This window comes from Notolabrus celidotus, chromosome 8 (genome assembly GCF_009762535.1).
Source record: "Notolabrus celidotus isolate fNotCel1 chromosome 8, fNotCel1.pri, whole genome shotgun sequence".
Taxonomy (NCBI): domain Eukaryota; kingdom Metazoa; phylum Chordata; class Actinopteri; order Labriformes; family Labridae; genus Notolabrus; species Notolabrus celidotus.
The window spans coordinates 10,021,447-10,165,625 of record NC_048279.1 but is presented as its reverse complement, the minus strand read 5'-3'; the positions used below and the strand labels follow the sequence as shown (position 1 = coordinate 10,165,625).

The 144,179-nt window shown below is 41.3% G+C and overlaps 8 protein-coding genes and 1 long non-coding RNA gene across 13 annotated transcripts in view; 5 read left to right on the top strand and 4 right to left on the bottom strand.

Annotated features, from left to right (window-relative positions):
• LOC117816891 (serine/threonine-protein phosphatase 2B catalytic subunit alpha isoform-like) overlaps positions 1 to 23,283 on the bottom strand; it is a 38,702-nt gene extending 15,419 nt beyond the window's left edge. Inside the window, 5 exon segments of the mRNA XM_034689273.1 lie at positions 4,590 to 4,701; positions 5,631 to 5,639; positions 6,067 to 6,182; positions 10,255 to 10,455; positions 22,972 to 23,283. Coding sequence (XP_034545164.1) covers positions 4,590 to 4,701; positions 5,631 to 5,639; positions 6,067 to 6,182; positions 10,255 to 10,455; positions 22,972 to 23,014 — 481 coding nt within the window. The 5' untranslated portion in view covers positions 23,015 to 23,283.
• A 3,313-nt stretch (positions 23,284 to 26,596) lies between these two features.
• On the bottom strand, positions 26,597 to 30,671 carry LOC117817691. Its single transcript, XR_004632178.1, has 3 exons — positions 30,369 to 30,671; positions 27,142 to 27,241; positions 26,597 to 26,786 (listed from the first exon to the last, which is right to left on the bottom strand). It is a non-coding gene; the product is annotated as an uncharacterized LOC117817691 (long non-coding RNA).
• A 2,309-nt stretch (positions 30,672 to 32,980) lies between these two features.
• Positions 32,981 to 47,340, top strand: ube2d2 (ubiquitin-conjugating enzyme E2D 2 (UBC4/5 homolog, yeast)). The gene is made up of 7 exons (XM_034690157.1): positions 32,981 to 33,261; positions 36,286 to 36,349; positions 42,687 to 42,718; positions 42,845 to 42,922; positions 43,130 to 43,235; positions 43,621 to 43,714; positions 45,974 to 47,340. The coding sequence occupies exons 1-7, from the start codon at positions 33,238 to 33,240 to the stop codon at positions 46,017 to 46,019; spliced, it is 444 nt and encodes a 147-aa protein (XP_034546048.1). The 5' UTR covers positions 32,981 to 33,237; the 3' UTR covers positions 46,020 to 47,340.
• A 1,735-nt stretch (positions 47,341 to 49,075) lies between these two features.
• zgc:110843 (uncharacterized protein LOC541492 homolog) lies at positions 49,076 to 53,285 on the top strand. The gene is made up of 3 exons (XM_034689399.1): positions 49,076 to 49,269; positions 50,714 to 50,916; positions 51,452 to 53,285. The coding sequence occupies exons 1-3, from the start codon at positions 49,197 to 49,199 to the stop codon at positions 51,539 to 51,541; spliced, it is 366 nt and encodes a 121-aa protein (XP_034545290.1). The 5' UTR covers positions 49,076 to 49,196; the 3' UTR covers positions 51,542 to 53,285.
• A 401-nt stretch (positions 53,286 to 53,686) lies between these two features.
• cxxc5b (CXXC finger protein 5b) lies at positions 53,687 to 57,366 on the top strand. 3 transcript variants are annotated; one of them, XM_034689396.1, is made up of 3 exons: positions 53,687 to 53,844; positions 54,743 to 54,923; positions 55,770 to 57,366. In XM_034689396.1, the coding sequence occupies exon 3, from the start codon at positions 55,964 to 55,966 to the stop codon at positions 56,855 to 56,857; it is 894 nt and encodes a 297-aa protein (XP_034545287.1). In that variant the 5' UTR covers positions 53,687 to 53,844; positions 54,743 to 54,923; positions 55,770 to 55,963; the 3' UTR covers positions 56,858 to 57,366. The 3 variants fall into 3 exon arrangements, with proteins under 3 accessions (XP_034545287.1, XP_034545289.1, XP_034545288.1); XM_034689398.1 differs by lacking the exon at positions 54,743 to 54,923; XM_034689397.1 differs by lacking the exons at positions 53,687 to 53,844; positions 54,743 to 54,923 and adding an exon at positions 54,968 to 55,067.
• A 7,850-nt stretch (positions 57,367 to 65,216) lies between these two features.
• Positions 65,217 to 74,411, bottom strand: zgc:92242 (uncharacterized protein LOC436899 homolog). Of its 3 annotated transcripts, none has more exons than XM_034690245.1 (6): positions 74,165 to 74,411; positions 71,772 to 72,238; positions 68,839 to 68,956; positions 68,131 to 68,236; positions 67,821 to 68,037; positions 65,217 to 65,941 (listed from the first exon to the last, which is right to left on the bottom strand). In XM_034690245.1, exons 2-6 carry the CDS (start codon positions 71,950 to 71,952, stop codon positions 65,775 to 65,777), a joined length of 789 nt encoding a protein of 262 aa, XP_034546136.1. In that variant the 5' UTR covers positions 71,953 to 72,238; positions 74,165 to 74,411; the 3' UTR covers positions 65,217 to 65,774. The 3 variants fall into 3 exon arrangements, with proteins under 3 accessions (XP_034546136.1, XP_034546134.1, XP_034546135.1); XM_034690243.1 differs by having other exon boundaries at positions 68,125 to 68,236; positions 74,165 to 74,408; XM_034690244.1 differs by having other exon boundaries at positions 68,125 to 68,236; positions 71,772 to 72,178; positions 74,165 to 74,408.
• Positions 74,412 to 87,408: 12,997 nt separating this feature from the next.
• Positions 87,409 to 124,733, top strand: psd2 (pleckstrin and Sec7 domain containing 2). Its single transcript, XM_034690907.1, has 15 exons — positions 87,409 to 87,639; positions 97,283 to 97,822; positions 98,896 to 99,651; positions 113,708 to 113,905; positions 114,249 to 114,329; positions 115,453 to 115,601; positions 117,360 to 117,418; positions 118,724 to 118,813; positions 118,967 to 119,010; positions 119,093 to 119,283; positions 119,423 to 119,493; positions 120,003 to 120,160; positions 120,735 to 120,879; positions 121,232 to 121,375; positions 121,862 to 124,733. Exons 2-15 carry the CDS (start codon positions 97,335 to 97,337, stop codon positions 122,081 to 122,083), a joined length of 2,796 nt encoding a protein of 931 aa, XP_034546798.1. The 5' UTR covers positions 87,409 to 87,639; positions 97,283 to 97,334; the 3' UTR covers positions 122,084 to 124,733.
• Positions 124,734 to 128,083: 3,350 nt separating this feature from the next.
• On the bottom strand, positions 128,084 to 134,675 carry purab (purine-rich element binding protein Ab). Its single transcript, XM_034690940.1, has one exon. It carries the CDS (start codon positions 134,582 to 134,584, stop codon positions 133,739 to 133,741), a length of 846 nt encoding a protein of 281 aa, XP_034546831.1. The 5' UTR covers positions 134,585 to 134,675; the 3' UTR covers positions 128,084 to 133,738.
• A 4,606-nt stretch (positions 134,676 to 139,281) lies between these two features.
• nrg2b (neuregulin 2b) overlaps positions 139,282 to 144,179 on the top strand; it is a 52,052-nt gene continuing 47,154 nt past the window's right edge. The window contains exon 1 of the mRNA XM_034690300.1: positions 139,282 to 140,166. Coding sequence (XP_034546191.1) covers positions 139,755 to 140,166 — 412 coding nt within the window. The 5' untranslated portion in view covers positions 139,282 to 139,754. The remainder of the gene's footprint in view (positions 140,167 to 144,179) is intronic.

Genomic DNA, 144,179 nt, shown 5'->3' with positions numbered 1-144,179 from the left:
GAAGAAGAAGAGAGACTGATGGCAGGAGACAGGACAAGGAGGTGAGGTTAAGAGCTGTAAGAGGAAAAAGGGGGATAGAGGGAAAAGGCAGAGTGTGGAGACGTCAGACACTTATCAAAGCCAGTACTGTAGACTACCAGCGTACAGTAGCCAGAATTTCTGTGTGTGTGTGTGTGTGTGTGTGTGTGTGTGTGTGTGTGTGTGTGTGTGCGCGTGTGTGTGTGTGCGCGTGTGTGACAGCTAAAAAAGTGTGTGTTTGTCAGCCTCTCCATCTGCCTCGTGTAGAGCAAGAGCTCATTATTGCTAGTCCACCAGTTTTCAGCTCCTTCCACACACAGACACTTAAACATTTATGAAGACAGTCTTGCACACACATGCACCCATAGTACATGCACTTGAACACACTTGTGGTACACACACACACACACACACACACACACACACACACACACATACACCCTCACACACATACACCCTCACACACACAGCAGATGGTAATTGAGGGCGACCACTATTCGCCACGAGCACCGAGGGAAATTAGCTTTCTTGTCCCTTGGCCAATCAGACACAGAGGAGTAAGTCCCTGAGCCAATCATTAAAGGCCAAATTAATTTGCTGCTAATCACCCACTCTCGGACAGGACACGAGGAGAGTCAGAGAGGCAGAAACTGGGGGAGGGAGAAAAAGATGGAGGACAGATGAAGAGGAGGAGGGAGAGAAAAAGAATGTATGGAGAATATGGAGGGAACCAGTAGAGGACAAGAGGGTGAGGAGGGAGGATACAACATGGAAGAAGAAATGTCAAATCCTTCCATGGGCTAACTTTAACATCACATGAGCTCAAGAAACACTACCAATCTCTTTATCTCTGCCCTGACACAGTGATAAGTACGTATTGGTGTCATATTTTCCTGATATTGGGTTTGAACTGGTTACGCTCACATATTCATTATGTAACCAGCTACAGTCTTAGCAGAAGTCTCACAGCAGCTGTGCAGCTGCTTACAACCAGAGTCGTATCTGAGCTGAGTACAGACGGCCACACTTCTTGAGTGCCAAGTGGGTTTGTCGGTTTTAAGTTCTGTCCAAGCTGCTGATCATCTATTTCCAGCAGCAGGTGTTTTGGGTTGGCTGAGAGAGGTTGGCTACATGAAAATATAGTGCTTCTTGGCACACATGCTAACAGCTAACCTACAATCCTGTGACCAGTTGAAATTAATGATTGTCAGATGACGGGGCTCCCTCTTCAGTCTCAAACTCAGTCATTTTTTTACTTAAAAAACAGTCTATCCTTATCTTTATTATTTTTGATACTTGTTTAACCAAACATGCATTTAAGACAAGATCAGTTCTGTTTCTTATTTATTTTTCTGCATGGCTTATCATCTCTTGGTGAGGATGCTAACTTGTTGCAAGAGGCCTATAGCCAACCATCAGACTCAAGTCTCTTGGGGTCATATTATAATATATGTATAGAAACCCGTTCTTGTTGGGAAACATAAACATCTCCCACAACTTTAGAATTTTCAGTACATCCTGTATAATAATGGGCATCGTCTGCAAAACGTTACTCTTCGGTTGGTCTAAAGCTTGACACAACATTTTGGCCATTGACATGTTAGTTGACTGGAACTGGAAATGACCACACTTGGAAAAGATGGCGGAACAATAGTGAGGGGTTGGAACACACCAACAAATTAAAACCATGCCATCAGTTTTTGTAAGGCATTTTAGCTTTTAGCCATTGTTTGCCCACAGGACAAGACTCTATAAAGTGGTGGTGGCAGCTGACTTAAGTTCCATATATATTTGACTGGATTTCCTTAGTGTGCCAGGGGCAGACTCGCTATATCAATACAGCCCACCATCTTCTTTACTCTTTTCTGACGTATGCTGAGTACAGATGAATCTGAACAAATTAGTGACATTAAAAATAATGCAGCTCTTTATTTTCATCCAAAAAGCTTGTCATAAAATGTAATCTCAAATTGCCATACATCTTAATACACATACACATACTTTAAGTGTTAAACACTACTAACAGGTTTTAGAAACACGTCTTTGCACCATGCTATAACCATGTTTACCTGTGCAGGGAAATGAATTCACCTCACTTACAGCGCAGCTATTGTTTCTACATTATCATCAGGATAGAGGCTCAAATACTCTCATAACGTTGGACTGTTGTGTTCAAGGTTTGAAAGCCTTAGAAAAGGAGAAAAATATGTTATTTTCTTGAGGGAAAATGAACCACAGTTACGGTGAAACATCATATCACCCTTCAGCTACTGCTAGACAATTGTCAAAGACTATTTTTAGCATTAAGAATACAATAGGAAAGGTGAGAATTCATAGCTTAAGGAAATGTTAACTAAAAAACCTTTTGCTTATTTGTTGCTCATTTTGATTTTGTGAGACAAAATGGAGACACACAATTGTATTGCTCTCAGGGACCCTTAGGAGACTTCTATAGGACAATCAAGATTGAACTGAAAAAAGACTTTAAGTGATCGTTTAGAGCTCCTCTGTTTGTCTTGTTTATGTCTCACTTTCAGTCTCTACTGGAGATCCTCTAATTGTTTACGCTCATTTCTGTATTTGATGTTTCTTTTGTTGCTGTTTGACTTGTTGTGCAAACTGGGATTTGAACCTATGGGCTTCAGTTTCAGGGCAGCAGTGCTAACTGGTACACTTCAGGGTCCAGATCGGATTTTTAATCAAAATATTGGAATTCGTAACAGAGTGATACTGTTAAAATTTTAAAGGTACTCTACACTCTTTCTTAGGCAGGGCCAAAGATGAGATGATCCACTGAACTTACTGTCAAAAACACAGAAATACTTAAAATCCTCACCAACTATGAGCCAGATCCATCATTTTGTTGGCCTTCCTGCTTATGGAGTAATCAAACAATAATTAAATTATGTACTTTATAGTTTGAACTACTATAATCTCTGTCTTATCTTGGAAGGAACATGTGTCAGACATTTGAAGCTCAGGCTATGAGACTGAACCTCAGAATCAGACAAATATGAGCGCTCGCTCTCGTCTCATTTTTCTCAGAGCTGAGATTTATGAATGAGCATCTGTAAGACAATTTCAAGAATTACGACTGAGACTCACTTTTCATATCGTGAAAATCTGAGAGCTCAAAACAGTCTCATTCTTCAGAATGAGATGACTGTAAGGAGTATTAGAGGATTCAGACAGAGCTCACATGTGGTCCACTCTGAGACTGAAACGTGTTTTTTTCTCAGAAGTCACAAATAAGACAAGTGAGAAAATGGACCCAATCTCCCTTTGGTATGTACAAGAGTTCATTTTTGTCTAAGAGACATAGATGGGACACAAGATATCTTCTTAAATTTGACTCTGCTTTGGGTTGTACACTCATCTGGACAGCTAAATGAAAACAGCTAGAATTAGCACTCCACTTGCTCCTAGCTAACATTACTTTTCAAAGATGACAGGAAAGCAAAAATGAATAGCTCATAGAAATTTAGGTAATTAACAATAATGGTTACTATCAGAGGGGCATATTTGTATATTAACTTGGACTGCTAAACCAAAACATCCGACATTAGCACTAATTCCTACCTAGCTAAAATCACAGTCTGAAAATGACACACAATCCCATAGGAAAGGTGAAACTTCTGATTTATAATGTTATTCACTAAACAGCAATGTTAGCTACAAATTGTTTGAATACTTATGTAGCAAACTTAGCTGTTTTGATTTAACTGTCTATATTTATTGTTAATATACTTTAACAGTTTAAGCCAAAACAGGCAGTGTTAGCATTTCACCAGTTCCTAGCAAACATTTCCCTCAGCAAGGATCATTGGCAAGACTTTTACACCTTTCCTATCATTCAGCAACACCACCATAGAGGAATAATGGCTAGGAATGGTTGGGCTATAACATGTTTGGTTTTCAATATGTTTGAATTGGACATTAAATGTCTTTGGGGTTGCTGACCCCATTCCTTCCTGAATTGACTTTGACTTGACTTTACAAACCTGAAACACTGCAATAACACGAAGACAGTTTGGGCTTCCCATCCTGAGAATGATGTCAGAGATGTCATGTTAATGTGCTTTATTTGGGGCCTAGTGGGAATTGACTATACCATGAGTGGCCTCCTGACACTTTGTGGTTGCACTTTGGTTTTTAGCCAACTCAAGCTACCCAACATGGAGTCTATAGAGCTAACATGAGGTATGTGTTATTTTCTTGTGAGTTTAAATGGTTGCCTCTTCGAGCAGATCAATTGAAACAAAATATTATATTAAGTTTAATATTAACTTGAGTTGTTCTTGTTCTCGTATGTACGTCGCTTTGGATAAAAGCGTCTGCTAAATGACATTGTAACATTGTAACATTGTAACATTGTAACATTGTAACATTGTAACATTGTAACATTGTAACTTAACCCATTCCAAATGACAGACGGAGCTGTTACAGAAGATTAGGATGGGATACAGTCATAGAGGGAAAAACAGTAGAAGTATGAAGAATAAGAGGTAGCAACACAGAGGCAGAGAAAAAGAAGGAACATTTTATATTTGGATGAAACACAAGTTACTTACATTCTTGTTTGAAGGTGAAATATTCTGTCAGATGTCTACATTCATGGTTTCCCCGTAGAAGAAAGAGCGTCTTTGGGTAGAGGATTTTTAGTGACCACAGGTACAACACACACTTGAGGTTCAACAAGGGAAGAAAAGAAGAAGACTTGTTAGAGATGAACAGCTCCATATCAACATCATAAACCTGAAGAAAAAATGGTTTAGGAATTACAGGTATGTTGTGGTTGTCTTAGCAATAGTTTCTGATAACATACGTTCACTTTGGAGATAAACTATTGTTTCAGAAGATGTGTGCTTTTCTTTTAATGCATGGTAATTCTAAAATATAAACAGTAAAGTCTATTCAACACAAGCCCTGTAGAAGGATTTAATTTATTTGGATGTAACAGGCTGGCTCTTCTCACTTGCTTCTTACCAAAACTTTCAGTTTGACGATTTTCATTTTTGTATTTATTAAAACTTGACAAAATCATGTGTGTATTTATAGGTTTCTATGCTGACTACTTTTTAATGCTTGGATCCGCTAGGCTTGCTGTTCCCTCCAGTATTCATTATTAACTAAACTATCTCCTGGCTCCAGTTCGAAATTAACCAAGCAAACATGGAAGAGTGAGAGAATCACAAGGAAGCTGTTACTCGTGATTCCTATTTTGAATGAGCCATCCACAGCCCAGATAAAATGAAAATGAATGGTCATTCCCTAAGTCTTAAGATAGACACAAACAGGATTGTGACAAGATTCATCCCAGATAAGAGTCTGCTGATTGAGTGAACAACAACAAAAAGGATCCAGAGCAGCAGGGACAGTGCCCTACATCTTTTAGCATCTAAAATCATTCAGCATGCTTTCACTCTCATCACTTTGTTACTTCGACTTGCTCAGAGTGTGTTCCCTCACCTCTACAGAGTTTAAACTCTACATGAAGAACACTTTCAGTGTGCCCTTGATTTGTACCAGGAAGGTGGCCTAAATAATGCTCTCTACCCTCCAAACTCACTCCATGTCAATGTTACACTCATTGTGCTCATGTTCGGTAACACCTCTATCTGCTAGTTCATGCCACCACAAATAACTGCTGCAATCACATGTAGCACTGACATCTAATCGAAAGTATTAAATATCCAAACAACCCTCTGGTCTCTATTTAGTTTCTGTACAAATCTGACCCTTTTATTCTTTACTGACCCTGAATAATCCATTCACTTATAACTTCATTTTGTGTGTGTACTTTTCGGATGGAGATTGTGGTATTTAAATGGTGACATATTGAATAACTGCATATCTCAGTCGTAAAATAAACCTTGTGCCTGGAAAGTGTGTGACAGACTCATATCACTATAAACTATAACTGACATAGATTTTGTTGTAGGCTAATTGTATGAAAAGCATTTACACACCAGTTAAATGGAAACATGATGAGATAAATGTGAAAGCAGAGTTTATGTCCAGATAAAGTGTTCATCCTCACCTCAATACTAAGTAGCCCCTGTCCACATAGTCCCCTAGGAAGAGGTAGCGTGTATTGGCAGGAGAACCTCCCACTTCAAACAATTTCATCAGGTCAAAGAACTGGCCATGAATATCTCCACACACTGTGAAAAAAAAATCAATGTTAGGATCTCAAAGAACTCTGTTTTCACAAGTTACGTAGGTGTCTACACTTTGGTCAAAACATCTGCACTTAGAAGGCTCTACATAGTCTGATTTACACCTGCAAAGATGTATTGGTCCTCTTTGCTTAAAGGCCTGTTGCTCTTCCTCGCGACAAAAAAAATATATAAGCAATTAAATCAACCATACCATCAATTTCAAATCTCTATTTAAACATTTCCCCTCAGTAAAGGAATGCATCTGGGATCTTCAACAAGGCCTCTAACACGTTTTCTTCATTAGTCCTTTGGGTCTTCATAGCCTGGCATCCCCAGATCATAGACTGTATAAAATATGGACGTAGGATTTGTGACGTCACCCATCTGTTTCTGAAGCACTGTTTTGAGGCCAATCGGTGGCGGCAGCCATATAGCTACTGTCGAGCAAGTGTGACGTAAACAGGCAGAGTTTTAGCCTCCTAGCCAACAGTTACAGTGTTCCCGCCTGTCAATCAAGTCAGCTGTGCCTCTCATTGGAAGACTTGTGATCTCATTATCTTTGAAAGTACCACGTTAGAAAAACAATCACCCCCCTCAGTGTGTGCCGATCGAGAAATGAGCTATCCAGACTACACTCGTCTTTTGTACCAGGCTGTAAACATGTTTATTTCTGCTGTTAACATCATCTTTTTCCCATTCATGTGTACGTGACTTCAGGTACTTCCGGAGCCAGCCTTAATCGGATCCTCGATGAACTGCAGTTTTTAGCACTTCTGCATTGGACTTACATTTTTAGACTGAAGGTTGCTGTTGGCCCCAGACCCATCAGCCAGATCCCATTCACTTTTGTTGGCTGGTGGATTTAGAATTGTTGTCATTCTAAACGATTTCCCACCATAGACTGTGTACGTTTCCCACTAATCTCAGATATACCCGACCAATCGGAGTCCTTTATTTAGAAATAAGGCGGGTTCTGGAAAGCCACCTCAGCCAATTTGTAAACAACCAAGATGGCAGCTTCCGCTGCAGGTAGGTCCGTTGAATTGTGGCAGTTTTAAATGAACTGAATGGTGTTCTGTCATGAAAACAAGAGCAAACAACTGTAATCACAATGTTTACTCGTAAGAAGGATACGTTTTCTGTACTGCTGGCAGAATTTGGTAAAAGTTCATTTTACGGCCTAGCTCTGCTGTCTTGCCGCTCTGCACTGCGTCACATGCTGCGTTGTTCTGATTGATTAGAGGTCTGTCCAATCGGTTACTGAAGCACTTCCACATTCGCCTGTTGCAGAGTTACTATGCCCCATGGAAAATGGAACTGAATTGAACGGATCCAGATCCGGACCCATTCACAAAGGTGAAATTACCTACCCTGGCATCTGTTAGACTCTGCAGACAAGAGGGTAGGGTCTTGTCATGCAAAAAGATAAAATATCTTTAATTAGTTGCTTTCCTAATATATTTCGACCATATCTTCTGATTTTAGACTATTAGGGTAAACAAACAAGCTAACGATTATTGCCTAATACGTCGCCCACAATTGAATGGCAAATCAATCAACAAGAAAGTAACCTTTGGCTGTTAAATTCATAGTAAAGTTACCAATTGTCATTTCAGTGCTGTGCTGTAAATTAATACAGACCTTTATAAAATTACAGAAGCCTTCACTGCACCAATTTTGTTATTTAAAATATGATAAATATTTATTTGCATCTAAAGCAATCCGACTTTCTCTTTCAGAGCCTTATGTAGTCAAACTTTGCTTTCTTTAATTCGTTGGCTGCGTTTCAGACAGTTTTCTGCAGATTTGATCCAAGTCATATTGATGGTTATGGCAATCTAACTTATCATAGACATCACATGCTGAACATTTCATATTTGCGAGACATCAGGACTGTCTATATAGTCTGCCAGCATACATCTTCCCATCCGCCTCCCTATCCATCTGTCTGGCCTCTCTTTTCACTTGTATTTAGAGTCAAAGTTCCCTCCTGCAGCCGTTTTACTGTGGCCATTTACATCTACCTGGTTATCTCTTCATCTGCCTGTCATGGTAATGTGTGATTTTGTGTCCTTTACTCCCAAGCAATTGCTTTGATTTAGACTGGGAATTGGGGATGTAAAATGGCATGAGTGACACTGAGCTGTACCCGTCTGCCTCCTCAGACCTGCCTCAGTATTTTCCCAATAGCCTTCATGTGACATCCTAAAAGCCTGTCAGTTCAACTTTCAGCTATCCACCTGCCTGCCTGTCCTCTTGTCTTTATCAGACTGTTTCCAGAGAGAGTTCATCAAAGTGCTTAACTGTTCAAAATACCTCCTCAACATTAGATGTGCATTAAGCCCTCAATACAAGATACTGCACAGTTTCTCTTTAGTTTCATCTTCCAAATGTGTTGGCTATTTACAATCATAGGCAATTCGCAGGTGGGTGCTTCTGGGTCAGAATCTGTAAAAGCGAAGAAAGTTTGAAACAGAGATCAATATGTTGCTCATTGGGAATGAGCAGTTCTGAAAACCTCTGCACTAAGCTGCTTATGATCGACTGCCTCTCCATCTGCCTGTCTATCTGTCCTTGTCCCCGGGGAACTGTACCTGTGAAAGTCGAGCGGTGTACCCACACTGCGTGGGCACAACAACCCACATGGAATTATCTCACTGCTCACATTTGCATTAATGTGTACACACACAAACACACACACACACACACACACACACACACACACACACACACACACACACACACACACACAGCTACGTTAACCAAGCAGTGTCACAAGGTTGAGAGTGCCTGAGTCTGCCTGCCTGTTTGTCTCTCTTCTGTGCGACTGTCTCAAAAACTTGTTTTCCATTTTGTTCATCATCGATCTCAACTCCCCCTCCTCCTCCTTCCGACATTCTCCTCGGCTCATATAATTCCTCTGGCAAGGGAATACATGCAGATATTACCAAAACTATAGTGAGTTGTGAGTTGCATAAGTGCCAGTTGGTTCTCACAGTGAAGTGGGACTGAACAACAGTCCGTATTAAAGGGGTGGCAGATACATGTGGCTGATTAAAGAATCAATGAATGTAGCATGATTACTACATAATAACCGTTCTTTTTGCCTTTTGATGCTTGGCTTCACTCCTCTGTCTCTATTTCTGTTTGACTGTCGACATCTGTGCCCACTGCCCACTGCGCTTCACCCTAGCATGCTCAGAAACACAGTTGAAGTATTTTGTGGTTCGCTTTGCCAACAATTTTTAAAGGAATAGTCACATGCTTGATAAAAAACCCTGATTCACTCTTCTTTTGAGAGATAGACAACAAGATGGATAACACAAATCTAACTTTGCTCGATATAAAGACTGGAAACAGGAAGCAGCTAGTCCTAGTTTGTCGAACTGACTTTCAGATACAATGCATCCAGTTTTATACTCTCAACTTTAACAGTAACAACTGAATTCACCTTTACCCGGGTCATGTACCACACTGTTTTTGGCTTAGAACAGTTAAAAGACACCTGGTTGAGACTCATGCAAGCTGACCTACTGGCCTATGATTACTCAGATCCAACTTAAAAGATATTACATGTCAAACACTGAACTAGCTCTTTATTTCCAGTCTTTATACTTAACTAGCCTAACTGAACTGCTTTTAAAGTGTATCATATGTTGTTGTTTGTCTTTTTGCCTCTCCCTCTTTCCAGTCTCTACACAGTCAAGGCAGACGGCTGTCTCACATGAGTCTGGTTCTGCTCAAGGTTTCTGCCTGCTAAAGGAAGTTTGTCCTTGCCGCTGTAACTTGCTAAATGCTGTTAAGTGCTCTGCTGATGATGAGATCAGACTGAGTCCTGTCTGCAAGATGGGATTGCATCTTATCCTGTCTTGATGGTGGGTCTTCCTTAAATATAACATAATGTATGATCTCAACCTACTCTGCAAAGCGTCTTGCGATAACATTTGTTGTGAGTTTGCGCTGTATAAATAAAGATTGATTGATTGATGATTGGTTGATATGTATTTGCCCAACAGACATGAGACTGTTGATGCAAATTAGCATTTTGCATTTGCTTTTCATCGCTAGGCCATACCTGTGACTGGCGCCTCAATATCCAACATAGTGCGCTCCTGACGTAGGATGGCGGCGCCCTCATCAATAATGCGTAGAGCCACGGCTTCCTCAAGACGGCCCTCCTTCGTGAGGTGAGCTTTGAGCAAGTCCACCCGCGGCCGGCCATCTGTGTCAAAGACCTCTTTCATGGTAAGCCTGTGGGCCAGGGGGAAGGGGACCGCTGCAGAGGGAAGTTGGAAAGGACAAAGAAGAGATGAAAGTTAAAATAGGGAACAGAGTGAAGGATATCTATCACAGATACTATCTGAGATTGATTGAAGGAGAGTGAGCATTTGAATGTGTGTATGGATGCAGAATAAAGGGAAAGAGAGTTCCTTCTGATTCTGATTCTGATTCTGATTCTTATAACTTAGGATATAATTTATTAGGGCCTGAGGACCCTATCAAAATGCGGAGAATTATCGTTCTGTCTTTCTAGTCCACTATGAATTGCATATATGACAGCTTTAACATGCCCACACCTCGCCTAACTTTACACACCCATCAGAAGTGGTAGAAAAGTTTATACATTATACGTCTCATGAATATCTTTGGCAAAATAGCTTCACAGCACCCTTTTGAAATGTTCAAAAATAGGTTTCCATAGAGGTTACTCTCTCCTACATACATGACATATGGTATACCTATTACCCATCCTTGTCAACACATAAAAAAATCCTTCTGCACTCATACTGGAAACCCAACAAGAAGTCAGCCATCTTGTTTGATTTTCAAAATAACGCCTACTTTAGTGATTTACAGCATTCACATTTGAAAGACCTCATCCTAGGGGCTTCTTTTGATCCTACACAAATTTGGTCAATGTGTAAAAGATGCACTGAAGATTATATGTTGTCATAATGCATAATGAGTCTTTTCTAAAGGCTGTGGCTATGGCTGGGGGAAGCCACATGTGAGTATTTGCCTTTAGCGACTGATTATTGGACAATGACATGTTTTTCACTGTGGTGTACTGCTCTTGCTCTGGTGACATAACCTTTCTAAATGTGGTCATGAAAGCTTTAAGACCTTGGAGATCCATTAATGTAAAGACTCATTGAAGGGTGAGTCCCTGGCAGTGCAGTAAACTTTGGTGTCCTTCCATGAAACAGGAACTTGTTCTTACTCCTTTCCGCAAGGTTCAGTATGCTACAAATTTGACACGTGTAATCAAGGTCCACCTCTGAACACATGCCAATTTTCTTCTACAGTTATAGAGCCACCATGTGTAAAGAGGAAGTACTAACTCTTGAGTACAATGTTCAATCTGCTCTTGATTTCACAAGTTTTAATAACAGCCCTAGTCCACATTTACATTTTTGTTTTTTGTCATAGCACCATCTGTTGGAAATATATAATGTTACCCCTCATACACAGTGTTCAATTAGCTCCAGGTTGAACAGGTTTGCCTGCCGAATGAGCTGTCAGAAACAGCTTTACGGAGAATGCCTTGGTTTTTTTTATAACACCACCTCCTTTTAGACTATGCTGTCTTGACTTTAACAGATCAACATAGTCATTAGAGCTGCACTGATAGCACCACTTGTGCAGTTGCAGCTGCTGCACACCCCGACATGCACAAATGTGTGAGGGTCCATTCATCAATTCATCACTACTAACAGTTTTGATGTTATTTGTTGTATTCTTTAACAACTGGACTACACACATTCAAACCTTTAATTCTCACCATTTCCGTTATCACACTGCTTCAGGCTTTGGCTGTAAGCGTGTGTGTGTGTGTGTGTGTGTGTGTGTGTGTGTGTGTGTGTGTGTGTGTGTGTGTGTGTGTGTGTGTTATTGAGGCCTAGGTAGGTTGTATTGAAGCAGGGGCTGCCAGTTATCAGAGCTGCCTGCCCCTGTTCTGCAGTAATGTCTCTCTGCCTCTGTTCTGCAGTAATGTCTTTCTTACATAATGAAGGCCCCCAGGGCGCCGCTGGAGAGGGGGGTTGACTGACGACGAGGGTGATACAGCAAGAGTGCACAGCTGCACGTGAGGAGTCTCATACACAAATATGAAGAAGACACACTCAACAAAACACACGCGCGCACACACACACACACACACACACACACACACACACACACACACACACACACACACGTACACACAGCTAAGTGGTCCTAACAAACAGGCACAAACCCAGTGACAATAAACAAAAGGCAGAGGTGCAGGGGCGCATGCGTACATCATGTCTGGCACAATGCTGTTAACATGCATGATTGCATATGTGTGTGCATGAGCTTACAGTAATATGCACACACATACAAGTTCATAAAGGGTATTGTTATGCGGGATCCACAGAGCCTGTTGGAGCCCCACCAGTGCTAACACAGATAATGGCCTAGATCACAAACTAAAAACTAGGCCTGGCTCTCTCGCGCTCTCTCTCTCTCGTACACACACCCACACTTTCACTTTGTCTCTGTTTTACACTCTCTCCACTTGCCTCTTCTCTGTGTTTTTATTTTCCCCTCCTCTTTCTCTCTTGTTGCGATCCTTGCTTTTTGTCTCTTTAGCAGGCCACGGTGAGCCTTCAGTGAGCTTTCACACTGAGTTTCATCATTAGATTTTAATATCATGCTCACATATTTTCTACTGTAAAAATAGCTCAACAACTACATGAAACCACACAGCATGGTTTTATGTAATCACCACTAAAACATCAGCACATTTCAGCCAGTGCTGCTAAGTGAGCTATCAGGGCAAATGTTCAATCAACTTCATCATGCTGTCATGCCTACTAATGGGGAGTGGGGGGGGGGGGGGGGAATGACAGCTAATGGAAATGGTTTCTTATCAACTATGAAGTTGAGGTTACTAGTTCAGATTTTGAGCTCTTTTCTAGATTTAAGGACCATTTAGCCAGTTTGATTCATTTTGGAAACAAAGATACGAATTCATTCACACATGCAGTGCACTCTGAAAATTTCCACTCAGGTGGGCTTCATGTTTGAAAGTCTGGATTTTTATACTATGACTTTAAGAAGAGTGTCTCCTGGCGGTCCTTAATGTCTCTTACATGATGGCTGAGTAGGCAGGTGGTATGGTGGCAGGTATTAACTTTCACCACAAGCAAAATGACGTGTTGATGACATTGTTCTTGTTGAGTTTTTCTCCATTATACTTTTTACTGCTTGCCTCAGTTGTCTGTATTAAGTTCCCCACTCTTGTGTTTGTGTTGTAGGTATGTTACCCTCCTCACTAAAACTGAATAGACTATTTCTGGCACTAGGAAAGTGTTTGACACACACAACCTGCCACTGTGTAGTACATGTGTGGAAGAGGGTTCAGTGAAACTGAGGAAATGCCAATCCTATGTGATATATTACGGCGATATCATTACACTGATATTCAGTATTAGTGTTTATAATCTGTTTCAAAAAATGATGGAAGCCGATACAAGAGCAATACTTTCCACTTACATTTTAAGACGTTACATGTGAAATAGAACTTATTCTAATTTATTCAAGTTTCCTGACTCACTCTGTATTGAGTGATCTCAGCTAAACTTGAGTGCAAAAGAAAGACTGAGGCATTCTTTGACCAAGGTGAGACCCACATAGCGAGTGGGCGAACGTGCCCAGAACTAACCCACCAGCAATAGCACAGTGAGGAGATGTAAATTGTGATTCTATGAAGAGAGCCAGATCTAACGTCTCTGTCGCTTTCCAAAAGTCATAATTCAATTTTCTTCTCTTTCATTTTGATGAAAAGTTATTGAATCTGTATGCAAGCTATTCACTGGGATAATGATGCAGAAAGATTTGGATTAGACTTATACATATTGCAACTTAAAGCAGGCAGTAAAATGTATGTAAAAGAAAGGTAGGCTCAGTCCCCTTGGATCATGACAAAGTATGGAATCATTCTGTGCCTGTTCTCATTTATGGTGTATGAAGTCCTTTTTGTTTTGAGAGAGCGACTGATTGGTCCACTGACCAACTGGAACTTCAGCTCTTGTATAATCAGTGACATTGGTCTAAATGGCTTGCCCCCAGCTTTGCAGCAATACAACCAAAAGGGGAGAATAGTATCAACCTGTTTATTCATGAGGGCCTTTAAGCCATGCTGACATCCCAGCACATCCCTTTATCAAATGTATGTCAGGGAATCCAAGGTCCTCTGGGACATGAAGAGATACACCCGGATGCATATCTCGACACCTTGGGGCTCCACAGGTTTTCTCTTGCCATACCCCATACCACGGGGTATGGCATTACATTGTGGCTCTATAACACCACAATGTAGCAGCTAATGATTCAATACATCACAATAACAACACCCTGACACATACAGGATAGTGAAAGCTGCCCAGCTCCAGGGTTTTCTGTCCACTTAAAAAAAGCAGATCTGCTGGTTAATATCAGTTTTGCATCCTGACAAAGACTGATTCATCATTTAAACAGATTTACATGCGGTAAAGCTGATATTAATAAAAGCCAAAATAATGACTCTGCATGTTGGTATTCCACTGACTTAACTTATTTATCAAATAAAGCAGTGAGATGGGGTTGGGCTGCATGAACTCAATGTATAAATATATATTTATGGGTGGGGATCAATCTGAGGCCTCTGATCTGTGTTGTTTCTGTGTGAAAGAGAGGGAGAGAGAAAGAGCAAGCGAAGCAAGAGGGAAGGAGTGTGAAACTCGTAAATTGTGTGAGCAGTGTGAAAGTAGGGCAGGTATGAGAGAGTAGAGAGCAGCAGAGACACCAAGCTTGGGGAACGAACTATACTTAGGGAAAACTATACTTGGCAAGAGAGGTTCAGTACCGACACATATGAACTATGAAGGTGTTATTAACCTCATGACCGACCATTTCATCAACATAAATATAAAGTGGAAATCACTGTTTCAGACAAACTTGGCGGTTCAAGCACACGTGGAAAGGTTCAGGACTGAGAGCTGAAAGCATATCTGAATTTAATCCGGCAAGTCTGATCAAATTCATAAAAGATGTTGGTAAAGTCTTTTCTATAGTTATATAGAATAATATATTTCTGTAATGCTTTGGAAGAAATCTCAATAAAACATTATAGAAAGATGAAAAATGGATGAAGCAACAAAAGTTACTTAAAAGCAACATGAAGAGCTGAAGAGTACAGCTGACAGGGTTAGAGTTTGATTTGCAAGTTTTTCAATATGAACCAAATTATTGGCCAAATTTTAACATGTTTGGGGGGCTAACCAAAGCGAAAGGGTGCCATCCTCCCATCATCTACCATAAATTATAAGGCATTACATCCATATGGTTTAAATATCTTAGTCTTTTCATATAATATCTTATCTTTTAAACATCTTACTCAGGACAAAGTGGATCTGCCAAGGGAATGATGTTACAGAAGCACAAACATGCTCCAGTTCTCCTTCTGAAATAGGTTGTTATTTGTAAGTTGTATTGATTTTATTGTCAGATTAGGTCAGCATGAAAAAGTGAGAGAGGAAAATTTGACATTTCCAGGTAATTAAAGTTTGAGTGGCTGAAAGTGGAAAGGCTCAAACTGTTTCCAACACTTATTTTCACTGAACAAATTTCAATCACAAACATGTTTTGGTCTTGAGCTTGTGCAGGGGAAATTGCACCCACTTCAATGTGATATGGCTTGAACTGGTCCGGTGCAACCAGCCACTTACAGTGTTTGACTGAGACCAGATCAGATCTTTCTCCAGTCTGCTATGTGGAGCTTTAACTCAGCTGTGTCTTTACTGCAAAGGAGTTTGAACAATACTTTGCCTTACAAACAGGGTAATACTTAATAATGTGTCCTCCTCAAGATATCTGTCACATAGAGTCAAAACTAACTGGCTGCTTGCTAGACCTTTAATTTGAAATACCAAGTTAAATATAATCCGGTTTCACAAACTTGAGCTTACAAAGTTATTTCATCATACAAGTCTTTGTATACTGATGACATCCTAAAGGCAACCTTTAAGCCTGATTTATACTTCTGCATTGAATCTACAGCGTAGCCTACACCACAGGTCTGCGTAGCTCCCTTACCTACGCAGAGGCCAACGCACGAAGCCGATGCACACCTCTTCCAGAATGTAACTATGCGTCGAATCAACGCGGCAGCATTGTATTTTCCGCATTTACAGCACTTCCGGGATCCCCGGAAATCGGCCAAATATTTAATGTCCTCTGACGTCTCCTCTCTGTTCTTTCTGTATGATAAACAGCAACATGTATCAGCCGTAAATTAACATTATATGTTCTGAATCGCTGTAAAAAAAAATGTAGCGGGCCAGAAACAGGCGACCCAACTATCAGAGGGACCACACTGCCCTCAAACATTTCGGGGAAGTATTGCTGCGTCGCACAGACACATTGAACCAACCACTGCTGCGTAGGGTTGATTTAGCCTCTGATGCAACATTCAAAATAATAATCTAAATTAGATCCTTACAAATAAGACAGAAGTGTTACACATGCTGAATTAATCAGTGACTGACCCACCTGTCAGGGTAACCAGAGGGCATACGTCATGATAGCTGTGCTAGCTTTGAGCACTTTAGTAACTCAGCTCGTGTTAAAGTTATTTGTATTCAGCAAAGAGCTCAGTCTACATTTAAAACTGAGCATACATGGTGTGAAGTTACACAAAGGTCACAGTATTCTGTTTCTTATTATTGATATGTACCCTACACAGGGGAATAGTGCTATCAGTAACACCATTTTTTTAAAAGTACAATAGTAACCACCTTGAATGGTACACACAGCTAACATAGATTTTGTACTGGGAAGTAAATACAAAGGCTGAGCATTAAAAGGCCCTGCTAGCAAAGGCTGGCTACATATGGTTAAAACTATTCACTGCAGTATAGAAACCACATGGTTAAGCATCTGTAATTATTTCCTAATGATTGCAGTTACTATCCAGCTGGCTGACACATTCAGAGGAGTGTTAAGTGATGTGCATTTTCTCCATAGATATAAAACATGACATTGACAAAATAACAGGCTGAATAGAAAGGGTTAAAATGATGTCAGAGTGACTTTCACATCATATATCAAACACACACTGACATCAACAGTGTGAGTACAGCAAGCTCAAACCACTAATTCTACTTCTCTGATGTATTTCAACACTTTTTGACACTGACCAGTGTTTGATCTAAATAAAAAACTTTCTGACATTACAGCCAGCTGACCCTTGGCAGATGACACACACATGCATGGTGAGAGTGTGTGAGTGGAGCTGAACTGAGGGGTGTGAGAAGAGTTAGGTGAAAGCATTTGTAGCTCCTTCCTCTCTCCCTTTGTACTGGTTTTGTCTTCCAGCCCCCTCTCGTAGCTCAACTCCCTGGTGTGGAATTTATTAAGCACAAAAATTGCCAGCTCAGCCAAAAATCTCCACTTCACAGTGCAGCGAGGGGGAGCCTGTGAGAAAATGTATGACACAGCTTTCAACCAAATCTCCTAAATTTGTTTGGGCTGGCCTAATAGCCTAACGGAGCAGAATCTGATCAGAATCATCTTGTTATTGTGTGCATCCTCTCTAATGGCTAAAGTTAATTATGGGGATATTTCATCAGGTTTAATAACACAAGGCCACCGTTCACAATGACAGAGTCTGGTGAAGGATAGAGGAAGTGACAGCAAATGAGAACAGACAGATTGTAGAAATGACTGTAGATGTCACCAATGATCCATCTGCTCTTATTTTGTCTGTCCTCTGAATGTTGTAAAATATGACTAAATGGGAACAAAGCAACACAGACTTTTTCCTGAAATCAACCGGCGATCAGATCATTAAAGGAGAGGGAAGTTCCCTTTGATGCTTTGTAGTAACAGAAGTATTAGATAGAAATAATGTGCAAAAGGTTACAGAAAATCTCCTTTCAAGAGCACATGCAGCTTAAAGCCCAGTATGTGCAACATGCAACACTTTCAGTACAACCTGTGCCTGCTCAGACAGCTTCTGTCCAGTGTTCATCCACTGACGTTAACTACTACTAATGACATGTCTGTATTTATGTGAGCTAATGTGTTGGATTTGCCCTCTCCAGGACCAAATTTTAAGTGATGTCTCACACACACACACACACACACACACACACACACACACACACACACACACACACACACACACACACACACACACACACACACACACAAACACACCTCTGGAGATTAGTTCATCCCGCTGCCTGTTTTTACATGACTTAGTGAAAGAAAGGAAAAGTGAGGGATACAAAATTGATAGCGGTGATTGGGAGGTGAGAAAGGAAGAGCAAAAAGTTGGAGTGCATGTGAGAGAAGAAATGCGATGGTTCACATGTATTTTGTGTGTGTGTGTGTGTGTGTGTGTGTGTGGGGGGGGGGGGGGGGTCCTGTTTATCTAGCATCTTTGACCCAAATCAGCTAACACAGATCCCTTGGTCTTTGAAGGTGGTGGGGGGACGACTTAAGATTTGTTTGAAGTTGTTCAATTAATGCACACTACACACATGAAGGACCATCTGTATATACACACGCACTCTCTCTATCTCTCTCTCTCTCTCACACACACACACACACACACACACACACACACACACACACACACACACACACACACAAACAGAAACAACGGCCCATCCCCTAACAGTCTGTCCTCATTAGACAATCCCCCCCCCCCCCCTCTCCCTCTCTCTCTCTCTCTCTCTCTCTCTCTGGAGTACCTTCTCTATAAATAGCCCTTGCACTGCCACCCTCCCCAAAGGGCACACAGACCTGTCAAGGTGGGACCCCTGGCTCACAAGGATAAAACAAAAGTCCAGCACACATTGAAACACATGCTTACACACTCACAGCTAACACAGTTCACACATGGCTCTGAGGGAACCATGAGGGAATGGGACAGCATGTTACACTAAAAGGAAATATGCCCAGTGTGCCCCAAGCCTAGCCAGAGGTGATGTGTTGGTGTGCGTGTGTGTGTGTGTGTGTGTGAGAGAGAGAGAGAGTGTTAGTGAGGGTGGGTGCATGCATGAATGCATTATGTGCATGTGTGAATATTGGATATGACTGCACTCAGCCTTAGTGAATGCTCTTCACATATTCATTGATATGTTTAAAAGGTCAGAACTCTCAAATGATAAATATTGCCTCTCCTCCCTGAGCCGTAATTTCTTAATGGGGACTAGTTTTTCTATTTGAGGCGAGGTAGGAAGACCTTGGCTTCAGAGGGAATTCAAAATACACTGTCTATTAGCCAACTAGCTGTACTGCATAACGCTAACATGCACAGAATGCTAACTTATAACATGACAAGTGATATCCCAAAGTGACAAGTGCCGCTGCCACTGTTCAACCTCCTATGAATTGTTCTGGGATAAAGAGAAAAGCTGTAACAGAAGTCCACTTATGTGACAAACAGCTGACTCAATGTTCACCAAACTAAACCAACTCAGGATTCCTGACATATCTGTGTTCATATTTGATACAAATACAGAGGATCTGGTGAGGACTCGAGTGAAATACAGCCAATATAAGTTGAATTCACAGTTTTATTAGGCACACCTGTAAATTATATTCAATCAGTTTCTTTCTCTATGAGGATCGTTTTTATAGCTAGGTGGGAAAAGGGGAATTATATAACTTTCTTGTCTTTTCTGGATTGTATGCAGTAGTATATACAATAAAAGTCAAAGCATGAGAAGTACAGGTGTAAATTATAAAACTGAGGATATACTTATTCTATAGAGCCAGTCCCCCATGTACCAGCATGCACCTTAACAGGTATGTTTTAGAAACCTTGCACCTACATAAACCTAAATAGGAACCTCACCGTGGAAAACTGTCACTGTTACCTGTAATGTTAAAGATTATCTCAGAAGTCCATCATGACACAGAACCCATTATAGGTATTATAATACAATGTAAAAATGCTCAGCTGTCTAAAGTATTACAATGACAAGACAAGCCAGTCCTTGCATGTGTGAAGCTTAAATGCCTGATGTTTTTATGTGTAAATGTTTGTTACTGCTTCTATCTGTTGTACCATTTCAGGATAACAACGCCAATAGATCTTTTTAACAACAGAGAAAGCTCCAAGCTCTGAGAGTGTCCCAGTAACCCATGACAGCATGCACGTTTCATGGCCTTGTCACATCCTCTCCTCGCTCCCTCACCTCGCCCCCACACTCTCTGCCTCTCTGTCCATTCCTCTTGGTTTGCTTTGTCCTTTCACTCTATCTCTGTCTGCTCCTCTCTCACTAAAATCTATAATGTGGGGGCACCGGTTTTGGCTTAGTGGTTCAGTCGTGCCCCCCATGTGCAGAGGCAATAGTCCTCAAACAGGTGGGTTCCATTCAAACCTGTGACCCCATATCTGTCACTCTCTCTCTCTCTCTCTCTCTCTCTCTCTCTCTCTCTCTCTCTCTCTCTCTCTCTCTCTCTCTCTCTCTCTTTCCCCTGGTTTCTTGCTGTGGACACTTCCCTGTGCTCTCAGAATAAAAGCACAAGGCCTGAACACATAAATTACAAAAAAATCTATAACGTGGGGAACTATACCTGGAACAGTCCATCTGCCACAAGTGGCATCTCTGACTGATGCCCCCTTCCCTCTTCAGCACACTAAATCATTCTCACCTGACTGATGAATTGCTGTCCTGTTTTACTGCCAAGTTTATCTGAGATTGTGTGTGCGTGCATGTGTGTATGTATGTGTATGTGTGTGTATACATGATGGATGATGCAAGAGGATACAGGCCGCTAGTTTGTTCCAGTGTTAAGGCAGCTGAGGTCCAGTGGCCCAGCTACATTACTACACACATGTAAACAGGAATAGATATGTAACACTGCACACAGAGGGGAGCTGCCAGTTGTGGGGTTAAGACAGATAACTACTGGATGGATGTGGGGTCAGGAATAATCAGGTGCGATTTTCCTTTTTTTTTAGGATCCAGATTTTTAAGCACCGCCCCTGCACAATTGCATCCAAGTAGTTACACACGTACAAGCACAGCCATACTGTAGGCGCATGCAGTCTTGAAGTCCTACGTGCAAAAACTGCAAGAACCCCCACGCCCCCAGCCCACCCCATCCCTTTCCAAGCACGACGCACGCACGCACGCACGCACGGAATACCGGGGCATGCCCGTGCAACGCATCCAACTGTCAGCTCCGTTTCTTCCGGCAGAGAAACCTTGAGAGTTTATTATGGGAAGCCAGTTGGAGGGACAGCAACCCAAGCTTTGTTGCATGTGACAGGCTGCGTGTTTGGAAGCGTTGCTGCCATGCCAGCCTTGTTGTGACCCAATAAGCACGACAATCTGTGCAAGCTCCGAGGATCATAACCCGAGCAGTGCCCCTCCTCGCCTCCCCTATAGCCGCCCACGCGTAAAGGAGGAACAGACACTCTCATAAACACATTAAATATTCCATAATCCAGTGATGCAATTATACCATTAGGGCGGTATGCATAATCATTGTCGTACAACGGTTTCTGATACACAGCGCCCCATCCAGAAACAAATTTGTATCTTTAATTTATCACTTGGAGAAACAAGAGGGGGAAGCCAGGGAGACCTTTACAGAGACGTAAAAAAAAAAGATACGCACGGGAAACGCACAATTTGCTCCTGACATTCGGGCCTTCCTGAAAACGTCGACTCAAAACGGTCCGTAAATCCATCATTCTCATGGTTTTTAGGCGTCACGGCAGCTAATATCGGGATTTAATTTTTCTGGCCCTAACCATTAAAACCAATCTCTCAGGTTTGAAGGTGCGCACTCGGCCTGGCAAAGTTGTCCGCCTGTCAGCCATTTAGACCATTCAACTGCCTGACTTAACCACAGATTCAGTGAAAAAATAAACTAGATCGAGAATGTAGGCCACCCTGAAGAGTTAGCGGCAGCACATCCAGCACCGGGGCACCACTGAGACGTGCAGCTACAGGCTATAGTACATGAACACTACCAGGCAGTACTCAAAAATCCAAAGGTCCCCCATCAAGAAGTCCCCTATAGCACCTTGCCCTCCCTCTTCCCCCTCACCCCTAACATCGATGCTTGCATGCAATATCATCCTCGCGACACCGTCCATATCTACAGTAGAATCACAACACCAAATATGGCAGGTTATGCGTAACATTTATTTACCTTTATGTCTGCCTTTCGCTGTCATCGTCACAGTGCTAGATGTTTCATTGGAACAAGATGCTCATCTTCCTCTCTCCCTCCCCGATTTTCCCTCTCTCTATCACTCTCCCGGTTGTGTCTCTGTAGAGTATTATTCAGTAACACGAAACCACCGCTAGGAGTGGAGCGCGTAAATGGAGATCATGCAGCACAGGGTGTCGCACAATAGCATTTGCAATACATAGAGGAAGAGACATCCCCCCTTTAGAAAATGGGGTAATGCCTCTGTGAGGGGGTGAATTCCAATAGATTTATGAGGGAAGACCCATATTGTGGCGTATAGTTCTGGCTACCCCCTCCTCCATCCCACTCTCCCCTTTCCCTCCATCACCACCTCCCTCCACTAAATGTTCAGAGACACATGCATGACTCGCCAGTCAGATAGGCTTGTTTTATTATGGGGTGGTAGAATGATGAGAAGGATTGAACTCTATCAAAAAAGCAAAGAAACGTGCGTAGAAGAGACACTGGTGCATGACAAGAATGCAAGCATAAAACAGAAGAGTTAGAGAAGAATTACTGGCACAGAGATAGCTCTCACTGGCCGTGCAGGAATTGGCATGCCTACATTTGACCGTCCGGTCGGCGGGACTTGCGTTGCTGTCGGACATCCTGGAGTCAGGACGGGAACGGAGCCGAGGGGGTGGGGAGGGGGCTCTCTCTTCTGTCAAGGGCCGAGACTGTGGTGTCGGGTCCTCCGGCAGGCGTCGAGAGTGTGCGCGGTAGCTGGGTGTTTTTCTTGCTGCAGCAGTGGCATCACTCGGTGGAGTCTCCGTGCTCTCTTGGACGGGGGAAGCCTGCTGCTGCGCCTGCGGTGACTTTGGGGGAGGATAGGCGGATATCTAGCTGCTGTTGTGGCATGCTTAGATCCCAAATGTGTTCTTTGATGGGGGGGGGGGGGGGGGGGGGGGGGGGGGGTGCTGGTATAGCCAAGGATGGTGTTGGTGAAGGAGGGGGGGTGGGGGTGGGATGGTAAGACTCTGGAGGTTAGAGGGCGAAGAGACGCCTTGGAGAAAGAAGAGATGCGCAGGCTCTACCTCTCCAGGACGCCTCTGCAAACGGTGCTGTGCAGCTGGCAACACCCCGGAATGGCGAAAGAAGGAACTCCCACGCAGATTCAGATTCACGCACACGCAGGACCTCGCGCGTGCGCGCAAAGACGCATCGACATATAGGCACGCACACACTCACACACACAGACACACAGGCTATATGTACACACACAACGCACTGTCAGACTCATACTGCCATCCTGTGGAAACATTGATTGCAGGGCTTCCCCTCTTAAGTACGACTATATGGGTTGTATGTGCGTGGGTGCGTGCACACCTGTAGTTGTACAGTGGGCTATTTGACATGAGGCCTCTAGTATGGGATAGTCTTTATTTTTCTTGTATGGTATGGTGTAGAAAAGACCAGAAGCTGATGACTATGTAGCTGTCCACCAAATGTGTATCACACAAGATCTTTGTGACTGAATATGCACAAAACAAGTTATAAAGATGGACATAGAATAATGGTAACTCCAGTTTATGATTATGATTATTATTAATGGTAGTGGTAGTAGTAGTAGTAATAGTAGTAGTGGTTTCTAAGTAGACAGACTGATATTTGTTTATCAGTCAGTCTCAGGGGAATCCACAGAAGAAGAAGTTTGGGGGCAGCAGTAGCTCAGTCCATGGAGACTTGGCTTAGGAATAGGAGGCTCACCGTCCTAAGTCCTGGCATGGACTAAAGTATGAAAATTGAAGCTGGTTACTGGAGAGGTGCCAGTTTACTTCCTGGGCACTGCAGTAGAGCACTTGGGCAAGGCACCAACCCCTCAATTGCTCAGGATCTTTGTTTCTTCGCACCCCCCTCATGTATTTATCTCCCCATTAGTGGGCTCATATTTGAGCGTGTGGGTTTTTCTGGCCCATGTCTGTTTAAAATGTGTATTACAATAGTTAAAAGAAATGTAATTTCTCAGGGACTAATAAGAAAGTATGTCTTCTTCTTTTTCTTCTTGTTGTTCCTCTTCTTCTTCTTCTTCTTCTTCTTCTTCTTCTTCTTCTTCTTCGTCGTCTTCTTCTTCTTCTGCTTCTTCTTCGTCTTCTTCTTGCCAGTCACAAAAAAATAATTTTGGCCAGAAGGGGGCCCCAAAGGAGTGGCCCTAAGTTTCAGTACAGAGTCAAGTTAATACATCTCAAAATATAGCCTCTATATCAGGGGCGTCAAACTCATTTCAGTTCAGGGGCCATATAAAGCCCAAGTTGATCTGAAGTGGGCCCGACCAGTAAAATCTTAACATAATAACCTATTAATAATGAAAACTCCAATTGTTTCCCTTTGTTTTAGAGCAAAAAAATACAAGAACATTCTGAAAATGTTCACATTTAATGAACTATCTTTCTACAAAGTCAGCTGTTGTATTTTTTGCCATGATGAGTCTCATAGTGGGGCAGAATATTTTACTCTTTAAGCCCTGAAGCCTGCTGCGAACACACCAAACACACAGGTTACCCATTCACCTGACACAGAGTGTAATGTTTACTGCAAAAGAACAGATAGATCATAATAATGAAGAAGGTAAAGTTGATTATTTTGGACAGTTTGCTTGCTGGACAGTGTTATGTGCAGGGGTGTAGTGCTAGTGTTAGTAGTTAGTGGATCATTTTATAGTGCTCTAAAAAGTCTTTATGAATCTCAACTGGATTATGCAAACACCAAGTAATCTATTTTCTCACTTTGAGAAAAAAAGTCTAGAAAAAAAAAAGTTCCTTTCAGGTGCGTTCAGTCAGCACTATGATTTTATGTGACCCCCAGAGGACAAATTTAAAATAGTAGTTATTTCATTGAAAATTTGCATTTAATGTCTTCTCTGTATTTTTTTCACTCTACAAAGTCGTTCCGCGGGCTGGATTGAAACCTCTGGCGGGCCGGTTTTGGCCTGCCGGCCACATGTTTGACACCCCTGCTCTATATTTACATAGATATGTGTATTGGCACAAGTTTTACCTGGGCTGAGCTACATCGTTTAGCCCTTTATGTAGGATTTTGAGACTTTTCCAAATACTGGGAGTATTAAGAAAGAAGCCAGAGGAGCCGCCCAGCCTGCTTCACACATCTATATTTTGAATTGTTTACAAAATTTGGTTGATAGCTTTATTTAGGTATTTTGTCATCAATGTTAGACAATAATCTGACCTCAAATTTGCAAAAGTCAAGGTGATCTAATGTTGCAAAAACTTGATATAATTGATCTAAAGTGAACAAGACACTGATATATATTTAGCAGGAGAAATACTGACAGAAAATTCTGCTAGTCCTTTTTTGTGAGTAAAGTATCTTTCATTATCTCAACAGAAATGTGTTTTGTCAAATTATTTTTTTTTTATCATAAATTAAACAATTGAACAACAGCCACATCTACCATTAGTACAGTCGATACCAGATGTTGACAGGACAAAGTGAAAGACGTGTTCACTGGCATTAAGGCTACAATTCATTTCAGAGTCCATGCAATGTGCATCTTGGATAACAAATTAAAAAGTCCAGTAACATCAAGGAGACAAAGGTTGTGTTATTAAAGACCAGAATTAGACTCTGTACTTATGAGTTGTTTTAGTTCATAAAAAAATTACAAACAGACAACATTAAGTATCAAAAGTACAATGTTGGGTCCATATCATGGCAAAAACTTAAATGTCTCAAACTATTCAAAATTTTAGTCACGGCACCATTTTTAATTCAGTCTACGATCAAATAAGTGTGTCTGGATTAGAATAATATTGGTGGATGGCATAGGACTGGATAAGTAGCTGACTTAAAGAGAAAAATTTAGAGAGGAAATGTGGACATGCTCCTTCTTCTGTAGTGTTTGCATAACTTTTTAAAGAACAATCATCAACCTTTTTAAAATAATTTGGATTCTTTCAAAAAATACAATAAGGAAGAAAATCGTGAAGGGAGTTTTTTCATAATAATAATGCTGTTTATGAAAAGGGAATGTGTGGAACCATTTACATCACAATTATCTGAAAATCAAGGCCCCAAATTCAATGACATTTCCCTTGTTGCTGACCTCGAGTGCTTGAATTGGTTCATGCATGTGTGTTAGTGTGTGTGTGTGTGTGTGTGTGTGTGTGTGTGTGTGTAAATGCCCTATTGTTACCAATATGTTGAAATAAATTCTAAACTGGGAGTACCAGAGGTTTGAAAAGAGAAGTCAATTTTATTTTTTTTCACTCATGCCTCCCACACAGCAAAATATCAACAGCTACTGAAAGACAAAACATACATTTAAAACATACATTCACAGCGTTTATTGACTTTTCATGTTGCATACTTCAGGGGGGTTCAGCTTCAGCTTCTCTTGATTGAAGTCCAGCTCCAGTCCTGATCCTGCAATGAGAAGAAAAACAAGCAAGTTTTAATATTAAATTTGCCGCTCTCTGTATTCCGATCCTCTCGACTTTATTATGCCATTACACCATTTTAAAACTGGAACTATGACTTCAATCATGAACCTGTGCAACCTAAAACAGATTGTATGCAAAGAAATGGTGTAATAGATGGAAAGTCAACAGACCACAACTATTTAAACAGTGATAACTTATGTGTGAACCAATCACATAATTTCTTTCAAATGTCATCTGCCAAAGTAAGCAAAATGTATCAGTAGTAAGTTTACATGTAGTGCATGCTTTTACTGAAGGGGTCTGTTTGAATGCATGCCAGTAGTCCCTCATAACTGTACCATGGCACTCTGCTCCATCTCCTGGGTGGCGTTACGCAGCAGAGAAGTCAGTCGACTCAGATAGTGTTGATTCTCATCCAGTAACTGATGGACAGTTTCACTGGAACAAGACAGAAAACTTTGAATTCACTGCATGAATGTTTGAAATATGACTTTGAATTATACATACCATACAGTGATACATAATCTTTCAGAGCTTTATATTTTTGTTCAACAGTTTGTAAGGAAATTATGATTTCTGGTTCTGCAACCTCCTCCATTTTGAGGTGCATGGGGCACCCTCCTGTGGAAAGTTTGTGATTTGCAGCAGCTTGATTTTAGGAGCCCATGTATTAAGGAGCTATGGAAGCATATATGTAACAAAATTAAAATGAAAAGGCAAATTTGAAAATTAAATTGCAGTAACAGAAATGCTTTTTAATTTTCTAAATATGTGCACATTATTTGACTCAACTAAAATTAATATTCAATAATCCTATTTACATTTTAATTTTTATCCTCAACAATGCTAATCATGTTACACAAAACGAAAAAGAAAATGACATTTGCTTTTTCATTTTCAAAAAATGCCCCTCTAAATTAGTATCAAAATTCAAATTAAAAAGAAAATTCGAAAATTAAAATGTATTCACAGAGATGCTTTTTCAGAATGAATACGCATTTTTTACTCAAAAATAAAATGAAAAAGCAATCCTTCCTTTTTCATTTTAACTTTCATGTTCAAGCATGCACATTATGTAACACTATTGAAATGAAAATGGAAAGGCTTTTTCATTTTCAAATCTGTCCGCTAAATCTGTCACAATATTCAAACCGACTCGAAAATGAAATTGCAATGTGCAGGGCGCAGGAAAGTGACGTCAGACTTCACCTCGCAGACCGTTTCTACCTATGCGTGCGCATCCAGTACAGGAAGCTGGAGCTGTGCTCTTTAACGCTGGTGGTGCGACAACGAGGTCCACAGAAGAGGAGTCTGTTTGGCGCTCTGCATGGTCCTTTCCTCAGCTCACTGAACCTTCAGCGAGCATGGCGTTCTTTGGCAGGGAGCCACAGTCAGTCTCCAGTCTCACCTGGTTTACCAGTTGGAGCAGAGAAATGTTTCTGAGTTAGGCTCCGTGACCAAGTCAAGCGCATCATGGAGACTCTGGACGAATATTCAGCTGTCACGTACACAGATGTTAACGGCTGGTCGTCCCCTGACTGATAACAGGAATGAAAAAGCAATGTCCTTTCCTTTTTCATTTCAATTGTGTTACAAAATGTGCAAGTTTGAAAATGAAAGTTAAAATGAAAAAGGAGGGATTACTTTAATTTTTAAATTTGCTTTTTCATTTTAATTTTGTTACATATATGCTTCCATAAGGAATCAGCTGGTGTATCAACAGGAAGGCTAGGCTATACTCTACTGTACATGAGGCCATTTGAAGCGAATGAGCTAACTCACCTGTTATATTGATTAAATTATCGTTATGCAGGGGTGAGAAGTAAATTACATTAGTACAATATCGAACCGTCCTCCCTGATGTTCTTATCATTCAAAGTCCCATCCCCCTCACCCTCCTCCAGGTTTCACTCCTGCTTTTACTAGTTACATATGGTGCATTCAGGCGCAGTCGGAAATATAAGCTGTTATAAGTGAATTTACAAGCATGTTCAGTAAAAAATAATTTTGAAAAATCTCTCTCTCTCTCTCTCTCTCTCTCTCTCTCTCTCTCTCTCTCTCTCTCTCTCTCTCTCTCTCTCTCGATTGGGAGCGTTTAAGCCGTGAAAGGAAGGCAGGGGCCAGTGATCATTGATAGTTATCAGTGATACTTAATATTATAGTATATATTATGATACATTAAGATCCTATATTTCCATGTTGGTGTACCTCAAGCCATCAAAAATGGCTGAAATAATATTTTGGATTAGACCAGGTCCACATGTCAGTCTGACTGCACTCTCTATTTCGCTTATCAAGTAATAATAATAAAAAAACGTTTATTGATATTGCACAAACAGACATTACAATGTGCTTCACATCATTTGAATCTGCTTAAAGAAGATGAACTTTAATGATATCGGGGGGTAAAAGGTACAAGGGAAGTCCAAAGGGTTTCTCCTCCTCTGTCTCAGACAGAACGTGGAGCTGACGGGCGACTTCTTGAAGTCTATCTAAAACTTAAATGCCAACTTCAATATCCATGCAAGCGTTTATCTGGAGTAAGTCCTCCATTAGTCTATCCAAACAAAACTGTAGGTAGTCATTTGATGAGTTATTCTCAACCTCGTTCGCTAAAAACCGTAACTCACCAGCAACTGTTTGCACAAAACCCTCCATTTGAAACTCAGCTGGCTAAGTAGTTACCCGCTGAACCGCTGCGAAACATGGCGGTAACGGTCAAGTCAAGGCAGTAGGAGTAGATCCGATCCCATTGATGTAACCAATTGATGTGCATTCAATTATTCATTTGTTCATTTATGTATTTATTTCTAAATGTATTTATTTATTCAAGTATTTATTTATTAATTTATACATTTATTTATTAATTCTTTTATTTATTTACTTCTAATTATGTCAATTTATGTCCCCATATGACTGTGCATATAGCATGACTGCCTCTGTAGATGCGTATGGTCGGCTGGGTAATTTTATTTTTCAAACCGTCAAAACATTTGACCCGGATAGAGCTCCATAAAAAACTGGTCAGGACATTGTTTATGGACGATGTGACCTCCCGCAGACTAATCTTCCCTATCCCGCATCAAGTCTTATTGTTTTAGGTTTATTTTTTATTTCTTTTGGTAGGTCCATGTCCATGTCCCGACCAAAATAACCAGTGACGTATCCACTATATACACCAACTCCTGCAGCTACTCATTTCTATTGCAGTGTTGAATTTTTTAATTTTTAAATTGTATTTATGTTATGGTTTCATTACACTAATTATGATTTATCCACAAACATAAAGTACGAGATACATCAAAGAAATTAGTCGCATGAACACCTGATGCTAATATTTCCCATGATGCTTAGCGGCCAAAATGTAAATGAGCCATGTTGGGTTAACCCTAACCTTAAAAACGCCAGCAGAACATAGATGGGAAAAATGTAACATTACAAAGTATGGAAGAAGTTATCTACTTCAACATAGACATATATAAAACATATATATATATATATATATATATATATATATATATATATATTACTTTAACTTACCTTGGACAAAGTGGTCACTACGTACCTTCGTAAACAAAGTTGCCGATCCACTGTTTCCGTTGTTTAAAGGAGAGTTTTTTGCATTTCCCCCCCTTGTGAACCACTACCTTTGAGACACGATAAAAACCTGTCGACTTCTCTCTGTTTGATCAGTTAGCGCAACAGTAAACAACGCGTAGCTTGGGCATGTTTCTGCGCTGACTGCTGCTAATCACTTCCTGACCCCCACTTGCATTTCGCACTACTGCTACGCAACGGAAGTGACGTCATATGCAAACAAGCTATTGAAGTAAGTTCAAGAAAAAGGAATGATGCTGGTGGCCTAGCGGCCCGCATACAGAGGCCCCAGTCCTCGTCGCAGAGGTCGCCGTTTCGACTCCTGACCACGACCATTTCCTGCATGACTTCCCCCGCTCTCCCCACATCTCCTGTCTCTCTTCAGCTGTTCTGTCATAAAGGCAAAAAGCCCAAAAATATAATAAAAATTATTTACAAAAAAAAAGTTCAAGAAAAAAGACAAAAAGTTAAAGAGGATGTTGGATAAAAGAAAAAAAACAACGTAAAAAGCAACAGACAACTTGTGTGTGTGTGTGTGTGTGTCTGTGTCTGTGTTGTGTAGTAATAGCATCACTGCGCTGAGCATACCTTAGTTTTTCTGTATTAAATTGTGGCTTTGAATATTTTGTTTTATGGTAAATGCAGCCAAACAATTGAAAAACTTGCCCCCATTCTGTTTTGACTGGATTTAAAAATCTGAATAACAGTGTCATTGCCACGCTAGAAGCAATCCATTTTAACACCCCATCCCGGGAGTTTAACTCGCGCTAAATACGTGCTGGGTAGACATTTTGGCTCTTTCCGAACCCACCGAACACGGGCTCCCCGTCGCCTGCTTTGAGCCATAGTGATGCCAGTTTCAACATACGTGCACCGAGTCCTTTACGTGCGCATGTCGGCGAAGGGCTTTCTGGCCGGATCGCACTAAGGCATGCGTTTCAACAATAAGACTTCCTATTTCGGAGGCTAACCTTCAAAATAATAGAATGACAGATGCTGATGGGTTTTCATGTGGTAAGTTATTTTTTAATTATCTATTTATTGCAGTGAAACACTAAAATGCACATGATTTATACTTTCAGAATAAATATACAACATTTCAAGATCTATTAGAGGGATCCAGTTTGCAAAAAAATCTGATAATTCTAAACAAATAATTTAAATCCAGAACCCTTAACCAAATTAGAATCATACGGTTAATAATTGCAAACTAATACACATTTTGGTTTGTACTTCTGGTCAATTTGCATTAAATATCTACCACTCTCTTGCTCATTGATGTCTGTGATTGATCAGGAAACTGTATAAACAATACTGATAATGCCGGAATGGATGGATGTTTTAAAAACACGAATCTACATGTATTATGATATAAACAGTTATGTGTAAATATATCTGCGGTGTCCTTGAGTGCCGAGAAAGGCGCCTTTAAATAAAATGTATTATTATTATTATTATTATTATTAGTTATTATCAGTTTGATATATGAATTAAAAACAATAGTGGTTACAAATGATAATTGGGTAATCATTTGTCAAGATGTATTTGTCTTTTAATAATTCTTATCCTTCTTGTACAGATTTCTATTTAGAATTCTAGATTTAGATTTATGTTTCTATATTTATGGCCCTTACTGTATAGTCATTGTTGTGTATTGGTGTTCCAATCACCACGTCAAATTCCTTGTGTGTGTAAGCTCACTTGAAAATAAAGCTTTCTTTAAGCTTTAAGCTTGAATCTTGAGATTTTACATTATAATGAAATAATCATTTGATAGTTGATTTATGAAGTATGAACAGGTGTCGCCGATCGTTAGAGAGATTTGATTCTGAGGGCGGCATACATTGTTTTTGTATACTTGTAGATAGATTATTTTGTAATTTATTGTCAGTGGTGGACAGTAACAAAGTAAATTTACTAGAGTGCTATATTTAAGTACATTTTTTGAGTATCTGTACTTAACTTGAGTATTATTGTTTGATGAAACGTATTACTTTTACTCCACTACATTCAGAAGACAATTATTGTTCTCCCCCTGAGCACTCATGTCCATATCTTCAGCCCGTGTTTGAGGTTTTTGAAAAGAAGAATGATACGTACCGTTTGAAATGTTCTCCCTGTTTCCCACTCTGCCCAAACATACAACATTTCACTGTCCAACCTGAGAAAGCGTGTTGAGCTACGTAACGTTTGTTTCATTCCAGATAAACATTTCAAACTAAGTTGTCTGGGCTTGGGCTTGGTATAGTATTTAGAGATTTCAAGTAATGGTTTCCAAATAAACATGTTTTAACTGAATGTACTTCTATGTAGTCTTGACTGCACTTATGTATTTTGAGAATACAACGTTTTGAGATTTTTTAAGAGGTACTTTGAATACTTCAGCATTTTTAAAAGCAAATACTTCAGTACTTTAACTCTAATATTTGACAGAGGATCTATACTATGACTCAAGTAATGAAGCTGTGTACTTTGTCCACCCCTGGTTATTGTTTGAAATCTGTATGAAATCTATGGGGCAGCTGTCAAGATTAAAACCAACCATGCTTTTATTGTGAAGAGTTGAGCCCGGAAGTCTCTTCGTTGTTGCTGCTGGCAGAGCGCAGGCCGCAGTGATTTGGTAGCCGCTGCAGTAGGAGGAAGGACCGCGGTTCTACCCCTTCTATCTTTCAGTTTCACCTCGAAATATTATTGGTAGTTCTTTTCGGTAGCGATCAGTAACTCGAGTGTACAGTAACGGTGTTCTATGATAGCAGAGTAGTTGTATTACCAAACGGAGAGTGACATCAATCGCCATTTTAATTGCACGTTTCCCTGACAGAACCGCTAGCACAACAATGGCTCTGAAGAGAATTCACAAGGTAAGAAAGTCAGCGACGAGGCCCCAGGGTTCGCAGGGTCGGTAGAGAGCTGGTTCTAATGTTGACCGTGTGTGGTTGGGTGTTTTAGTTCATTAAAAGGACATTGATTTAAAAGTAGTGACTGAAATAAGTCAGAGTTGGTTTGTAGTGGCAGCTAACGGGACCTGAATAGCGGGTGACGACAGTGAGAGCAGCAATGCGCCGCCTGAGTGTTCACCGGAGCTGCTACAAACAGGCCAGCTCCACCGCTCAGCTCACAATTACACCCTGAATGTGTCCCATCCATGTTACCTTAACTCATTCTTTACATGTAAACGACACATGCTTACACGTTTAACCACTTTATGCAGGTGAACAAAGCCAGTGTATTATATTAGAGGCTGTTTCTAGTGATCCGCTGGTTGGCTAAGCTAAAGGGTCTCCACATCAAGCTAATACGCTGTACCTCTATGTTAAACAATAGGCCGATTTCTTACTGAAAGGGTACCAAATATTCATATTATAGCAGCCATGAATGTATCTCAACCATCTCAACACATTTATCTCACTTGTTGTTATTTAAGCTAGCTATCCTTGATGTGACAGATAAGCTATCGAGCTAGCGGCTAGCGTTAACCCCGTTGTTAAACACTGTAAAGCTTATTATGTCACCATGTCTGATTTTTACTTCACGTTACATGTAGTTGATTTCTTTGTGTTTTTAATCAACATTCACTCAAATGAACCCATTAACTACCTGTAAATACTGGCGGATGACACGTTAGCTCATGCTAGCTGTTACAGTGCGTTTTCTTCGTGATGCTAAATCGACCAAAATAATCAAAAACCTTGTTGCGTTGTTGTTTTATGTTATTGATAGTAGTCTAAACATGTACATGTAAATAATGAAGGAAAGGTGTGTAGTAATCTTAGCTGTAACGTTGTGTCGTTCTGTAAAATAAAAAAACTAGGCCCACGCGTTGTTCGCCTGTTCACCATGTTGGTGACAGCAGGCTGCAGATCTTCATTTATCTGATTTATTCCTTCACTTGATGAAGTCAGGTGAATGTTTATGTCTGTCTTTTTACGCGTAATTCATCCCAAAGAGTTAGCATGTGTCATCATGTGGCTGAGCACAGTGTTTGGTTCATTTGACAGCCTGTGCTGATGTCTACCTCAGCAGCACCTAGCAGCATTTTCTCTGTGCCATCGTTCGCACCGTGTCGTCTCACCGGGCTACACACAGCCAGCTCTCTGAAATGACCACACTGTGGATGTAGTCATATCTTTACTGACATATCGCCTTGATCTCAGTCGGCCTGTCACATTTACAACACCTGCTCTACCTGGAGGAATAACATTACGTAATGGCGGTCACTGTAGTAATCAAAGTTTATTGTGCTACTGTCCTGTCGTTGTGTTATTACCATGTGATTTTTAAATTGATGTGAAACTCATTAGCAGTCGTAGAGGCATCTAAAGTTATATTTTTGTTTACAGGGAATCAGCTACACAAAATGCTGTTACTAGGGATGCACGATATTGTATTTTTTTTTGCCGATATCTCGATATTTTACAACTCATTCAGCCGATTACTGATACAGATAGTTTTTTCCCACACACCTAATTGCAGAGACCATCAATTCTCTTCTGTATTGGAATTAGCGTACAGTGTTATGGTGATACTCTTATCACATTTGTTGTGTAATATTCATTTCTTGTGCAAAATAAGAAACATACTTAATACTTAAAACAGCATATTTATTTATGACAATTGCTTTTAAAAAAACTCATACAAAAGATACTTAAAACTTGGATGATGCTCTCCCTGAGACAATCATAACAAAACCCACAACCAGAGCAAATTTGGCCAATTTCACATTTGACCTAGTAAGTAAACCTAACCTCTGTTCACAGGGAGCATGTGAAAAGTGCAACTGTACAGCAATTAAACCCAAATTAAATCAAATGGTTTACTCTTTGACAGTAAATGTGCCTAAATTAGTCAGCTACATTTACCTTACAGACTGCTGCTTAAATTCAAGTTTAACTTAAAACATGAGCCCAACATGTGTGCAGCAGCCCATTATTTTATCGGTTAATTATATTGGCGGATATCAGCGTGTTGGCCAATATCAGATAGTTCATTTTAAAGCCAATATCGTCCGATACCGATAGTGGGCCGATAATATTGTGCACCCCTAGCTGTTACTTGGCCTGTTAACCCTCCTGTTATCCTTGGGGTCAATTGGACCCCATTTAATGTTTAACGTCTCTAACTGACTGACATCATTTTATTGGCTTCATATTTCATGACTTTTCCTAATTTAATGGGAAGACATAAAAATAAAATGTTGAAATTGACTATTTCCTGAAAAAAGAATCGACATATTGGTGTTTTAGATGTATGTAACCTAAGAAATATCAACATTTTACACACATTTGTTTTGGTTGTTATAGATAATATAGAGGTCACTACGACCAAGGACACTTCCCCATGTGAGTGCAGGAGCTAGGATTAAACTGCCAACCTTTAGATTGAGATATAAAATTTCCAGCCACCATGTCTCTAAGGACATTCAATGATGTGTCCTCCTGTGTCATACGTTTTGATAACATAGAAATAAGGCAGAGTCGACGAGAGCATGACAAACTCGCAGCAGTTTGATGTTCTGTTTTACAAATGAAGTCCTTCTAAATGCTTTAATTTGTGTTTATGCTTGAAAACAAAGAAACATTAAGTATTTGACACATAAACCACCTGGGTAACAATCAGTTTCTGGAGGTTTAAATTGCTGGGGTCAAATTGACCCCAAGGATAAAAGATGTTAGTACATTTGAGGGTAACAGGATGGTTAAGTGATATTCAACGCAAAAAAATTCTTAGTATATATTGATAAAAGGTGATCAATAGTATTGTTATTGTTGCCCCATTCATTATTAACACATTCTTCAGTTTTACATTTTATCTTATTGATTGTTTTAGAAATGTTTCAAATACAGCCGATTGATCTGATCATCTCACCTGTCTTTTGTTTGTCTCAGGAGCTGAACGACTTGGCACGGGACCCACCAGCCCAGTGTTCTGCAGGACCAGTAGGAGATGACAGTGAGTTCATCATCAGCACAAATACTATCGAAAACAAAAAGACAGGTTTACATCTCTGTCTTTTTGACAAGACAACACAAACCTATAAGAATAAACAAAAGACACACACACACACACAAACACACGCACACGCACACGCACACGCACACGCACACGCAGGGGTGTATCAGAAAAAAATCCAATTAGGTACGGTTCTTGAATTTGAAGTCTCTGGTCAGTAGATTTTAATACGGTATGGGAAAAAAACCAATTCATTGAATAAAGTTTTCTTCATCACACATTATCTAAAATGAATCTTCAACATTTTAGGATTGTAGGCCTGATTAAATTATTTTTTTATAAATCTCATACTAGACATACAAAAATATATATATGAAAGAATTGTAAAATAGGATTTAAAAGTGGATTAATATAAGGGTTGAAAATTACCAAGCGCCAAATGGGAGCTGATTCAGATAAGTTTGTAAATTTCAGAAGTCTATTCCCAACATAACTGAATGATATTTGTACCAAAGTAGTCGTGTAATGAATAAAAACTCTGATGAGATTTTAGCGTGTTCTGGTGTAGCTGCAGCTTCTCTCTCTCTCCTGTTCTTTTGTTGTCTGCATGTCAGAGCTTTGCGGCGACAAGCTGACACACACAAACATGCACACACAGGAACGCCCACGCCCCCATTAATTCCCCTGGACACCACCTACCTCTGCTGTAACCAGGTTTTCACAATCAAGACGTCATGACAGCAGCCCATCTTCGTTTTGTTTTCCTTGGTCCTGCAAGAAGCTTGAAATGTATTTGTTCCTGAGAGACGCGGCCTGGAGAGTGACATCAATCACTGTTTTAATTGCACGTTTCCCCGACAGAACTGCTAACGCAACAATGGCCCTGAGAAGGATTCACAAGGTACCCTGTTGGGATTCTGTTTCGCATAACTACCTGCCAACCATACACAACCCTTACTAAGTAACTGTAGTCAAGGGGTTTTGACCTATCAGAGTCCAGTATTTAATGCAGCCTTAGGGATTCGTAAGAAAGCAAGGAAATACGTATATTTTGATATTTCTCACTTCACATTGAGGTGCATGAAATGTTGACAAAATCACTGTTATTGGTATTGTGTTAATAACTTGTACACATCAGAACACTCTTCAGTAACAGGTGGAAAGGCAAAAGAAGAAAGGAGATGGCATTTTTATTTCTTTTTTCTTTTTTGGCCTTTGTGACGTTATTTTATAGGACAGCTGAAGAGAGACCGGAAATGTGGGGAGTAGAGAGTTGGGGAAGAAATACAGGAAATGGTTGACTGGCTGGGAATCAAACTGGCGACCCCTGCGACCAGGACTGTAGCCTCTGTACTTGGGGCACTTAGATTGCTAGGCCACTAGCGCCCTTGATCTTAATTCTTTATTGAAGGTACAAAAAACACATTTGTAATCCATATGTAGGTAATTAAAGTTGTTAATCTATAGACAAGTACGCCTTTTCAAAGAAATGACCCAACAATTGAAATAACCATGCAGATGCAAAATGAAAAAACGATTGTTTAAGATTGAAGCCTGATGTAAATCTTTAGGTCACAGCTCTCGGGTACATCACTGAAGTCAATGAACAGACCCTCTGTTAACAGAGTGACAGCTGTCTTACATGAATGATCCTCTGCATGTTGAAGGAGCATCGATTGATCCTTGTTTATTATTTTATTAAGAGGAGAGGAACACCACGGCTCAACTGTGTCTAAATCAGTAAATAGCGAAGCTGTCTGTTAAATCACTTTAGTATGCTAGCCAATGAATATCAGGACCGTACACTGCCAGACATAAAGAGGAAAATAATTATGATGATAACTTCTCATTTCTTTACCTGGACAGATGTGATGGAATATAAAAGTAGGTTTAATTCATTTACTTTTGCACATTAAATAAGCCCATAACTGTCTACGTGGAGAATCGTTAAACTCATAAATTCTTACTGTGCAGACGTTACGTTGCTGCAAACAATTCTCTGGTGTTCTCTGGTACAGCTGGTAATAAAGATCCCTCACCTCTCTGCAGTAAAAAAGAAACTTTACTTGTATTAAATTATTTTATTAATATTAAACTCGGTAGTCTCCTCTCAGCTGATCGTCCTCCAAACTCTCATGGGCGGGGCTGTCGCACAGACGCACACATCTCTCACGCTCATATTAATGAAGCTGAGATCAGAGCATTTTAAATGTACAAAGTAAAGCAAGTTACAACTTAACAATTATTTAATTAAAATCAGTAATAGAAACATGTAGTCAGCTGTTATTAAGTGATGAGTGTGCTGACAGGCTGACAGCCTGCGCCTATGGACAGCCCTGCATTAAGGCAGCATGTTGACGTAAAATACAGATAAGAGCACCGTTTTTCACAAGCTTAACGCTACTTTCAGTAATGAGTAATCACGTACTAGTACCAAAGAATGCTGGTTCTGGATACTAAGGATGGGAATTTACTGTAATCCTTGTACTCGATTGCTCGAATTTCCTAATGAACGATTACTTGAGTACTCGCAATTATTTTTTATTTTTAACCATAAACAAAAATAAATAAATAAAAGTCCGTCGGACACGGGCCTACCAGACCAGAGTTGTAGTAAGTTCTGCTGCCTTTCCTTCATACATCTTTTCCACTCTCTTAGTTGTTGTTCTCTGTGATGGTAGCTTGTACTCCGGCTCGACTTACGCGATCAGCTCTTTGAAGCCTTCTCCTTCCACAAAACTTAATGGGAGCATATCTCCAGTTACCATTTTGGTTATTATCAGGCTAATCTTCTCTCCTCTGGTTTCATCACAACGACGTGTGCTAACAGGGCGAGCAGAAGACTTGATGCGAGACTGCCTGTTATCTGTCTCTGCTTTTTTTTCCTTGTGCTTTAAGCGTATGTGGTTAAGCATCAAACTAGTGTTTCTATGATCTGTAAGTTTAACGCCAAATATCTTGCACTGCTCATTAACTTCATCGTTTTTTCGAAGTACTTCCAGACGTTACTTTTTTTAACTGACATGCCGCAGGTGTCGCAGACAGTTCTGTGTTTGTTGTGCTTTTGCTTTGGGTTGAATAACGTGTTCCTAGAGAGTTGCCGTAGCTGCCGTAAAACAGTTGTTTTTGCTGAAATCTGGCTCGGTGTGTTCTAAAGCTGAAACCATGGCCGGAGAATTCATACGTTTATATCCCGTTAATTATTTTCCTGCCTAGTATATTCAGTTAGGCGAAAACAAAAAGCACATGGTCACACATATAATGCTGTATGAGTTCAAGTTATCTTGCCAGGTGCGCGAGTAACAAAATGCTATTCGAATAATGGGGTCAACGGCGAGTACTCGAGTACTCGACTAATTGTACCCATCCCATCCCTGGATACCTGTCCCTATCTAAACCTCTTTGTGCCCGCTTGTGTTCAACAACAATCAACCCTCCTAAACTGATAATTGGCTCAAATACACAAATGCATCTCCACTCCGCACTTAGCAATGCTAGAGAGAATCTTTCTGAACCTATTCAAATGTAACAATCTGTGTTTGGATTTCTTTAAAGCCCTCACAAAGTATTGTAACGTCCTTCCCGGACGCTGTAGAAAATCACGAGCTGATTCCTAGTAACTCCTTTTAATCATTGGTCACTGTCGGCCATGACCACGCCAGTTACAACAAGCAACAAAAAACAACCAACTCTTAATCCATGAAAAAACTCTTAACTCCTTTCTCCCGCTTGCACACTCACTCAACCAACTCTGCCCCCTCCTGATGCCTTCACTAACTTCACACTGTAGAAATTCACAGAATCTACACAGAACACAACACTAACAGTAGAGCTGTTCCAGTATCTTGGAGGTAATCTAGGTCTAGTTGAACTTGTTGGGGCAAGACCTGTCATTAAAGGGGCTAAAACCTCAAATGATGTTCAGATGTCAATAGCTTCAGGTGAAACCTTTTATTGCTCTATGCACTGCACATATTGAACATTATTTTGAAAACTGTAAAAAATACATTGTAGGGAGGAGCAATCGAATGAATCAGGCAGCCAATGACAGGCTAACGCACAGAGTGCAAACTGTGAGCAGGGAAGGACTCAAGCACATGCCACCTGTCAAAGGCAGGGCAAATGTTGGCTGAGGCAGGCAAAAGTTTCAGACCACCTGCCGTCCAGGCTGTCTGTCAGACACTACTTGTAATCATTTTCTTTAAAGACATTTTCAATGTAAGAATGGTTTGGTACTGAGGTAATGTGGTTCATTAAATATTTCTGATGTATGAACTTCAGACTTAGCATTTAGTGGTGTAGCGTGCAGGAGGAAGAGGAGGAGTCTTAGTCATGTGCAGGAGGAGTCTTCTGTGATTTTGACTGTTTCTGTGTTAATATAAGTCAGACTTGTGGAGGTATGTTTCTGCGATACGAACACAACAGTAAAGAACATAATGCTGACAACTGAAGTAAGCAGTAAAGAGTATTAAGCGGTAAAGCTCTGCCCAACAACATCATCCCTTAACCCACTCACCCGCTTTGAATTTTCCTGACCTAACTGCTGGGTTCACAAACTGGCTCACCCCGACCTGAGGTAGAACTCTTACTCTGGGGGGGGGGGCTTACGGGAAAAGTCAAAATCAGGGTGAAAAATGTGTCTGTTTGTGTTCACACATGCAGCCCGCCTGGACAAAGACAGGACATTTTCAGGAGTGTTGTTTGTGTGTAAAAGGAGCTTATGTCCTGCAAATGCAAAGAACGTCTTAATGCCTGAAACTGCTGCTGTGGTGAAGTGACAGACGGGATGAAGAGCTGCACACTGCAAACTATCTCTACATTCTCCATGGCATAGACGCTCAATGACAGATGTTGTTACATGAAAGCAGGATGTGATATTTGTGTATAGACAACACTTCTGACACATGAACATGATGAACGGTGAAAGAGTGAGGAGCTTCTGTTTCCTCCTAAATGTAAACAAACACAAACTTCCTCTCAGGAGCTTCACATGTCACCGTAACTGATGGTGCAATAAGCAAAGGACCGTGTGAGAGAGAGCAGGTTGGAGCTAATCAGTGCATGGATGTGATTGGTCAATTCTCAAAAGCAATGAGCAGTTATTTCTCTACAGCGAACTTTTGCTATGGATACAGCTCTGATAACAGACTCCAGTAACTGTGATAACATCAATCTGCTTTCTTTCTTTCTGTCTGTTTGTTCATCTTTTTGTCCTTCTTACTTTCTGTCCTTCTTTCTTTCTGTCTCTCTTTCTTTCTTACCTTGTCTTTATTTCCTTCTATCCTTCTGTCTTTCATTCTTTCTTTCTGTCTTTCATTCTGACCTAGTTTCTTTCTGTTTTTCTTTCTTTCTTTCTTTTCTTTCTTTCTTTCTTTCTCTGTCAGTCTTTCTGTCTTTTGATCTTACCTTCTGTCTTTCTTTCTTTCTTTCTTTCTTTCTTTCTTTATCTGTCAGTCTTTCTGTCTTTCGATCTTACCTTATGTCTGTCTTTCTTTCTTTGACTTTTCAAACTACTTTATTAATTAACAAAAAGAAGTATTTCTTTCTTTCTTTCTTTCGATCTCCCTGCTGCCTGCCTGTCTGCCTGTCTGTCTGTCTGTCTGTCTGTCTGTCTGTCTGTCTGTCTGTCTGTCTTGTATCTTCCTTTCATTCTTCTGTCTTTAGTCTTTCTCTTAATACTGTTTATCCACAAAGACGTAAAGTGTGCATCCTGTAAAGTTAGTCCAGGTTTGATCTAATTCCAGCGTACAAGCATGAATAATAATCGATTATTATTCATGCTTGTACGCTGGAATTAAGCAGCTTTGGACTCAGACTAAATGTGCATACAAACATCTTTACGTTCAGTAACAGCGTGTTCCTTCCTGCCATCAAACATCAAACAGACCACTACACTGTGAACTGAAGAGAAATAGTTTTCTCTGTTATGTTTAAGTTCTGTGGTTAGCTTCCTTTGTCATGTTGACGTTTGTTCTTATAACTCAACAGGATGCATCAAGTAAACCTGTTTAAATACCTCTAAATGACATACTGATGGTATGTGTTGTTATGGTCCAAGCTTGTTTGGAATCATATCTCATGACATGTTATTGTTCCTATAAAGGAGCATTTCCAAACCTATGAAAGAGTCTCCTCCTTTAACTTGACTGTTTACATGTTAGGACTTTAAAATCCCGCCTCCTTGAATATTTATGCAGAGTAGCACTTAATACAGAAGGCTATTACTCAACTGCTCAAATTAACATTCACCATTCATGTGGCATTATTTATTGGAACACTTCTCAGTCACACATTGTGTCCTGAGTGTTTCATAACAAGTTCTCTGTTTGTTTTTCAGTGTTTCACTGGCAAGCCACGATAATGGGACCTGTAAGTATTCAGCGCTTACTGTACTACCAGAGTTCTTCCTGAGAATGAACATTAATACACATGTGATGACTTGATTGATTCATGCACCTGAGGCATTAATGCATCATTCTCTTCTCCCTGCATTAGAATGACAGTCCTTACCAGAGCGGGGTTTTCTTCTTGACCATACACTTCCCCACAGATTACCCCTTCAAACCGCCAAAGGTAACCAACACACAGATGTAAACATACATCCAAAGAAGACATATAACCTGAATACATCAATGAAGTAACAGTGGAGCACATAGAGAGCCTCTTGCCTGTTCAAACATGTCGTAGCAGTACATCATTAATTCTTCTGTTTCCCTCCCTCACCTGCCCCTCTCGCTCGCCCCTCCCCCCACATTTGTTTCTACTCTTGTTTATTACCAGGTTGCATTTACCACACGAATCTACCACCCAAATATCAACAGCAACGGCAGCATTTGTCTTGACATTCTGCGATCACAGTGGTCTCCAGCTCTCACCATCTCCAAAGGTAAGCTATTTCTTTTTATCTGCACATATGGTCGCAAATAAATGACAGATGCTACTTCCTTTATTAGCCAATGTGAGAGAACAGAGGAACGAGGGGAACATGCTGGTTTCCTTTAAGAATGAAAATGTTTCCCACAAATAATCCTTTACAGCATGTGTTACGCAGAGGATCTCGAGTCAAACACGAGTGTTTATCTCTTTAAATGACGGCTCAGGCCTGTCTCATCAAGTGCTGGGTTATCACAAGACTTAGCTTTGTTATTGAATAACACTTGTTCAATCACAGCTACATGTTCTTCTAACTTGCCTCTGTTGGCCATCAAAAGAAAGATGTAATGAGATATGATCATTCCTGTATTGGTTAACTCTTATCTGGTCCTCTACAGTCCTCCTGTCCATCTGCTCTCTGCTGTGCGACCCAAACCCGGACGACCCCTTAGTACCTGAGATCGCCCGCATTTACAAGACGGACAGGGAAAAGTAAGTTCTGCTGTTTGGTGCATCTTTTGAGTGTATTCAGGTCCTCTCATCACGACAATACTCAAATATTCAGCTAATAACACAACGTGATAGAATATCAAGCCTCAGTTGGTTTATGTGGAGCTGTGCTAAAGACTGTGCTGATCATTGTTACTAACAGAAGCTCCTTCGTGTTCATTATTGATTTTTAGAACATGGTTATTGGTATGTAGTGTTTAATGATTAATAAAGCCCAAAACACAAATATTTTGATTGAATCAGCCATGAAAAAATACATCTCTGCTAGCTTAACTTCAAATTCACATAGAAATCTGTGTTAGAGCGACAGTTCTTTAATGGGATTGTATGGATAACATTTGGATGGTAAGTGTGTCTCAGTCAGCCCTTTAGTTGAGGCTATGACTCGCTGGATATGAGGTCAATTTAGAGAAAGTCAAACATCAGTGTTGGTGTAAGTGTTCGCTCTCTCAAGAAATATCTCAGTGTTTTACTTTGCCGTCAAAATGTACACTACCAGTCTAAAGTTTGGACACACCTTCTCATTCAATGGTCTTTATTTATTTTAATTCTTTTTGACATTGAAGATTAATACTGAAGACATCAAAACTATGAAATAACCTGGTTTGGCCATAATATGGATTACAACAGTAGTCAGTACTAAACCTACCTCTGAACAACACAACTGATGGTCTCAAACACTTTAAGAAGGCAAGTCATTCTACAAATGAACTCTTGACAAGGCTCATGTTAATTAGAAACCATTCCAGGAGACCACTTCATGAAGCAGACTGAGAGAATACCAAGAGTGTGCAAAGCTGTCATGAAGGGGAAAGGGGGCTACTTTACAGAATCTAAAATATGGAACATATTCTGCTTTGTTTAACACTTTCATGTTCATTAAATAACTCCATATATGTTCTTTCATAGTTTTGATGTCTTCAGTATTAATCTACAGTGTTAACAATAATTACAATAAATACAAACCCTTGAATGAGAAGGTGTTTCCAAACTTTTGACTGGTATTGTATGCGTTCCTCTTCCTACGGTGCTCTGATCAACATTTTGACTCTACGATGTACAACTCAGCTTGACCTCTGCCTCGTACAATGATACGATGTGAATTTCAATATAAGTGCATCTGAGTTTGACATGATTTTAAGCAACACATGGTGAACATTATCCAACTGACACAGTAATGACGCAGTTTATCAAAGCTCAGTTTAACCTTCAGCAGTGTATTCTGAGAAGGTTAACTTTGAGTGACTGTGCAGCTATGCAATTGTGAGCTGTAAACTTACTGTAAAGACAAATATCTGTTCAGTTTTCTGATGTAACTTCTGAAAATTGAAGAAAGCGGGTAAAACAGTAGCGTTCAGTGAGGAGGGAACTCTGGATGGTGAGCGATGCAGAGTGCAGTCGAATATGAGCTGCTGGTTTCCTCGGATTTTACCCTGAAATACTGTGGCTACAAAGTCCCACTCATGACAGCAGTACTTCTCTGGGTTTGTGAGCATGGACTCACAGTTTACACACCTGTACCACCAGGTAACATGTGACCTCTCCAGATAGCACAGAAGACTCCACCCTCTCTCATTAATCCGTCGAGTCTTGTTCTTCCTATCTGTACACCTCGTGTCCACAGTAAACAGCACGTAATCACAGATTCACTTATATTTTACTTTGTTTGTATTTTGGTCTCATTCAAAGCTGCGGATCTGAACAGCTGATCGATGCGCTGCAGGTGGAGGAACGTGTGTTGCGTCCATTAAGTGCAAAAACATTCTCCCTCTGACAGCAAAGTAAAGCGCTGAAAGCAATGTCCAACGCGAGCTGACACTTCCACTTGTTTCTAAAATTAGCTAAGTTATGTGGCAGAGCTGACCCCGTCTGCAGCGGATGATAGCCTAGCTTCTGTTCTGGTTTCTTAACAAAGGAGCAGGGCTGACCGGCATCTCTTGTGTGTGATACAATTACTATTGATTAATACCTCATACAACCCCACTCAGATAAACAAACTATCCCTTCAAGAGTTTGGGGGTTTCCAATCACAAAGTACTACACACAAGAAAGATTGATAAATAGAGCTAGAAAAGAAAGTTGTGTTTGTCAGTGGAGGGTAATCAGCAGTGACTGTTTGCTGCAGGAGGGGGAAGAACATAAAAACAGAGCTGCAGAGTGTAGAGTTGCAACATGTTTTTATGTGACAGTCTTTACAGGGATGACCTACTAACATGTATCTTTGTTTCTGCTTGTTCACAGGTACAACAAAATAGCTCGGGAATGGACACAAAAGTATGCAATGTAGTTGTTGGGGTAGAATCATGGCCAACCCCCTCTACAAAATAAGGTTAGGGGAGCTTCAGACGTAAAGAGAAAACAAACAAAAAACCATTCAAACAATGAAGTTTAAAACAAGATCTTGTTGGTTTCCAGTGGAGTGCTTTCTTTGAGCCATGCCTCCCCTTCACCAGAGTACCTGTAAAAATCCCCTCTGCCCCACCTCCCTCCATTCTCTCTCCCACTCTCTCTGTTTGACCCTCCCTTCTCCCCCCCCCCCTCCCTCCCCCCTGCCCCCCAGCTCACCTTCTCATCCTACAGTGTACATATTGTCAACTTGCAATGGAAATTCCAATCTCTCCCTTCTCCTTTTTCACCTCCTCCCTCCCATGTGACCTCTGGCCCCATCACCTGACCTCTCTATCCCATAACATTTTGTCACCATGCAAGCTGGGCTTTTGCTGCCCTCCAAACTCAACCTATTTCTTACACACGACTGTATCTTCAGCCTCCTTCCCCAGACATTCATCACTTAGAGCATTCCTTCAAGTATCTGTAACATTTTGAGGGGAGTTTTTTCTTAAGTTCTCTATTTTTTAGGAAGGTGGGGGACAATAAGATGGAGGGATTTTTACACTCTGCACCCTTTCTTGTTTTGTTGTTCTTGTAATTCCCATCTGTAGAGGTGACAATTCAAGAAAACAGTTTTCGCAAGCAAGTCGAAGGGCACGCTGTATTTTATACAATAAATACATCAAAGAAATACCTGCAAGCTATATAAAAAGAAAAAAAAAACACATGGCCTGCTTTGGTCTCCTGTTGGATTCTATGAAAGGACTTGAATTTATCCCCACACTTCCTGCTCCTGACTCTTCCTTCCCACCCCACCTTACCCAAATTAACACCTTTAAACACACACGTAGACACACATTCACGCACAAATGTAACCCTATGTCACCCCCTCACCACCACTACCACCAACTTTTCTTTATTCACAAAGTGAAGGTTCTGGACCAGGTATTTAAGCTTTTTAATTTTCGTAGTTTAACCTGTGTTTCATCCCCCCCCCCCCCCCCCCCCCCCCTCCCTCTCCCCCCTCCCATAACTCTTTAGGTTGCATTATTTTTCTTTTCTGTTTTTGTTTTCTTATTTCTTTTTGTTTTGTTTTGTTTTTTTTTTGTTTTTTTTTGCTATTGTCAAATTAGAGGCTAACATCTTAAATGGCTATGGGACTGGCTTGGGCTCTGGGTGCGAGGAGAACCCACTCTTCTTGCACAAAATCTCTGTATATTGAATTACCTGAGAGGCTCGTTGAGCTTTGTGTGTTGATTAAACTGTGTAATAAAATCCATTGACTCCTGTGATGTCTCATTCTAAAGCCCTGATGCAGGACACACAGACGGGAAAGAGCCAGGTCATAATAATGACCCAGTTCACAGGAAATGTGTGAGATCAACAATTACCTTTACCATATGATACATTCATGATTGTATAGTTGAATTTCTCGTTAAGTGTAACTTTGATGAACTTGTTTCAGAAGTGAAAAGTAATGATTGAAATTGTGTGATAGTGCCATAACATTAGATTGCTACATGTGCCCTGACTATCAATGGAAAATTAAACCACAAATATGGGATTAAAACATGCATTGACAGTTTACTGAAGTTCATTGCATCATGAACAATTCCTAGGAACCTGTCCTTTGATGTAATACAGAGATCCCAGTGGTTCCATTTTCCTTCCTCATGATGGCAGCTTGTGTTGTTGCCCTCTGGTGGTTAGAAAGAGAAATACTTTGACTTAAATAATTTAACATTTAGTTTGTGTTCCTATAACTGCAGTTATTAACTAAAAACCTTTAAACCAAGTTCATCACGTGAAAGGGGAAGATTGGGTGATGTTTTCATTTATGATGTTCATGACAATTATTGCAAAGGGATCGACTCAGCAGTCAAGATGATTCACCCCAGTGGAAAACAAGTTATGGGCCCCGCCGTCATGAATGAATGTTCATAAGAAGATGGACTCCAGATGTCATTTGTATGCAAAACTACATCTATGTTTGCACAACATTATGGGATATTTGATTTGATTTGATGTCTTTATTTCGAACATGTAAAAGTAAAATAGAAAAAAAAACATACAAGTAAAAAAGAAGAAATAGTGATACAATAAAACCCAAAATAAATCAGTTCCATTAGCAAGCACTGAAACATTTTACGTTACATGTGCGAAAAGGAGTAGGAGGAAGTTAAAACTTATCTAATCCCTTTAGTCACTATTTTCTGGCATTATACGAGTGCATTCCCACGGAACAAATCTTCATCTCCTATCTTCATTCTTACACCTACAATCAAAAGCAAACCCTTCATGGTTCTCAACACTTGTCGTCCTCCTTGTACTTCATGAAAACCATTTCTTTATACCTCTTCTTGAACTTAGCTATGTTATTGCATTGCTGTAGCTCCATGTTGAGTGTGTTCCACAGTTTTACACCACAGATTGAAATACAAAAGCTTTTCCTTGTGGCCCGAACACTCACCATCTTTAATCTTAACTTGCCTCTTAAGTTATAACCCCCGTCTCTTTCAAAGAACAATCTTTGAACATTTTCTGGCAGAAGATTTTCCCTTGCCTTATGCACAATTTGTGCAGTTTTAAAATCCACAAGGTCAAATAATTTCAATATTTTGGATTTGAGGAACAATGAATCGTGTTTTCACAGAAATCAACATTGTGAACTATTCTGATGGCTCTTTTCTGTAGTATGACAGTGTGTTTCAGTGAGCTTTTATAAGTGTTTCCCCGAACCTCAGTACAGTAACAGAGATATGGGGAATTAAGTGAACAGTAGAGAATAGGTAGTGATTTATGATCCAGAATGTTCTTGGCGTTGGCGAAAACTGAAATGCTCCTAGACAGCTTGGATTGAACGTGTTTGGTTTTATGTGAGGATATGAAATATGACGGGAAACAATGAAGGTGTATCCCATCTAAAATCATGTGTGGCTGTCATAGCGAAACCGGAAGTGCGCCACAGGCTCTTACTCAGCATATCATATCCCTCCTTCGATGTGATTGGTCGCTGAAAGTGACGTAAGCGATCGAGTACGGCCCATCGGGAACGGATAGAGTTCAGATGAGACTTCTTCGTTGACCTTGTGTTACATAGCTGATTACAAACAAACTACCATCCAGAGCAAACATGGCAACTCACAGTCTACCTGCCATGCCTCCGATGCCCGAACTGCCCAGCTCTGGATTCAGGTTATCTAAAGGTAAAGTAACACAGTAAATAAGGAAGCTTATTTGTGGTAAACAGCATGCTAGCTTTTTGATGAGTGTTTTCGTTTGGTGCTTTAACTTGTCGAGTCTGCGACCTGATGTTACCCCGAGCCAAAGAGGATCTCACGACAGCGTGGTTCCATGAAGACTGTCATGTAAAATCAAGTCCAGCATGTTGCTATAATAACACAATTTCTGCATGTGTAGCACCTTAATTCAAGTTAGCACTGTTCAGCTTGCTTAAGAAGCTTTGAGCATAGCTAGCCCTGTCAAATGAATCCTCGTGTTGTGTTTCCAACTTTAGATCGTCACCCATCAAGCTTTGGCTCATCACCTAAACCCGTAAAGTTCCTTGGAGACGACCCCAGCTTTTACAGCAGGGGGCTCTCTGTGTCTCATGGCCTCATCTAACCTCACTTGTTGAAGCAGCTAATCACAGCACACAGTAGATTCGGATTGACAGCAGGGCCCCTGTTCGTCCTGTCTTGCGACTCTGCATCATGTGATACTTAGTGGACCTGCATAATCCTCGTCATTACCTTGCTGAAAAGGGTACTTTCACAACCTCCGTCGAAAATCAAAAGCCTCAGAACAGTCCACGGTCTCAGTTTTCTCTGCACGTGTTAGGCAGTGTGCTGTGGACGTCTTTTTGTTTAAGGAGAAATTTATTTTGCATCCCAGATTTGAAAAAAAGGCATTACAAGCAGTAAAAACCTTAAAACATGATGATTCTGCTCAACTGTGAAGTTAAGTGAACTTTAACACCAAATTAGTGTCAGTTTATTTAAAATTGTAGTGTTTAATGCTTCACTAGGTCAGATATGTTCTGTATATTATAATTATCTTTATTTAAACTTGAACATCATTGAGAGTGAAGACCTCATTTACAATGAGGTTGAGCATATAAAAGAAACATTAAAATGCATGACAAGCAAATAAAAGATAAAACCTTAAAATAATGATGATCAATGAAAAAGCAATGTTAAAACCATCGAAAAGTAATGTTAACACAAAGTCAGTTAAAACAGATGAAAAAGTTTCAAACTAATGATTTGAAATGACTAAAAGAAACAAATGCATTAATTTTTAAATTGCTTTGAATGGAGTTCCATGCAGATCCAGCTCTGATTTAACTCTTGGAACCTGAAGAGTGAGCCAATTAGTACATTAGTATTAATATGTTAAGATGTGACGCTGAGGATGTTGAGCATTGGCCTTTAGAAACATACTTACAATTGGTCTCAGTTGGTTCATCTCAATATTCAATGGTTGACACTGAATCTCTAAGATGACCAAATATCTTTCATGTTTTAAGCCCTCACTGGTCAGTCCCAACACATTCTGTGTTTCACAAAGAGACACAGGGGAGATCTTGTGTATTAATCAGTACAGAAGCAGGTGTAACTGACGAAACCATCACACTGTCTCTCATTCCAGAGCACTTGGTGGTAGCAGTGCCCGTTGCAGTGGTTGCAGCTGTTGGAGGTTTCCTTGTCAGCCATTACCTGAGTGGGCGGAGCTGTAAAAAGGGCCAGGTGAACTCGTCCATTAGTAAAGACAGTCCCAAAGTGGTCCACAGCTTCGACATGGAGGACATTGGCACCAAGGCTGTGTACTGCCGCTGCTGGAGGTCAAAGAAGGTTAGGCTTAGAGAAGCTTATTTTTTGACTGTCATTGGATGTTTTTGTTTTATGTGTAGTATGATTAACATATTTTTGCATCTCATGATTAAGCTAACTTTAATAATCAAATTGTTAAAAATAAACAGAAAGCAACACCAACAGGAAGAGGGAAATAACAAACAGGTTGGATTGTGATTACTGAGCTGACAGTCAGCCTCACCAGTTTACAAACTCCCTTCAGCTCCCTACTCCTACCTGCTTTTCAATCTGACTGGATAATTGTCACTTGTGTAAAAGTTATGACAGAGATGATAAACCTTTTATTGAAATAGATTCAAGTTGTACTTTGATATCCTTAAAACAGAGTCAATGATTATCCTTTTATACATAGAAGTGAACCAGCAAGGTAAACACATTGTTCTTGTTTGTCAAATTTAAATTACTGATCAGTATTTTGATCATCTTTCTACTCCATCTGTTTCATCGTGATCTTAAACGTTACAAATCTGATAGAAATGCTCTTCCCCTCTAATATCTTCCCTTTACCTTGCAGTTCCCTTTCTGCGATGGAGCTCATGCCAAACACAATGAGGAAACCGGGGACAACGTTGGACCACTCATCATCAAAAAGAAGGATGCTTAAGCCAATCACTGAACTGTGCCCCCTCCCTGTTCTCTTCTGCCAGTCCCCAGTCCGTCCTATTATTATTACTACAGTGTCACACTGATGGTTACTGTATGATTGTTTCATATTAAAACCAATGGAAATTCTCGACAGCCCCAAATAACATGCAGAGTGCTAGAAATGTCTTGATTTTATGAGCTCCAATCTAATGTTTCATTAACCGACAGGCTTCAAAATCAAAGGATGTTTAAGGTGAGGTGAGGAGGGGGCTTCTTTAATGAGCAGGGTCAGACATAGACGCATACAGCATTGTACTTTCAAGCCTGGTGTAATCCATGTCCTGGTCCTTATTGTCTCTGTCAGTTGTGTGCAGGCTGTTGAACATAATGAAGTGGCAGCACTTGGCTTCAGTCTTTTCAGTTTCCCCTCTTTTCAGCAAAGGCCTTATATTTCAACATCAGCTCTTAACCTACGCTTGCTGAGGTAGTGGGTGTCACCTGTGGTATGGTGTTTGGGCTTACACTTGTTACATTACTTGCCAACAGTTCTCCCCCCTTTTCTAAAAAAAAAAACCAGGTCATAAATACTTAAACAAAACAGCTTACATTTCAGAAAGAAAGTGTCTGTCCTTACAGCAGCAGCAGAGTCGCAGCTCAAAGCATTCACATCCACTTGGGCAGCCGCAGAACAACATGTTGTCCTGGACGGCAGGCTTAAAAACCCTATAGTTTAACCAAAGCAAAACAAAGTTATTAGCTTGTTGTCCTGATCCCTCTTGTTTTGTCTTTGTGGGAGGGAGTTTGTAAGTTTCAAGGATGTGGAGGATGAGATGTTGCCAGTATTCTCTTCCCCCTCTTGTATAGTCTGCTCTCTTTAAAATGTCAAGACATTACCTGGAGGAGCTGCGTGTCTAAATCACTTAAATGACATCCAGTCTCTTAGAAGAGATCCTGTGTAATATCAGGTTAAGCTGACATGAGAGTGCAGATAATTATCAAGAGCATTTAAAGCGAGCCAGTAGACGTGGTAATGATGCCTTTGAGATGCAGGTGTTTGTTCCCTTGCCTCTGATGTGCATTAATACTGCAGTTGCATCAAAACAAATGTTGAAGCATTATCAATGCAAAACCGCTCAGTATTAAGTCATGTCCTGTTCCTCCTGCATGCTGCTTAAGGTGTTGCCTAACCAAAATACATTATTTCCAGTTGCTGAAGATGCTTTGTTTTTGAAAATATCAAACACTAACAATCTCAATATTTAACCGCCCTGCTTTACACAGCTTCCATCTGGTTTGCTTTCTACTACTGCCTGAATCCATGTGAATGCTGCATAAAATCTAGATACTACAGATACTGAGATAAACGGCAGTTTGTAAAATGTAACACAAATGTGTAATCTGTAACATCAGAGTTGTCACAAGTTTATGAACTTGACCGTGGCGCCCCTACCTCTAAATCAGAGTACTGGCACAATCACAGCCCATATGAATGTTACATGTTATGATTTTTGCACAAAGAGCTGCTCCATCAGATTGAAGAGAAGGTGTTTGTCTTAAATGAAATAATAATCATCAATCTTGAGAAGTGTTCAAATGGTCTGCTGTTTCTGAGAGAACTTGTTTAATCTGTAAGATATTCAGGGGTGAAAAGTTGGCTTTTTAAAGTCTATATTTTGCTTGCTCAGTAGATTTATTTTGTATGGGGTTTGGTGTGTCTGACTTATTCATTTTTCTGTAATGTGAATAAAAATTGAGTGATCTGATTTGTCAGCTTCACTGTTTCTTTTTGTGACATGAAACCTGCATGTTTTTCTTCTTATCCAAGGGATCAAATGTATTTCAGCTCAGTCAGTAAGACAGAGGAGTGCGGTAGTGGATTAACAGTGGACAGAGATAATGAGTAGACAGCCCTGTGTGGTGACTGCAGTGGGAACAGAGTGTCAGTGTGTATGTGGCCTTGGCTTGAGATGAGGTGGGCTGCCTTGCTGCAGTGTCCACCAGCACCAGTGGCCATTTTAAAAGTGGCAGTGTTTGTGGTTACCGCTAGAAGACGCTGTGTTTACACGGATAGTCCGGGCCAGACAGTGAGTACGGTGGGCCCCTGCTCCCATAGTGACACACGCACACACACACACACACACACACACGCACGCACGAGGTATCTGGCTGCGTGCCAGATGCAACGGAGGACTCTCACAAGAGGTGGAGTGGACTCCACTGCTCCTGTTAGGAGTCACCTTTAGCTGACAGCTCTTCTCACAGAGAGGGACTCCGGCTCTGCTGTATGGGAAACAGTAACGTAGAGCATGTTTGAGCCTTAAGGTAACACTGGCCTGTAAGCTAATTATGCAGGAGGCTCGGCTTGTAATTGGCTAGTAACCTGATTTTGTAAATGACTATATTTTATTACTTTTCATTCTCAGAGTTGAATTATATTATTTAGACAACCGGTAATTTAGAAAACTGTTTGTAATCAAAGCAAATATGTTAAAATAAACAACCAGTGAGGTAAATCTGAGCGAGAGAATAATGACATTTATACGACACACTTCCGGTTTTGATCAAAAAGAATGAAAGACAGATTTTTTTTTTCTGTTTTCATTTTCCTACATATTTTCTTATATACTCTGCCGAGTCTATGTATACTGCCGAGACACAGCAACGTAATTAAATTACCCTTTAATAGAAATGACATTAACATCACAACTACTTAGCTACTTAAAGTTAACTCACTGTAAACCAATTAGTCGATGCACTGCTCATTTATTCGAGTTTATTACAGATTAAACCGATTTTTTTTTATTCAACTAAACGAAGTCTAGAGCTCTCTTTCAGTATAATCATTGCTTACAAAACGACTTTTATAAAGTAGGCTAAAAAATGAAAAGGGTCAATTTGCCTAAACCTTGTAACCAATTACTGATGATTACATGTTTTGTTTTTTTTGTTTACCTCAATGTTATTTAAATCTCATATTTATATTGCTGTCGCAGGGTATATCTAATAGGCCCACACAGCAGCATATTTCTCGTGAATAGGGAAAGTTGGTCCTGGTCAAATATTTCCACTTCTCGTTCATGTTTGTATTGATAGAAAAGTGTAAATAGGCATTGATTATATGTGTAATATCTCACGCTGTATTCATACTGACAGCTGTCCGTGTATGTTGGACTGCTCGGTGGTTATTATGGGGTCGCCCTGACCACGGTCTTGGTTGCAGAGTCCACTTCGCATTTTGAGCGACGCCCCCAAATTCCGTGCAGAGTGTTTGCAGACCCTCCGGGACGGAGAGGTGGAGGAGGAATCGGCAGCTCCGCCGTCCATATACACTACAATCACCACGCCATTAGTTCATGACTTCATCATATTTTTGACAGGGGAGTTTGGACCATATTTGGAAGGTAGGGTCATACGTTTCACTAATACTTCCTGTTGATATCAGTGTTTATGTTTTGTCGCTTTTTCATGCGCGCTGCGCCGTGTCGCAGCGACCACTCGGACTGTGGTCAGCTCGCCGTGGCGTTGGTCGAGCACCGTCCTCTTAGGTAACCTTAATTACGGTAAAATGATCGATCAGGTTTTCTGATCGACCCATTAGAGATTTTAAATGTTTGTCCAGCAACAACATATATGTCTTGTCTGTTAGCACCGGAGTAGTTTTTTCCTACAAATGTGGACACGGAATATAGCCTGGTCTTTTTTTATCCACAGCAACCGCATCGTTGCGCACCTCGTTTCTCGTCGTCGATACCAGACAAAAGACAGCCTGTTTTTTTACGGTCCACTATGTAGTCACTCTGTGTAGAGCTTAAGCTTTGGCTGGCACACATAACAGCAGTCGTCAAAATGTATTTGAAAAGCGCGCTCCACATTTGACCTGCGCATATGCGCATATCTTTGCATATTGTTGTCGCTCTGTTATTGATTGCATTGATATACCGTGAAATTCTTAAAGGGATACTGCCTCCTGTATGCGGAAATCACGGGCCAGGCATGTAGTGTGTCTGATACCTGGGTCTGTTCATCTCTTTTCTGGAGGTCTTGTTTCCATCCATAAATCTTTTTTCTGAATGTTATTTGTTTTTAAAACAGATTCTTCACACCCTAGTTCCCTGACAGTGTTTACTGGGCCTGTCAAGAAAATGATCCAGTCCCATCTTCTCTCTTTAGCCTACTCTCTTTCTGTATTTGTCACTCTAACATTTCTATTCTTAACCTTCCTCTCTTCATCCCCTGTTCATTTCTAGCTCTCCAGGACTCTGAGGCTGCTGCAGAGAATGGGAATAAGGACACAGGCCAAGGCTTGCCATTTTGGCTGAAGTAACAGCAGGACGGTTGTCAACCACGCATCGGCTTCAATCCCCTTCTCCCTCGCCTCCACACACACGCACACACACACACGGACACACACATACACAGACATCCCCACACAGCCACTGCTATGTCCACCGCGGTAGACATCGCTGGCCCTTCCTCCCCAGATCAGGCCCACAGCAGCACTAAAATCCCCAATGAGCCACTGAGACCCAGCCTTAAGCGCTCCCACCACCCCTACAGCCTCTCCCATTACATCTCCACCCCTTCCCCAGCCATGGACGTCAAAGGCCTGATCCAGCCTTCCCCAGCCCAGCAGCGAGCCACTCAACCTGCACACACCAAGCCTCGCCGAACCCCCTCCTGGCCTGACATGTGGGAGTCGCCCAGCGGGCTCCACCTGGCCCACGCCGCAGAGCTGCTGATGCGCGCTGGGCTGCTGGCTCTGACCCCAGCTACCACAGAGCAGGCCGGCCTGGGTGCACAGAGCAGCCAGCCAGCTAAAAGCGAGGCTACTGAAGCGAAAGGGGAAAATGGAGATGGAGAGGGAGGTGGGTCTGGGCCGGAGGAGGAAGAGGAGGACTCCTCTGGATGTGGAACCGACTTCCAACCTTTTTTGGGTGCCTGGTTCCCCTTCAGTCCTGCCCTATTCCCCCTGGCTGGCTTCCAGATGGGGGGAGGCCACTGGAGGAGTGCAACCATGGGAGCTGAGGGCATGGAGGGTCTAGTGGCTGAGGGCTACTCTCCTGGCTCTCTTGGTGGGGGCAGTGGAGGGAGAAGGAAGAGGAAAAGGTGCGGGGAGTGCGTACCTTGTAGGCGTCAGACGAACTGCGAACAGTGTAGCAGCTGCCGCAACCGCAAGAGGGGACACCAGATCTGTAAATACAGAAAGTGTGAGGAGCTGAAGAGGAAGCCAGGAGGCCCCGGGTTTGACAGTAGAGTCTCTGGGTTTGATCTCAGGGGCTCTGACTTCACTTTGGGTCTGGCACAGGAGAGAAGCAACAGCACCTTGAATGGATAGTAATGTCTGAGATGGCAGCATTTGTCAGAGGATCTTGGTTGGATGATTGTTGAGGAGCTGCAGTTTGATACCAACACAAAGGACACCATGTTAATATGCTCAGACTGTGGTTCAAAGACCCTCAGATGTTGTGTTTCGTGAAGAGCTGCAGCTCTAAGAATGTCCACACCTGTTCCCATCCTTTCTTTTGACAATCAGCCGGGAGAGGAGAGAGAGAAGGAAACCAATGTGTGTCAATATTTAGATGATGACAAAAATGCTGTAAATAGTTTGTACATATCTGGAAACATTATGTCTTTTTTACATCCCCTTCCAGTTTGGATGTATTGTGTTTCAACATAAAAAGGAGCCAAATGTTTTGTTTCTAACGGGGAGTTTTGTTTCTGTTGTTCTGAAGTCGCTGCATCAGTAAGAAGTGAATGAGTTCGGCCCAGGCTAAATTATTTCATGTGCAACTTGTACTGTATAGCTCTGTTTGCCCTTTTGAAATAAAAGAAATTGGCCATGTACACTTGTCTTTAGGCTGGGTTCATATTTCATCTGTGTGTGTGTGTTGGTGTGAGTGTCCATATTTAATTGGGTGTATGTGTCTAGTAGCGATTGTGTTTCTGGTTGTTCACATGCGTGTGTACATGTGTGTTCATGCCTGTGTGTTCATGTCTGTGTGTGTCTGTGTGTGTGTGTGTGTGTGTGTGTGTGTGTGTGTGTGTGAGAGAGAGAGAGGCTGTGTGGATTATGAGTCACCTAATGGTGTGGCTGAGAGCCTTATCGCAACCCCACAGACACACAAACACACCTACGAGCCGCCTTGGCAAGTCCACTCAAACACACCTCACCTGACATGCACACAACCACAAACACCCTCTCCTCCATCCACGCTTACACAATTACCTGTTTTTATTCACAAGGATCGATCACACACTCACACACACACGCACACACATGCATCCACTCATAATAAACAAAATACACAGCCAGCTGGACTGGGGCTACAGGGTGGGTTTTTGCTTGTTGCCGTAACGATGGCTGATGTGATAAGACCTTCTTCCTCGGCGCCACACTCCAGGGGACCGCAGGGAAGACGTAACCATGGCAACGGCCGGCCCGAGGTGTCACGCTATAATTGGGCCACGGCTGCACTTCCTGTGTGCCTTCAGTCAGGGGGATCGCACAGGGACTGTGTGTGTGTGTGCGTGCATGTGTGTGTGTGTGTATGTGTGTGTGAGTGTGTGTGTGTGTGCATGCATCTGTGGGGGAGTGGGGAATGTGTACGTGTGTGCATGTGTGTGTGCGTGTTTGTCAGGCAGGGGAAGAGAGAAAGCGCAGCACGCCAGCCAAGGCAGGACACTGCCAACTCATGGAGAAAAGCAGTGAGCTCCAACACCACGCTAGTGCAACGCTCCCACTGAATGGGAAACACGTCGTCTTTGAGTTTAAGTCCACAGTCTAGTGTTTCTTCATCTCCCAGACAAAGGGGGGAATTTCAAATTCTTGGATCTGCAGCTTTTTTTTCCTTTCTCTCCCCCTCTCTTCTCTGCCTTTCTAGTGATTTGGAGCTTAATCCCCCCTCCCTGTTCTCGTCACGCATGCACACACACACACACATGCACACACACACACATGCACACACACACACACACACACACACACACACACACACACACACACACACACACACACACACACACACACACACACCGGAAATCTGTGTCACCCGCTGCCCAGCAGGTCCAGTGACTCCCTGAACGCCTGCAGTCTGGCTCCACTGGCCTGCAAGATGGCAGGAGAGAAAGGGAGGAGGAGGGGGGCAGGAGGAGGGAGTGAACGGAGGACAGAGAGGAGGAGGAGGAGGGGGAAGGGTTGCGAGAGGGAGAGAGAGTTGGGGGAGTGGGGGTTGTGGAGGGGAAGTGGAAAGCGGATCTAGGGAGAGGGTGAAGGGGGGGCGTGGTGAAGGGCAGAGAGGGAAGAGAGAGGAGAGAGGGGGGGTAAAAGAGAGTGGGTGAAACAGAGAGATGAAAAGCAGGCCACAGGGGGAGAGAAAAGAGAGGGAGAGAGATATGCAGGGAGACGGACGGGGAGATGGACAGCAGGGGATGAAGATAACGTGGACCAAACAAAGAGAGAAGGAGAGATGAGAACGAGATCCAAGAGTGGGCCCGCTGATGGAGGCTGAATGCAGTGAGACGCACTGAGATGAGGGTTAATGATGGATGCATTGTCCAGATAGCGGGTGTGTGCTGTCACAGACCCCTGTGGAGCTTACATATGTTAGAAGCAGCGGCCCTGCCCACTCTGGAGGAAAACTCCTCCTGCACACTCTGCAATGGAACAACCTGCCAGCCCAAGGCAACCTGCACTGGAGCTGGGTGGACTCTGGCTCGTGAGCCAGACCTTTGAAAATTTGGCCACTGTGTCTGCTTGGAGACACTGTGTCTCATTGTGAATTTTTCTTCCCCTGTTGGCAGTATCCCCAGTGTTAGAAAATGTGTAACAGCTTTGCAAAAACAGCATCTTTCTGAGATCACTCCTCATTACGTCTCTGTTATCCATTTGTGTTCACTTTCATACACATGGAAAGCATGTATCTCCCAAACAAGACACAATAGTTCCTCACTTGAAAAGCCAAGACTCATTAGCCCTAAGGTTATATTTTAGTGACACAGGGGTCAAAAGGGAACTCTTGACCTTTGACCCTTAAAGCTGTTAAAGGTGGTTCCAGAATAGACCATCTTCTATAAACAGCACCCTTTATTTCAGTTAGGGTCTACGATAACCTCAACAAACATAAAGACAATTAAAAACCTTTAAATGAAACATCAGACCTCCATACTTCAGCCCTCGTGAAATCAGAACTGTAGCACCTGTTAAAACCCAAACATATCAAGATACTCTGACATCTCAACCCTTAGTTGGTTTCACATGTTGTTCGCCTCTGAGGTAATGTGTACTCAAAAATCTGTTAATCTTTAGCTTGCTGCTGACTTAAAAAAGGCTTGGCAGTTCCAGGAAGTAAGGCAAACCATGGTGATAAAGTCCTTTAACCAGAGCAGCTCTTCAGGACAGCAGTGGTGCTGCCAGTTACCTCCCGTCATGACCTTCGATTTCTGTAGTGGGGCTGATGAATTTCATATGCAAGTTGGTTTTATGACAAATAAAACACAGGATAATCTGACTGTTCACAGAGATGGATGATATCAATTAGCCTCATTATCTCAAAAACACTATTCATCCTTATTCATATCACAGGGTATGAAGACAACTTGGGACAGCATTGATCAAATTAGGAATACCCAGCTTGGATTAAAAGCTTTATTATAATTATTTTAACAAATGAAACAAAAAGAATAAGGTTCACTGTGCATCTTCTGTGATTTCCATACAGCTACAGCTCCCATATGGTTAAAGTTAAATCTGTTCAAAGTGACCGTTTTGGACCTTTTCTGTCTTTCTTGATAGGACAGCTGAAGAGAGACTGATAATGTGGGTAGTGGAGAGTGGGGGATGACATACAGCAAAAGATCATGGCCAGGAGTTGAACCAGCAACCGCTTCTAAAAGCACTAGAGCCCAGTGTATGGGGTGTGTGTCTCAACCGCTCGGCTCAACATGCGCCCCTGTCAATCCTCTCCCGATGCACAGCTGTTCTGTAAAAAGTAAACAGACTCTGGAGTCCACATGCCAACAGCGCCAGGATGCTGCTCTTACTCATAGTGGTGCTAAAGCTCAATGCAAACATCAGCATGCTAACATACTGTCATATAAAATAACAATGCTAATGTTCTACAGCTATGCAGGCAGCACATTTACCATGTGCATGTTTGGGCTTTTAGCGTGTTATAATGAGCTAATGAGCAATGAACAGAAAGAACAGCAGATGTTGATTAGAATCTGGGCAGAATGGTGATGGTTCTCATACTCATAAACTGGATCTGATGAAAAGATGATGGATCACAAAGTACATGTGGCAATAAGTCACTTTAAAAAGTCAAATCCAAGTATTTCACATGCAAGTGGATGTTTTAAAGTAAAACAACAAAACCGTTACCTAAAACAAAGGAAAGGAAAGCTTGCACACTGCAGGGCTCCAATATTACAGACAGTTTAATTCACAGATTAAGTTTTGGGTGGACCCACTCTTCGTCACACTAAAGTAACTGTGTACAGCGGCATGTTAAATACACGTGAGCATAGTCACATGACCAGTCACATGATCAGTGTCAGATGAGACAGAGAAAAGATGTGAACATACAATTCACACAAAAGACAGAACAGTGAAAAACACTGTACCATAGAAACAATTCAATGTTTTATGTATGATGGTGAATTGTGGTCCATAAAGATGTTATACATGAAGGAAACAAGCTGGTACAGAATTTAATGTCAGCACAACATTAACAACAATGCAACAGCAAAATCCCTTATATACAACCCCTCATTACAACCAAACATAATATCATGTACAAAGAGAAGTTGAGAAAACACATTCAAATAGAGTTGGGGTTATATGCAGTCAAGTACATGAAACTCACCAAAGAGAATGAAGAATTTCTACAAACATACACATGTTAGCAGACTTATGTTTGACAATTGAGAAGCAGTAGTTTTGTCATCACTTTTCATAATATGGCTTATAGCACCCTGTAATTTCTGGAAAGTAACTTGTGGTTGATATCAAACAAATGAAAAGGTTAATATGACTCTAGAACTATTCTATTCAAACAATGAACAAAGCAGTGTTGAATTACACTTCCAAACAATACATGCCATTGCTTCGAGACAGTCATTTAGTGTTTAATTAAAATGTTGTTCTTTTATTGGGATATCTTTGCAAATAAATGACCCTGATAAAACTGATGAAAGAGACACTGTGTTTAGGACAATATTCATACTCCCTCCATTACATAAACTTAATCACAAATGTAGTAGATGTTCACAGTAACAACAATGCCAATAATAAAGATAACTGCTCGTCCTGAGGGGACCGCCTTCAAACACAGTTCAACTTATAGTCACTCAGAAAAGATGGTCCAAACAAAAGGAGTTGGACAATTCAGCTTCAAGACCTTCAGACTCTACCTTCCACAAAGACCTCAGCAGAGAGGCTACAAATGTAAAACAGTATTACTCTGGTCTGTGGATTCTCATTCAACGTCTGGTTCCTTCCTTTCCTTTTTACCACTGCAATATCAGTTCACCAGTTAGTCCCATAATGATAGTTACATCTGATGTTCATTAAATTAAAACAATTGTCAATTGTAAGAGAGAAGGTAGTAAAAAATATGATTAAAGAAGAAAAATATAGAAGAAGAGGCTGCATTAGAAACACAGGGCAATGTCAATGCTTTAGGAGTAGTTGACATACATAATAAACTGTCATTTGTAAAGACCTTTTAATGTTTTGATTATATTAGTGGGTATTATTATTATTATTATTATTATTATTATTATTATTATTATTATTATTATTATTATTATTATTAGTAGTAGTAGTAGTAGGAGTAGTAGCAGTAGTAGCAGTAGGAGTAGCATTCATTAGCCAACATAGACGCTGACTTCCATTTAGGAGCCTAGTCTATCTTGAAAGATGCTTATATTGAAGGTCAGACACATAAAACTGGATATCTTGTTAGACTCAGAAGTTTTGCACTTTTTTTCTTTTTTCAACACTGAGGTAACAAATACGAAAACCATTGCCCTTCAGTGCTAAATCTTATAACACCTCCTCTGAGGTGTCATTTAACACAAAGTACAGAACCATTAACTGTCTGGTCCCCTGACTCACAGTACCTCTTGACAATGACCTTATTAATAAGATGCTCTTATTTGTCTCAAACTTTAAACAGTATTAATTCCATGTTGTTATTGTCTGTGAAGTTTACTGTCACACAGACTCTTCTGGTCAACACATGAAGAACACAAGCTGACGTGTTTGTCATGTCCCAGTTTCACCTTTCAGCATTACAGGGAATCATCAGCAGCAGTAGACTCTTAACACCTCCAGTGGAAGGAAACATTACAAGTCAATGACATGCACTTTCTTATGGGACAAAGATGACTGGACTCCTACAATGCTTTGCTTGGAAACCCAACACTGTTCTTCTATATATAGTGGGGCTTTTCACACTGTGCATGACTGCTCGTGTTGAGTCACATGATTCAAGATATATGGGTGGGCAGACACACACAGAGCACAACACAGCACACACACGCTCTTCAGAGGTACACACACACACGGGCTGAGGGTGCAGGAGCAGTGAGGGAATGTGAAGAAGTTTATTGAGTTGACTCTGACGTGTTGCTTCCCGTGACCTGACTTCCATTTTCTCTGTCTCCCCAAGCGTCTCGCCCTCTGTCTCAGATGAAACCACATGCTAATTAGCTTTCCGTGCTCTCTGTTTGATCTCTGATGTGCTGTTTTCTGACGCATCCCGCTGAATGGATAATCATTGTGTAGGTGACCACTGCTTTCTCCCCCTTTAGATGCCTCCATACTGATTGATGCTATAAATACAAAAAACGGTTAAATTAATCTTTTAGTTGCACTCATTTTCCCATAGCCAACTACATATAAGTGCATGATGCTAATTTATGATACAAATACTAAATAGAACAGTCGTGGCAGGAGCCTAGTTTCAGGGATTAGTGACCAAGTAAAGGGAATACGTCACCTATTAGTCAAGAGCTTCAGTGCCAACACCCACTGCCTTCAAAATAAAGAAGCTACTGATACACCTCTGATAGTAACACATGTAACATTTATCCATTGTATAAAACACAATGTATTTTTTAAATGTGAATTCCTAATTTTCTCTTCCTCTTCTACTTCTTCTTCTTCTTCTTCTTCTTCCTAGAACTGTACGGGACAATAACCATGTGATTAGAGCGCTGACTCAAGGCTGGAGGAGTGTTAGAGGCTGCTCAAATCCTCACTGTTCTACGACTGCAGGAGCTCTTTTTACACACAGCCCCATGAAAATGCAGGTCAGTCATCCTAAACTTAGCCGCTTTTAAGGGCCAAAAATTGTAACTTTCTTGCCGAGCCAAGTCAGTCACCTGACCGTGCCCTGTAAACTGACCTCGGTCCAACTGATCATGTGTTTGACAGACTTTAGACAAGGCTGCAGGCTACAAGGCCCCGGAACAAGCAAGAAGTGAAGACGTTAGACAATGCAAGTGTTTGTTGATGTCTGTGTGTGTCGTCAATCCCAAACAGTAACTGAATTCAAAGAATCACTAACCAAATCTGAGATATGACGTTGAAAATTTTCATCACATTACGCTCAGTTATTTGCTTTTTAACCAGATGTTGTGGTAGCAGTTGTTATGGAAATGGATTTGGTTGTTATCACAGGACTTCAGTATAGATTCAGTCACACTGAACCAGCTGTGAGAAAATCCATGCATGCTAAATGGATCTTGTGACAAGAATATTCTGACTTTTTTTCTAGCTCAAAAATTGAAAACAAGACTCTTAAACATGACATGATTTATGGATTTATCTTCATCTGTCATATAACTTACAATTCAGTAAAGTTGCAGCAATATCTACAAAGAGACTGAACATTTAAATCTTAAAACTTAGCGTGCTAAAATGATCACAATGACTGATGTAGCTCAAGGGATTCTTTCCTTTCCTTTTTAGCTGAGATCTAATTTAGCCTGTTTCAGAGCTTCTATTTGGTCATTAGCTCTTTACCCAGGAGGGATTTTTGATAGACATAACATAAGTATTTCTAGAAATGTCAGAGATAAACCACCAAATACTGCTTAAAATATCTCAGAATGATTTAAAGACTGAATATGAACAGAAATAAAGGGAGCTTTCTTGTAGTCTACAGAGGCTACATTCTTCGTTGCAGTGGTAGCAGGTTCGACTCCTGGCTTCTGCAATTAGCTGCATGTCTTCCCCCAGCTCTCTGCTCCCAACATTTCCTGTCTCTCTTCAGCCTTTCAATCCAATAAAGACAAAAGTTCCCAAAAGCATAACTTTAAAAAAGAGAATGAAATAAAGAGAGCTTTCTGACTTCATAGTTATCTCACTGTAGTATAGTTTCTCAGGGTGTTGATTCAAGTTGTGTCTGTGTTGTCATGATATCCACTTTATCATCATATTGCTTTAGTAGACAGCAGATGCTTAAATGGGCATCAAAGAGTCAGGAGGCTCATCTGTGTTACAACGGCTCAGGTGATAAAGCTGCTAATCTTATAAATGTGAAGTTGGTTGTTGAAGTGTCCTTGAGCAAGGCACCAAATCCCAAACTGCTCCTGAAGAGCTCAGTCAGGGCTCTTCTGTGATTGTGTGAGTGTGTCTGTGGGTGGATTATGAAAGGTTTGTTTTCACAATCAAAGACACCAGACTGTTCATCACTTAGTTTTTAACATGAACTCAGTTGTTAAACAATACAAGTTACAAAGACTTAATTTACAGTCGACATATACAGTACAGATGAACCTCAGTATGGTCCCCATGATCGTACATTAAAACTTCATTAATACTCATTTAACAATGAAACAGTGCTTCTTTAAAGTTTGAGTCAACAGTCTGTAAATGTCCCTTCGGACATCTGTCTGTGTCTGCCTGTCAGTCACTGAAACTCTGAACCCAGCGACATCAAAGCTGCTTCATTTCATCCTCCAGGTTGACTTCAGTTCAGAAGCTTTCAAGTCTTCCCGTCACTTCAGCCCTCTTTGCTTGACGCCTGTAGGTTGGTCATTATATCAAGGACTTAAAAAAAATTGTCTCAGTTTGTCACTCAGGTTCAAGTAAGGATCCTCGTCTTCCACTGTATGTGTCCCCAGTGTGGTCCATCTGAGTCCCACTGAGCCATTATGTCCTGCACAAGGCTCAATGCACTCATGTCAGCAGGCTGTGCCTCTCTGGGGTGATGCGGTGTTGCAGGGTGGACACACCTTCAGTCCTAGTGGAGTAGAGGTGTGCTTCTTTTCTGTAGGTGAGCAGGTTTGGCAGGTATGGGAGGTTTGGTGTGGGTGGGTGGCGTGCTGTGAGAATCATTGTTGAATGCCTTCCTGAGCTGTGCCACGCGACCTCCAAATTCAGATTTTTTCTCTTCACAACACACAATGTCTGAGAATGAGAAAGGGACAAAATGAGTTTGTAAAAATGTAAGTACTCATGTCAACACTCAAACACTCAAACTCTCTGATATGCACTTTCACAAAATGTATCCAGATTTGTTGAGAACAATAAACCATCAGATGAACGCTGTCAACACAAGCATCAGCTGGTTGTTCACGACACTTCACAGGCCCAGTCTTTCTTTGAGGCATTTCACATTTACTCGTGACAGTCTATCAGTCAGGTGTTGTGCTTGCATAACACCGTCAGGCTCATTACGGCCAGTTAGAAGACTAAGATCACCTCCAACTACACCTCAGATGACCCTCTGTTAAAGTCCTGAGTTCGCAAATGGCAGAACTGTCAGCAACCTCATCTAGGACGGTGACGACGCTGGGTACTGACAGGAGTTTGAAAAACGGGTCCTCTGGTGCTGTCAGAGCCACCTGGACTGAAGCTAAACCTGCTCAGGAGACGACAGTGGACTTTAAGAGAAACCCCACTCTTAACAGCGTGCTAAGGAAACTGTGGAAACCTTCGTTTCCAGTGACGTGAAGTGGACATTCTACATATATAGACACCACCAGGAAAAAGGCCCAGCAGAGGATGTATTTCCTGCGCCAGCTCAGGAAGCTGCTGATCCAGTTCTACACAGCCATAATCCAGTGTGTCCTCTGCATGTCCATCACTGTTTGGTTTGTATTTGCCTCCAAACAGGACAGGAGCAGACTGCAAGTGACCGTCAAGTCTGCACAGTAAATTATCAAACCCAACCTTCCCTACATCCAGGACGTAGACCGGTCGAGGGTCAGGATACAGGCAGGCATCAACACAGCAGACCCTTTACACCTCACACTCAAACTATTAACTCCTCCCCTCACGTAGACTTTATGGAAGACTGAACGCCAAAAGACGAGACACAAAACATCTTCATCCTCCAAGAATCACTGCTCTGGTGACCACTGAACAGTCACAGAGCGTCAGAGGATCAACACAGATACCCAAACAACCACCGCCTGTTAATGGTATCGATTATCTTAATAGGATGGACACAGATTTTAATCTTGTATCCGTCATCCACTTGTTTTACATGGGTCTTTGCACTCTTCACCATCTCTTTCCCTGGCTTGTTTATATTAGTTACATATTTAATATCAGCTTTACATATTAGTTTGATATCTCAGAGAGCAAAGTTAAACCAGAGTCATACTCCTTGTACATGTTCACATACCCGGCCAGTCAAGCTGATTCTGGTTCTGATCATATTGGAGAAACTTTATCAGAGTTATTATCTTTTTCTATATCTACTTTAGATTATAACCATATTATAAAATATTTTAACATGAAGAATAGATTGTAGAATATATTAAATCCCTTCTTCAAACAAACTATTATATAATTTCCTGATTTTACCTGACTTTTATTAGAATATATTTTATAATAATTGTATTCCTATTGAGTTATTTAAAGTAAACTTTATGTCTTTAAAAATGTTTTATTTCTTGATCTTTCTTGGTTTTAAGACGTGCTTGTTTTATTTTGCTGCCCTTATAAAGCACTTTATAACTTGGTTTTTGAAAAGTCTTCTATAAATAAAGTTATTATTATTTCAGAGCACTTCCCCTTTTTTCAGTTTAACATTTATTTCATTTTAGCTTTTGCATAATTTTTCTTTATACATTTAAGTTTATTTTTTCTGTTAAATTAACTTTTCTTCTCTGTGTATCTGTTCTTGTTCTTTGTTAGTCTGACACTTATATTTCCTAGCCCTGTTTTTCTCACCCTACCTTGCGTCCTCTTGAGTCATGTGGGTACTTCTATAATATATTCTATGATCCTGTTTGTTAATATATCCCACATGAATGTGGGTTCTCTCTTATTTTGTCACCTTTGTCCTTTTCGCTCGTCGTCTCTGGGTCCGTCAGGTAGGCTTCAGGCGACTGGTTGTCTTGGCTTCTAAAGTGAGGCCTGTAGAGAGGGGTCCAGTCGCCTTGGTTGTCTGAGCTGCCCCCCGACTCGCAGTCACTGTCCTGTGCATGATCCTCAGCGCTGCAGGAGTCCAAGTCCTTCTCTGAAGAATGATCATTTGGTGAGGCCTGGGCATCCTGTTTAAGTGAGACACAATTTAATAACAGAACTCCAACACTCTGTTCTCTCTATCCTCTGAGCTGTGTACAAACGCATAAACTCACACTAACATCAGTGAGCACCAACTGGATGTCTTCTTTAAAGCTGAGCGGCTGGGCCTCTCTTTCTGGCAGCAAGTCCTCTTTCTGGACGCCGTTGATATCATCGCTGCAGACCCTGAAAGACAAAGATGTCCTTTTTAACTCCCACAGACCTTTGAATCAATCCTCCAGCTAGTCATATGGCAAATAGCTTCTATAATCGTGTTGGAACGAGGAGACAGCTTGCTGAATGAGACCCTTTGGTTCTTCTTATCAAAGTCAATCAGGGTTGTGTAATTACCTAGTTAAAGGGAACGGAGCTTGTTAGGGAGGCAGAAACTTCTGTGGATGTTATTATGTGGTTGATATGCTAACTGAGAAAGCTGCCACTGACACAGAGCGAGCAAATAACACTTATAAAAATGTCCTAAAGCAAAAAACAATGAAGCTTCATAAGTATTAGAATTGTTAGCTTTTTATTCTCTGCTCTTTACAGTCAAATTTATATATATATATATTTGTTTTTACTGATACAAGTTGTCCTCCTTTAAAACACCAATCAGTTCTCTGAACCTATGCTGCATCACTAAGAGGCTCTGTGTTGTGTGACTTATAAAACAACAAACCAGCCAGCAGAATCATACTGTTATAACACAAACTGCTTTAATAACTATTCATATTTAGGTCATGGCCTTAACGCCATGTAACACTTCAGATCTTTATGTTGTCGGTTTGTACCTGTTGTTCATGAGGCTCTGCAGGAGTTTTGATGACCTGAACTCGTCCACCTCTCCTATCACAAAGACGCTTACATCTCCATCCCGACCCAGCAGCCAGCTCACGTGCTTGCTGTAAGCTAGAGGACAGAGAAAATATGAGAGAGTCATAAACAGAGCCAGTAAGCCTGCTGGAGATATATTTTTATCTCTCAGCTAGATTCTGAGAAAAGCAGTCATCTTATGAATTGTTATTCTGGCTTTCATCCAGGAGGTGGTGCTGTCCTATAAGTAAAGAGCTCAGGGAACTCTACCCTACAGTGACAGGTTGTCCTCACTGACTGCTCACTGACTGCTCACTGCTCCCTCTTTTTTCCCTCTTTTATTTATTTCTGGGTCTTTGTATCCGTCTCTCTTGACTCATTAATTCACTGTGAGTCAATGAAAAAGATCCTCAGAGAAATAGTAAACTGTCGAATCAATCAAAGGAAAGAGAAGGATGAATAAAAGTGACCTAATTTCTGTCACTGAGAAGCAGGCAACATGAAAGCCACTTTAATAGAAGAACTACTTAAAACAGCTGACATGGTTTGATTTCTAACACATTTAATAATCTTATAGGTGTGTAGAGAACAATACAAATTATTTATCTGTTGTGTTCAATAAAAACTAAGTTAAAGTTGCTTGTGTATTCTGTAATGTAATGCATTATATTAGATTTTTTAGTTAATCTAAATGGTGTAATATTCATTCAATGTCAGCTCATTGTCTTAAAAGTATGTAAGGTAGTGTAGTTTTTGTTGTTGTTTCATTTTGACCTCACCTACACACAGATACCAGAAAAAAACGCTCTACAAGGTGTGATAACAGGTGTGTTTTCTGACAGCACAATCTCCCACTGAGTCGGAAAACTTGAAATGACATAAAACAGGTAGGGGCGTGGCTTAAAATGTGTAATGACCTCATCATGACACAGATAGCAGAAATAAATTCCACTTTCTGGAGTGTGATAACAGGTGCTTTCCATTACAGTACATTATTTCATTCAGTGTCTCACTTTTGGTGACATCACAGGTGGGGGTGTGACTTAAAAATTCAGACCCAAGAGCTGTCAGCAACAGCGCTCCACCAATAGGAGGAAACCACAGATACAATCTCTTCTGATAGTGAAGTGACCGTAGAGATTTATTATTAACCAGCGTATAACGGCGGCTTTGTTTCTGTTTGAATAATGACTTGAGTTTAAATACAATCACCAGTTTTATGAGTTTATATTGTGTACACCATCTCTGATACAAGTCACTGACTCTGTGCAACATACCTTTATGTTCACACTGTCACAGCAATGAGTTATAATGTACTAACAAGGCATGCAGAACATTTATTTTGCCTGTCTTTACATGTACCTCACCTATGTGTAACCAGCAGTACAGGACATAATAGAGAGCATTCTTCTCAGGTTTAGTTAAATACCTTTTAAGAGGCATTTATAAGCTTGTACATGCATGTAATGACTAACATACCGGCCATGGCCTAAATACAAAGAATGAAAGACGACTAACTGGATCTTTTGTTGTGTAGCACAAACATGCAGTGGACACACACTCAGTAACCTCTCAGGTGACATGGCAGAGATTAGGTACACTAAGATGGTAACTGAATACTTGGTTTAAAGCACAACAACGCCCCAAACCACAGGGCTTACTTAACCGTATTCAAAGCTCAGCCTGGAGAATGACTCAACAGGTGATGATGGACCATCGGCAAGGTCACGCACAGGCAGACAGTTTTACACACGTGTTCGCTTTCTCATGGTGTGAGAGCACTGAGGGAGGTGACAGGGTGAGATTTAAAAAAAAAGAATAGAGGAAGGGTTGGTGAGATGAGTAAGACAGACGGACAGACAGGAAGAGCAGAGGGACACGTGAGTGACTCACAGAGCAAAGTAAAGATTGGTCCGAGTTTAATTTGAACACATCGATCTGACCAGTAACCTGAGATGATGTAACTGCACAGCTTGGGTATCATTTGCGTGAAGACTTAAGAAGGTTTCTGATCAATGTTAACGAATTGTAAAGGGACTTTGAAGTAGAATTGTAAATATTCTGAGTTTTAAATATCAAAACATGTCTGTGTGTGTCTTTGTGTTGTGTGTGTGTGTGTGTGTGTGTGTGTGTGTGTGTGTGTGTGTGTGTGTGTGTGTTTGTAGCTCCCAAAATTGGTTGTAAGTGACTGACTTTATGGAAATAAATGCTTCTACAAGCAAATGTTGACTTTTTTCATGACTTTTCGCAACTTAAGCAACATGGAAATATCTGTAGCCTATAGTAACGAGGTTTGACTTTACGTCCTGTAACACTAGCAGCACAGTAAGCAGCTTTTTAAAGTTTGCTTTTTCAGCAGCAGCTAGTTATCTTAGCTTAGCATGGATGCAGAAAACAGAGGAAACAGTTAGCATATGGCTTCATCAGAGAAACTGAGGAAGTCACTGCCCCCAGCAGGAAATAGCTCACCAATAACCTTTAAACTGAACGTATTCTGTATACATATTTTCCTTTAATTTAATGAATGAATCAAGGAATAAAACATGTTATCATAGCTTTAGAGCTACTGGCAGCCTGATTGTGTTACACACAGCTAAAGCATGTAGTAGTTCCTGTCTGTAAGCTAAGCTAACTGTCTGCTTGTTTTGGACATATATGAGAGTTTTTAAAATCTTGCTTGAAACTGCAGCAAGAAGGCAAAGAAGCATGTTTACACACTCCTTAAGGGCTTGAAGGTGATACATTCTGTGTGTTATAAACATGTTTAAGGATATTTTATTTAAGATGCAGATGACCATTTGTGAATGTTTGTTAAAAGTCACAGAATTCTTTCTCTTTCCTGCAACACAACAATCTCACTGTGTCAACTTCCCACTGTAAGTGCTACCATGAGGTCAGTGTTGTACTCTACCTTTCTTTGGCTTGGTGTTGATGGTGTCTCTTCTTTCCCTCTCCTCTCTTTCCTCCCGCTCATTCCAGCGCCGTACCTGCTCCTCTCTCATCTTCAAGAAGAGGATCCTCTTCTGCTCCTCACTGAGGGCCTCAAGCACCTCTGGCTCCACCCACATGTCCTCAAGGATTTTCGCCAGCATCCTGCCTTCTTTTCTGGAGGTGCTGGAGACAGCCGTCAGGCTCTCTTTCTCTCAGTCGAATGGGTCGTGTTTCAGCGTTGGAGTCTGATCACTCCTTTTTCCTGCTTCAGAGTCAGGTTCCCTTTTCTTTGGATATAGGATCAGGTGCAGTCCAACGGCTTGAGGTCACTTCAGTGTCCTTTGCCGAGTGCTCTTCCTTGGTGCAGTGGGGAGTGTGTCTGGCTCTCTGGGGGTGAAGGCACAATATCTGGATCAGCTGTGCTCTGAAGGCTGCTGTAATGTTTTTCTACAGAGGGAGAGACAGATAGGGAGAGAGAAGGAGAGAGAAAGGGGATTATATCTACTGCATTGTTTTTCAAACCTCCATTCAATCCTGCTCTGACCGGTACAACACAAAAGGCCTCAAGCAAATAAGCCACAATGCCAAATGTAGAGTTTATTTGTGTGTGCATGCAGTGTTTACTCTGCATACAGTAGGCAGCGAGAATGCTGCTGTGCTTTCAAACACAGCCAGGCAAACAGGGGCTCACACACGCACACACACATGCACACACACATGCACACACTTGTAGGGCGTTAATAGCTGCATGCTATCTGAGGGAAACAGACTGAGATAGAGAGCAAAAACAGAAAGACTACTTTTGATTCTCACTCACAAACACTCTGCTCACTTATGTGCACACACACTCTGACTATTTGTCAGCAGGTCAACACAGGTGATAGAGAGACACAAACAACCCTTTGTAGGTGTGACTTGTTCAAGAGGAGTAATAGTTCAAGAGAAAAGTTCCCCTTAAACACATCCTTCTCCGCCCTGCACACACCACACCTATAAGTTGTGAAACAATGAGTGTCTTAACAAGAGCCAATCTGGTTTGTTAGTGTAATAAAAATTCACCAGTTTGCACCTGAGTGAGGTCTTATACTTCAGAAAAGTAGTAGATGAGGTGAAGTGAAATATCACCTTTTAAGGTAGTGTTTCAGATCCTGGAATTATTCAAAACCTCAGCCCGGTTTCACCCTGAACAGAGCAGGTAATCAAGAGTTTTGGCCTTTTTTCAGCTAATGAAGGATTCAGAGCTTAAGTGCCAAATTATTTAAAACAAGAGTCATTGTAATCCTATATGCAACTCAGTCTTCTAAAGTGAACTGAGTGTGATGAGAAGGTGAGAAAGGACTTGTTTTGTTTGTATGCTAAATATGAAGTTACAGACAGGGGAGCATTTGTTTACTGTGATAGCTTCAGACAGGTGAAAACTTGTGTCCTTTATGAAGAAACTAAATGAGCATGTCAAAGTCTCATTCATTAAATCACTTTAATGATAAGGAAATCAAATCATTAATAACACTGGTTGCTATTTTATGGGGAGTTATTAATCTTGTTGCCAGGTTTCAGTCTGTATGTTACACAACACAACCGTCTTCTGGCTGTAACTTCATATTCAATCTACAGACGTGACTATAGTCTGATTCAGGGGAATAAGTATATATTCTCCAAGAGGCCAAACTGTATCTTTAAGAAAGTCAAAGATGATGGAGGGAGTACTTTGCTTCAGTTTGAATTGAGTATAACTTTATAAAAACTAAAGTCCTGTCTTGTTGTACTTATTCATAATTGACATTGACTGATTAACAGCAAGACAAATGAACTGGACTGACTTGAGGATTTACTACCAAACAGCTCATACAGTAGAAATAACTGGAGTTTTCTATGTCAGATCCTGCATAACAGCTCTTACAGTTAAACTGAACTCAGGGAAACAGCAGCACACAGTAAATATTCAAACCACACAATGAACTGTCCACCAAATCACAGACAACAACAAAAAAAACACAGACTTTTCAGAAGACATAAATGACCAAAGAATACTAAAAGAATAAAGCAAGTTCAACTCTGTTATTTAAATATAAAAGCAAACATCTAGATCTGGCCCTGCGCCAACATGCAAATGGGTCCGTGATTTTCTGCAGCCTCCACTCACATGCAGAGAAAAGGAAGAAAAGCAGGGAGAGGGGAGGAAGGTATGTGCATGGCATACTGATAGAAAAGTTTGAAAAGTCCCTCCATCTGAGGAAACACTGGCCATTTTACAGCAACAGAGCAGAGTGTGAGAGATAAATGAACTTAGACGGGCGGGAGAATAGCGAGGCAGAGAGAGGGAGAGAGCAGACAGAGGGAAAGAAGGGCACAGAGGGGGGAAAGTAGACTTACTCAGTGGTTGCCAGCCGGTAGCATCTCCAAGCTCTGGTCTGCGTTTCAGCTCCTCTGTGAATGTGGTATGATGAGTGTGTGTGTGTGTGTGTGTGACGTGAGAGAGTGTGAAGTGTGCCTTTGTGTCTGTGTTTGTGTGGGATCAGGTCTGCCGTCAGCAGCAGTGGTATGCAGGCTCAGCCCTGCTCTGCTGCATTTGTACTGAATAGGAGTGGGACGGACTGACATCACTGCACTTATCTGTCTCCCCTCCTTCTTTTTCCCTTTTACACTTTCTTCTTTTTCTCAATTACATTCCAGTGCTAAAAAGGATACAATGACAGTATTCTGTTAAATATTACCAAGTAACAATACTTCCCTGTCTATACACTGTGTAGATATCACTCTTAGCTTCAAAGCTAATAGTTTTAATGTGCTCTCTTATCATATTTAGAAACATTTGATTGTATCAGCCCAGGAAATAAGAGTGATTCTCAGTCTTTTTGTGTATTCAGTGTATTCATCCAACTAACAGCCTCTGCTTAGCTGTTAACCCCCTTCCTTTTTGTTCTTTCTCCAGGAAGTCCTGCTGGCTCATGAAGCCAATAATCACAACACCACATGTGCAGGAAGGAATCAGGATATTTATTCCACAGGTATTTTCCGTCAACAGGTTGTTGACACTTATCAAGCTAACACTCATTGTTTTATGTCTGCTCCACCCAACAGGCCAACATCAGATGAGTGTACCTGTATTGCTGTAAATGTCACTCATGTGCCACTGAGTAATGACACTAATGATGCTTTATAACTGTGTTCAATTCACCTGCAGATGACTAACCTGTCTGCTCATTTCTGCTTTCTGTCAGAGCTGGGTGCGGCTCTTTGAAGCATTTACTGTAAATACTATGTTGCTGTCATCATTAGCCGGTCCTTATTTACTTGGAGTGTATTTTTATGCTCCAGTCGTCACTTGATGTTTGTAGACTGTGATTTGTGGATATGATGATTCCCTGAACAGTTCTGTGTTTAGCAGTGCACGCAATAAAATATACATATCTGCGTAAATCAACCTTTATTGCATAAATGACTTCAGCATTTTTTAAGTCAGTGATCTGGGTCATCAGAGAGGTTACTTTACGTCATCATAATCTGGGTCATTGTTCAACTATTCAAATATAAGGCTTTCTTTGTTTTTTTAAGCTAATATAAGAAGCAACTTCTCATTTGTCACACCAAGAATACATTAATTCTGCTTTCAAGAGTTTACAACGATTTTAGCATCAGGATCACTATCATCTCTCTCTTTCTCTCTCTTCATCTCCCTCTATCCCTCTGTCCAATCCCAAAGTGGTCTCAGGAGATGTGTGTCTAACATGAGTCTGGTTCTGCTCGAGGTTTCTTCCTGTTAAAGGAAGTTTTTCCTTGCCGCTGTAACTTGCTATATACTGCAAGGTGCAATGCTCATGGTGGATTAAGATGAGATAAGACTGAGTCCTGTCTGTAAGAAGGTACTGGATCTTATCCTGTCTTGGTTTTGGGTCTTTGTTAATAATTTAAAACAGAGTACAGTCTAGACCTGCTATGTTTGTAAAAGCATCTTGAGGTAATGTTTTTGTGATTTGGGGCTATACAAATGAAGATTAATTGATTGATTTATATTTACAATCTCTTCTTTTGCTAAACATCATCATTTTAAAATTCCACTATGAAACATGTGAGAGTGTGTATGAATAAAAACAGACTAAAGACATAAGATGGTAGTTTAACTGCTTAAAATAGGTCAGTGCTATTCCCCGAAAAAGACTTCAGAAAACTGAATACATCTGTGTGACCAGCTGAGGTATTATTAGTTAGTCAAACAAGTCTCTTTTTGAAGGTCATAAAATGTATAATAAACAGAATGCAATTTTTGAAACAGAATCAGATCCTACCACACACTTGTTGGTTTCAGTTGTACTGATAACATCTAGACGTCATCATTTTCAAACTGTCCCTGCAGTTAGCATTACGCAAATGAAACCACAGCTCTCATTTGTCAATACAGGTGACTTTCTCCCAAAACCAATGGGTCAGATAGCTTAGGTCTACACAACAAAGACACACACACACACACACACACACACACACACACACACACACACACACACACACACACACACACACACACACACACACACACACAGATAGCACGTGTCAGTCCTCATATCAATATGAACACTTAACTTTGATAAACGATCTGATAATCATCCTGATACTTACTCTGATGTGATTTCCCTGACCAAGTCTAAACCCAGTTTTAATGTCAGCCTCCCTTCACCTGATTCTAGCCACACACATGCAGCCTCAGAGGTTTTCACAGCCATGTACACTTATTTTCCAAGGATGAGCTCAGACTCAAAGTTAGTTGGTCAACGTGTGTTTTCATGTTATCTTCCTTCTATCTGTTTGTGGACATGTGAATCTAAAAAGATTAAAAAAAATAGCATATACAAACAAACACCTCTTCTCTTCCCCTTCCTCGCTCTCTCTGGGTTAAAGGTCATATCTGAAAAACAAACAGTGATCTTACGGTAGGAGACCCTGGTTGAAACGCAAACAGCTCAGGCATAAAGCCTAATGTGACTGTGTGCTTCTGCATGTTTTGATGTATGTGCATGCTCAATATGGTTAAGGATTTGGCATATTGTGGCATATTTCCACTGATCAAACCTTGGGCCTCAGCTTTTAATGACGCTGATACTATCATAAGGAAGACTAAGATATATTTTTACAAGGAACAAGTTATTCATCTTGTCTGATATGTTCTTACTGGTAGGTTTCCTTGCAACAGCACACCCTGGGAAAGTCCCTGTCAGTTTACAACATAGTAACACTGCATCTGAACCCACGTGGAGAACAAGTCATGAGGGAACATTCAAATGGTAGTTATGCATGCACAGCACCCTCTGCTGTAGGACAGGGGTACAGCAAGCCAATGTTTTAGAGGAAAAGCTAAAAATATAACACAGCTGCATATTGACAAATCAGACACGTGAGAGCGAAACACTGTAACACTTACCTCATCACTGGATGAGCTGTTTATTGGAACATGTTGAGGAATATGTTGTTTGAGTCTTTCTTTTTTAGTCTCCCTCTGGTCGACTTTGAGCCTTATAGAAGTCTCTTGAACAAGCCTGGAATACCAACCAGGCAAAGTGGGTAACAAGCCAATGGGCCCCAGACCCTTTGTTTGACAAAGAGCCTTTGTGATTTGGTGATTAGAAGAATTATTAAGTGAATATCGTGGAGTTTCTGCAGCCTTAATGTTAGGTTTAAGATTCAGAATTTATCACAACAATAGCCTTTATGATAAAAAAAACATTTATTATGTTTTTGACTTTTTACAACATACACCAACATCTCTTGCTCTGAGGCAAACACTGAAAAAGCCTCAGATGTTTTCTACAAGTTTAATTCTAGTTGTTTGATCAAAGGTGGAGGACACATGCTGGGGGGTGAATCATGGCACACTGCTCTTTTGTTCTCCTGGTTAATCTAGTCCTGCTGTCTCATTAGGAGGCAGTCAACAGAAATACAAAGTCATCAGCATTTTCCATGTGCTTTGGTCTTGTATTGAACACACATCAAAAGACAAAAAACAAGCAGAGGAATTTACTATGCCTCTGCATAAGAAGGCTCGTAAAGTGTCACTGTTAGCTGTTTTTACTTTATAGTGTATCAATGTGTCACCAAAAATCTGTGTTTAGGAAGTCAGTTTACTCTTTCAATGTTATAGTTTTTTATTAGTTTTGCCTTTATGAGATATGACAGCTGAAGAGGAAACATGGGGAGCAGAGACTGCAACAAATGGTGAGGACTGTACCCTCCTTAAAAGGGGAGCCTGCCTAAACCACAAGGCCAACAGCGCCACGCCAGTTTACTCTTTCAACCACAAATGCACTATACACTAGTGTGCTTTAGTGGCCCTTATCAAAAAAAAATATGGATCAGCAGATGTTCCATGGAAATATTATTGGTTCTCCCCTCAACCACTCATATTTAATGCATGGACTTCACAAGTGTGGACTCACATGAGAGATGTTTGTTAAACAGTCTCTCACACATGTTTCTCTAGAACAAGTCTTATAACCAGCAGAATAGGTTCTGCCAGAGCCTTCACCAGTGGATATTGTATGTTATATGCCAACATGGTACTGTATGTTTACTATTGTTACACAACTTACATCTTACTTGTAGAAGATTTTTATCATCATTATACCATGTAGCAACATAAAGGATTATTGTTAACATGAAGTAGCATCCTAAAACAGTTAGAGTTGCAGGAACTTATTTTTCTAGTCTCTTGGGGTTAAGCTATAACACAAACTTGCCATACGATGGTATGCTCATGAAGTAAATGTGCTAATACTTTGACTGTTGCCACTTATTTACAAATCTATAGAAAGTCTTGTCAGAGCAGCCGTCAGATGTTCGATGTACTCTCTGTAATCTGAACTCTTTTTTGGTCTCAATAATCTCTTGAGGGAAAAACCCAAGCTCTTTAGCCATTACAGGGTCCACTATGCTCACCACTAGTGACTGACTCTCAAGCTGTTTAGAGAGAGATGACAATTCTGTAGATTTCCTGATGTTACTGATACGAGGTGAGCTCCGAGTAAATAAATACAGTACCATAAAAGCCTGTGAGACCAAAACAATAAGCCCAAAGTTCCTCTATAGCTCCATATACAGTAGCTTAGAGTAACAGCAGGGTACAGTGTTGTGGGTTCACTATTACCAGTGAGTACACTACTTCATTCATTTTTTTACACAGAATAATTTGATCTCTTGTTAACATAGAGTTTATATTGGGTGCCACTTTAATCTGTAGACATGAAGTGTTGATATTAATACAAATATGGGATTGAACTTGACGTCAAGTGTTGCTAAAGTTCAACAGGTTCTGAGCCACATGAAGAGTCAACGACCCCAGAGGCACAACAGGTCTGAAGCAAATCTGGTACTTTGTAACCCCTGTTAGAGTCAGTCATGCTGTGTGAGCTAAAGACACAGTACTGTTACTTTGTCATTCCTCAGGGTGTAACTGCCTCTGTAGGAGCATGAATGCAATTCACAATGTTTGTAATAATTTAAGTTTGTGAGCGAAATAATAATTTACAGAGTTAATTAATTTCATAAGAATTCACAGAGATATTTTCAGTATTTACAGGTAAGGTTAAAGTTCATAATTCTATAATTCTATATGCTTAGTGATTTTACATGTAGAATGTATTTGGGTTTGTGACATGTATGTCACTGTCAGATGGGTGACTGACCTTTGCCCTCAGTAACCCCGCCCCCTTGTTAAGGTGCTTTGATCTCCAGAGAGGAGTAGTGTTTTGAGTTAACGAGGTGGCAGTTAGGCAAGCAGAGAGAGGAGCCACGCAGTTTTTTTGACCTCTCTTTGTCTCTCTTTGATTACCTTTTGGATGTAAATATTGGATGGTCTAAAATGCTGCAGCTTGAGTACTGACTAGAACTAGGAAGAGAGAGCACATCTCTCCCGTGTTAGCCTTTCTACACTGGCTCTCCATAAAATCTAGAATAGAGTTTAAAATCCTTCTTCTGACCTACAAAGCTCTTAATGGTCAGGAACCTTTATATTTTAAAGAGCTCACAGTGCACCATTACCCCTCTAGAACACTACGCTCCCAGCATGCAAGCCTTCTCATCGTACCTACAATCTCTAGTATGGGAGGTCGAGCCTTCAGTTATCAGGCTCCTCTCTTTTGAATCCTCTACCAGTCAAGGTTCAGGTGGCAAACGTCCTCTCTACTTTAAGGAGTAGGTTTAAAATTTCCCTTTTTTGATAAAGCTTATAGTTAGAGCTGGCTCAGGCTTGGACCAGCTCTTAGTTATGCTGCTATAGGCTTAGACTGTCAGGGGAACTGACACATGGGATCCTATATCTACCCTCTCCCTCTTGCCTATCAGTTACTGTAACTCTTCCTGTCCCAATGAAGTTACTAACCATAGACCTTTCTGGAGTCCCTGAGCTCCCTTGTCTCGTTGGTTCCTTTTGGATCTCTGCAGTGGACGTGCCAGACTCCAGCTGCTACAACTATTACTATCCGTCTCACCACTATCATCTCTCTCTCTTCATCTCCCTCTATCCCTCTGTCCAACCCCAAAGTGGTCTCAGCAGATGTGTGTCTAACATGAGTCTGGTCCTGCTCGAGGTTTGTGCCTGTTAAAGGAAGTTTGTCCTTGACGCTGTAACAAATAAATGCTGCAAAGTACTCTGCTCATAGTGAATTAAGTTGAGATCAGACTCCAGACTCACTCAGAGTCCTGTTTGTAAGAGGGGACTGGATCTTATCCTGTTTTGATGTTGGGTCTTTGTTAATAATATAACATAGGGTATGGTCTAGACCTGCTCTGTTTGTAAAGAGTTTTGAGATAACATTTGTTGTGATTTGGTGTTATATAAATACAGATTGATTGATTGATTGATTGATTGATTGATTGATTGATTGATTGATTGATTGATTGATTGATTGATTGATTGATTGATTGATTGATTGACTGATTGGTTGGTTGGTTGATTGATTGATGGAAATTGAAATCTTTATGAACCTCACTTGTTTTAATTTTGTTGAATTAAACGGTTTGACTTTTTATCGAGTGGTCTTGTGGAGTTTCTGTGGTGAAATACAAGAAAGGGATCTTTAGAGCGTCAAACTAAGGCTTCATTCAGTGGGAGCTATATAGCCTTGAACACAACAAAATGTAAACAACTCTCCTGGAGCTGGTTCTCATGCTGTCCTAGCATCCTTTAAATGTCATGTGTTAGTTTATTGCAGGGCTTAGATAGAACTTCTGTAGATACCTGCACAGCAGAAAACTCCTCCTCCTGAGTTTCAGCTTCGAACACCTTGATATTTCCATTTGCTTCTTGATTCCAGACGCACTCACACATCCATATTTGTTACACAACTTCCATATTTACAACTTGGCACAAAGGGGGTGAGTGTGGCACTGTTGCTATGGTGACCAGTCTGTCGGTTGACCTGGCTGCCCTGCAGATTCATAGATGGCACACACACACACACACACACACACACACACACACACACACACACACACACACACACACACACACACACACACACACACACACACACATTCTGTCACCATGTTGGCAAGGTCAACAGCGTTACCTCTTTCTCTCACATGGTGTGTTACGCACACACAAATAAACAGATAATGGGGTTCTGTATGAAAAAAAAACATGCAGCTCTTTATTGTGTGTGTCTGTACATCTTTCTCTCTCTTCACTCTGGGGAAACTATCAGGCTTATTTTGACAATCAGTACTTCATCTGCACTTTTCCCTGCTGAACAAACAGAAGAAAGGAGGGCTGTCAGGCAGAGTCTGGATACAAAGAGCAGACACATAGTGACTCTTCTTCTTCTTCTTGTGTTTGTATTCCAGCTCATTGTGAAGAACAAGTGGTCACAGGTGGGAATGATGCCTAAATGAAGACCCTCCCCCTCTCTCCCCTCTCTGTCTCCCTCTGTCACATGGAGGGATGTGTACCATTATGGCCCGCTTTTTGATGCCTGTGGATATAATGACCCAGATGAGAGCCACACATACACACGCACACACACACACGCACACACACACACACACACACACACACAAACACACACAAAGACAAATGCTGACATGCCGTGTCCCCCTCCTCGTCACTTGTAATGAATGCTGATGAGGTAGTCAAGGGAATCACTGGAATCCAACACACAGGCCTCGTCGTGCAGCTTAATAATGATGTCCAAACTGAAGGCAGACACTATGTGGCTTTTTTCAAACTCTAGAACTAGGCCATCCTTTTCCAGCACTTCTTGTCCAAAATAAAGATTAACTAAGAACCAACTTCTTATGTTTTTAATGTTTAATGTGGTTGCAATTACCTACCCGGCAAGATGCTAAAATTAGCATCACTCTTATGTGTGTCAGAGAAGCACCCTAACTGAAGCCGTGAGGTATTTAGTTTAGAGAAGTATGGCATAAAAACTGGAAGAAAGCGGGAAACAGCAGACTCTGCTGCCTATTAACACTTCTAAAGCTCACTCACTGACATGTTTTATCTTCTTTTTTTACCAGTGCAGTAACAGTGTGTGGAAGGGCAGTTGGGTCAAAATATAGCTTCACCACTGTTCTCCTTAAAACCGCCAACATTTTCTATATTTGTGTGAGACAGTAGATAGAAACGATGAACACCTTTCATATCAACAATAGTCATCTTGGAAAAACTATATTTCTAAGCTTCATCAATTTACCTCAAACTAAAAATCCCTCTTGATGTACAGATGACGGCTTGATCTGACAGCACTGCTGCACAACACCATTTATAAGAAACAACATCTTGAATGTTGTCGTGATAGAATTCATTTGGGATCAGTGAAACTAGTTTGTGGCAGTACTGAAGCAAAACATGCCATTTGTTCTCATTCTAACCAGTGAACACTCAAACACACGCACACACGCAGAACAATTAATCTAACATCAAATAACAGAGGTGCACACATCGTTTTAAACTCAAGAGCAGATTCTGCCATGAAGTCCTCTGATCACAATCAAAGACCCTCATGATGTGCGCATACACTCGGCTGTTTGTGTGATCTATGTGAGCCGCCTATGCCTCCTACTCGATTTGTGTGTATCTTTCTGTCTGTATGTGTGTGTGTATGTGTGTGTGTGTGTGTGTGTATGTCCATGTGTGCAAGTGTGTGTGTGTTCCCCAGATGTCTCATAGAGCTCCCTGTTGTTTAGCCTGCTATGGCAGACAGAGCCAATGCTGTGAACTACGTGGATTGATGGTTGTTTGGCAGATTTCTCAATTTAATTCCACTATAGTCAGGATGCACTGCATCCTCTGCTGCTTGTGGGTGTGTGTGGGTGTCGATGCATGCATGTGTGTGCGCGCGTGTGTGTGTGTGTGTGTGTGTGTGTGTGTGTGTGTGTCTGTGTATACAATGGGAGCAAATATGTGTCCTAGTATGTTCATATTGGTAAATCTATTTTTACATTAAGTTGTCTTTGTGAACGTATGTATTGGGAAGTGGAAGGAGGTTTTGTGTTGCATGTGGATCCTAGCATCTATGTGTACCACCACTCCCCTCCACCCCACCCCAACCCAACCCTACACAAACACACACACACCCACACAAAGAGCCAAGAGTCTTGCAGCAGTGGCTAAAGACACTCACCATCAGTCTGTGTAGCACCTCCCCCATGCTTTGATTATACTTACAATGTTATTACTTGAGCACAGTGACATCAGCATATTGATTTATCTCTACTGGCATCATTTAATACACTAACACATATGTATACACACACATACACACAGAGTCACACACATTTCATGGTAGCACACCTTGTGATAGCACATTTGAACACACACAGGTAAATGCATGTGTGATGGTAAACATTTAAATACTCCGACTAATGGCCCCGCACATTAATACACTCATGTGCCCCATCACAGGACCACCCACCCCAACAAACTAAAACACAAGCTGTTACCTCCGCCTCCCTCCCTCCCTCCCATTGTCACATCAGGGATCTCCAGTGTTCCCAACACGTTGCCGCCATCATGGCCCAGCAGATGTCACTTAGCTACAGACACACCTCTTCATTTCTCCATCAATCCCTTTGCCTCTCATGGGACACAGTGGAGGGACACAACAGAGAGCAGTGAGTGCATGTGTGTGTGTTTGTGTGTGTGTGTTTCTGTATGTGTGTCTACAGAGGGGGAAGGGAGCCAGGCAGGTTAATAAATTAGTAATTAGGATTGACATTGCGTCTGCAGAGGGTTTCCCCCAAACTCCTTCCACCACCCTCTCTACGGTCATCTGTGCATCTTTTTAACTCCCTTTGTCATCCTCACCCCACTTCCTCCCTGTCTGTCTCATCTCCTTGCGTAACCCCCCTCTACCTGTCCTGCTCTGGGCATCGCCTCTGTAACCTTCACCTCCTCTTGTCTTCAAACACATCAGGTTCCTCTGTCCACACCTTCACTCCTGCTTCATGCATCTCTCTCTTCTTCCTAATTCCCCTCTCCTCTCTCTGTCTTTCTCTGATCTCCTCTCAGCCACTCCCCTCCTCCTATGTCTCCTTTGTGTGATATTGATCACTGGAGATCACTGGTTTGGAGGTTTGGGTTCTGAATCCATGCAGGCATTACATAGAAGCTTGTACCACTGTTCATTATAAAGGGTGTTTTCAAGTACATATAGAAGCATTGTACAATTTTGGCAGCTGATGAAGGTGAGTCCCATGTGGCATTATGTGCGCTGCTTCTGTTTATGACCTTGAGGTGATCCAGTACGACAGTACTCTCTGCACTGCACGTTTCAAAGACATGAAAAATGGTTCTACGTGTTTGTCAGAGTGAAAGTGAAAGAGAAAGTTGAGAGGGAGTGAAAGGGAGTGGTGGACATATGCTGGTACAGGAAGAGAAATGCCCTCTGTGCTTTGTCAAGGGCAGGTTGGACAGAGGCTGATTTGTAGGGGGAGAGGGCACATTACATGACATTGGTCAGAAAGGCCAAAAATATGAACATTTTAAGTTAAAGCCTTGTCACCAATAAGACCAAATATGGATTAAGTCAATACAGGCATAGAGCAGACTTCATTTGCTCTTTGGTAACATAGTCCCTCATGTTTCTAACCCTGCCTGGTTTTAAACTCTTACATCAGATCCAAAAATTCACAACACAGCTTAAATGTAAGTGAGCATCCTTTCTACTTTGTCACATAGATACTCACGCCAACTTCAATCCTAACAATATATTTATATTATTTGTGAGCCAGTCACAAAACTTGTTTTTGCTTTCGGTTCCCAGAGTGCGTCTTGAAATGGGTAAAAAGAGTTTTAGATACGTTGCTACTGCAGCCTGCTTCAGGAGAGCCTGGGTTTGAGTGAGCTTGTCTCTTTAAATGTTTTCTAAAGCAGATTGAAGGCAATTTGAGAAATATGTAAATGCTTTGACTGATGGCTTTTGTTACAAAATACATGACATGTTGTCATGTTTTAGAATTCTGAGTTGTTTGTAACTTTGTTGGAACGTGCTGCTGCTCATCTTGGCCAGGACACTCTCGTAAAAGAGATTCTTAATCTCAATGTGGTCTTCCCGGTTGAATAAAATTGTAATAAATAAATTAATAATATCAAGTTTATCAGAAAATGTAAGCAAAAGCTAAAACCTATTTATCACTGGCCTCCAGCTGACATAACCGTTTCTCTTCCCTATGTTTTAATGGTATTTCTCTTTTAGATGAGCCTGCACAGACTTAGCAGGTCTGTTATACTGAACGATAAACTTTGCTTTTTGTTTCTGTCAGTAACTTTGTCAGAGCGCCTCTTCACATTTCAATCTGCAGGTCATAATGAGCCCCATGTAAACATTACAACAAACTGAACGTGTAACACAGTCTGAGACTGATGAAGGGTTCTGTTATGCCAGGCAGTGGCGTATCCAGAGGGGTGGCCAAGAGTGACACTGGCACCCCTTGAAATCCAATTGGCCAACCCAAAGGACCACCACAAAATCCTAAACTATGATTGGTTGTTTGCCTTGTCAGAGGTCAGGTTTCTGTAAAAATCTATAATTTGGGATGAGTGAAAAGGCTGACAGTAGATTTCTTTATTAGTGCCCTCAAATGTGACTTTGAAAAAAAACTTTTATAAGTCCTTAAAGAATTGAGCTTAGAAGATTTATGCCACTTTGTCATGTTTTTTTTTTAAGTCAAAAGGAATATAACAACTGTTTGATACTTTAATGAAAGTAGGTTGTGATGTCAGAAAGGGTACATGTTATTTATTTGTAAATGCCCTGGCCACCACTGCCTATGTGAGAGCCTCAGTTGGGCCACCCCGGTCAAAAAGTTCTGGACACGCCTCTGATGCCAGGTACACCTGAGTAATGCATCATTCGTCAGCAATACATTGTTTAACAACATAATGCAAACTCACTCTGAACTCTCAGTCTCAGTTGCACTTATTAACAATAGATGTATGTTGTTCATACATAGTTGTGTTCTAAATGATCTTTCTTATTGAGTTACATAACTAATGAAGAACAACAGACCAATGTTTCTGGTCAGAATCGCCTTGCAGTCATCAAATTCCTATCTAAAACCAAACCAGAGCATGACCAATGCTACATCCAGGATATGACAGCTGCAGGACTTTAGACCTTGGACAGCACTATTTGACTGTCTGTAAATCATCAGCATGTTTTGTTTTTTCTGGTAGATTCCCAAACTTTTTCACCAAACGCCCCACAGTTAATCGCTGGTGAAATCAGACAAACGCTGTATGACCCGTCCTTCTGAGGACATCCTGGAACTTTCCCAATATCCTCTGGGCATTTAGTCTGGGAACCACTAAAGTCAGAGTCAACCCAATATGAATAATATTTGACTCCATTGGAGGACTGTGCAGCTGTATCAGTAGTGGTCAGTGGTGGACAGTAACAAAGGAAATTTACTTGAGTACAGTACTTAAGTACATTTTTTGAGTATCTGTACTTTACTTGAGTATTATATTTTGGGGATACTAATTACTTTACTCCACTACATTCAGAAGACAATTATTGTACTTTTGACTCCACTACATTTCTATCAGTGCTCTAGTTACTCACTTCTTATGTTTTGATGTCAGCTCATGAATTATTGTAAAAATACAACGTTTAGATAATTTTTAAGAGGTACTTTGAATACTTCAGTATTTTCAAAAGGAAGTACCTCAGTACTTTAACTCAAGTAATAATTTGACAGAGAAACTTTCACTTGTATTGGAGTAATATTTGACCAGGAGGATCTATACTTTGACTTAAGTAATGAGGCTGTGTACTTTGTCCACCCCTGATAATATTTGACTCCATTGGAGGACTGTGCAGCTGTATCAGTAGTGGCCATGGATGAGAAGGGCTTGTGTCAACACAAAACTGTCAGTGCTAATCTTCACTGCAGGCTACAGTGTCTGATATCAACAGGCCCTCGAGACGCATCCCGTTCACACCGTGAATAGCCACAGGAGAGTGGTGGAGCTCCGGAGCAGTCCGAGGAGCGGAATTAGACTTTCCCAGCTGCCATTCAAACACACCGAGGCTCCACAGAGAGGAGGAGACGGAGAGGACGCCTCCGCTCATCCATCCATTCATCAATTCGCACAGTAATCACTCTCCTCCGCCTGGACCTCCTGCGCGAGACTACAACACGAGCTTCGGCTGGTCTGCAGCGGCGGCCGTGAACAACGGTCTCACGCGTAAAACCAGCGAGAGGGGGGCAGCTGAGAAGGACGCACAGTGGAGAGAGAGAGAGAGAGAAACAGATCCCGTCTGTCAGTGTTATTCCCCGGTGTGGATGTGAGACAGTGGGAGAGTGAGGAGCACCGCCGGAGAACTCCCCTTCAGCTTGGAACTGAACGCCTTTCACTGGTGAGTGTGGAAACATACATTACAGTCCTGTTTATGGTGTCAATTGTTTTAGTGTTTGAGCTATAGTGGGGTTGTTATAGCGCCAGAAAATCTGTAGCCTAGAAATGATAGAGCCCACGCTATGGATATCACGTTTTTAATTTACTAACGAAGCAAACGCGCCTTTTCTCAGAGGCTGCAGCGCGGAGATTTCGTGTCCTGTATTTCTTGCTCAAATATAGGCTATACACAGCCTGCAGCCTGCTCACACCGGCAGGCTTTAGGACAGCTGCGTTTGTGGAGCTAATATAGGCTGAACGAAATTCACCGTGGGGGCCGTGGGATTTTACAGAGGTGTGATTTTTTTCCCTTTCTTCCTCTCTCGCCCGAGAAGAGAATGAGGAAAGCGTTTCCTTTTCGCTTTTAGGAGGACAAGTCGATCTTGAAACGCGACCAAGGTCTATTTTGGAGGAAAAGAAAGACACCGGCCTCAATTGAGCTTGAACCGTGTCTCCCAGCCATCCTGTTGTCATGGTTACTGGCTCGAGGAGGCTGGGAGAACATGGCTGTCTCGCGCAGTGCACTCTCTTTTGTGGGCACGCAAACACACACACACACACACACACACACACACACACACACACACACACACACACACACACACACACACACGGAGAGTGAGGGGTAGAGACAATAAGCCTGGTGTTTCTGGTGTTTGTTTATGTCTTTTCAAGTGTTTTGAGAGACAGTTTGGAGAAAGGGAGCAGGCACGTAGCAGCCCAGTTATACATTTATAAATCATTATGTTATTCTGTCTACATTTGAATGCAAAGGTTTACAACCAGCCTCAGTAGAAGTTGTACCCAGACAGTGGGCTGGATGAGAGCTGCACAAACAATCGTGATCACCAACACCCACAGAGAAACACCACAGGTACAGATTGGAGCGCTTACCTGGGGGACACATTGTATTTTTTGGCAGTAAAAGAAAGAACTTCTTGCATAGTTTTGTCCTTGCCCTTACAGGATGTGGGTGGCTTTTTAAAAACAGGTGTTTGATAGCAGCAAAAATGTTAATTACAGACATTTATCACGTCCCCAGTACAATGGTTTGCTCTTCTTGGGTAGGGGCAGCTTTACTTGATGCAAGCATCTTCAGCTTATCAGACATCCAGATACAGCAGCTCTACAAAAAACTGGATGGATTTTTTCCTCTTCTTATCTTTTTATTCCTCACATGTTTTGTTGACTCAGCAGTGGATCAGAAACATCAGTTCCAAACCCCTTCAAGATGCAATATTCAAATAATATTTGGAAAATATTTGATTGTGTTTACAAACGTGTGAACCACATTGATTTACATTGATTTCACGCCATCCTTCAGATGCCAGAAATGTCTTGTTGTGTGAGCCCATGCTTGTGAAATAAAGAGTGTATAGTCATATGACATAATTGCAGTGCTCAGAGGAATTACCTAATAAAGATAAAGCATCACTGAGAAGCCTGTATTCAGATACATGTTTTCAGAGGGACAGATTGTGAGTGAATTGTTGACCTTGACAGCAAGAAGTGACATATTGGGGTGATTTGACTGTTCCGCTCCAGTACGCTGGTGTGGCTGTAGTTGGAGGCCTTGTTTTCAAGCTGGTGAGACTTGTAGGCAGGCTAGCTTGGACTGCTTCCAACTCCTTATTTTCCTGTTTTCCTGTCTCGCAACCAGGATATGATTTTTTTCCTCCCTGCCTGCATCTGTTTGTAACACAACAGCATTTTTAAAAGGTGACTCTTTCTCTGCTCTGTTGTGTGTGTTTGTTTGTGTGTGTGTGGGCTGCAGCGCTGGCACAGCATCCCGTCTGCATATTATGAAGAGGGTCAGTAGGTCATTTATAGTACTGTAGACTGCAGTGATTTTTTCTAAGCATGTTGCTATGATAGACAGAGGAGGATGAGAGGTGGTTTTCATCCATCAGCTTTCTGCTGTTCGCTTCATAAATGGTAATTAGCTCTATATAAATATTACAAGGGTTGACCATGTGTTGTTTTTTCATTAAGGTGTCTATTATGATGCTCTTGGCAAAAAAAACCTATTTGCTGTTTTTATGTACATGTTTACGTGATTCTCATGAATTTCTCTCATGTAGATTTTCTAATTAGATTAAATTGACAAAAATGAATACATGTATATATTATAATTTAATGTATAATAAAAAAACTGTTGTTTTTACAGTATAATGCGGGCAGCTGTGGTTGCCAGAATTTCGCCTTAATAAATATAGTATAACTTTTTCCCCTTTCACGGTGAAAACAAATGAATACTACTGATGTTATGGTATAGATTGGAGTTTGAGTCCATGATTTACTGTAAATATAAAGGTTTTTACTATAGAAATAAACAATGTTTTGCCATAGAATTAACATAATACCATACACATAACAAAAAAAAAACATGTTTATTTTATGGTGTAATGCCGGCAGCTGTGGTTGCAAGAATTTCACTGTAATAAATATGCTACATCTTTTTCCCCTTTTAAGGTAAAAGTTGGAGTTTAATTCCACATTTTACCATAAAAATACATGTTTTTACCATAGAAATAAAAAATGTTTTTCCATATAATGAACATGAAAATACTATACATATAACAAAAAAAAACCCTTGTTGTTTTTACGGTAATACACCTGCAGCTGTGGTTGCCAGAATGTCCCTGTAATAAATAAGGTACAACTTTTTCCCCTTGACGGTAAAAGGAAATTATTACGGCTGATTTCACAGTAAAGGGCCAATATTTGGCCAAATAATTAGCATGAAAATAGGACGATCCCTGTGTATAATTGTTTACTTTGTATGTGATAATTTACATTTGAAAGGCTCAGCTCAGTGTCAATGACTGGAGAGGAGCATCATCAATGTCCTTCACATCCTGTGGTTGTGCCAGTTAGTAAGAAAGTTGGTGCACACACACGCAGCACAAATTTCCCTCTTTTAAATGAATGTGGGAAACACTGCCGCTGTCATGAGGTCAGACAAGTTAAGAGTGGTCAATTGGCTGCCTGTAAACCACCGCTTCCACTCTGAGAGGCAGGCAGTGACTCACAACATGACTGTCTGCAGGCAGAGTAGATAGATAGATAGATAGATAGATAGATAGATAGATAGATAGATAGATAGATAGATAGATAGATAGATAGATAGATAGATAGATAGAGAGGATTAAGGAGATTAGGCTTAATGCAGATTACCAGTTTCTATCATATAATGTGGCTGAATTTTGACTGTTTTATCATAAGACTTGCGAAATGATCTAATTTCTAACTGTGTGATATTAAACTCTGAGAGATTCCTGTTGTCTCTGTGAATCTGCCTGTGTTGCAATCATAGACTGTATAATAAATGGACGTAGTATCTGTGACGTTACCCATCTGTTCCTGAAGCGCTGTTTTGAAGCAAATGATCGGTGGGAGCCAAATTGAAAATGCTGAACTCAACCTAAGAGGCGGGCTTTAAGCCTCCTAGCCAATAGCTACAGTGTTCCCGCCTGTCAGTTAAGTTATAAAGGTCCTTAAATGGGCAAAACTTGTTATGTTAATATCTCCTGAAGTGTTATAAAAAAATTCACCCCCAAACAGTGTGTGCCGATAGATAAATTAGCTCTTCAGGCCGAAGCAGTTTTTTGAACCAGGCTGTAAACATGTTTATTATTGCTGTAAAGATCGTCTTTTTTGAATGGGTGTCTATGTGGTTTCTGGTGTTTCTGAAGCCAGCCTCAAGCGGACACTCAATGAACTGCAGTTTATAACACTCCCGCATGGGCTTCATATTTTGAGACAGATTTCTGCTTGAAAGCAAAAAACTATACAAAGTCTATATCTAATATGCATCACGTGTGGGCGGGAGAACTGCTGTGATTTTATTTCTGTGGTTGATGGCCTTTGAAAGTGCTACAGTACGTCTTCTCTGACTCTGGTACAGCTCTGTAAAGGCTTGGGAATAACTCTGATAATGTCATCAGGGTTTGGTGATTACAAACTTTAACTGTGAGTCTGTGTTTGCAAACCAGACGCACAGAGCTTCAAAGGAATTATAAAGCTTATAATGCTCTCATCATCATCATCATCATCATCATCATCATCATCATCATCATCACCACCAGCATCATCATCATCACCACCAGCATCATCATCATCACCAGCATCATCATCATCACCACCAGCATCATCATTATTTTATTTAAATCCTCGGAAAACATGTTGAGGAAGAACCTTCATTTGCAATGGTGCTGAGGCACAGACAACAATAGAGCACATACAAACAGATAATTAGAGAAGGATAAAGGGTAGCAGTGAGATTCATAATTAAAGGGATATTTCAGTTTTATTTCATTTATTGCATAATGACACCACCCATGATCTGCACGACATATTTACATAATCAAAATACACTGAGCTAGCTGCTGAAGGGGAAGACTGAGCTGATAGAACAAACTCTATACACATTGTGTCTGACGGGTAATCGTAGGTACATCCTGCTTCACCTAGGGATGGGACATGATTTTGGAATATTCGAATATTCGTTCACTTGGTAAATAGCGAAGAGTTTATGCAAAAATGTTCTTATTTTAAAAGTACACACTTTCCTCGTTTTCACCGGTGCCTGATTGTAAGACTATATTCATGCCAGACGGTGGCTGTAGAGCGTCTTAAAGCTGTTTGCTAAATGCGTTGAGTAACAGAAGAAGAATGCTAACTGTATTAGATAGCAAAAAAAGAAGAAATCATTAGCGACATTCACTGCAATATTCTCTGTTTCCGAATCTCACACTATTACACACATATTTCCAGAGACTGAGCATGGCTGTAAAATGTAAACATGCACGCCACGCCGCATCCAATGATTATGGAATAGTATTTTAGCTTGAATACCCATCCCTACTTCACTTAATGCAAAACTGAGATGTAAAAATGTTAAAAAATGGACAGTATATCAGGGACGTATATTATAGATCGAATTAGCCGGTCAATGCGCTGGAGGCGGAAGAACACATCTGTGTTGCATCTGAATATAGTGCCAAAACAAACAGCCTTTCTGGTGGCAAAGCTAAGGGCTGAAAAAATCCCAAGTAGAGCGGAGCTACACCTAAACCGAGATGAGTTTGCGACTCAGAGACTTTCAAATTGTCTGAATTACGTGATAGAACTGCTGGAAACTGTAGCCTAACTTGCGTGCTGTTTTTCCCTATAGAGCCAAACTGAGCAGCATCAGTTGTGGCTAGAACAATTACTAGTTACATAAAACTCATACATCCCCACTTCAAAAACACTGAAATATCCCTTTAAGTGTTGTAATGGCAAGAATGTGATACCATAAAAGCATACAAACAAACACTTAACAACTGCAAGCAGAACTTCCTACCTATGTGTGAACCAACGCTGCTCTGCAAGGTGTTGGTAAATTCCCTCTTGGCCAGTGTCATAATCGTCTCAATAACTGTGTACCCATTGAACTTCAGCTTTGTGCACAGTGATCAATAAATTACGCTGTGATGTGTTTTTGTGTGTTCATTGTGCTGTGTGCTTGTTTGTGTATCACAGTGTGTGTGTGTGTGTTTTAGAGTAAGAAAAACACACACACACACACACACACACACACACACACACACACACACACACACACACACACACACACACACACACACACACACACAGACAGACAGACAGAAAGACACACACAGACGGATGGAGATATCCAGGGCACAAAGGACAAAGAAAAGCTATTTAATGGTAAAATGGTTATCTGCTGTCAACCTCTCTGTGGTGGTTTTGGGCTGGTGGATGAGGCAGACATTTTCAGGTGTGCTATGGTGTGATGTCCACATGATTGGCAGATGGTTTGATCACAATTAAAGAAAACTGATAAGGCTTAAGAGCTTCATTGTGCTACTGACAAAAGTGAAATGCAATGAGTCTGTCCTGATGGCCATTGTATACAAAGAAACAAGACAAACACACACACACACAGACTCACAGCTCCACACACACTCCTCCTCTATCATTGGCTGTGGTTTCTCCATCCATCCATGTGGGGTGTCTGAGCACATCTGCTCCCTCTCCTCAGCAGCTGACTGCAGGGTTGCTCACTTCTTTTCTCCTGGCTGAGACCCACTTACCTCAATTACTGCAAAATGAGAGACTGAGACTGAGACAGTGGAGAAGCTCAGCTAGACAGTGAGATAGCAGAAAACATAATGTGAAACAGATGAAGAGGAGAGAGTGGGAGGAAAAAAAGACACTACAGACAGAGTGAGAGAGAGAATTCCCACTTTCCATGTCTGGTTTCATAACTGTGCACTGTTTCCATTTATGGAGATGTGTCACTGTTTAGTTGTTTGCGTGTGTGAGTGTGTGTTTGTGTAATTGACCATGAGTTGATGTGCATTTGCATATGTGTGTATTTGCATAAAGAGATTCTAATTGTGGTTGTTTGCATTTGTGGAAGAAAATAGACGCAGAGGGAAAGGTTTAGGATTTTTGGTGATTCAGTTTAGGATCGTTTTGTCCAAACCAACAGCTCCTTTTTAAGGATAGCAAGCAGACACTGATCCATGACTTGATCAGCCGTGAAAATCTTCCATATTTCCGACTTGTTTAGGCTAAACTCTTTTAGGGTGGTATAATTCAGTTATTTAATCTGATGTGACCCACATTATGTGGTAATAAAAGTCTCTGTAAATGGAACACGAAGCAAATGTCCCGGTGACTAATAATGCAAACCATTCCCATGTTCGTCTACTAAAATGAGACATAGTAGGTCACTCGCTGATTGTGAATTCAAAGAGAATATGTTGGGGAATCAATCATACCATCTGTTGAGTTCGTCATACTTTCATCAAACGGAGTGAGAAGGATTTGAAGACACCATAGAGACACAATGTGCCTCGTTGGGAAAAAAACAAACACATAACTGGATGCTGATGTGATGTGAAAGCTCAAACAACCTTCACAGAGTGACATTTTTTTTACTAGTACAGAGTGTTATATTACAAAGAGTAGAGTGTAAAGCCAATGTAGGCTTTTTGCTCCCATAATGATGCTTGCCACAGGGATTGAGACCTTACAAAAATACCCTTGCATTCAGCTGACAAGATAAAGTCCCAATCAAGGGGAAAGCTTTGCAGTAATTCAGTGAAGGGTTTGAAATAAAGCAGATATTCCTCCTGAATTTCTTGGTGCTGCATAATTTGCATCATCTTTTCCATCTCTGATGAAACATTCATTCTGCCTGTGGTGTCCTAACGCTCAAGGGTCGAGCTAAAGCAGTTTGCAATATCAGAGCTTCAGATTTGGCTCACATCCGAGCCTGCCACCTATCTTTCCTCTCTATCAGGACCCTATTTTATTTCTTCACACTTTGACTTTAAAATGAGATAGAAATGCTTCATGCACCTCCAGAGAAAACCACAGTCTGTAGGAAGGAGTCAGTGAGTTCATACGGGGTCCACTTGTAAATTATAAGCATGCCAGTGCCATCAGGAAAGCTTAAATCCTAGTTAATATTTCACTGCAGTTGTACTTTAAGTCCCCTGCTGCAGATGATTCAGCAGAGCTGAGATCTAATGTTGCTGAAGACTCATATTAGGTGACAGCCCTGATTCCTGGCTGTGCTCTGCTGTCAGAATCCAAACATCTACCTCACCAGTGCTGGACTGTGTTAAGAAAAATGTGCCTTATTAATTTGTTCTGGTTGCACTTCAGCTCCATTAATATCACATAGAAAATTGCTGTAATTATAAACTCATACATGTGCAGTTTATTGAGTTTTGCTGTTGTATTTTTAATTATTAATGGCTCAATTGAGACCTGGCATTGTAATATTCGGCTACTGAACAAGCTACGACCGAGCTAGTCTTAAAATATGAAGCCAATGCAAAAGTGTTATAAACTGCAGTTCATCAAGCGTCCACTTGAGGCTGGCTTCAGAAAAAAACAGAAACCAAATACATCCATTCAAAAAGCCCAACAGCATAAATAAACATGTTTTCTGGTTCAAAAAATACTGGTTGGTCTGGTAAGCTCATTTCTCTATCGGCACACAATGTAGGGGGGGGGGATTTTTTTTACAACTCGTTAATTTTGAAGATACTAAACTTACGAGTTTTGCCTAATTAAGGGCATGGCTGACTCCGGGCTGCCTCAAAGCCTCTTGAACTCATAAGTTAGGTTGAGTCAGCATTTCAAACATGGCAACCTCCGCGAATGGGTCCAAAACTCTGCTTCAGAACCTCTGTACTGATGATCCTATGGGTTACGAGTACCATATTTTGTTTGAATGTAAGAATGTGAGCCTTTTGAGTTATAGAGAGAGGGTCCTACCAAAGTATTATTTAAAACATCTATCTAGATGTTCTAGCCAAAAGACATTTGCAAATTAGGGGCTTTTCTAAAGAATGTCTTTCCATTGTTACGTGGACCTGAGCTGAGGTTTAAAAGCATGTTTCATTATTTGTCTCATAATATATAATAACACCTCATAAAGACTCAAAGTACAATACAGCCAATGCATACTATTTGGGACTGAAATGCCCCCCTTAACTTGTAAACTCCTGAAGGTCATCAGTAGCTCAAATAACACAGTGGACATAAGCATCATTATGAGTCCATATGTGATCAAATCGTAGAAGCTCAATTTATTTCTGGAAAAAAGACATAAATTAGTTGAATGTCCTTTCCATGATTTCCGTAAGCCCAAGAGATAAACTATGAAGAGAAGACATACAAATATTTAATCTTGATAGTTATCTAATGTGCAAATACCAACAGTGTTTTATGGTTATTTGTTTTTTATGGTTAGTACATGAAATATCTATTAATTATCCAAATTCTAACACATTGTTGATTGACTGGTCAGCCTTTCAAGAACAAATCAACTTCCTGACAGCTCCTCAGATTGTATAAAAAATGATTAAAAAAGTCTTATCTACAAATGAAAAATAAGGAAAAATGAACCAACATTAATTTGAACATAGCTGAATTTAGAGCTGCTCATTAGCATTTGCCCTTGAGTCTCTTTGAGGATGGGGGGTGACCTGTGGTACAGAGGTATCTGTGTCCAAACAAGTTCAAGAGAAGAGCAGTCCACCATTGTTCAAATCTCACCATCATGCATTGACACAAAACATCATAGCTGCAGGATTGAAAGCGATAGTTATTCTGCTGTGAAATCTCTACTTGGACAGAGAGCAGATGAGCTAGCAGGATCATTTTGACAGGGATCTGTTAAGCTTTATTAAACAAATCTGTCCATGTGCGTGCCAGCCTGTCTGCAGTCCTCTGCTTCCTACTTTATCTACCTTTTCCTGACCTCCTTTTGGAGCTGATAGGGGATCATCAGGAGCAGAGAGCAGAGTGTTCCAGGGATATACATTTCTCTTTCTAACACACACACACACACACACACACACACACACACACACACACACACACACACACACACACACACACACACACACACACACACACACACACACACACACACACACACACACACCGTTTTGTTGAAGGTGACCTCTGTGACTCACAATTAAGATGAGAATAATCAAATGACGTCCTCCTCCTTATCCTCACTTTGTCCTCTGATTGTTCTTCTGTCTCTGTGTTTCTCCTCTTCTGCAAAGATTTCCTCGTGGTTGCTGGGCTAAAGCAACCTCATCCTCAGTGAGGAGCACCATGACCCAGGAGGGGCAGACTCTGCCCTCTCCCCCTCCACCAGAGAACCCAGAGGAGGCAGAAACAGCTGCCGTCATCTCCTCTGACCCTCTTGCAGAAACACACAAGCTAGCGAAGCATGAGACGCAAGAGGCCGAGAAACTGGATGACACTGAGGAAGTAGAACAACCAGCAAAGACCAGAGAGGGAGAGAAGGAGGTGGAGAAGGATACAAATGGGGAAGGAGAGGGGAGGGAAGAAGTAAAAGTGAAGGCTGGAGAGGATGAGTTGGAAGAGAAGAGGGTTGATGAAGATCCATTGACAGCTGGAGAGGCGGAGGGGGAGAGGGAAGGGATGAGTGAGGAAGGATGTATGAATACGGAAGTTAGCTCGTCTGGGGAGGAAGTAGGACGTGAGGAGGAGATGAAAGAAAACGAGGAGGGGAAGAAAAATGAAGAAATACAACCGTCTGCAGAGGAGGAGGCAACTCAATCACAACAAGCTAGACGGTTTGTTACCTTACTTATTCTTTCAGTTTTATTCAGTGAGCCATTTTGTTGCTTTCAGGGAGACACAATTCAGTGACTCTGAACCTTCCAGGTGTCACTCTGTGAAATACAGATAAACCTCAGTGATACCGCATCCTGTCAGGAACAGAAACTGGCCAACTCTCATCATCTCCTATTAGTTTGATAGTATGAGGCTCATCAAAGCAGCTCTTTTTGGTCTTCATATAAAAAAAGTATCACACATGTTAGTCTGCAGTATTTGATAGCTTTCAATTGTTAAGGAGACTGATATCCCGACACATTAAGACACATACGACACATACGACACATCCGACTTCCCTATACTTTACTTTGTCCCAGGTTGATTCCTGGTATTATCATTAAACACCACTTTCCCTTGCTAAATATCTTCATTTTCTTGTCTTCAATTATTTTCTGTTTTTTCTATTCTATTCTTAGCCTCATTAGTATTCATCAAAACGAAAAGAGAAAAAAACTATTCGCATAATAAACTAGTTGTAAAACAAAGAGAGGGAAATGGTCAAATCTCAAGGAGCTTAAGGATCCAGTAAACCAAATGAAAGTGAAACACAAAGTGACAAAGCTGAAAATTTGGCAGAAAAACATGTCAGATCTCTCAAGAGGAAACAACACGCTGTAATTATTGATCAGCACACAAAGTTGAAAATACAGTTAATGTGAAATTTAAATAAAGTTTTTCATTTTATTGGTGACTTCTGTCCATAACAGGAAACACATGACCACTGAAATAGATTGATACTCCTTCGAACAAAGGTTTGAAATCATGGAGGTTTGGCAGATAATCTTACGGCTATTCACAAGGAGAAAATTAGACAGAGCTCTTTCCCTTTTCATCCTGCTTCAGTAAACGATGTGGCTGTCAAGAAAAATATTTACCCATTAAGCACTCTGCCCTTTAAATGAAAAGTGGTTCAGGCAGAGATTATGAATGATCTACTATGCATCACATCTATCTCAACTAAGAAACTGTCATGCACTCATGTGTTATATGACTGAGATCATTTCACATTTCTCTCTCCATGTCCAAACAGACTCGCAAATGGCATATCTGAGAATGAGAACGACGATGATGCAGGCGAGGAGGACGAGGAGAGAAACGGGAGGGAAAGTCTCACACACTTGGACACTTTCAGCTCGAATTTTGAGACAACGGTAGAACAAGCTGATACAGAAGTGGAGGAAGAGGAAGAGGACATCCAAAAAGAGGGGGATGGGAGAGGAAACCAGGACAGTTTCAGCTCTGTGTTTGAACAGATCGTGGAGCAGGTTGATGTTCAGGAGGAGGAGGAAGAAGAGGAGGAAGAGGATCGGGAGTTAGAGGAGGAGAGGGGAAAAGGTAGGGTTGACAATAAAGATGGCTTCAGCTCCACTTTTGAGCGCATTGTGGAGTCTGCTCTGCTGAGGGGCGGGACCTGCTACAGCAGCCTGGACTCCCTGGATGTGCTGTCACTCACAGATGAGACTGACAGCTGCGTCAGCTTTGAGGCACCACTAACGCCTCTTATCCAACAGAGGGCACTGTTACAAGGTCCTGAACCCCTCGAGCTGGAGCTTGCAACGGTTCAGGAGCATGATGGGGCTGAGGTTGGACCAGATGCCCCAGCTGGAGAGAGCATCCTCCATGGAGCTGGAGCTGGTGTAGGGTGCAGCCCGCTGAGAACCACCATACCAGGGAGCAGGTCTGAGTTTGTGCTGAGCCAGCCCGGACGCTGGGCCATTCCAAATGGATATCATACGGACTCTGAAGGAGCCTTAGAGGGCTGTGGAGCCATGACCAACTCCGTCAGGTAAGCAGATCTACATCAGATGTTTGGATATTTCAGTATCGCTGTCTTTTTTCATGTTGTTACTGCAAGCTGCCAAAGTCAGAAATGTTTAAACCTGCGCAGAGACCTGAAAGAATCATTACAACACAACAATTTTCTAAATCTATCGATCATCTATCCACCGTTTTTCAAAATCTGAACTCTGATTACAACTTATACACTGTACATGTTTCATGTGATAACAGTTGTTCCATCAGGATCAAATTGTCCATAAAAGATGTGTTATATACACAAAGCCGTTGATAAAGAGTGGGGATGTCTCTGAACTATGATAGTGAATGGGGGTTTTTACATTTTGAATTTTTAACAGTTAGTTGCATGTTTGCCCTACCTCAGACTGGTTCTCACCAAAAACAACATCAAATAAACATGTTATTTATAGCTTAAGTTCCTTGGAGAAAGAAAACTGTTATGTTATGGCTCAATAGCTTTGTGTACCTCCGTGTGAACATCACACCCCCACAAGAGGCATCATCAAGAACAAGCACAAGCAGAGGCAGTGCTGATGAAATAAACACCAGGAGGAGAGCTTTTACATTTTTAGAGAGACATTGAGACTGCTAAATTATAAATTAAATACTGTCTCTCCTTCTCTTTGTTGGCTGTGATTGGGAGTCTGGTAAATCTAGCATGTTCATGAAACAGACCTGCAGATCATGGCGAGGGTCATTCTTTGCGTATTCTCAAAGCATAGATCCGTCAGAACGGTGGAGATAGTTCACCTCAGTGGTGCCGAATAAGAAGAGGGTTCATGGAAGACAGACAGCTTTCTTTGATGAGTGCAAAATGTCACATTTAGTGGTCTGGTCTGGTGTGGGAGATTGGACCTTTAATTGTACACAGCATTATGGAAGTGAGACACTGGGTCTGCAACTCTGCATTAACCCTAAGGAAATGTGGGAATACCACAACAACTGATTCACCTCGTGACATTAAATGGCATTGTTGAGGAGGATAGTGCAGAACAACTCAAGGGGGATGTGGTAACAGGAACCATATGGGAAAAGCCATGTAACCTGACCTACTGCTATAGGTCTGATGGATTGCCTCTACAATTTCCCTGTGGCATGCTCTCCTGCTCTGCCCCGCTGCACAGCTAGTTACTAACCTCTCTGTTTACTGCTGAGATTTGTTTACAGAGTTCCCTGGTGCTTCCACATCTTAAGTAGAGTTATATAACGTAGGATGAACCGAGGGCGTGAGGTTGCTTTTCCCTTGTCTTGTTCTCCCCCCATCTACAGATGTTGTCCTTTAAGCACGGTCTTGCTTCCTGTCCACCAGCGCCAAGCTGAATGAGCTATTGTTTATGTCATGACATCATCGTCTTCAGCTTTCCTCTGCCCAGCAGGGTCTGGGAGTGAATGTGTGTGTGTGTGTAAGTGAGCAGTTATTGCTCTATGGTAGCCAGCTTGCCAGACATTTGAGCACTTAAATCTAGAGTGGATACATCTGCTAGGAAGTCTTAAAGGGGTACTTTAAGTTTAAAAGACACTCACAATATCCAGCTTATCGTGAATTAGAAGTCCTTGATGTCTATTCATCTGGCATTTTTTTGAGATATTAAAGGGAGAAGTTATAAGTATTTGCAATTCTAATGCAACTCAGCAGTAGGAAATGCCATTTCAGAAACAAATGAGAGTTGAAGCACAGCAGGTTTTGGTTGTAATCATGTCTGGACTGAGCGAGCATATTGTCTGAATGCTTTTCAACACAGTTGAATTGAAGTAGCTGGAAGCAGCAAGGTTAAAAAACATAGTACAAAAACAATGTTAACACTTTTTACTTTGGATTGACCGTCAATAATGTGCAGCTTACAGCGGATACACAACATGCTTCTACAGTTTTTAAAAACTCTGATACAAAATGATTTTATAACTTATGTAAAAGTGAAATTATCATCCATCTTTACTTCAATTTTCAAATGTCTTCTTTACCCTTCCTCACCTTAGCACTCCATCTCTTTGTTTCCTCCCTCTCACCTTGTCCTTGTCTCTGTATTCATTCCTCCAATGTATCCTCACCCTCTCTCACCTCTGTTGTACTTCTTTCTTTTTCTATCATCTCCTCCATTATTTCTCCAACAGTGCTCTCCTGCTGCGTATCTTTCACTCCTCTTCTCTCCCTACATCCATTCTTCCCTGCGGGTCGCCACAGAATTGGCACACTTCTACTTTTAGGCACTTGGGGTGTCACACACAACTGGTCTTTTTCACTGCAGGACAGAGCCTTGGCTAAATAGACTGATCGGCCAGTCAGTCAACTCGGCTGACACTTTGTTGTTTTAGAGATCAGTCCGTTCATTAAAAAAAGATGTTTGCATTTTTTAAAACAGGATCTTTCTACTTTATTTTGTTAGTAAGGTGTTTAGATACTTCGCTTGAGGGTATAACTTCTAAACTCTGTCAGTCAGATTCCAATTCACTCCCATTAAAATATATTCTGCTTTGAATGGAAGAGAAGACATAAAGCCATGCTCGCAGCATCATGAGGCTGCAGTTATGCACAGAGGCTTGGATGTAAATGCAAACATCAGCATGCTAGCATCAGCATGCTAACATGCTCATATTAGTAATGCTAACACGCTGATGTAAATGCCGACATCAGCCCACACCAGTATGGCCACACAGCAAGATTGGTCATCTTTTCAGGTAACTACTGGCATGCAGCATAAAGCAGCACTATCACCATGTGAATCCAACATGCTGCAGAATCATGACTCAGTTGCACACACCCTCGGCCAACATTCATATTCAATGTTCCATTTAAATCAGGGTACTTGATCTTATTTCATACTGTTTAGCTCCTTTCATCGAATCAAAACCTGAAATAAAATTAGAGACGGGCATTACATTTAGGGTGTGTACAGCCCCAGAGCAATACAGACTCTACAGCAGGGATAGAGTGTGATATTCAATCCAACACATGGTCTCCTTCAATCAGTTAGCACCTTCTGCTAGTCTATTATTTAAAAAACCTGCTTGTTGATCATCAGGCATTTCAGTTTCTACTTTTTAAGGTGACCACTATTTGAAGCATAGAGAAGGACTGTGTGTGATAGAGCACTTAACATACTATACTGAGCAGTGTAGGAATGCTGGTGTGAGACTGGGTGAGTGTGGCATGAAGTGAAAAGGAGCAAAGCCATAGTTGAAGGCTGCTTACATAATAATATGACCTGCTGTGCATCAATGTACACATCAGTCACATCAAAGCTCAAGTTAATACTCAGTAGTCATGGTCGTGTCCCTTGTGCATGAACATGTGTGCAGTATCTGATGCATGTTTTAATGTATGTCTATTTCTAGTGTGTGCATCATCATAGGAAATATTCTGTAAGTGTGTGTTCCTCCCCCGAGCTCACATGCCTACCAGATCTAAGCCGGAGCAGAGCACATAAAAGCTGGGCACAGTTGTTTCCATATCAGAGAAGCAGCTCTGCTGTGTGGACTAATCTCTTTCATTTACACTTTCATGCGCAGAAACGTATGCACAACAAAAGACACGCTGGCCAACAGCATGCATGCATAAACAAAACTGTGCAGGATGCTCATACATTCTAATGCCTGCATAGTGACACAGATTTGGAAGCTGTCATATTTATCCTGCACGCACTGAATATTCCTCCTTTCTGTTCGCAATTGCTCACACACACACACACACACACACACACACACACACACACACACACACACACACACACACAAACACACACACACAAACACACAAACACACACACACACACACACACACAAACACACACACACACACACACACACACACACACACACACACACACTATCACAATTCTTTCAGAAAGCCACCATAGGAGTAAAACCTTTAGCGTGGTTCTATAGCACTGCTGAAACATCCTACAGATTATCCTCTCCTGGCTTCAAGTCAGGCAGTTGCACACACACACACACACACACACACACACACACACACACACACACACACACACACACACACACACACACACACACACATAGACATGACATGATATGCCTACACACTTGGTAACAGAAGCAGTAATTTGTACAAATTCTCTCCTTCCCTCACCACAGACACACACACTAACTGAATCATTTCAGCACCAATAGATTTACCCCTATTTATAGCTCGACTCTATGTTCAATGACACATCCCACAGTCTTACTGAAGCACTGCCTGTTGTGGCTGTGTGGGGTTCTTTTTACCACATGCTTTCTCCTCCATAACGCCCTTCAACACATCCTGTATGTGTTATAGAAGACAAGCCACATTGTACAAAATAATGCTTTAAATTTGTATTTAGTGTATATCCAACACCGGTATAATACATACATTTGACTTTATTTTTCCTTTTGTAAGCTGATTTTTGTTTGTGATAAATCCACAGTAAGTTGTTCTCAAGTGTCCCACAGTTCTCCACTGAGAGGCTTTTTCACTTCATACCATTTACTTTGATTAATAACAACATCCTTCACACGCACATTTCGTCATCCGACCAAAAGCACAGCATTCAGTCTCTTCTCCAGGACTGAATCATAGGACTTCATCAAGACCATGACCGTGCAAATTAGAGATGGACCGATTAATCGGGCTGATAAATGGCATTTTGGAATAATCAACATCAGCCTGCACTCACAGCAGTAAACATAACGTTTGTGCTCACACTACAATGTTCTTTTTATCTCTGACCTTTCTACTCTTCCTTTTTCTTATCAGTCTTTATCATCCACTTATTTAACTCTGCTCTCACTGTCTTGGTTTTACAAGATTATGCCCCCATTTGACCTTTAATATTAAACGATTGATTCCATAATATCACATGAAATTGTAGGTTGGTACCTGTCTTAAGTTGTAGGTGCCTTAATGATAGTTTTTAAATTGTGCATTATTAGAAACTTTAATTTTCCCTCAACTTTTTTTAACCTCATTCCTGACGGTGGCCTAAGTTCGCTGGTCCATCAGAATTTACCAGAAAACCTTTTTATCTTTGCTTAACAGTATCAGAAAGTCTAAGGAACACTTAACCTTTCCATGGGAGACGAGTTGATTGACATTTTATTGTTGTAATAAATTATTCTAAGTGGCTTTTTTCTGTGTTGAGTTGATTGGTTTGTGGGACATAGGTATCTAGATTAATAGCATCATAAAGACTCCTTGAATTGTCTTGACCATGTGTGCCATGAAAGCATCACAGCTGTGCTACAAGCATAGACTGTATAATTAATGGACGTATTATCCGTGACGTCACCAATCTGTTCCTGAACGCTGTTTTGAAACCAATCGTTGGCGGGAGCCATATTGGAAATGCTGAACTCAACCTAACTTCTGTCAAGCTAGTGTGAGGTAAAGAGGCGGGCTTTGAGCATCCTCGCCAACAGCTACAGTGTTCCCGCCTGTCAGTCAAAACTGGTAATCTTAATATCTTCTGAACTGTGGGGTTATAAAAAGATCCACTCCCTGTACAGTGTGTGTGCCGATTGAGAAATGAGCTCTTCAGACCAAAGTCTTTTTTGAACCAGGCAGTAAACATGTTTATTATTGCTGCGAAGATTGTCTTATTTGGGGATTTCCAGTGTTTCTGCAGCCAGCCTCAAGTGGGCGCTCCATGAACTACAGTTTACAAAACTTCCGCATGGGCTTCATATTTTGAGACAGGAGGTTGCTGCTTTTAAGTTCCTCTACCTGAGAAATAAACACAGTGTGTTAATGACAAAGGTTATCCAGGAGTCATGGCATTAAGCAGCTACAGAAGTGTGTGATCAGTGTACTTGTGGTCCTCGTCCTGACTGTGCTGTTTGTTTTATCAATGAGTTGTTTCCTTTGCCTGTACTGAATTATTTGAAAAACCCAGTTTCAGTAAATGTACTTGTCAAAACACCAATCAAACTTCTTTAAAGGTTTGTTGACATTCTGATCTCTTGCTTCATCTCCAGATTTGTATTCTCTACACAGCTGCCCTCGTGCTTTTTTTATCCTTCTTCTTTCCACCAAGAGGAAGGAGGGAATTAGACAGTGAAGCTTGAATGCATGTGTCACTGTGTCATAAACAGTGGCATAGTCAGGCTGCTTGAGGGGCAGGGGCGAAAACAAAAAAAGGGGCACCTATTTCAAACTCAAGGTTTAGGGTTCATTTAAATGTCTTGCAGTGCTAACAAGATGGGGGTCTGGGGGTCCTCCACAAGTGGCAACCTCCAGCGGCAAGAATTGAGGCCAATGCAGAAGTGTTAAAAACTGCAGTTCCTAAAGTGTCAGCTTGAGGCTGGCTCCGGAGGTACCAGAAACCACATACACACCAATTCAAAGAAACAGATCTTTACAGCAGAAATAAACAAGTTTACAGCCTGGTGCAAAAAATGAGTGTAGTCTGGATAGCTCATTTCTTGATTGGCACACACCGTACGGGGGGGGGGGGGATTTTTTTCCTAACGTGGCAATTTTTAAGATATTAAGATTACGAGTCTTCCATTATGAGAGGCACAGCTGACTTGATTGACAGGCGGGAACATTGTAGCTGTTGGCGAGGAGGCTCAAAGCCCGCCTCTTTACTTCACACTAGCTCAACAGCAGTTAGGTTGAGTTCAGCATTTCCAATATGGCTCCCGCTGTCGATCAGCTTCAAAACAACGCTTCAGAAACAGATGGGTGACGTCACGGATACTACGTCCATTAATTATAAAGTCTATGGTTCTCCACAAGAACAATTTTAGAATCTTAAACTTAATTCCTTGCATAGTGGTGAAAGTGTTTCCAATTGTGGTGTAAATTGAATTATTAAAAAAAGGAAAAAACAATACTATTGATATATTTCTATATTATTGATTACATTACATTATAACATAACATGTCACAATAAACTACAAGGGCAACAAGAGGGCACTTTTGTTTTTTACATTTAATTCACTGGAGGGGGATTCAAGGGGCACTTTTGATCTTTCAATCCAATGAAGAGGAACCCAGAGAGCACTTCTTAGCAATTAATTGATTGTATGCATCCAGGGGAATTTGTCAACATTTTGCTCAATAGAAGTGCAGCCAGAGGGCCTTTTTTACTTTTATGCAACCCCCCCTGAGTACACCACTGGTCATTTAAGATATATTTTTGTGCCCATTGTGTGCATCTTTGTCCTTACATTACTGAAGGATACCTTATCAACACTGAGGCGGAGTTATGTAACTTGAACTTACTTCCAGTCAGTAGAAGGAAACATGTATGTTGCATTCACTGTAAGCTCTGTAAAGCATGCTCCACACAAATATACTTCCTCATTTTAGAGCTCAACACCATCACTGGGTTGTAATGGGATCAGATGTTTTTACTCTATTTTGTATTTGGAAACAATACATTTGATGAGTGTTTGGAGATAAAAAAAAAAACATCATATGACTCCATGTCAGCTTAATGGACTCAAAGAGTCACAATACAGGACGTCCCAGTGAAAAAGAACCAACCTGCTGGCTCAGAGAGGAAGTTGTGTGAGCTGGAACACACAGGGCCATTGTAAAGCGACCACTAGGAACACCAATACATCAGGAAAGCTCAGTCCAGGCGTTTGCTCCGCCCCCAACATCCTCTCCTCTGTGAGCGTTCAGACTACAGTCAGGAAAGTTTAAGGAAAAACACCGAAACACACTCCCTGTCCCTGCGTGATGATGACACCCCAGTGAGATAACGCTACAGCAGGATTTATCAGCGGGCAGTGAGCGGTAATTATTTATGACAACATTTCCGCTGAGGATAAATCAGCATTTCTTCATGTAAGTGTAACAACAAAGCGAGGCGATGCAGATTTTACCCACCACTGGATGATGAGGGGGTCGGACCGTAGCGCGCCTTCAACCGCTGATTTCCAAGACCCCAGGGACGATGTGGAAAGACGAATACGATGAACACTTCGACTTTTTGCTGCAGCTGCTGTAAGTGTGATATTTATACAGACACGAAATCAAACTGCTTTGGCGTCCAGATGGGTAGGAAGTTCTGGGACCACTTAGATTATGCTGCGTGGCAAAAGTTTGCTAAACTGCGAGTCTGTCGTGCTAAAAGTCACCTTTTACTTATTCCATATTACTACAATGGCTTTAGTGACACTCCTTTTATTTAATCTAAGGGGATTTAACGATTACATATTCAGTAGTGCTCATAGGTTTACATACCATGGCAGAATGAATGATTTGGAAGTTTCTGTTGTCATTATGATATAAAAAGAGTTAACACAGTTGTTTGACAATAAATGGCTTTACCCAACCACTATGAGTGAAAAAAACATTTTCTCTTATCATTCATATTCTCTGAAAAATGGGCAAAAAAAAAATCACAAATTCTGCCAGGGTATGTAAACTTATGAGCACAACTGTATATATATGTATAATGTGCCTGTTGAGTATATTTAGAGAGAGTTAAGCAGGATTATACCACACTTATATCTAACCTATCCGATCATTAAAAACCACACAGTGAGACATGACATCAGTAGAAATACACAAATTAAAACAAGTCAAATATCACCACACAAGATTAAACAGAGATAAGAGCAGCTGAGCTTTATTATAAAACATATTGTACTACCTGTTGTTTTGTTGACATGATGTAAGAATACTGACCACCATAAGTGTCCACACCCCCAGGGTCAGAGTTCAAATAGCCCAAAAGTCAAATTAAAGTAACAAGTGATCTTCTTAAGGTTACTCTTAATGGGTGTATCTGCTTCCACCCTCTCTGAGGTATTGCAGATTTTGTAACGCTTATGCTGGAAGAATGCATAATGGCTTTGCATCATTATTTTCATGACTCACTTGAACTTTGAACCATCATATTTATTGCAAAGACAACATGAGTCTAAAGGTGTTAAGTCTTTATCCATGGTGGACTGAGTTGATGATTGGATAATGTCAACAAGAGTGTCAAAAAAACAACATGGGGAAGCAACATGGATGCTTGATGAGTGTAGCTCCTGTCTGGAGGTGTACTTGTGTTGCTTATGTTGCATCCAAGAGTCCAAAATTGCAACAGTGATTTTTCCAGAGATTTTACAAGTCCCAGCAGATGGCCTAATGGACACACTTAAAGAAACAAACACTAACACCTCTTCACTGAGTGTTTCCACTGCAAGATAGCCTTTGTCAGTCAGTTTGTGAAAACGAAATAAAAGTCTGTGAAATAGCCTAACACATTTTCAGAATCCAACTAATCCCATAATAGTTGGGACCCGGATAGAAGATGCAGCAACAACCCCTATCCCACCCCACACACACACCTCCACACACCCATACACACCTAGCATTCAGGCGCATCCTGAAGGGTTGGTTGTGGGTGGTGCTCAGTCAAAAAGATTAGCATTTGAGTCACTGACATGCACCATCATGCTCTCAATCTCTGACACACTCACACACATACAGACTGAGTGGAGGTTACAGTCAGTGACTATTTGTGGCCTGGGGTTACAGAATTGTGCCTTCAGACAGACAAATAGGTTTACTGTGTGCCACTTGGCCCCCTGTAATGCCAAGGATCTTGGCACAAAAGCCCTGGGCTAGCAATGTGTCACTTCATATTGTGTCACATACTATTATTTTATGTGTGTGTGTGTGTGTGTGTGTGTGTGTGTGTGTGTGTGTGTGTGTGTGTGTGTGTGTGTGTGTGTGACAGGTCTGTTATTGCTTGACAGCAGTGAATAGACAGAGGTCGGCATCGTTTTAGCCCCATGTCTGATATAAGCTCTGAATGATTTATAAGTTTCTCTCTGAGTCTGGTGGGTTGATTTGATCAGACAAGCATAAGTAAATTCACTGTAAACACCAGGCAGATTTTTTTATGGTTTGACAATGACATTTTTGTTTTATCTGTGTGTGTGTGTGTGTGTATGTGTGTGTGTGTGTGTAGGTGTGTGTGTGTGTGTGTGTGTTTGTGTGTGCGCATTTGTTTAATCTACTTGAAATTACAGTGCACATATTGGGGTTAAGATTGAGTTTCCAGTAATTTGAAATGGTTGGATGTTAACATATAGACTATAGAGTTGGTTCAAAGTCTGCCTGGAGGTCTCCTCCCTGCTTGACATGTCCTAAGTACCTCCAGAGGGACTCTACAGGAAGCCTTTTAATCAGACCCCCCGACCATCTCAACTGGCTACTTCTCCACAAGAAAGAACTGTGATTTTGCTCTCCCGGATACACAAACTCCCCGCCCTGTCCCCAAGGATGAGCCCAGGCACCCAGCAAATGAGTCAGCTGGAGTTTACTGCACCAGATATCTTCTTGTCATTCTTAGCAGAGATGCTTCACAACAGTGGGTTGAAGGGGGTTGCAAGACTTACCTTATCACGTTGTAGGGCTTATGTGACACCCTGACTTTTGATATTGGGGCAAAGATTCTCATAGAGGCACCCAAGGCAGAGTGTCCAAGTTGAGGGGCTAGATAAGAAGTAAGTCCATGAGCTTAATGAATATGTTTGACAGTGGGGAAGTCAGGGTCTGTTTTCGAGTTCTACTTTCAGGGTGTCAACCATTCAGCATGTGAAGGCATGGGACTGACTCTTGATGGTAGAAACTCTTTGTTTATCTTTTTCAATTAGTCTTTACATCAGTTTTTTAATCTTCTGATTCCTGATTTAGCAACACAACTCAAACTAATGAGAGAGCCCTGAAGTAGTCCAGTATCCCTTTCCTCTTCCTCCTTCTACCATAGGACACTTTGCATCTATGGTAACCAGCAAATCCTTATCCACAGCAGTGCATAATGTATTGAATTTGTAGGGATAATGCAATTAGGCTAATCTGATTATGCATAAAACATCCGAATCATCTGTCCAGAATGCTGACAGTGCCACACAGATGCACACTAACATGGGAAATGAGGAAATGCCATTTAGACTGATTGAGGTGAATAAATGTACGGTCTGAAAAAAAGCAAATCAAATAATGTGTTGTTAATATATGTATTATATTGTATATAAATGAATACAGCAACCAATCAAAGTTAACGTGTTGCTTTCATATCACTGTCTAAGACTGCAATGTTTGAATATTAGAGATAAGATGCAAGGTTATTTTTTCATCCACAAAAGCGTTGAGAATCGGCCCACTTCACAAGGGTTAGGGTTACAAGAGTAACAAAATGCACTGTCATGATAGACTGCTGTGTTTAGGTATACAGTCCTATCAGGAAGCATCCCATTATTTAAAACAAACTATATCAGTAAGAAACATGTATGTAGTTCCAGTCCCAGTGGTTTCTGAAGAGGGGTTTTGAAGCCGCAGTCACCTTTTTGGAAATGCTGACTCAATCTAGCTTTGGGTCAACTTAGACATAGACAAAAAGGTGGAGCTGAGGTAGGCCTTCAGCCTCCTGGAAAACTTTTACATCCCGCTCACCAACAACTCAGCTACAAATAAATCACATAACCCCTCAGGTCAGCTTCAGACATTGTGTGTTGGCTGTGTGTCGGCCATCACAGCATTCAATGGCCCTGGCTCCTGCCTTTCTGGCATTCACACAGGTTGCATGTTTGCTGCATTAGATGCTGCTGTCAGCCTTGTCTCTTCCAAAAGTATTTCCTGAAATGAGACTTAAAATATATTATATATATTAAAATATATAAGTTATTTTTCATATGAGAGGATACTTTGGGGTGTTGTACATACTGGGGGTTGGTCTTGTCAGAAAATGATCTAGTTCACATTAAAAACAGGTGCTTAATTTACACACAGATGCCAAAACAGCTGAGTAGAGAGAGGGGTGCAGCGATAGAGAAGGGGATGGAGATTGCATAAGAAGAAACATTTCCAGTAACCTGATGTTATTCAATAATTAACAAAGCTTACCTGCAGCCAACATGACTTATACGAACTGTGAGAGCTGAGAGCAGTGATTTCATTCACCAAATAACTGTCTTTGACAAAATTTCAGAATAAAGGCATTGTGTGAAAACAAGGGGAACTACTGCACAGAAAAAAACAAACCGATCAGGCTTTACTTTGAAAAGCATCCAGGAAGCATTATCATATTTTATTTGTCATGGTAATGGCATATATAGCTGAAACAATGCCTAAACATCCCATAACTCATCGCTGTGTGTCTACTTTGGCCAAGCACCCTTCTGTTTTTGAGATTTTTGGTGCGTGAGATGGACATGAGATGTGCGAGACATGCTGCTCTCGCCAGCAGTCTGAATCCTCTAATCTGTTGACATGCAGGCTGAAATGAAAATGAAACTGTTCCACAGCAGTCCTGCAGCCAACATGCTTTCTGTGTGAAGCCAAGTCTTGATATCTTATAAACTAATGGGTTATGAAATATAATTCAGCCTTCATACAGTGTGTCCGAATGAAGAAATTAGCTATTCAGACCAGAACCGTTACATGTACCAGGCTGTAAGCGTGCTGTATTTCGTTTTAAAAATTGTCAATTATAACGGGTGTTAATTAGTCATGGGACATGATTTTCGAATTCTTGAATATTCGTTCCCTTATTAAAAATCGAAGAGTTAATGTGAATATTATCTAATTCTAAAAAGTACTATTTTCATCGTTTTCACCAGCACCTTGTTGTAATAAGGTATTTTTGCAAGACAGTGGCCATAGGGAGCCTTAAAGCTGTTTGCTCACCGCATTAAATAACAGAAGAAGAAGAATACTAACTTCATCAAATAGCAAAATAAGTCGAAAAAATTTGCCACTGTCGCTGGAAAAACATGTGTAGTGGTGTGAGATTCAGAAACGGAGAACATGCAGAGACTGAGCATGGCTGTAAAATGTAAACGTACACGCCACCCTGCTGCGTCATAGAAACACTGACATGAAGGTCGAGACAGATGCTGCTAGTGCCACAGTACTTCATCCCACTCGATTTCAAATAATCGCCGAATAGATGCCAGTGATTATTGAATAGTATTTTGGCTTGAAATGCCCATCCCTAGTGTTAATGGGGATTGTTGGGCTGTCGGAGCCAGTCTCAAGTGGGCACTTGAGGAACTGCAGGTTTCTGCACTCCTTCATCGTCCTCATTTTTCAACACCAGAGGTTAGCGCTTGGTTGAGGCACTAAATCTCTCTGTTCCTTTGATGATTCTTTGAATGGTTAGATGGAGTATGAGGTATTTGCTTGTTTGGACGTCGAATAAAACATGTTCATGGACAAGACACTACACTGCCCTCGATAAGGGCTTACTTGGTTTATGGCTCCAAGTATTTTTCTTAGTAGAGTAAATTGTCTCATTACCAGTATTTTGCCTTTTTTTTCTATTTCCAATAACGAATGAAAGAGCCTGAAAGAAAGCGTTTGTAACCTCAAACTTATGTTCAAGAACACCCTTCATTCATAAGAACTCTGCAAGTATGCTCTTAATAGCTAAGTGTTACATATGGTGCTTTTGACCCTTCTGTAACTCATTAAAAATGTGTGGGATTTCAATTGCTCCTGAGGGGTGATAGAGGACATTCCATCATTTGCAGAAATGTCCTGCCTCGTAGTCACACAGTTACACACATTCAGAGCTGAGATAGACAGCCTAGTGATCACCGTGAAATTGTCAATTAACTTGTTCAGTTGGAAATTGGCTTTTTGCTTGAGGGCAAGTTGATTGGAGTTGGAAGGGAGAAAACATCCTTTTTTTCTCCACATGGGCCTTAAAAACTCACTTTCCTAGCTCCCAGACTGTATCTGCCTCAAATGGAGGGATAGAAAAGCACCATAGATACTGCTTTTTATAATGCAGCACTTTTATTCAGATTATGCTTGAGGTTGTCCCTGAAAAATGTAATCAGCCTTTAGATTTACTGAATTAAATAGAACATGAAGTGACAGTGAAACTGGGTCAGTGTCATAACGGCAGTTCAACCTCATCTCACTTTTGTTTGTGTGTATGTAAACATGTGTTTGTGTAATTGGGGTTATCCTGAGATCTGCAGCTTCCTCTGTCTATTAAGTGAGTGGGCGTGTAACAAAGGATATGTGTTTCATTCATTAACCTTGGCACGTGTGTGTGTTTATGAGCGTGTGTTTATGTGTGTGCTTGCATTCTTCTCTCCTCCAGTGATGCCAACCTCGCAGACGTGCTGTCTGACTCAGAGGAGTGTGATTTGGGCAGTCTGGAGCGTTTGGAGCGTGGTAGCACAGACACTCTAGCCAACGGCTGCCGAGCGGACAGTGAAGCTGCCAAGAGGCTGGCCAAGCGCCTCTATCACCTGGAGGGCTTCAAACGCTGTGATGTGGCCAGACACCTGGGAAAGAAGTGAGCAGAAACACACACTATAACCCACACAAAGTAACACAATACCACACGCCGACACATGATAACTAATGAACTGACAAACACCAGACACAGACGCTAACATGTTTATATAGTCGCATGTTCAGTGTTACATATGCACAGGTAAACACAGATGAAGTGTTCTCATAGTGTACATATAACAACACCTTATGGACATTTATTAACACAATATCAAACATAATCTGCAAAGCTAACTATGTTCTTAAGACATCAATAAAAGAACAACAGGAATACTTTTATATAACACCTTCTTCTGCCTCCAGTGCCACGTCAATGAGCTGATGCTCTCTCTGTCTCTCTGCAGTAATGACTTCAGCCAGTTGGTGGCGTCCGAGTACCTGAGCTTCTTTGATTTCTCCGGCCTGTCGCTTGATCGAGCCCTGAGGTAATGCAAAGTCAGCTCTTGGAGATGATGAGTGTGTGAAGTAGACATCAATACACACGCATGTGTATTCTTCACTTTGCCTCTTCACTAGGCATTAGCTTTGTGCTAATCAAGCTGTCGTGTTGAGTACAGTGGGGCAGTGTGGCTGACTGCTGCGGTGCCGTGAGTTCATCTCTGTCTGACATGTTGCTGTCTCAAACCACCTCCTTCATGCCCTGTCCAGAAAGCCCCACTGTTTGTAGAAAGTCACATGTGACTTATAAAAGTCATCCTTTCATTCTGAACTGTTTTGATCTTAAACAAACATAAAAACTGTCTGTTTGAAGTAAAACACTACTCTCATTGTTTTATCTTAATGTTAACATTTAGACTGTTTAGAGGAGGTATCTGTAATCCACTCTGTTTATCTGATGGCAAGAAAATCAGCACTCTATTCTGCTGCTTCATTTATTATTCATGTGCTGCATTTATGCACTTTTACTCACTTAATAATATGCTGCTTTGTCTTTTGGTATTCGAAGTAATAATTTGGTTTATAAATTAATTACAAGTTCTCCAAGGCATTGTATTCTTGTTTGTTTTAATTTACTTTACCCCAAAGTCTAAAGCCCCCAAAAAAGACATTTATAGTTAAATACAAAAAAGTATCTCTATTCCAGAAGTTGAAACAGTCCATTGGTTTGCACATTGGCTTGAAAATGTTAGTTAATCATCTGAGTTTGGAAGTAGAATTCTCCGTAAATGCATTAAATAAACAATAGTCTGAATATTTCAGCTCTATAATAATCTATCATCTTATCATGTACAGTGTTAAATGATGAAACCTGTTGATGCTGGCATCCATTGACAAGATCAGATGTATTTAAATGTACTGTAGTGGATGTATGAGTGTAAATGTAATGAGAAAATGTAAAAAAAAACTGGATTTACTGGATGAGGTGTTAAGAAAATACCTCTCAGCTCTATTTCTCGTTTGTCATATATGTTCCAGGAATGCATTATTGGTAATCATTTCACTCCCTGCTGATCTTGTAATGTCATGTCATCAATCAATCAGTCTTTATTTACATATGGCCATTGCACAACAAATGATATCTGAAGACGTGTTACATGTGTGTGACAGAAACTTCTTGAGGGCCTTTCCACTGATGGGAGAGACCCAGGAGAGAGAAAGAGTTCTTGTACATTTCTCCCGGCGTTTCTGCCACTGCAACCCTCAGACACCCTCCTCTGAAGGTCAGAACCATGAGAGCGATGATGACGACGATGATGGTATGGATGAACAACGTTAAAAACTTCACAAAATATCACAGTGTATGCAATCATCTGTATTCATGGGTTTACTATTCACAACAATAACTGAAAGGTTTAACCTCATGTGTTTAAGGAGGCTACTTGCATATAATTTACAATGTAACAGTGAGCGGTGTATTTTAAATCCATTCACATACAGCATGAGCTGATCTTGATTTAGCAAGCAGGTATTTACTGTATGCAGTGCTGTGGATGTGTTTATAACATAAGATGTGTCTGCAGTATAAAGGCACTCAATCCACGGATTCCCCATGCTTCCTGGAAAACCTGGAAAACAGTGACCAATTTTCCAGTCATAGATAACGCATGGATTATGAGAGTTAAAGCAAAGTGTCCTGGAAAGTTATCTAAAAATACTTATTTCATATCAGAGTTCCCCAGAGCAGATATCATTGTCATCTGAAAGTAATATATTACATTAAGGATCAAGTAGTGACAGGACAGGAGTTTATGGACAATACTTTTAGGAACAGTAGTCACATCACACAGTAGCACCTGCAGACTGGATGATATTAAGGAAATATTACAACGTGGCCAAAAACTTGAATATTATAAGAAATATGTTTCAAATGTAAAATGACGAGTCACTGCTGGCTGCTCACTATAGTTTGTATTATGTGCATGAATTATGGTACTTTTTTTCTTGCCGTGTTATAAAAGGTGAATAATGTGGAATTGATTCGCATGTTTGGTTCAGTGGATAATCTAGCTTGTTTTGCGTGCAAGCTTTGATGATTGAACTCTGGCTCAGAGTTGACGCTGGTTTTAATGCATGTTGACCATTGTTTGGAGAGTTTGACACTGTTGGACACCGTGGTTAAATATGAGCAAGTCTAACAACAGTGCACTTTTTCTTTGCAAGCGTAGTCTGCTCAAATACAGTGCTGCATTGGTAAAGAGTGACAGCAAGATGGAAAACTGGCCTGCCGCGCCATACAGCTCCTAAAACAGCCACAGGTGCCTTAGCGCAGTATTGATGATTTATTTCTATGAAAATAAATAACAAGTGTGTGTTTGAATAGACAGGATTTGGGGGATGGGAAAAGATTTTTCAGAAATATTATACTTAACAGTAAAAAAAAAATCATCAAACATGATAATGTAAGACTATTTGACGACTGATAACAAGAAACACGGCTTGCACCCTGACATGTCGGTAGAGAACGGCACCTGCCGCTGTTTTAGGAACGACATTGGTAGAGAAAGGCATACGCAGCGACATGGTGCGGCAGGCCACTAGTTATGGAGTGGCATGGCAAAGGCCACTTTTTAATCTCGAACTGCTGCTGGTAGAATAATCGTATCAGGACATGAGGTGTAAAAACATTTGTAGCTGTGTTTCAAAGCACTGTTAAAGACTTCACTTAATATCATAGTAAAGGGGTTAAAGTACGTTGTGATGATCTGATTTCAGAGTCTATATTGAGGTTTTAACCATAATAGTGTGAAATACGGTTATGCTACCATTGTAATTCTTGTATTGATCATTTTGATGAATTGTCAGTGCAGAGTTGCAGTGAAAGGACAAGACATATTTTGAATCAGGCTACTTCTTAAAGGATCAAATTGATGTATGGGCACGATGCGTTCCTGCCATACGAGCTAAATTATTGCTGGAAATGCTCTGGAAAATGACCTCTAGAAAAGAGTGGGAACCCTGATTCATCACTGTGTGACATTAAGCTGACCTTGGCTTTGTGTGCTTTTCTGCTGTAGATGGAGCCCACACATTAACCTGCGCCCTTATGCTGCTCAACACTGATCTACACGGACATGTATGTACTATGGATCTTGGCTGTCTCTAACCCGTGAAGCAAAGTATCAACGCACTCCCTCATCCACACCTTCTGTTCCATCTATATCTCTTTTTTTGCCCTGTCTCCTCTCCTCTCCTCTTCTCTCCTCTCTGTCTTCCTCCCTCCTGCGACCTACTTTCTGACCTGTTTCTGTCTCTCCTCAAAAAGTCTCAAGTCTTCACTTTGAATGTGGAGCCCTGGGGTCAGGGCAGCATGTCATGATCGGTATCATACGTCCTAGGCTTTGCTTTTCCTTGACTCTCCTGCTCTCCGTGTTAAATGTACTTTTACGAAACATACCTCCTTTGACTAACATCCTCCCCTTTTCTCTTTTCAAATTCCTGTTCCTCCTTTTCAATCCTGCCCCTGCTAACCAAATGTGGTCCCTGGTCTGTTTCTGCCCCTGCAGGTGGTATGTATAACTATATTACTAAAACTGTCCTGTAAGAATCATATCCCTGTTCCTGTCTGCTTATATTAAGATTTAAGTCTTCATTTAAGATTAATGTCTGATAAGACGCACACTGAGCAATGTATTCATTATCTGATGTTTGTTTTTCATTGTTAAAAAACGGAACATTGTTCACCTGAGAGGAACGGTGGGCGGCTATTCAAATAAAAATGCATTACTGTGGAAAGAGATGAACTTTGAAGTTAGTGATAGTTTATCCAGGCAAATTATGGCTCTAAATCATATCACATGAACTATTTGCAAATATCATCAATCAATTAAGTGTAAAACATCATCCTCCAGTTTATTTGTACTTTGAGCTCCTGGCTGTCTCGTTTGTTATTTAGTCTCTCAGGATGAAAATTGGAATATAAAGCCACAAACATCATCACATTTCCATCATTTGTAACAGCAGCTGATCTATTCAGTTGTGTGAATTTGTGAAGGTTACAGGATTTCATGAAGACAGAGAGAGGCAGTGATACTTCCTTTTGTAGTCATGATTCAGCCTCTAATGATGCGTCATAACTCGGGGTATAAAACTGGAACCTGTCTGGTAAGCTGATAGTTATAAGACGATACTCGAGGTGACACAATGCTCAGCACCTATTCTAGCAAACTGGTAGCATTATACTGACACCAAGTGGACTCATGAGAAACTGCACTTCATGTTGAAGAGGAGTGTTGATACATGATGAGCTCTGGGACGATGAGCTTAGCTTGAGATTGAGAAATCTGTCTCCAGGAACATAAAAAGGAACCAGTACTCTTTGTTTTATCAAGATGAAGTATCACCTTTAACTTGAACTGATTGTTTCTGTTTCTCTCCTCAGAATATCGGGAAGAAGATGTCATGCCAACAGTTTATTAGTAATTTGGATGGCCTCAACAACGGCAAAGACTTCCCTAAAGACCTGTTAAAGGTACAGATCTTCTCCTGTAGGAGTTGAACCACCAACCAGCTAGCTTGTTTGTTTCCCCTTTATTACATTTTCTTTTACGTTTTTACACAGTAATGAAGTTTAAACAACCCAGTCCAAATACATGCTAACACTTCTTCTACCTGTCTCCCTTAGATCCTGTATAACTCAATCAAGAACGAGAAGCTGGAGTGGGCGGTGTGAGTATGCCTCTCAGTGTCTGTCTGAGACCCTCCAATATGTGCCGCTCAGCTTTATCTGAATGGATTTTTGTGTGTGCAGTGAGGAGGAGGAGCTAAGGAAGAGTCTGTCAGAGCTGGTGGAGGAGCAGTGTGAGGGAGGAAGTAAGCGTGTTGCCAGGGTAACTGACGGCAATAACCCTTTCATTGCCATTCCCATTTTATTAAACGCCGTCACCTACAAACATGGAGTGCTGACGCGCAAGAGCCACGCTGACATGGACGGCAAACGCAGTAAGTGTTTTGTTAAGGCACACACACACACACACACACACACACACACACACACACACACACACACACACACACACACACTAATGTTTAACTGAAGCCACCGTATTATGATTTGAAGTCTAACTTTATGTTATCTTAGCCCCCAGGGGTCGCCGTGGTTGGAAGAAGTTCTATGCAGTTCTTAAGGGGATGATCTTATATCTCCAGAAGGTACCGCATTTCGTCCTCTGCTCTGTTACCATAGAAACACACATCCACCATTGCTGTCATTGCGCTGGCGGATGCTGTTAGCTGCTCTGCTGTGTGTGTGTGTGTGAGTGTGTGTGTGTGTGTGTGTGTGTGTGTGTGTGTTAGTTATTGGCGAGGGACTGAGCTACAGAGAGCATTAAGGGAGGAAATGAGGCATGCCTGCTCTTCTCTGTGTTTGTCTCCCTCTGCTGTTAAAGTCCGTGCTCACCAAATGTAAGCTTCAGATAAATGAATCCGACATGCTTCTATTTCTGCCCAAAGCAGCTTCATTTAAAGAAATATATTTTATTTAATCTAGTTTGTTTGGATGTATGTAACAAGTATTTAAGACTGTGGCTTCAGTGAGTGGATTAAGGCACCGATGCACAGTGAACATGATCAGAGTGCTCTGTGTTCTCATCTTGTCAGACATACGTGACAGAACGTTAAATATAAAAAACATGACGGCATGGTTCCTCTTTCTCTCCCAGGATGAGTACAAACCCGATGCTGACATTTCGGAGGTGGACCTGAAGAATGCAGTGCGGATCCACCATGCGTTAGCAACTCGAGCCACAGACTATAGCAAGAGATCTTATGTGCTGAAGCTCAAGACCTCAGACTGGAGAGTCTTCCTGCTGCAGGCCCCGTAAGTCACCTATATCAAATTACACATTTCCATCCATGAGCAATACTGCTGTTTCTTTTGTATACTGCCAAAGTGGTCAAACGTAGAGGCAGAACAAATTAAATCTGTCTTCTCATTTAGTTCTGCAGCCTCTGCTTGTGTTTTCATAGCCTGCCAGTCACAGGTGGATTTTATGGTTGACCTAAAAGTCTGGAGAGGGATGTGCTGATGTGATACCAACGATCAAAGAAACAGTTTAAATCACGGTTTCTTTACTAAAGGAACACATTCACATTTAACATATGCAATTTAAGCCTTTGTAAGACCGATAATTGAAGCACATTATATCAGAATGACTCCTGATGCCAGTCACAGATGATTGAATAATGCCAAGTGAATCCTACTAATAGTCTTCTATAATGTTATTTAATACAGCCTCCAGTCAATCATGAAATGTTCTACCTGAGACACATCAATCAAGCAGTGTTTTCTTGTTTGCTCACCTTCTCTTTGCCCATTATCAACTCCTCTCTCTCTCTCTCTCTCTCTCTCTCTCTCTCTCTCTCTCTCTCTCTCTCTCTCACTCTCCATTCAGTGGGGAGGAAGAGATGATGTCTTGGATCTTCAGAATAAACCTGGTGGCAGCTTTGTTTTCTGCTCCCGCCTTCCCTGCAGCAATTGGCTCCATGAAGAAGTTCTGTCGACCCATTCTGCCGTCCTCATCCACCAGACTGAAGCAGGTACGTGCACGCGCTCACACACACACGCACGCACGCACGCACGCACGCACGCACGCACGCACGCACGCACGAAAACTGAAATCAGAGACAAGTGGGGATTTTTTTTTATATTATATATTATTATATTATATTATTATATAATATCATAATTATATAATATATACTGTATGTAATTATTTTTTTCTCCCTCCTCTTCATAGAAAACAACAGGAAAGCAGTATGCAAATCCTCCTCCTTTATTAAAATCTCCACACAGGGTTGGGCACTTTAACATTTTCTATTTGTGTCTGCTGGCATCTGATTGGCTGTTTTGGGTATCTCCCGGTTTTTCTCCTCGCTGTGATTGGTGCAGGAGGAGCAGCTGCTGAGTCATGAGAGCAAGCTGAAGCAGATGAGCCTGGAGCTGGAGGAGCACCGGAAAAACTCGCCCTCAGCTGACCCCAAAAGCCGCGAGTGGGAGGAGTTCCGGCTCAAAGAGCACTACCTCACATATGAGGTACAGGCTTTTTACAGCTCTGGTTAACTTGTCTGGGTTTTGTGTGTTTAGTTTCAACATGACTCAGTGTTTTTTTTTATGATAGTGCTGCTAAAAGCATGACATGCAATTTTTATGTTGTACCCATTCTTTTTTTAATTTATGATTTATATATATATATATATATATATTTTTTTTTTTACTAATAATATAGAAATCTTCAGTTAGCTTTCTTTATCCCATAATAATAATAATTAATAATTAAAGTGTAGTCTTTTTCTTTTTATAAAATTCAGATCATGTCAATAGAAAAATAGAGAGCTTATGTTTTTAGGTGTGTTTAGTTTTTACAAAAAACCCTCAATTAAAAAGATATTATCATAAATTTTGACATTTTTAATATACGTTCTAGCAAGCACAGTTTAAGATCGGTGGATACGTCTCATTTTTCTTACTTTCTTTTCTTTGTACACTTCCCCTTCTTCCTCTCCTCCCCTCTCTGAGCAGAAGACTCGATATGAGACGTACATCAGCCTCCTGCAGGCAAAGATTCGTGCAGAGACGGACGACCTTGAGAAGATCGAGGCCAGCGTGATGGGTGGCCTGATCATGGAGGGTGGCTTGGCTGGCCGAGAGTGCCACCTCCGCAAGACACAGTCCTCTCCATCCATTAGTCAGGCTCATGGCGGGCTGAATGGGAGGGCAGCTGCCTCAGGGCAGAGGAGCTGAGGGGAGAAAGGGGGACCAGGGACCACAGTCCAGAAAACAGCATCCCTCCAAACTCAACTAATCCTTCGAACTCTTACTGGGTTTTCTGTTTGTGTTTTCTCTGTGTCTTATGTTTCAGTGAGAGAACGGGCTGCAAAAAAACTGAATGCCCGTCACCAACCTTCCCAAACTTTTTAACCCAGGTGGAATGAGTTGCTGTCCTTAAGCAATAGATAAGACGAAGACTGCGCACTACCCATCAAGTGACCCTGCCAAACCTCATTTTTATGAACTTTTATTGTTGCACATTTAATAATCATAACTGTGATCCCTATTTATGAAATATCATCAGTATTATTTTGAGATGAAACTCAGAGCAATGCAGTTGTCTGTATTTGAAATGTGTTATTAGTTATGAGCAGAGCTTTGAGTAATTTATAGCATATTATTTTAAGGCCAGATAGAGTACAAAGAGAGACAGACTGCTCTCTGTCCTGTCCTCGTCCTCCAGTCCAGGAGTAAGGCAGTGTCTCACATTAAGATGGTACTACTGTAGCATTTTGGCCTTTATTTTTTTCTCTGTTGTTTACGCACCTAGCCAAACACAGGCGTGTTTAAGGACCTAAAGTACGGGTGGAGCGTGATGCCTGAAGATTCAACATATCTGTTACAGAGGTAAATAAACTCTGGAAGGAACTTATCAGAAGGTTCAAGTCCCTGTCATGTACAGTATATTTATTTATTTATTTAATCCTTCAAACCTTCATTTCCAGGGGTGCGCTGGTCATTTTAAGCGTGTTCTTCTTGACATTCAGACCATTTCAAACATACAGTACTTCAGTGTTAAAAGAACTGCCAAGTGGTACAACTCTGGTTTGGACTGTCTAATAAGCTGTTCCACCAGAGGAACTGGAGGTTGAGTGCCTTAGTGAAGGGCACCTCGAGACAAATATTGGAGAGATTTGGAGTGTGTCAGTCATTTGCTTCCCAGAGATATCACAAGTCTGTTCATGTGTTTTAAGCGGCCACTTCTCCAAATGCTCACTGCACTCAGTTATTTCTTGTTTTACTTCTCAAACCTTAACTGAAGAGAGTAACAGTACGTGGTGAACAAATCCATCGTACCATCTTTGTTTCACAAACTTAAACATCAAGACAGGACACACTGAGCTGAGCAAGCTGGAACAAAACGACACATGGTCGGATGTGAGAAGTCTGAAGAATGAAGTAAGGATCTGAAGAGGAACGAGTGGGTGCAGACATTATGAGTGGGCTGGAGGGTATATATATATAAGTGTGTGTGTGTGTGTGTGTGCGTGTGTGCATGTGTGCGCACATGCACAGGTGTGCTGAAACTGGAAGCAACATGAAGTAAATACAGCAGCGTCAGGATTGTGTCACAAGAGTTTAATGAGCATGTTTGCAGAGGAACAATATGATGGCCTTTTGCTGAACAACACTGCTTTTTCAATCAGGCCCGGCTCCATCAAAAGCATCTTCAGCCACAAGCACCCATTACCCCTCTGGTAAAACTCATACCTTTGATCCAACTGTATCTTGCTCTGGTCTAAAACGTATTGGTGAGGCTAGCATAGCTCCTTTATTCCTTCCGTCCTCGCTAACAAATGAAGATGCCTTTGACAAAGCTGGCCTTGATTTTTGGAAAACCTCAGAACTGATGGCAGAGTGTAGCAGCAGAGGAAGCCCAGGTTCATGTGATTAAGTCCAGACACCTGTCACCACGCTGAGAGGGAAACTGCAGCAAAACAACTGCACCAGCAGAGTAGCCATCAATACATTCTCCATGTGGCGAGAAGGAGGTTTTTTCTAAGAAGAGGACATCAGTTTGATTCTGTCCCTGTCAGCCACGAACGAGAAAACAGACTTCAGGCACACATTCTTCAGAGGAGCAGAGGAACACATCTCATGAAGCCTGTTTCTAATTGAAGAAGGACTTGTGTAATATGAGGGAGTGGATGTTAGAGCGGGGTGGCGCTACTGCTGTTTGAGAGCACCTTAATTGATTCCAACCCACCAAAATACACACACACACACACGCACACACATTTTCTCTATGTAATTAGCTTAAGACACAACTGTAGATCAGTTAACATAGCGTCCCCTCGGCCTCAGCGTGGCTCAGGGGCAGACCACATACCTGGAGCTGTGGATACAGACAGTGTGAACAGTGACATCTACGGTTCTAGATGCAGCACCTCTGCTGCTTTGTATGTCATATTTGTAGTTCTGATTGGACCTGGGATCCTCCTGGAGCTGAGCTGGAAATCTGAAGTCACAGCTGGAATCCTGGAACTGATGACGTGTACAGACCAAAACGCTGAAGAGGAGCAGAAGTTTCAAAGAGAGAGAACCCTTTTATAAAGCTGTATTGTTAGGATAAATAACTGCTTTCTATACTCACTTTGGCTGTTGTGATAACCATTGTTTCCCAATGTTTTAGGGTAGGCCTGTGCTGTATTATAGGATGGTGACAAAACAGACTTGTTATTATGTTTTATTTAAAAAATGTCAACTTTGGCACTTTGATGTCAGCATTGGATCTGTCTCTTTGTTTGTATATCTGAACTTTTTGACAGGATGCTCACACTATGTAAAGGACATATTTACTGAATATTTAGTCCGTGCTTCATAAAGTAAACTTTTATACGGATGATCGTGTTGGTTATTCACCTTTTCTGTAGGTTACATCTGCGGTGTGCGAACAAGGATGCCATTGTATCGCTGAAGTTATATATTTATCATACAGCGTTTCCAATAAACACAAATCTATTGAAGATACTATTTAGAATACTCAGCCTGTGGGTAAGGACTCAATTTAAAGTGAGTTGTTTGTCTGAGCCAGTTGAAAACAGGTGTTAACTAGACCACAGCAATTTATAGCCACAGACACTTTCCAGTCACCTTGTAAGAACATTAAATACCCACATGTCCTTGCAGAGTTCTACAGTATTTTCATGCAACAGATCAAGTTTCATTCCCTCGGCTTTCGCTGATTTTGGCCAAACTTCTGTATTTTTATTGTGCAGAAAGGTTCCATCATCTGGAGTAAATATGTTCTCAGTCTAAAAATCAGTGTGCAGCTCTACCTGCACACTACCTTAAAACTATTTCTGCCAATGAGAAACAGAAGTTCATGCGTGTGTACTACTGTCCAGAGCAATCTATGTGCTGACTAAAGTATCTTTGAGACAGCCTCAGACTCTCCAAATCTGTCAGCTCTGGATCTTATGATTGCAAACTTACAAGAGTTTAATCATTTTTGCGACGTTTAACAAAAATCAGAACAGTTTTGCAATCAAAAGGAGCATAAACTTCATGTTAATTTAACGTCAGATGGTCTGAATCTGAAGAAAATAACTTTAAGGTTCTGCCCACAGCCAACACCCTCACCCTCCTTGCTTGTTATTTGGTTTGGTCTAAGCCCTCATTTACATATCCCTGACCTTGTATGAGATGCTACTTCTGTTGGTAGCTAACTGGAGGAGTCCTACTTGAGATGACTAGTCTTCTCATCACTGAGGTCCACCATCCTCTCTGTGGAGGAAACTAACTGTTATCACAACTCTAATAAACAAGGACCTATCAGAGCAGTGTATGAAAAATAAACTAAAGGTGCTCACAAGCCAGTTATAATAACAGCAGTCAAAAGATGCTTAAATGTGGGCGCTCACATTTAAAAAGAATAATAATTAAACTTAACTCACCCAATAAAATGTAAGATTTCTTGGACTACAGGCTTTATTTCTAATAACTGCATTGCTTGGACATAAAGAAGAGGTATAGTGACTTAATTAGCCATGGTGAAACCTCACAGGACACCCAGTTGCAACCCCCCGACTCAAGAAAGTATAAACAGAAAGGTTATATAAAAAAGACACCCAATATCTTCATGCCATTTATTGCACAGTTATAAAGGGTTAATAATTTTGAAGACCAAACCTGTTATTTTTGTCAACCAGTTTGAAACCTTTTGAAGTCTACTGTATGTTCAGACATTTGAAGCATACAGCCTAACTGGTTGACAGCTTTTGAAAGCAGCCTGAATGGGTCGTTTGAGGATCTGCAGGTTTTGGCACTGTCCTGTTGACTTCATGTGATATATTTGAACTTAACAGAAATTTGTTTTGGGATTACAAATGTGGACTTCACCTTTAAGTCAAAGTACTAGTGAAGTCATTAAGAACTACTACAACTTTGAAAAAAAATCTAGATCAAATTCGAGATTTCAAAAAGACTTGGTTTTCATGTTTGTTTTTTTCACTATGAAATAACTGATAAATAGAAACAGGTTAGCTAAAATCAAAATACTGCAGCATTTTAATTAAAGTTTTTATTCTCAGGCCATACTAAAATTGGGCACTGGACAATTCATTTAATTTGTGTGGTATCACAATCTACATGGTAGGGTGCTTGAGCTGTTGTTCTGAAAAGTGCCTGTCCAGCTGCAGACATGTTGATATGTCTCAGTCCAGCTCTGTCCACTCAGTTCATGCTGATATTTTTCACCCTGAGATACCTTTTCTGAAATGAAAGTTAATGGAGGTTTATCACAGGCATTTCTGACATTACTCTTGGTTGTCATTTACAAAAACTACAACAGCTGAAAACTGTCATGGAGACTTGAATAACTGCACTTAAACACTCGTACACAGAAATGACCCCTCTGACATAATTTGATACCTGGCTGTGGTAATATAAAATATTAAAACTTTTAAAACTGTTTCAAGCTAGTATGAGAAGAAGTCATGAGCACATTTTACAACTGGGCTTTGAAAGCACCATATTAATATATATTTTGTTAAGTGTTTTACACGATGGAGGTGTCTGAAGTTATTCATTTAATTCTGATTGACAATATCATATTACTTACTAGTTTGTGTTATTCAACTTATTTATATAAGAAGAGTATTTAACCAAAGGAATATTTTTAAAGAGGTTAAATGATTAGATCAGAATCATCTTGTAATCGAGTTCAAGCCAGTATGTCAGCTAAAAAAATCCTTTTAGCATCGTCCTGACCGAGCACATTACCAGGCTGAGAAGGTGCTCACTCATCTTTTCTTCACATTACACATCACAGTACCCTACATGATAATGCTACATGATAATGCTGCACAAAAGCTAGAGCCAATAGCTAACCTCAACATGTCCCCCCTCCATGTGTACATTAGTTTGATAAGGTTCAGATGAGAAGGCAGCCCAATCAGAACAGAAGGACTTAAAACTGATTGAACTGAACTCATTTATCATTGTGCTACCAAAAGACAAACGTCCAGTTGATACTTAACGGTTTAATATTTTCTTTGGCTATTATAAAAAACTAATCCCAGTCTGTTCCCACATCCCCTTCTCCAGATCACAACACATATGCTATTTACAGTGTTTCATCCACAGTGACTGAGAATTTCATGTTCAGCACTTGATTTCCATCGTTTGCTGCTCTGACCTGTTGCCTTGTGCAGACTTCAAAATCCTCACTAGGCTGACGACAGCTGATGCTACTCTGTCAACAGCAAGTCTTCTAAATAACCGTGGAGAGAAACTGACGCTCCACCTTTCATTTTCACCACGAAGTCCAGAACAGACGTCTGGAGGAGTGTTCAAAATCTGGTGTTTATAACTACCCACAATCGCAACTTAGCATTAACATATTACAAACATCTTTGGAAGGATGATTTATAAAATCACCACAGGCAGTTGGCATTATTGAATTAAGTAAAGTCTAATTCTGAAGTTATATTTTGGGCATTATCGCCTTTTTTATTAACGGATAGGACAGCTGGAGAGAGACGGTCGAGCCTGCGACCGCTGCGACCGCTGCGACCACTGCGACCGACGAGGGCTGTGGCCTCTGTACATGGGGCACACGCTCAAACCACTAGAACAAGGGCGCCCCAGTAAAGTCTAATTTTACCATTCTTCATATATGACCCTTGTGTTATCAGATCAACCTAACCTGGTTGATCGCAGTGTTGAGACAGCTGTGCACAGACAGGGATGTGTGGAATGACCTTTTATTGCGCGATTAGTCATTTTTCAGACAACAAGGCTCCCCAAACATTAAAACAAACAACAATGTACAAAACAGCATAGCGTTTTTGCCATCAACGGAAATTTAATAAGGTAGTGAGAGTACATAACAGAAAGTAATGAAGTGTAAGGACGCGAGTTATGATGATGTTGAGATGTAAAGAATGAGCTTGATGTCAAAGCCAAAGTAAGCACCATCGTCATGTAGTCAGGAAAGGCCATATTTCAGTAAGAAATATTCTAGAGGGGGTGAGGAGAGATTAAACATGATACAAGAGGGTTGTTATCACAGTTTTCAGACATTTTTACCAACTAAAAAAAAAGAACAATACCGGTGTAGCACTACTTTATCATGCAATTTACTTTAGTAAACCTTCTGACACACAGACAAAATATACTTCAATAAGTAGAACTCAATACATCTCTGTCCAGCAATAAGTCACAAAGCCTGTAATTTATACTCTTTGAATGTGAGATCCCTATCAAAAATAATATGCAGATTTTTATTTTCTTAATATATCTAAAGTGCAAGTATTTATCCATTTTTATTCAATGCTTTCTGTAAGTATAAAATACAAAGGAAAAAAACAGCAATATGTTTTTCCTGTTTACATGTTATATTTTCTGAAAGGAGGAGCATCATATATAACAAACCATATATATATTTATATATATACACACACACACCACAGATAAAATATTTTTGAAAGATACAACATATTATCTCATATGGGGATGGTAAAGGGATTTAGACCGAATGGTGACATGGGATATGTTCATTGTGCATTGACCCCATCCCTTAAAATCCATGATCCATTTCCCAACATTTGAAAGAACTTCTTTACAGCTGAACACGACAGTAGCCTGTACAATCTGCAAACACGATGGACCCTACAACTCAGTGTGTGTGCAAACAGAAAGCGTGCTGAATGAGCTCCTCTGTCAGTGGTTTATGGTGAGTCATTAGTGCTTGGCTTTGACCAGAGGCTGCAATTGGCTGTGTGATTAACCAGGAACTCTGAATGGCCAATGAAACACTACAACACTGAAACCAAAAACAGAGCAGATTCTGTCGTCTAAAACACCTCATGGAGATTTCTTCTGTTTTCAGACGGTACTTGTACACCCACATTTTAATCGCGGAAAGTTGCTGTTATCAGTCATATACATGTGGCTGTTTAAGTGCGGTCAGAAACATGGAAGGAAGTATAATCTTCCAACTCAAGACACAGGGAACAAGCAAACAAAGCACCTACAACGTCAGCCATCATAGCAATCTGACTATGAGTGCATGCAACGAGTAACTACTTCTGCATTTTGAGTTACATCTATCATCTTTACCATCGATCAGAATGTGTAAGACATGGTCGAGTCACGTTTTATTTAACGGACAAAAAGCTTTTTTTTTTAGATCAAATGTGATGTGATGAACTCTGCAGGGATCACAGAGAAGAGACAGGACAGCATCATGATTCGGGATTGCTACGATGGCTACCGCTGTATCTTAAATCAAGACATTATTTTTCTCAGTGCTTTAGTGCACCTACAACCATACAGAGCACACAGCTTGATCACTGACGCTTCATACAGAAAGCAGGACAGAAAAAAACTTTTCTTCAAACTATTTCGCATTTGAGTCCCAGAAATGGATGACGATATAATGTGATTACAACATGGCTGCAAGGTCACTCCAGGTTTGGCTGTGACACTGGATGAGGTCCCAAAAACTGAGAAATCACATTCCATCACATTGTTTTCAGCAAAAATCACAAGTACCCACCCCTCCTCTGTAATTCAGGTAAAGCTACTTTCCTATATAGACAAGTCATGAAACACAACACAATCATTCTGCACGAAAACACAACTGACCCAGTAGCACCTGCCAAATACAGTCTCTAACAAAACAAGACACGTCTTTTAATCTTTAAGAATAAGTGTGCGTTTAATAGTGTGAGGCATTCATAAAGTGAACTATGAGCAGGTTTAGGCTCTCCTTATATTTGGCCGTAAGAGAAAGAGAGAAAGGAAGTGTCGTATTTCCAGTCTTCATGTAGCATGAGCCTCCAAGAGGCCTGAATTTAATCAAGCTAAAGCTAGGACACTTTGGAGAGTAAGTGCTGAATCACAAAAGAAAGTCCAGATTCATGTTGAACTCGAGATGAACTCAGAACGACCTCAGATGTGCTTTGCTGGGCACATAGTCATTGGTGGCTTTTATATGTTTGATGGAAATAGTCTTTAAATAGTTCAAGGGGCAGTGTGAGGAAATAACGTCAGTTCTGCGAGAGGGGAAGAGATTTCTCCTCTTCTCCAAAACTGAGAAAAAAAAAACTACTAACTGGCTGACAGACGGGTCAGTAGGTCGTGCTTGGCTGCTTCTGGTAAGCCCCCCACAGTGCAGTGCCAGGCTTCATAAGGCCTTTCACCAGAACACAGAGACAAACCTGAGCCAAAATGTCCTCCGTAGAACAGATGGAATTTCCTTGAACATTATTCTTGGCTCAGTTGTTGCAGCCATGCCCAATCAAACACAGATCAACTTTTATAACTAAGGATTCAAAGTACTTTTGATTCTGTTTTACCTCGAGTGCTTTCCACTTTAATCTAGCCTCAGATATCTCGTATGTCTGGCAGGCCCAGGCTGTAACAACATTAGCAGCTTTTATCCAGCTGAGGTCTCTTAAGCTGCGATCCATGCAGTCTGTGTCTCCTCATCATGCCACCTTAATGGCATGTTACTCTGACATGGCCTGTGACCAGCTCAGTCGTACTAAGAGGTGTAGTCCAACCTACTTTAAATACAGCTGGTAGGTGGAATAACCACTTGGGGGCATGATTTGTTAAAACTCACGCTAGTGGAAGCCTCGAGGTTGAGAGGGTCACAATGAAGGACAGGACTATGTGTCTGACAGAGGGTACACAAGAGAAGGATTGAGATCCTCACTGTCAACATAACAAGCCTCTCTTCTGTAGGTGTCCTTGGTTCAATCATGGTTACTTAACTCATGCTAAACGGCGGACAAGCTAAAGCCAAATAAAGTTCACCTGTGGTGGGCAGTCTCAAGTAAGAGAGAACACCCTGCACACCTCTACCATTCAAATACTTCAGAGGCCTCCAAACACTCGGATAGCATCATGAGGCCTAAACAAGGAAAGACTCTGTGTGTGTGCGTGTGTGTGTGTGTTTGTGTGTGTGTGTGTGTGTGTGTGTGTGTGTGTGTGTGTGTGTGTGTGTGTGTGTGTGTGTTAGCCCCTACTAGACCCAAGCCCTAAGATACTATTGAACTTCAGCGTGGGTCCCCCGCACCAGGGCTGACAGAGACAGTTAGGAAGACTGTCTGTGTTGTTTGTGTTTTTGTTAGTGGAGGAATGACGGGGAAAGGGTTTCTCTGGAAGGGAGACGTAAAACACCCAACCTAGTCTACGCATACTGATAGACAAACAAGGCAGCCTACTGGTTTACAGAACATGACATGAAAATAGCTCACTACTAGTCTGACTTTTTTCACTTTTGAAGAAGTGCATTAGAAGAGAGACTTCACATTTTGGAAATAAAATGCATCAACCTTATCATCATGCTTTCGAATATCTACTGATCACATAGCCTATACATGTTTCGTCTTTTAATAGTCTATACACGTGATACAATGCCGCTATTGGCACGCACACAATATTGCACACTAATATGAAATGTCCTACACAAGTCAGTGGCTTCCTCTCTGCCTGGGTGGCAGAAACCTGACACCTCGTGGACAACATAATGTGGAGAAAAAACTCTGAAGAGAAAAAAAGGATAAGAATAAAAATAATGCAAAAGTGACATATTCTGAACGGCGAGGCCCCCATGGAGCAATAAAGGGGCTGTAGCACCATAAAGAGATAGAAACTGCCTCGGCCCGGCACTGAGGCCTCTACACGCACTGGACTGCACTCAGACTGACGGCATGGGACCGGCCGGCTGGTCTGCCAGGCTGGCTGACTGCCTGGCTCTTTAACAGCATCCATCTCACCTCTGACGAATAGCCTCATCCAGCCACTCCTGATTTAGCTTTTTTTGTTGTTGCTGTTTTTTTGTTTTTTTACATTACGGTGCATATAGTGTACTTAGCCTCCACACACCCAATGCTGCCACAGGCAGTACATCATGGGTCATCCTGCTGTTCCAGGCAGACACATTTCTACTCTGAGAGGCCAGCAGGCCAGGGTTGCTGCTAGGGATACTGGGGTTTAGGGTGCGATCACATTGAGCCCCCCCCCCCACCCCCGTTTGCAAAGTTTACGTTTGTAGCACCTCATCTCTCTGAAGGGCCTGATACAGCTTGGAGCTCTGTTTCTGTCCACTATCATCGTTGGCCCCATGCTCCTTGCAGCCTTTCAGCTTACTTTTGTTGTTGCCACCCATGTTCCTTGCACCCCAGGGGTGTGATCCCGCAGCCCTGGCGAGAATATATTTCAGCCAACATATCAGCACTCGTAAATGAAAACGGACAGCGGTCGAGGTCACAGACCATCCACGTGAGAACACGTAAACGAGTGGAGTGTATAAGGCACGGGTCGTAATGACGTCAGAGAGGATGCATTGCCTCACTGCGCTCTGCGCTGACGCATCTTTTTTTGTTTTGTTTCCACGCCTTGCGCTCCCACGAGTGGACCTTATCATTTTGCATCCCCCACCCCCCAGAGGAAAAAACAACAAAGTAACAAAGAAAAACTTAACCCACAGAAAACGTGGGTGTCTTAATAAGGATTTTTTTTTTACAGCTGATTCACAAAATCATAATTATTACATCTAAGTTAGCACTTTTTTCATTAAAGTTTATATGGACATGGTGCAAGAGGGTTGATATTTAATAAAGGAGCTCAGAAATAGATTAATCCCATTTGTTTGAGGTGCACAAAATAGGTAATTTATAATTTGAGTTTCGATCTTTCCATTATAGCATAAGAGGAGAGCTTTCTTTAGCCCACTGTGTTTAAGGTCATATTAAAGACTATAGCCCACTTATGCCAAACTTCTTTCAAACATGAGCTTGTACGCATGCTGACAGGTGTTTACAGGCCTGCAGTGCTGCGTTCTGCAATTCATACACTTTTTGAGCACTTTCATATTAATTCTGCGTACCTTATAATAAACTATATATCTGGTTTCAGGTTTTGGTTTCATAAAGTCTACAATATATTCTCTTTGTGCTGATGTCAAATATTCGATCTACATGAAGACTGTCATTTATATAATAGACCTCTGGTTTTATGTTTGATTAAAACTTAGCATATGACCAGTTTGAAAACATTTCAACATTTTTTAAATAGCTTTGATGTGTGCAAAATCTGTCATTTGATAGAGATATAAACACTCTTCTCATTGTCATTTAAATCAAGTAGGAAACAGTTCGTATCTTACAATTCAATCCTTGATAGCAGCGGCTTACTGTTTCATGGGTGGTAAGTGGGGTGACATCCAGTAAAATGAGCGAGGAGACAGCAGAGGTGCTGCCATTTCTGTGGAGGTTGTGTGTGTGGGGTGATTCCCTTGGAAATTCTCTCTCTATTTTACAGTTAAAAGTCTCATTTACTCAGAGTTCAGTTTTGTCTTTGTTGTTTCATTTTCTGCTCTTAAAATCCGCGTCAGTCATCTTCGCCGTCATCTCCACCGTGCGGGCCCTCAGACAGCAGTTCGGAGGCCCGTTTCTCTCTACTCCTCTCCTGGATCTTCCTCATCTCCTCCGCGTATTTACAGAAGGTGTTGCCGAATTTGGACCACACTTTGCACGGAACGGTAATGGAGTTCCGGTACGTGGGCTTCACCTCGCTGACCCGCATGAAGACCCCGTACTTATTGGAGCCCACGTCGAAGAAGAAGCGCTTGTTGTCGACCGTGAGCGAGGTGCCCTCCGGGAGCTCCGCCGGCTCTTCGTCCACACCGTAGTCGTCAATGAGTTTGGCCAAAGCGTCGCGGAACTCGATGAGACCCTGCGCTGGCAGAGCAATAGTCTGGCCTTGCGCGCTTCCCAATCCGGGCCCCCGGTTAACGGTCTGTCGGATCCTCAGGAACCGCCCCCTCTGGTTCTCTTTGAGATCCATATAATATTTCCGATTCTCCCGCACTAGGAATTCGCTCTTGAGCGCTCGCCGGGGCTCATCCTGCACCATGTCCGGATTACTCGGGCCCAGCTGGGCGTAATGTTCGATAAAGTCCCCGAGATAATCGCGGAACTCCACGGCAACCGACATGGAGAGAGTGAGGCGGCTCTTGTTTCCCCCAGCCCCGACCTCGGCTATCTTTAGGAAGCGGCCTTTAACATTCTGTTTTACATCAAGGTAAAAGCGCTTGTTCTGGATGTCGACGCGCTTAGAGGCAAGCTCCTCGGTGTCGTGCTGCAGCCGGGACATGGCACCCATCGCGCCCGGGGGCAGCGAGCCGGGGCCTGCGGTGGGCCCTCCGTGGTCACTGCCACTGTCTCTGTCCGCCATGATGCTGCCTCCCTGCTTTACCTTCCACCGTCTCCCTCTGCCTGCTGCAACCTCGACTGCCCGTCAAACCGCTCCGCCGCTCTATCGCGAGACGAGAAGGAGAGGAGGAAAAAAAAAATGAAAGCGACTGTAGTCAGAGTTACACTACTCAGAGCAGGCTGCGTTCAAGACAACAAGGCTTTGCAACGTTCTGCAGATTTTTACTTCGACCTTTGGTGAAGCTGAATATTGTTAGTGAAAGTATACTTCCCAACCCAAATCCAGTCTACAGCTCTGCAGTACCAACACCAATCCAGATAGATGACAGTCTTCACGTAATTAACCCTCCTGTTATGTTGGTTTCTCATGAACAGTAATAATGTTCCAGGATCAATTTAAACGCGGGGCATATTTAATTATCCAAAAGTGTAAGAACCCCCCAAAAATCCCAATAAACATTTTTTAAATCTCATTATTAACTCCATTACTAACCATTTAAATCAATATTTTGTGCAATGGCGTTCTTTAATTGTTCCAGATCATTGTTTAATGAGGATATCTCACTTGTTTTGAATGAAAATTCATGTTAAAATGGTGTGTGTGTATGAGTGGGTGAAATATGTCACACAGTTGCAAAGAAACAACTAGTATTTGACACTTCTGACCCCTCTTAGCCTCCACTTTGACTGCCGGGTCAAATTGACCCACAAACAGTATATCTATAAACATGCAGGGGGGTTTGCAAATATGTGAAATCAACCATTTTCATTTTATATTGGTTTCACCTATTAAGCCAAGCAGAAGAAGTTTCATACCGAAAAAATACTTTTAACAATTTTTGGGGGATTTTTGAACTTTAAAAAGGGTCAATTTGACCCGCAGCATATCAGGAGGGCTAATACCATCTACCCATATTATCTCAACAACTATAATTTTCTTAAATACAGCCTAGATTTAGTTTTAAATGATCTCAAAGAAGAAAAGAAAGTCATGCCTGATTATATGAAGAGCGTTTTTTAGTTATACTTTTTAAATAAATGAATTAAAATTAGCAGCTTTTCTATATTAATCAAATCCAGTCAGAACAATATGGAGAATGAGAGAATGCATGAAACACTCACACAGCCTTGACACCTCTCTTTTTTACAACATGACTGTAATTACACATTATTATGATTCCTTGTAAATGCTGATGAGCAGCAAAGTTGGATTGAACCAGCACACACGTGTATTGAAAGCTGAAATGAACACAATGGTACCCAGGAGACACATAGTAAATATACAGTCTCTACAGGAAAAGTCTTTATGGAGATCAGATCTGTCTGCACACTGATAAGAAAGCAATGAAGTGCAGGAACTAAAGTCTGTGTGGTTGTCAATGGATTGGGTGTTTCAGCACCATGGACAGTTCTCTGTGCTGGGAGTTTTTACAGTCTATGGCTGGGAGACACAGAGGAGGGGAGCAGGGTGAAACCAACATTTCTGAATGAGCAGTAAATGATAGCTGTGTAGGAGGGGGCTGTGAAGAATCATGATTCATTACCCAATTGGACTTGCTTGCAAGCTATTGTTTCTCAATGGCCTTGTAAGAGTTTATGATTGAAAAGCAGAACAAAAGTAGAGCATGTGACAAAAAACAACAACTAACATTTCAGACAACTAACTTGTCAGATGTTATAAATGATATATAAAATCACAGACATATTATATATTTATTGAACATAGAAGACCCTTTCTTCTTTTAATTAAGAAAAATAGGATGCCTTATATTATGATGAAATAATACATTTGTGAGTTTGAGTCTATATAAGATGTTTTTTTGTGCTCACTTGAATTCAGCTTTGATTGATTCCTGTAAGATGATCTGTTAACAGCTGTACACGGTACAACAACCACACCAGAGGGGCAGGCTCTGAGCCGCAGACTGACGTGGTTAACCCGATGGAGGATTATTCAACAGTGACTTAATGGTACGAGAGGATTGTGAAATATTATGAATAAATATAACTGTTTAAATGTTGTTTATTGTGTTATGAGGGTGAAATGTCTGAAAAACAGACTTATTCCACAGCAAACCTTTCTTGCTCTATTGGTCTATTCTTGTCTGAGGTTCACATATTAGGCCATGAACCCACAAAAGTAAAACTCACGAAACTCACAAGCATGAAATACAGCTTTAACTAAATGAACAGAATTAATATCAGAATTATAATCACAGTTTTAGCTTGATTTGTGTACACATTCATTGAATGTAACTCCAGTTTCAAAGACTTTACCTGTCAGAGGAGGTTGGAACAGGGGCAGAGCCTTTTTGGACTGGGGTGACCAAACTGGGGCACTGACTTTTGTAGGGGTGGCCAGGTGTGCTTGATCCAAAACTCTGAGGGTTATCTCCAGTAATCACATCTACTTCAACTTCTAATATAAAATAATCCACAAAATGTTATTTTCTTGTGTATAATGTTTAGCTCTTAATGGTGACTCAACAGAGCAGCAACATTTAAATCTGCTGAACTCTTTCAGGACTCAAACCAAAGATGTTTGTCTGAAATCACTGTTTAACTCAACCAAAACGAAAAGGTTACACATTAAAAATCCAAAGAAGCACAGCCCAAATGGTTGATTTTCAATAAGACTGCTGCCTCAGACAAGGCAAATAGCCAATCATCCTTTGGGATTTTAAGGAGGCCATCGGTAAGGCAAATCAGATTTTCCTGGCCACCCCTTGGCTCAGCCCCAGTTAAAGCGAGCCCATTTATTTCTATATTTTAGATCCATGTGCAGCAGATAGTGGGTATACTGTAAATACAGTTTGTGCATAAGAAATACTGGCGATGTAGAAAAGAGGTACATATTAAACTTTCTATTCAACAACAATAAAGAAAACAAGCTGCTGTGTTAACAAGACAGTTTCCTTTTAGCATCACAGATAAAGAATATTTCAGGAGGCCATCAGAATGACCCCACAATCACTCCCACAGGTTCATGAGTATCAGGGGAATCATGGAGGCAGTTCATGTCAATCATTCAGCAGGAATCCATTTTCACACACCCCTGCTTTGTCAACAAATGATTTACTTTAAAGGCTTGTTCAGCAATTCTTAAACCGTGTGCAAGGTCTTTAAATGAGAACTGATAAAAGGTTGAGTTAAGGACAGACAAATTGGTGAGCTTTAGGCAGGAAAGGAAAGAGTTGGGGGTTGGTTGAGAAAAGGTCAAAGATTCAAAAAGCTGAATTGCCCTCCTGAAGTGCGGTGATGACACAATCCCACTGACGTAGCACCTCAACATAAAAAAAAATAACCTTCATTGTGATATCAAGTAACACGGGGGAGGAATTGTGTCTTTACTGCCCTGCAAGATAACTCTTTGAACCTCAGGTTAATATATTAAAGGGAAGAAGGATACATGCCGTGAGGACACAGACCTTCATTGCAGCAATGTGGCTGTGGCATTCAGTCTCAATGAGGTTTCATGTGATTGCCCTGTTAGGACACAGCTGTAAACCTGTCAAATCTTTCAGGACCATGGACAGCTCTGGTCCCTGACTTGACCCTGCTGATGGTGGAATATGTGAGTGATGGCATACTGTGACAAAATAGCCCCTCATGCATTTTTCCTTATCATCTAAGCTATCTGTGCTTAAAAATATGTCCCACTTGTCCTCTACATGACATTATGTTTTATCCCTTTCTCAGCATGAACAATGAAAGGCTCTCTGACCTCTGGCGAAGGGCGCACCGCTCCTGACAGGAGAGGAAAGGCAAATCTTATGAATGACTTGATTGATGGATACAGAGATGGAGGCAGGGGCTGGTTTGCTTGGTAGGAGGAGGGGATACTTGTGGTCACAAGAAAAAAAAGTATGAGCATATGCAAAGCTTATGTTTCATTGGTGGAGATTTGTTCAGTAAAAAAGTGATTTTATTAGCTGTAGCTGAGCAAGATTGGCAAAGTATTAGGGTAATTCTTTCCAGTATATTACCCTGGGGTTGTGGTAACTGATGATTCCACGTGTTGCCATACCTAAAGCAATATTTGAGAAGTGTTTTAAAGTAAAATGTGGGAAATTCTCAGGGTTTGTGTGTGCTCTCTTTCAACGTGCTAAGGGCAAAACGCAGAAAAGTCGAAACTTCCAGCCCCCCTACATATACTGAGGAATCCATTGAGAGAAAATCGCAGCGTTAGTCATCGCAACATCTATCCGCAGTGTGTGTTGTAGTCGCCTATAGCCCCCCTTGCACCTCTTGCACTGTAGATCCACAGTGGGCGCCGTGAGGGGCTTGGCTACAGACGCACTCTGTGCTGGGTGTCTTCTCTTACACCCACCCGCAGAGGTTTTACACAGTCGACCGGCATGGTCACATGCTGCTTGGGTCTGTGGCGGTGCACCGGTGGGTGCCCGGGTCATTAGGGTGTTTGCGCAGGACGTGGCGAGCCGACGCCAGTGACCGTGCAGGTGATGTTTGCTCACGTAAGCCGCTCGCGTTTGATGAGGGGCGCAGGGGACGCGGCTGGAGGGTGCGCGCTACTGTTGCATCGCCTCACCGGATAACCGCTGCTATCTCATTCTGTCAGTCTGTTTCTCCACGATTTTCTGTTCTCTTTTTTATGTCGCTGCCTTGCCAACGGATTCTCAGTGGTGGGACTCTTTTGACGATCGAAATAAGTGGATTAAAGACCCGACCTTGCGTGTGCGTGTGCGTCGAGTGCGTATCGTTTCTTGTGATTCCCTTGTACGCGCAAACTGCTTTTTTTCCTTCCACAGAGGCAATGCGCCCACCCATGCGATGCTAGCCTATTAGCTGGAGAGAGAGGGGGGAAGCAGTGAGAGAGGGAGAGAGAGATAGGTTTTAGAGCTGGATTCTAGGGGAGGCTAATTTACGAGTCTTGTTTTGCCTTTCAGGAAAAGAGGAGATAAGAGGGGGAGGGTGGTTGGTGAAGGAGAATGCAGCAATCACATTTTTAAGCATGCAGACGCGGGCCGTTTCCGGTTCTTAGGCTGGTGTGTCTCCCCATCCGAGGCCAGCAGCCGTATGGGGAAAGAAGCGGCAGACACAGATGGCATGGACACTTCCACAAGGTCTGCCGCTCAGCCCTGCCTGCTTTGCCGGAGCCCGTTCGCCGCCGTCTCTCTCTTCCAGCTTGCTCCGCCACCCAGCAGCACTGCAGCACAGCACAGGCTGACGGCATGAGGCTTGATCCAGTGCATTTCTCCATGCTGGTCATCGGGGTCTCCTTTGCCTGTTACGCCCCGAGTCTCAACTCCCTCCAGGACCAGGCGTACCGATCAGCCGTGGTCATTGAGGGCGAGGTGCGCTCCTCCCCGGAGAACGTCTCCTCCCGGGAGCCCTACAGTGTGAATGTCAAAGTGCTGGACGTGTGGCCCGTCAACAGCGGCGGCCTCGAGAGGGAGCAGCTCGTGACCGTCGGGGACTTCGGCTCCGAGGCCCCGTGCACCACGGTGGAGAAGGACCACAGATATATCTTTTTCATGGACCCGACCGCCGAGCCCCTGGTGTTTAAGGCATCTTACGCCCCTGTTGACACTAGCGAGCCGGAGCTGAAGAAGGATGTAGAGAGAGTGTTGTGCGAGGACTGCGGTAAGTTTAAGGCTTTTTCGTTGTACCTGCCATACACTCACACTGCTCTCTAAGGGCCACTGAAGCTGCCATGGTGATGTAAGGAGACAGTCACTGCTTTGATTGCGCGTGCGCGTGTGTAGTCTATATACAATGTTTTAGCGTACATAAACACATGCATGCGCTCCAGCCGATTGACACTTCCTCCTCCATAACCCGGTCACCCATAATGCAATAAGAAGCCTTGCAGAGAAGGAGTGAGTGAGTGAGTGTTGGTGTGTGAGGTGAGAGTGCTGGTGATGGAGACAGAGACAGCTGAGGTTAAGCCCCAAACAGCAGGTTCCTCCTGACGATCAGGAAGGAAGGGATGATCAATGAAGATAATAAAACACCCAGTAAGATCTGCATCATCACATCCTTACAGTGAAGTAGCCTGCAAAGGCAGCAGCGCCTGTGTGTGTGTGTGTGTGTGTGTGTGTGTGTGTGTGTGTGTGTGTGTGTGTGTGTGAGTGAGAGAGAAAGAGAGAGGGGCAGAGCATGAGGAATGAATCAAGGACAGCAACCTCTTCTTGAGGTAACCATCTCTCTAAACTTTGTTCTGTTTCCTGCAGCCAGTGTAACATGTCAGATCTGTTTTTATCTCATATTGAATATGGAAAACATCCTGATAGTGCCAGTGCGGACTGCAGTGACAGTCTGTTGGTAGTGGTTACAATCATTATCCCTGAACCTGTTGCAAGTTTCCACCATGGATATAATAGATTGATCTTTTTTCCCCTCTAACAAATCAGCAGAGAGTCCTGGAGCACTTTTGTTTTTGTAATAACTTTGTGAGAGCTCAAACTGTGTGCAGCAGCTGCACCGTCCAGTTAAATCTTTACATAACTTACTGTCACCAGAATAGCTTTTATAAATAATCAGTCTTAACATCTGCCAAGAAAAAAAACACAGCGACGGTAGTTTCATAGTTTCATGTGAGTTATGCCTTTTCTCTATTCGTTCTCAGGTTTCTTTCCCTCAGTTGTCTGTAATGCGGCTATGAAGCTGAAAGTTGACCCTTTTCTCACCACATGTACAGAAACGTTCAGAGTTCGGATAAGCTGCTGGGCTCAGACCAAGCTCAACATAGTATGATATTTAAGTATTGTTTGTGATTAGCTTCTTCCTCTCAGGTATCTTACTTTCACTTGATTTTCTCCACGGTGCACAGTGCATGTCTGATTTTAGGATTGAATGAATTCTGCTTGAAACACGATGTCCCTCTTATCAAGCAGCTGCTTGTCCTGTGGTCAGTCTGAATGGAGAAGTACAGGAAATACTAAAGCAACTGCTGCACAAAAGAGTAGGGAATATGATCTTAATGATGGTAGCATAAAGTACAAAACTCCCAGAACCTGATGGTGACTGTAATCCTTGTTATGATTTTAGGACTAAACCTTGTGAACAACTTTACACATTTTTCATCTTAGTGTTGTTTAAATTCAGAGTCAACATCATTTTGATGCAACCCACTCATGTCTGCTCGGTGCAGGAAGTCACAGAAATGTCTCAGTAAAGGGTTCATCTGGCATTTCAGCCACTCAACATTCTATTTTTACCTCTGTGACATGCTAAAATTGTCACGTCGTTTATTTATGACAGCGCTCTTGCTTTATGGCTTCTGTCTGAAACACATTTTCCAGGCAGGGATAAGCTCAGGAGAGGAGATACCCTCTTATGAGCTGATTCACCTGGTGTGACACACACACACACACACACACACACACACACACACACACACACACACACACACACACACACACACACACACACACACACACACACACACATATACACACACACATGCACAAACGCACTAAAAGCCAGATTTGCAGAGAGTAACTCAACATAATTAGACTCTGCAGAGTGGGTAATGCTCCCATGGATTCACTGTGTTACCAGTTTCTTCCTAATTTCCACATCTTCATTAGAACATTGATGTTTGTCATTCTTTAGATGTCTGCAGGGTCAGTAGAAACAGAGCCTGTCTGTGTGTGGATGTGATGGTCACCAAGAACCTAGGGTTAGTTTGGTAACTTATCAGAAGGGTAGAAGTTTTGGGAAGAGGGTGCAATTCGAGGAGATTGGTTGTCCACTGAGAGCTCATCCTGTGCATCTCTTGTTTATTGCAAGTCATCTGCAAACCTAAAAGTGTTCATCAGGCTAAGGGAGCACTTCAGTCACAAATGTATATTTTTCCACTGTTATTTGAGCCGAGTATCTGTGAATGCTTTAGACAATATCTGGGTTCATTCAGTGTAAAAACCACAAGGTAGCAAGGTTTTAATACTAAAATAATCTGTACTTGGGGCATAAATGTAACTTAATGTGCTAACTCGTAGGTTTACATCTCAAACAACCTCAACATTTCAGTGAAGTATCACAAAATAATTCCCTCTTTGTTTAATTGCCTCCAGCTGAGTTTTGGCCAGGACTTCCTGGCGTTGTAGCACACTGACTCTGACTGCCACTTTTCTCTGGGTGGATGCAGTTCTGTCAGGGTTTCAGTGAATGAGCTGCAGCTGAGCAGGGCTCCTGGCCAGTTAGATGGAGGAGACAACTTTCAGACATAAGTAACTTCAGCTTTTAGATAGGGTGAGTTCAGGGGTGTGTCAGCAGACACACACCCTCAGCCCAACCAATCCCAACCAGTCTACACAGAGCGGGCCAATCACAGCAAAGCTCTGAGGAGACTCACTTTTATGTACACGCCTTTCTTATTTCTGTTGAACACTTACATCAAAATGCTGAGACTGAGATTACTGAGATTAGCTCAGATCTTTACATGATTTTATATTTCATTGTTTTTGTTAAAGTTATTAAGTCGGAAGGACACAGCTGAGTAAACCTGTAAGACGCCACCATGACAGATCTCAGTCAGATCTTTGGCGTATATGTATTTGTCAAAACCTGAAACATCCGTCAGCTTTATCTCTGAAACATCAGCGTGACAAACACAAAGAGGAGAAAATATCATGGTTGCCAACATTACAGCATTGCTCTGTGTTCAAATGCTCTACAGACGTGATCATGTTGTCTTTACATTACAACAACAATGTGAGCAGGCAAACATCAGAACAATAAAAGAAGCATCATAAATGAAAAGAGTATTCATTACAGCTGCATTGTTTAACTTGCTTACTATGACTACTCGCACAAGCTGTGTGATTGAAGACACTTCATGATGTCAGCTTTTTCAAACTTTTACACAGAAAATAAATCACAATGTTGACTTTTACAGCAGCCTACAGTTGTGCAGCATTTGAAGCATAGACCCCACGCAGTGTGAGAAGTTATGAAACCCTAAATCTTCTTGGCACATAAAAAATAACACCCCAATCTTGCGAAAGCAGCGCGCCTATGTTGATTAAATTGTGTGAGCAGTCAGGGAGAAGAGGGGTAAACCCGAACCACCAACCACAACGCAGAGGCTGGCTTGATGAAGAAGAATTACAGATCTGATTCTGTATAACTACACTCAGTATGAATAAAGATGTACAAACTCTACATTTATATTCAGGGCTACAGGAGGAACTGAACAGAAAGCACATACATGTCTGCACTGAGTTGCCTTCACTGCCTCTCCCTCTCTACTTCACCTGCTATAGTTAGTAAAAATAACCCAAGTGTTTGAACAGCAAACACCTCTCTTTTAAAAAGTACAAAAAAAATCCCATCTTACATCCCAGGCAGTCTAAATCATAATGTAGGTCCTCTCTGATCACTGCTGTTGGCATGTCTTTTTAGCCACATTGACAGTTTCTTCCTAAAATAGCTTTATCTGATGCCCAAACATTCTTCTGTCACTGATGCTGTATCTACTGCTGCATAACTCAAATATCACGCTCTAACTCTCTCTCGCCCCTTTTTCTGTCTCTCTCCTGATGCTGTAGCTGACTGTAGCTGGAGTGTGTGTTTCAGCTTGTGCCTGCCCTCCTGTCAGTCAGCCACACAGAGGAGCAGAGGTAGAGAGGAAGAGGAGGGAAGGTGAAGAG

What these genes read in the sequence shown, in the direction of transcription:
- zgc:92242 (XM_034690243.1), bottom strand. Translation starts at nt 71,952, where the DNA reads ATGCTGGCGAAAATCCTTGAGGACATGTGGGTGGAGCCAGAGGTGCTT. An exon ending in CAGAGCCTCATGAACAACAG is followed by an intron (nt 68,237 to 68,838) that starts GTACAAACCGAC and finishes TTTGTCTTTCAG; the next exon opens with GGTCTGCAGCGATGATATCA. An exon ending in TGGTGCTCACTGATGTTAGT is followed by an intron (nt 68,038 to 68,124) that starts GTGAGTTTATGC and finishes TCACTTAAACAG; the next exon opens with GATGCCCAGGCCTCACCAAA.
- purab (XM_034690940.1), bottom strand. Translation starts at nt 134,584, where the DNA reads ATGGCGGACAGAGACAGTGGCAGTGACCACGGAGGGCCCACCGCAGGC.
- cxxc5b (XM_034689398.1), top strand. Translation starts at nt 55,964, where the DNA reads ATGTCCACCGCGGTAGACATCGCTGGCCCTTCCTCCCCAGATCAGGCC.
- ube2d2 (XM_034690157.1), top strand. Translation starts at nt 33,238, where the DNA reads ATGGCTCTGAAGAGAATTCACAAG. An exon ending in ACCCCTTCAAACCGCCAAAG is followed by an intron (nt 42,923 to 43,129) that starts GTAACCAACACA and finishes GTTTATTACCAG; the next exon opens with GTTGCATTTACCACACGAAT. An exon ending in AGCTCTCACCATCTCCAAAG is followed by an intron (nt 43,236 to 43,620) that starts GTAAGCTATTTC and finishes GGTCCTCTACAG; the next exon opens with TCCTCCTGTCCATCTGCTCT.
- zgc:110843 (XM_034689399.1), top strand. Translation starts at nt 49,197, where the DNA reads ATGGCAACTCACAGTCTACCTGCCATGCCTCCGATGCCCGAACTGCCC. An exon ending in TGGATTCAGGTTATCTAAAG is followed by an intron (nt 49,270 to 50,713) that starts GTAAAGTAACAC and finishes CTCTCATTCCAG; the next exon opens with AGCACTTGGTGGTAGCAGTG. An exon ending in GCTGCTGGAGGTCAAAGAAG is followed by an intron (nt 50,917 to 51,451) that starts GTTAGGCTTAGA and finishes TTTACCTTGCAG; the next exon opens with TTCCCTTTCTGCGATGGAGC.
- psd2 (XM_034690907.1), top strand. Translation starts at nt 97,335, where the DNA reads ATGACCCAGGAGGGGCAGACTCTGCCCTCTCCCCCTCCACCAGAGAAC. An exon ending in TGACATGGACGGCAAACGCA is followed by an intron (nt 119,284 to 119,422) that starts GTAAGTGTTTTG and finishes ATGTTATCTTAG; the next exon opens with CCCCCAGGGGTCGCCGTGGT. An exon ending in CATCCACCAGACTGAAGCAG is followed by an intron (nt 120,880 to 121,231) that starts GTACGTGCACGC and finishes TGATTGGTGCAG; the next exon opens with GAGGAGCAGCTGCTGAGTCA.